Source organism: Myotis yumanensis, unplaced genomic scaffold, assembly GCF_028538775.1.
Source record: "Myotis yumanensis isolate MYYU_CA2020_CCGP unplaced genomic scaffold, mMyoYum1.0.hap1 SCAF_2, whole genome shotgun sequence".
Lineage (NCBI taxonomy): Eukaryota > Metazoa > Chordata > Mammalia > Chiroptera > Vespertilionidae > Myotis > Myotis yumanensis.
In genome coordinates this window covers 33,334,477-33,465,968 of record NW_027223753.1, presented here as the reverse complement: position 1 = coordinate 33,465,968, position 131,492 = coordinate 33,334,477, and the positions used below count along the sequence as shown (strand labels likewise).

Below are 131,492 nucleotides of genomic sequence, written 5' to 3'. Positions count from 1 at the left end.
TCTGTAAACTGCAGTTATAACTTTCCTTTGTATTGGTGGTCAAACTCTTTTTCTCTGTGCGGGTATATCCAGTTTTTAATGCCCTCTATAGCTGGGACCAAAATCCAGGGGCATTCACCCCTTCTATTTTCTCTGCCACAGTGCCTGGCTCATACCTTCCCATGTCACAGACATATTTAACTCAAGTCATAGCCCTGCTTAAAAGATGCCAAAACTCTGCTTCACTACTATTTTGCCTTCTGAAAGGTGGCTTGCTGCTTTGATTTCCAGGCCAAAATGTGCCTTTCCTTTAGCAGGTGGCTTAAGGGATGAAGACATTTTGCCTGTTGGGAAATCAAAGTCTTCTAAAGCATGAATCTTACCCAATCAAATGAAACCCAGAATCTTTCACAATTGCTTGGGAATTGAATTTCCTGTGGTGGGTTTACTGACTGTATTTCCCTTGCAGATGTTCTAGAAGAGCCTGTAGAGTGTTTTACAGCAGAGGCAAGTCTCCATATGTTAAGATTATATTATCAATGTCATGGATACATTTTATTGATGTGGGAAAAATGAACAGGGACAGGTCTACAGTTACCACTCATGATATATTGTGAAGTTATGCAAGTAGCCTTGAAGAAACATTTGAAAAGTTTATTATTGTCCCTCCCACATGAAGGCAAATTGATCTTAGTTATCAGAAACCTATACTTTTTAAAATATATATATTTTATTGATTTTTTACTGAGAGGAAGGGAGAGAGATAGAGACTTAGAAACATCGATGAGAGAGAAACATCGGTCAGCTGCCTCCTGCACGCCCCCGACTGGGGATTGCCTGCAACCAAGGCACATGCCCTTGACCGGAATCGAACCTGGGACCCTTTAGTCCGCAGGCCGATGCTCTATCCACTGAGCCAAACCGGTTTTGGCAAGAAACTTATACTTCTGATATTAAAATTCTCCTTTTGTTATCCATTTGTTATTAATTAAATTTATTAGGGTTACATTGGTTAATAAAATTATAGGTTTCAAGAGTATGATTCAATGATACATAATCTGTGTATTGCATTATGTGCCCACCACCCAAAGTCAAATCTTTGTCCCTCACCATATTTAATTGGCCATATAGTCCTTTACTCTTTACTAAGCTCCTACCCCTTTTCCCTCTGACAACCACCATACTATTGTCTGTGACTATGGGCATTTGCCTTGCTTTTTCATTTTGTTAATTTCAATTTTATATCCCACATGTGAGTAAAATAATATGGTTCATGAATTTTTCTGTCTAATTTATTTCTCTTAGCATGATATTCTCAAGATCCATCCATATTATCACAAATGGCAGTATTTCATCTTTTCGTATGACTGAGTGCTATTCCATTGTATATATGTACCATATATTATTTATCCACTCACCTATCAAAGGATACTTCAATTGTTTCCATGTCTTGGCCACCATAAATAATGCTGCAATGAACATATCTTTGCAAGCAGATGTTTTCAAAATTTTCTGGTAGATACAAAAAAGAGAGTTTGTTGTGTTATATGGTAAATCTGTTCTCAATAAAATGGGTATAGAAGGAAAGTACCTCAACATAAAGGCTATATATGACAAACCCTCAGCTCATATCATACTAAATGGTAAAAACTGAAAGCATTTTTCTTAGGATCAGGAGTAAGACAAAGTGATCAGGAGTAGGATCACTTTCACCACTGTTATTCAACATAGTACTAATAATTCTTCTTTAAAAAAATTTAAAGAAATCACCCTGACCGGTTTGGCTCAGTGGATAAAGTGTCGGCCTACAGACTAAAGGGTACCAGGCTCTAATCCAGTCAAGGGCAGGCACATCCCCAGTAGGGGGTGTGCAGGAGGCAGCTGATTGATGTTTCTCTCTCATGGATGTTTCTAACTCTCTATCCATCTCCCTTCCTCTCTGTAAAAAATCAATGAAATATATTTTTAAAGAAATTCATTTCAGTCTTAGCTGACTACACATAAAATTTCTTTTTCCAGATACCTTCCATAAACCCTCTGCAACCTTCATATACCTTCCAGCATTTGTCCTGTCCTTTTTCTTCCTGATTTTGAAGAAATCATTTTATTTTTGAAAAAAATCATTTTATTTTATTCTTTACTTAAAAACATGTCTTTTATATATTTGCTCATTCAAAAATAAAACTGCATTTCATTTGCCTTCCAACAAAAATGCATTTTTATCTTCTTTTACTGAAAACATATATCCTATTTTTATATATAGTAATTTCTTTCATTTTTTAAAAAATGTGTATTGATTTTTTTAGAGAGAAAATGGGAGAGAAAGAGAGAGAAAAAGAGAGAGAGAGAGAGAGAGAGAGAGAGAGAGGGAGAGAGAGAGATTGAGAGAGAAGTGATAGAGAAACATCAAATGGTTGCCTCCTGTATGTACCCTGACTGGGGACCATGAACCCTCAACTTAGGTATATGCCTTGACCAGGAATCAAACCTACCAACTTTTGGTGTACAAGGCAAAGCTTCAACCAACTGAGCCATACCAGCCAGGGCAACTTTTTATTTTCTAGTAGCTTAAAAAAACACACACAAAGTAAACTTTAGTCCTTGTATACATCAATTTTGGTTATAGCACTACATTTTTAAAAGGCTGTTTTTTCCCCCTTTAGTCTCTAGACAGTGTTTTGGTTAGGCATTTGAGGTTTTTACATTTTAAAGATATATAAGATTTACAACTTAAAGAGACAGACAAAAAGAAAGTTTCCTCCTAGGAGTTTTGGGATATATTTCCGTATTATTGGAGGTCTATGGTAATAGCTATTTATAACTTTCCTTTGTATTGGTAGTCATATGGCCTGGGCAGTTCATTTGTTTCATTGGCAATTACCATAATATCACCCATTTTGTTCTCCTCACTTTCCTAGGGATTATAGCTATTAGTGTTTAAAATCAGGCTTTGTCACAACTGCTCTGACCTTACTCTGAATCCTCTTGTGCCCTCCTAGCTTTGCAAAACAGCAGGCTAAGGTCTCCAACTTGTTATCCTGTTCTCTCACCTTGTTTGTTGGCTGTGAAGCTATGAGAATACTGAACAACTGCATATTCTTCTCTAATATCAGTTTGTCGAAATTTATAACTTGAGTTTTAGCCTCTAGTTGGGCATAGCTGTCATTTGAACTGCCTAGAGTAGAGGTCATCCATTCATTTTTCGTTTTTGCTATAGTGCACTGTGTGCAGTTTGTTAAACAATTGCATTAAAGAAGCTGGTGATTTGGTGGCATCCTTTACTCATGTGGCAGTCTACAAGCATCTCATATATGAAACACCTCTCCCCACATAGAGGTCAAAGGCCAATGTGGAACTTAATACTCATATGATTCCCTTGTATGTAATGAATCTACACTAATAAAAGAGAAACATGGTAATTAGCATATGAATGCTACCCTTTCCATTGGCTAATCAGTGAGTATATGCAAATTAACTGTCAGCCAAGATGGCGGCTGGCAGCCAGGCAGCTGGAAGAGAACATGAGGCTTGCTTGCTCCAGTGACTGCAGACTCCAACATTCCCCACCTCACTTGCCAGCCTCTCAGCTGCAACTCTAAGCAACTATGTACAATGTTGCAAATAAGAAGCTAAACAAAACCCCAGAAACCAGCTTTCATTCAGCCGGGCTTCCAGACCGCAACATTGTATTGATGTTTTCAGCAGCGAGGCCTATGAGCTAAAGCTGGCCCAGAATAAAAAAGAAAACAAGGAGCGGTTGGGAGCTTCAGTCACCCGCTTCTGGAAAACAGCCCTCAGCCCCTCACCCAGACTGGCCAGGCACCCCAGTGGGGACCCCCACCATGATCCAGGACACCCTTCAGGGCAAACCAACCAGCCCCCACCCATGCACCAGGCCTCTATCCTATATAGTAAAAGGGTAATATGCCTCCTGGCACAGGGATCAGCGTGACAGGGGGCAGCGCCCAAACCCCCTGATTGACCTGTGGCTCTGTGTGTGACAAGGGGTGGGGCCACAACCCCCCTATCCACCCTGCTCTGTTGGTGACAGGGGAAGGCGCCCCAACCCCCTGATCAGCCCTGCTCTGTGCCTGATAGGTGGGAGCTCCCCAATCCCCTGATTGCCCTGCGGCTCTGTGTTTGACAGGGTGCAGCGCACCAACCCCCTGATCGGCCCTGCTCTGTGTGTGACAGGGTAGAGCCATAACCTCTCCATCGGCCCTGCCCTGAGTGTGACAGTGGCGGTGCCCCAACCCCCTGATCGGCCCTGCTCTGTGGGTGATAGAGGGTGGCGCCCCAACACCCCTCCATGTGCCTTGCTCTGTGTGTGACAGGGTAGAGCCATAACCTCCCCATTGGCCCTGCCCTGAGTGTGACAGGGTGCAGCGCCCCAACCCCCTGATCCGCCCTGCTCTGTGAGTGACAGGGGGCAGGGCCCCAACCCCCTGATCCGCCCTGCTCTGTGCATGACATGGGACAGCGCCCCAACTCCCCAATCGGCCCTGCTCTGAGCCTGACCAGGGGCTGCACTTAGGGACTGGGCCTGCCCTCTGCCACCCGGGAGCAGGCCTAAGCCAGCAGGTCGTTATGTCCCGAGGGGTCCCAGACTGTGAGAGGGCACAGGCCGGGCTGGGGGACCCCCCTCCCCACCCTCCCGAGTGCACAAATTTTTGTGCACTGGGCCTCTAGTCTTTTAATAATGTTTTCAAGTTTTTATTCTCTGTCTTTTAACAATTTAATTACAATTTTGGGATACTTTCATTTTTTGTCCTACCTGGAGTTTGTTGAGATTATTGGGTGTGTAGATTAATAGTTTTCACCAAATTTTGTTGCATCAAAGTGTATAATATCTATTGAGGTATAATAAAACTTACTAATTCTTTCTTTTGTCAGGGGAAATATATGCTGGGCCCCACCAGTAAATTTTTTATCTCAATTATTTTTCTTTTCACCTCCAGGATTGTTATTTGATTTTTACTGTTAAGAAAGTACAATGAACAACTATATGCCTACAAACTGAACAATGAGAATGAAATGGAAAAATTCCTAGAAAAATATAATCTCCCTAAACTGAATCAGAAAGAATCAGAAAACCTGAATAGGCCAATAACAACTGATGAAATAGAAGCAGTAATTTAAAAACTCTCAGCAAAACATAAGCTTGGGTCCAGATGTCTTCACAGGGGAGTTTTACAAAACATCCAAAGAAGAACTAATGCCACAAACTATTCCAAAAAAATCCAAGAGGAAGGAATACTTCCAAGATCTTTTTATGAGGCCAGCATCATCCTAATTCCAACACCAGATAAAGACACTACAAAGAAAGAAAATTACAGGCCAATATCCCTGATGAACATAGATGCTAAAATCTTCAACAAAATATTAACAAATCAGATCCAGCAATATATTAAAAAGATCATACACCATGACCAAGTGGTATTCATTCCAGAGATACAAGGCTGGTACAATATTTGCAGATCAAACGTGATACATCACATAAACGAATTGAGAGACAAAAATCACATGACCATATCAATACATGCAGAAAAAGCATTCGACAAAATCCAACACCCATTTTTGACAAAAACTCATTGCAAAGTGGGAATAGAGGGAGCATATCTCAACATGATAAAGGCCATATATGACAGACCTACAGTGAACATCATACTCAATGGGCAAAAAGTAAAACCATTTCCCCTAAGAACAGGAACAAGACAGGGATATCCACTTTCACCACTCTTAAAAAAATAATTTTTATCTCTTTACTGAGAGTGACTACTTGGGATTGAATCATTGTGATTACGATTTACTTTAATTCTCTAGCATTATTTCCTTTAGCTTTTTGAGCATATCCTATATAAAAAAGAGGTAATATGCAAATTGACCTTCACACACTTGCATCACCACAAGATGGCTGCCCCCATGTTGTCACAAGGTGGCCGGCAGGGGACAGCAGTTGGGGGCAACCAGGCCTGCAGGGCAGGGCAGTTGGGGGCAATTGGGCTGGCAGGGGAGTGGTTAGGGGGTGATCCGTCTGGCAGGCAGAAGCAATTTGGGGCAATCTGGCAGGCAAGGAGGGGAGTGGTTAGGGGCAATCACGCAAGCAGGCAGGCAAGTGATTAGGAGCCAGCAGTCCCAGATTGTGAGAGGGATGTCTGACTGCTGGTTTAGGTCCGGTCCCATTGGGCCTAAACAGGCAGTTGGGTATCCCCCAAGGGGTCCCAGATTGGAGAGGGTGCAGGCTGGTCTGAGGGACACTCCCCCCAGTGAATGAATTTTGTGCACTGGGCCTCTAGTTTATAATAATTGCTTTGAAATATTTCTCCATTTTGTTCAACACCTGGGCCCCTCAAAGACAATTTTTATTGCCTACACATTTTTCTAAGTATGGATAAAACTTTTCTGTTTTTTTGCGTGTCTCATAATAATTTACTGAAAACTGAACATTTTGCATAATCCATATATATAAAGAGCTAGGGAACATCACAACTGAAAGGACCAAATGGACAACCAAATAGGCTGAGTGAGGCGACAAAGCCAGCAGGGGGCGGTTAGTGAGGGATGACCAAATGACTGAGCAGCAGGCTGCAAGGTGTGACCAGGCTGGCAGGGGAGGCAGTAAGGGACAACCAAACGACTGAGCAGCAGGCTGAGTGGGGTGACTAGGCAGGCAGGGGGTGCAGGGAGGGGCGACCAAATGTCCAAACAGCAAGCTGCATGGGGCTACCAGACCATCGGGGGGGGGGGCAGTTGGGGGCAACCAGGTTGGCAGGCAGAGGTGGTTAGAAGTGATCAGGCTGGCAGGGGGGCCAGTAAGGAATGATCAGGCAGGTAGGCAGGTGAGTAGGTAGGAGCCAGTGGACCTGGATTGTGAGAGGGATGTCTGACTGCCGGTTTAGGCCTGATCCCCAGGAAAGGGTGCAGGCTGGGCTGAGTGGACCCCTTACCCCATGTGTGAATCTCATGCACTGGGCCTCTAGTATATTATAACAACTCTGGGAATTCTGACACCTTCTCACCACATACAAACATACATACACTGTCTTCTTTAAAGCCTGCATTGCCCCACAGGGGTAGGACATCTATGTAATAGAGCTTAGGGGTGGTATAAGAAATGGAACCAGTCCCTGGCTAAAATGCCAGAGTCCCACTGTTCTCACCAAGATTCATAAAATTTTTTTGAGGGTCTGCTGATCAAGATGATAGAGTAAGTAAATTCTGTGCTTGCCTCTTCCCATGACCACATGAAAATTACAACCAAATTATAGAACAACCACTATTGAGAACCATGTGAAGACTAGCTGAACAGAACTATTTTACTCAAGAATATAAAGAAGAAGCCATGTCAAGACTAGAAGGAGGAGCACAGATACAAAATGGGTGGTTTAGAAGTGGGAGGGGGAGAAACCAAGATGGCGGCATAGGTAAACACCTGAAATTGCTGCCTCGCACAACCACTTCAAAAATACAACTAAAAGACAAAAGGGACATCATACAGAACTACAGGAAGGCTGGCTGAGTGGAAATTCTACAACTAGAAGGAAAGAGAAAGCACACTGAGACTCAGAGGAGGTACGGAAGTAAAGTGCAGAGGGCTGGCAACTGAGGACATGGTTGTCTTTTTCAATCGGGAGGGAAACACAAGCTCCCAATGGCCCTGACACCAGTTCTGGGCGAGTCTCTGGGGACCCAGACTCATACAGGGAGAAACTGGACTGTCTGACAGCGGCAGAACTCGAGGGCGGCTTTCTCTCAGTGGTGCTTGCAGTGATTGCCACAGGCCACTGAAACCCAGGACCTCTTAGAGCAGGGCTGAGGATCAGTCATAGCTGTTTGCTCTGCCCTGTTGACTGCCTGAGAGCCCGCCCCTCCCAAGCTGTGGGCAGAGGCTTTTGCATATGAATGACCTGGCCCTTTGCAATCTAAAATTACCTAACAATCTGCAACTGGGTCATAGAGACCCAGAACTTCCAAAAGAAGGCCCAAGGCCCCACAGCAGCTTGCATTGCTTCACAGCTGGGCCTCATCTGGGCACCTCCAAACCCCAAACAAAGAAGAGGAATCTGAAGATCTCTCCGTACCTCCTGCTAGGTAGCCTCAGGCAGAGGCTAAATTAGCACCTCCTTAGAGATCCAAGTGACAATGTTCCCAGTGGTCAGAGTGGGACCATCCAGATTACAACTCCTCAGATCCATAAGGGACACATTCGGGGGGGTGGGGGTGGGGGGGAGACTCAGTGAGCACCAAAGCCCCACTGAAACAAGTCTTGCTCCATAGGTTGTCTCCAGAACAGAAGTTCTCCCATTGTAGACACAGCTGAATCTCACAGCCAATTGTCCTGGAGATCAATTCCTCCCAATGATACCTACAACATTCAAGGCTTAACTACAACAAGACTGTGCACACAGCCAACAAAGGGTGCACCAAGAGTGTCCACCTCAGGTAAATGGGGAGGCTGAGCCACTGGGCCCTATAAGACACAGCACAGAAAACCACTCTATCAACACAGGAAAGTAGCCAAAATGCGGAAACAAAGATACAGGTCACAAATGACAGAAATGGAGGAAAGCGAACTACTGGATATAGAGTTCAAAACCACACTTTTAAGGTTTTTCAAGAACTTTCTAGAAAGCGCCGATAAATGTAGTAAGACCCTCAATAAGTCTAGTGAGACGCTTGAAAATATGAAAAAGGACTAACTAAAAATTAAGCATACACTGACTGAAATAAAAAATATACAGAGTTCCAACAGCAGACTAGAGGATCACAAGAATCAAGTCAAAGATTTGAAGTACAAAGAAGCAAAAAACACCCAACCAGAAAAGCAAAAAGAAAAAAAGAGTCCAAAAATATGAAGATAGTGTAAGGAGCCTCTGGGACAACTTCAAGGGTACCAACATCAAAATTATGGGGGTGCCAGAAGAAGAGAGAGAGCAAGATATTGAAAAACTATTTGGAGAAATAATGACAGAAAACTTCCCCTACCTGGTGAAAGAAATAGACTTACAAGTCCAGGAAGTGAAGAGAACCCCAAACAAAAGGAATCCAAAGAGGACTATACCAAGACAGATCATAATTAAAATGCCAAGAGCAAATGACAAAGAGAGAATCTTAAGAGAGGCAAGAGAAAAACAGCTAGTTACCTACCAGGGAGTACCCCCTATACAATGCTGGTGGGAATGCAGACCGGTGCAGCCACAATGTAAAACAGTATGGAGTTTCCTCCAAAAACTTAAAAATGGAACTCCATTTGACCCACTAATCCCACTTCTAGGTATATACGTAAGAAACCTGAAATGCCAATCATAAAGAATATATGCACCCATGTATTCATAGCAGCACAATTTACAATAGCTAAGATCTGGAAACAGCCCAAGTGCCCATCAGCAGATGAGTGGATTAAAAAAGCTGTGGTACATTTACATCATGGAATACTACTGGTACGTAGCAGTAAAAAGAAGGATCTCTTACCATTTGAGATAGCATGGACAGACCTAGAGAGTATCATGCTAAGGAAAAGAAGCCATTTAGAGACAGACAGTATCACCTGATGTCACTCATATGTGGAATCTAATGAACAAAATAAACTGATTAACAAAATAGATCCAGAGACATAGCAGCACGGAACAGACTGATGAATTTCAGAGGGAAGGCGTGGATGGGTGGGTGGGTAGCAAGAGATTAACCAAAAAACTTATTTGCATTTATACATAACTCATGGACACAGACAATACTATGTTGAAGGCCTTGGGGGAGTGGTTTCGAGGCGGAGGGTATCAACAGAGAGAAGAGGAGGACACCTGTAATACTTTCAATAATAAAGATAAATTTCAAAAAATCACATTCAAGAGCAAGCAATGACTCAAATATATATATATATATATATATATATATATATATATATATATATGGAATTAGAGAATACCTTACAAAATGAAAGAAAAGCCCAACAGACCAAAACTTATGAGGTACAGAAAAATAAGTACTAAAAGGGAAAGTTTAAGGTTGAGTGTTTAGGGTTTTCTATTTATAATATAAATAGAGGCCCAGTGCACAGATTCGTGCACCAGTGGGGTCCCTTGGCCTGACCTGCAGGATCAGGGCGAAACTAGCTCTCCAACATCCCCTGAGGGGTCGCTTCCTCCCTTCCACTCTCTCTAAAAAAGAAAATCAATGCAAAAATTTTCTCATGTGAGGCTTAACAACAACAACAATAAAAATCTGGCTTTTTTTGGGTTTTGGGGAGGTGGGTTTGTACACTAACAATGAGCAACCTAAAAATAAAACTTAGAAAACAAATACACTAACCAAATACTTAGGAATAAATTTAACAAAATATATGAATGATTTGCACACTAGAAAACTATAAAACATCATTAAAGGAAAAGAATCTCAAAATAAATAAAGACACCCTATGTTTATGGATTGGAAAACTTAATAAAATGGCACTAATCCCCAAATTGATCTACAGATTCAACATTATACCGATAAAAATCGCAGGTCCTTTTTTGAAGAAATTGACAAGGTGGTCTTAAAAATCAAATGGAAACAGAAATCACCTAGAATAGAAAAAACAGTCTTGAAATAGAAAAACAAGGTAGGAGGACTCACACTTACCAATGTCAAAAGTTACTACAAAGCTAGAGCATTAATGCTGTGTTTTATTAACATAACAATAGATATATAAATAAATAGAATAGATTTGGAAGTCCAAGAATCAACTCATACATTATGGTCAACTAATTTTTGACAATGGTGACAATTCAACAAGGAAAACAATAGTATTTTTTAACCTTTTAAAATTTTTTATTTTCCAACTAGAGGCCCGGTGCATGAAAATCATGCACTGGAGGGGGGTCTCTCAGGTCGGCCTGGACCCTCTCATAGCCTGGGAGCCCTCAGGGGTAGGGAAGGCAATGTCCCATCACACCCCTGCTGCTGCCACTGCCAGCAGCGCAAGCCTTGGCCTGCCCTGGTTACCTGAGCTTTGGGCGGCCCTGGGTGGCTAGGCAGCCACCATATGAGGCTTGCCTCCACATTGGGCTGGGCCTGGGCAGCTGGGCAGTTGACATCCAAGGCTTGCCTGAACCTCGCGCGTTGGCTGGGCAGCTGCCATCAGAGGCTTGCCTGCACCTCTGGCTGGCCCTGGGCAGCTGGGGGATTGAGGAGACTGGAGGTCTCTGGAGGCAGGCACGTGGCAAGGCCAGTCCCACCTGCCGCCCCGGTGGGGCTGAGGGGACTGGGCACCACCATCTTGTGGCTGTGAGTGCTGCCATCTTTGAGGGCATGGCAGTTAAGTAGCATATTCCATCCTTATTGGCTGTGGGCACTGCCATCTTTGAGGGCAGAGCAGTTAATTAGCATATTCCCTCTTTATTGGCTGTGGGTACTGCCATCTTTGTGACAACATGAGGGTAAATTCACATATTCCCTCTTTATTAGATAAGATAACAGTTTGCACTCAAAATTTTTATTTTTAAATTACAGTTTACACCCAATATTTTGTATTAGTTTTAGGCATACAGCATAGTGGTTAGACGATCACATACTTTACAAAGTGATCCCCCCAATATTTCAAGTACCCACCTGGCACCATACACAATTATTACAATACTAGAGGCCCGGTGCACAAAAATTTGTGCACTGGTGGGGGGGGGGGAGGGTATCCCTCAGCCCGACCTGTGCCCTCTCACAGTCTGGGACCCCTCGGGAGATAACGACCTGCTGGCTTAGGCCTGCTCCCGGGTGGCAGAGGGCAGGCCCAATCCCTAGGTGCCTGCCCCACAGCCCCTGGTTGGGCTCAAAGCAGGGCCGATTGGGGAGTTGGGGCGCTGCCCCCTGTCATGCACAGAGTAGGGCAGATCAGGGGCTTGGGGCACCTTCCCCTGTCACACACAGAGCAGGGAGGATCGTGAGGTTGTGGCGCTGCCCCCTGTCATGCTCAGGGCGGGGTTGATGGGGGGGGTTGTGGTGCCACCCCTGTCACACACAGAGCCAGCCCATCAGGGGGTTGGGGTTCTGCCTCCTGTCACTCACAGAGCAGGACCAATCTGAGGGTTGGGGTGCTGCCCCCTGTCACGCACAGAGCCAGCCGATCTGGGGGTTGGGGCACTGCCCTCTGTCAGGAACAGAGCAGGGCCGATCAGGGGGTTGGGGTGCTGCCCCGTGTCACCCACAGAGCAGGGCCAATCAGGGGGTTGGGGATTCTTCCCCCTGTCACCCACAGAGCAGGGCTGATCAGGCGGTTGGGGTGCCGCCCCCTGTCAGGCACAGAGCAGGGCTGATCTGGGGGTTGGGGCACTGACCCCTGTCACGCTGCTCCAGGGACTGGGAGGCCTTGTGGCTCCACTGATCCCAGTGCCAGGAGGTTTCACGGGTCAGCTGATCGCGGGCCCTTGAGGCCTCATGGCTGAGGCCTCGTGGCTCAGCTGATCCGGGTGCCAGGAGGCCTCATGGCTCCGCTGATCCCAGTGCTGGGAGGCCTCACTGCTCTGCTGATCCCGGGGCAGTGAAGCCTTGCTGCTCGGCAGCTTCGGGGCTGTTTGGCTTTGCTCCACCTATTGGAGCCTGTGTATGCTAATTAACTGCCATCTTTGTTGGTGGTTAATTTACATATCGCCATGATTAGCCAATGGGAAGCATAGCGGAGGTATGGTTAATTACCCTTTTTGTCTTTTATTAGATAGGACTAGTAGCCCGGTGCACGAAATTCGTGCACTGGGGTAGGGGGGAGAAGGGGCCCTTCAGTCTGGCCTTCACCCTCTCCAATCTGAGACCCCTCAGGGAATGTCCAACTACCGTTTTGTGCCCACACTTTTAACAGATAACAGCTCCATTGTTTCTTTCTTATGCTTAAAACCATTGGAATTAGTAGGTATTCAGGGTGTGTATACATTTTGGGGGGACACCCTGTATATCTCTAGTCAGTGGTGAAAGAAACCAACAGCAGATTTGGAACCCCCAGACAGGGAACCTCGCTCACTCCCCACATGTCTCCCCACTTCACTTTCCACCTTCGTGGGCAGCAGGAGAATCAACGTTTTCTCTCATTAATTCGGAAAAGCATGTCCTGTCACCCGCTGCCCAGCAGGAATGAGCTAGGTCCCAAGCAAGCGGGGCTCAGTCAGGGCAGCCTTCGCTCATGGGTGCTGGCACCCAAAGTGCACATTCCTTCTCTACAGTCGCCCCGACTATCCCACTGTTTCACTGAGAGGACGGAATTCCTCTCCGCCTCTGGGTTCTTGATCTTGAACACTGACCAAAAGGCACCTCAGCAAGGGCTGCCAGTGCCCACCAGGTGTGTCTATCTGCACCTGCTCCTGCCTCAGCACCTGCATTAACCCCCCAGAGGTGATCTCATAGCTGCACTGGCCTCCGTGGGAACAGGGCATCACCACTCCGCCCTCTCACTGTCATCTCACAGGCTCCCACCCTCAGCACCCAGAACACCCAGACACTCTCCAAAGGACATGAGCACATCAGAGGAGACGTGTGCACATCCTGTGGGGGTGTTAGGCATGCTGGGTTGATGGAAGTGCAGTAGAGAGGCAGGGGGAACTTGTGCACGCCTTGGTTTGCAATTGTTGCAGGTGTGGGAGGGTGACAGTGTGCTGGGGGATGTTTGCATGCCAGAGGGGGATGTGCACACCAGAGACCTCTGGCTTTGCAGATCGGCAAACCCCCGTGGTGTGGCCAGGGGGATGTCAGTCTGGCCCACCACAGTGGCTGTCCCTGCGATCCTGCACCTTCTGGGCCAGGAGGCAGATCTTGTGCAGCCACTCCTGGGAGCTGATGGCCTTCAGGAGCTATTTCAGCTCAGCTGCAGGCTGCGCTTGGCGTGCTCACAGCTGTCACCACAGCCATGTGGGGAGTACAGGCCGCCCTCCGCCGGCCTGCCTCCCCTGTCCAGAGGCTCTCTGCGCTGCTCACCTGCCCAGAGTGACTGGGCCTGGGCAGAAGCCAGGTGTCCTGCCCTGCCCAACCCTGGCCAATCTGCCCCTGTGCAAGCTGCCGCCCTGCCGGGAAGGGTCACGGATCCAGGTCCCGGGACTGCGGACAGCCTCAAGTGCTGCCCCCTGCCCGGCAGGGTCACAGATCCGTGTCTTGGTCCCGTGGACAGCCTCAAGCACTGCCCCCTGCCTGGCAGGGTCACAGATCTGGGTCCCGGGACTGCGGACAGCTTCCCGCGGTGCCCCCCGCCCCCCAGGTCACGGATCCAAGTCTCAGACCTCAAGCACTGCCCCCCGCCCAGCAGGGTCACGAATCCAGGTCCAGGGACCGTGGACAGCTACCCGCAGTGCCCCCCGCCCACCAGGTCATGGATCCGGTCCAAACTGCTGACAGCCTCAAGCACTGTCCCCCGCCTTACAGGGTCACAGATCCAGGTCCCGGACCACGGACAGCCTCAAGCAATGCCCCCCGCCCAGCAGGGTCACAGATCCAGGTCCCGGACGGCAACAGCCTTGCCCGCTGCTGCCCACCTTCAGTATGCAAATTAGCCGCCATCTTGTTGCTTTAGGGTGGGGGTCCCCACTGGGGTGCCTGGCCAGCCTGGATGAGGAGATGATGGCTGTTTGCAGCTGGTCACACCCCCTTCAGGGTGGGGGTCCCCACTGGGGTGCCTGGCCAGGCTTGGTGAGGGGATGAGGGCCATTTTCAGGCTGGTGGGTGACTGAAGCTCCCAACCTCTCCTTTTTTTCTTTTTATTTTTTATTCTAGGATTTATTTACCTTCTATGGCTGTCACTGGAGCTGAGAGCTGGCTCCAGCTCTGAGGCCCAGCTCCAGCTCTGAGACCTAGGCTGCTGAAAGCAGGTATCTGGTTTGTTTGGGTTCTATAATTGAAACACTGTTGTGGTCCTGCTGGCTGAAACCTGGATGGCTGAAAGCAGGTTTCTGGAGTTTGTTTAGGTTCTATAATTGCAACATAGTTGCTTAGACTACAGCTCAGAGCCCAGCAGCAGCAGGCTGGGAACTTTGGCTTCCTCCGTCACTGGAGTAAGCAAGCTTCCTGTTCACTTCAGCTGCCTGGCTTCCAGCTGCCATATTGGTTGGCAGTTAATTTGCATATCCCGCTGATTAGCCAATGGGAAGGGTGTCGGGGTTATAGTCAATTTGCATGTTTCTCTTTTATTAGATAGGATTATTGACTATATTCCTGATTCTATAGTTTTTACATCCCCATGCAAGAAGGGAGGGAGATTAAGAATGTGTGGAAAAGGTGAAGCAATTAAGAAGTACAAATTGGAAATAACAATAGTCTTTTTGACAAATAGTTTTGGAATATCTGGATACCCACAAGAAAAGATAAAGTTGAGCCTTTATCTTACAGTATATATGAAAGTTAACTTAAAATATATCAATAACTAAATGTAAGAAATCTTATCTAGAACTCCTACAATTTGCAACTGCATGGATGGAGCTGAAGAGCATTATGCTAAGTGAAATAAGCCAGTCAATGAAGGAAAAATACCACATGATCTCACTCATTCATGGATAATAGAGACGATTATAAACTTTTGAACAATAATAGATACAGAGGCAGAGCTGCCTCACACAGATTGTCAAACTGCAGCGGGAAGGCCGGGGAGGGTTGGGGGGCAGGAGGGAGGGGGGTAAGAGATCAACTGAAGGACTTGTATGCATGCATATGTGCATAACCAATGGACATAAGACACTGGGGGGTAGGGGAAGCCGGGGTATTGTCAAGGGCGGGGGAAAAAAAGGACACAAAAAAAGGACACATTACACTTTGTAATGCTTTAAGCAATAAAAAATTAAAAAAATAATAAAATAAAAAAATAAAAAAATAAATAAAATTCATGATATGATGAAAAACAAACAAACAAAAAAAAGAAATCCTATCTAATAGAGGGAATATGCTAATTGACTCTCAAGCTGTCACAAAGATGGCAGTGCCCACAGCCAATAAGGAGGAAATATGCTAATTGACTGCCACGCCCTTAAAGATGGTGGCACCCACAGCCACAAGATGGTGGTGCCCAGTTTCCTCAGCCCCCCAGCCACACAGAGCCGGCCCGAGGCACAGGCAAGCCTTGGATGGTGGCTGCCCAGCTGCCTAGTGCTTTCTGAGGCTCAGGTAATCAGGGCCAGCAGAGGCTTGTGCTGCTAGCAGTGGCAGCAGTAGAGGTGTGGTGGGGCATCACCTTCCCCTGATCACCAGGTTGCCTCCCATCCTTGAAGGGTTCTGGACTGTGAGAGGGGGCAGGCCAGGCTGAGGGACCCCCCCCTCCAGTGCATGATTTTCCATGCATCAGGATTCTAGTAAAAGTATAAAATTCTTAGAAAATAATAAAGCTGTAAATTGTGACCTTGGCTTAGGTATGGTTAAAAACATAAGCAACTAAAGGAAAAATTATCCAAATAAATGGAACTTCATCAAAATGTAAAAGAAAATTTGTGTTTTAAAAGGGGCTATCAAAAAGTGAAAAGGTGGGTGGCAAAGTAAATGAAGGAGAAAATAAATAAATGGTACTTATTCAAAATAAAAAGCTTCTGCACAGCAAGAAACCATCAACAAAAGAAAAAGAGAGCCTACTGTGTGGGAGAACATATTTGCCACTGATACATCTGATAAGGGGTTAATATCCAAAATATATAAAGTACTCATACAACTTAACAAAAGGAAGACAAACAATCTAATAAAAAAATAGGCAAAGGACCTAAATAGACACTTCTCCAAAGAAGACATACAAATGGCCAAGAGACATGAAAAAAAATGCTCAATATCACTAGTCATCAAAGATACAAATTAAAACAATGAGGTACGACCTCACACTTGTCAGAATGGCTGTCACCAACAAATCAACAAAAAACAAGTGTTGGCCAGCACATGGAGAAATGGAAACCCTAGTACACTGCTGGTGGGAATGCAGACTGGTGCAGCCACTGTGGAAAACAGTATGGAGTTTCATCAAAAAATTAGAAGTGGAACTCCCATTTGACTCAGTGATTCCACTTCTAGGAATATATCCCAAAAAACACAAAACACCAATGAGAAAGAATATCTGCACTCCAAGTTCATAGCAGTGCAATTTACAATAACTAAGATTTGGAAACAGCCCAAGTGCAACCGGACATCCAAGGGCTCTGGGATGCCTGTCACTACTTGAGCCAATTAAATAGAAACAGGATTGAATCATACATGAACATTTATTCCAATGATGCCAGCAGTATGGGAGAGCAGCAGGTCATTCACAAAAATTTGCTCTGTACCTCACCATAAGCCAGCCGCTTATATTGTGTAGAAGGACAAAGATTACATGGGATAGTAAGAATTACAGGTATGAGAAGATAGGCATGGGATCATCATTACAAGTTACAAGTCATGAGGACTCAGGGGAGGGGACGGTCACAGAGGACAGGCACCTCCAGGTGCCCTTGGACCAGATCACAGGTAATGGGGCTGGAGTTATAAAGAGCAGGTGCCTCTGGAATTACATGATTTCATTCAGGAGATTGTAAATCTTTACATAATGATAGGCAGTTCTCAGAACTGGAGGCTGGATGGCATTCCAATGTTAGGTCCCATCTCCCAGAGTGTACAACTCCCAGCCAGGTGAAAATGTGCTTTCTTTAATCAGAAAAGAACAATCATGGTTAACAAAGCATGATATTAATTCTTATAATTGTAGCCAATCCCCAATGTTCTATTTCTGCCCCTAACACAAGTGCCCATCAGCAGATGAGTGGATAAAAAAGCTGTGGTACATTTACACAGTGGAATACCATGGGCTGTAAAAAAGAAGGGACTCTTGCCATTTGCAACAGCATGGATGGATCTGGAGAGTACTATCTTAAGGGAAATAAGCCAGGCAGAGAAAGATAAGTATCACATGCTCTCACTCATATGTGGAATCTGATGAACAAAATAAACCGATGAACACAATAGATCCAGAGACATAGAAGTATGGAAAAGACTGATGGATTTCAGATGGAAGAAGATGGGTGGATGGGTGGGGATAGATTAACCAAAGAATTTATTAGCACTTATGCATAATCCATGGACAGACACTAGCCCGGTGGAGGCCTGGGAGAGGCAGGTGTGTGATGTAGGAGATCAATTCGGGGAGAGGGGACACCAAGGGGGACATCTGTAGAAAAAATAACCCTATTAAATAAAAGGTTAATATGCAAATAGACTAAACAGTGGAACAACCAGAACAACCAAACAACCGTTTGCTATGATGTGTGCTGACCACCAGGGGGCGTGTGTAAAACATGACAGGCATTGGCCGGGGCGGGATGGTGGAGCACGTGAATGGGGGTGTCAGAACAAGGCAGGGTGCCAGTTGCTGTTATCAGGGTGAGCCTCTGGTGGTTACTGAAAATTCTTAGCTCCCACGTGCTGTGGTCCTGCCTGGCACTCGCACCCGCTGCTGGCACTGGAGCAGCTGCTCGCACCCGCTACTGGTGCCAGAGCCACCACTCACACCCACTGCCAGTGCTGGCCCCACTCGTATCCACAGCCAGCGCCAGAGCCGCCACTCGCACCCACTGCCTGTACCCAGCACCAATCCCCATCACTTGGCACCATCAGCTGGTGTGAGGGGCGGCTGCAGGCCCCGATTGACCCTAAGGGATTCTCTACTTCTCCCTGCTCCTGAGGAGCGATAGGGCAGCAGCTGCCACTTGCACTTGCTGACAGCGCTGGCCCCACTTGCACCCGCTGCTGGTGCCAGCTGAAATCGCTCCAGGCCATCAGGGCCACCGCTGTCAGAGCATTGGAGAGGAAATTGGATGCCTGGCATACAGGGGACAGGGGTCGCAGTGGGAGGGGCTGGGTGGGGTGTAGAGGATGGGCTGAGACCCTCCCCTGTGCCTACCACAGCCTTGTGGCCCACAGTTCTTTTCAAGGTGCACGAATTCATGCACTGGGCCCCTAGTAATAACAATAAAGCTTTGTTTGGGGTAAAAAAATCCACTTTTTACTTTTTTAAACATTTTATTTTAAATAACAAGTGGTAAAAGAGAATTATTAATTATGGTGCAAAATAATCCATTGGTGAAATTTGTTTTAAGAAAGAATGGCTTTCTTTTATTAAAAATTTGAATTGTACATAGATTTTCAGGAATTCAACTGTTTAATAAAGTTGAATTTCAATACACTGTTGAAGAAATTACTCTGTCAGTGCTCTGATTCATATTGGTGATTTGAAAGAAATTATTGTAGCTATTATAGTAATCACAAAAATATGAAATGCATTGAGCCCAAGTGCCATAGACACTTCTAAAGTTTTTAAATTTATAGATTTATTTAGAACCAATGCTATTAGATATATTTATTGGTATTTCCATTTTACAGTTGAAGAAACAGAGCCAAAGATTACACAGGTTTTAGTGACTAGAACCAAGAGGTTTCATGAGCATTGTGCAATGGGATTAAGGATAGTGAATGACACCTCATTTATTTGACATCAATAATAGATTTTCCCTCAGTTAATATTTAACATAAATGCAACTTAAATACTGAAAGTTTTGGGGTGAATTACATTTTGATGAAAATGCATCTGAAATTTGTTGCACATGTCCCTATCTTAATAAACAAAAAAATTATACAGATAAAAAAAGTGAAAAAGCAACTTATTTAAATGAGAAAAAAATATTTACAAATCATATATGTATTATTGGTCTAGCCATAGAGCATACAGATAACTATGGCAACTCAACAATAAGCACAATTCTGAATAGATATCACTTCAAAGAAGATACACAATGGCCAATAAGCATAGTGATTATCTCAATATTGTTATTCACTGGTGCATTATATATCAAAACCACAATGAGATACCACTTCACATCCTCTAGGATAGTTATAATAAAAAATAATATGTTGATGAGGATGTGGTAAAGTTAGAATCCTCATACATTGCTAATAAAATGTTTCAGAATGTAAAATGGTTTGGCTGCTTCAAAAAAAAGTTCCTCAAAAATGCAAACATGGAATTACCATATGACCCAGGATTCCATTCTGAGATATAGATCAGAAGAATTGAAATCAGAAACCTGAACAGACACTTGTATGCGAATGTTCATAGCAACATTATTCACAATAACCAAAAGGTGGAAACAATCCAAGTTTCCATCCACAGACAAATAGATAAACAAAAGTGCTAGATCCATGCATTGGCATATTATTTATTCATAAAAAGAAATAAAGTACTGATTCATGCCACAACATGGATAAACCTTGAAAACAAGCTAAGTGAAAGAAGCTAGAAATAAAAACCCCCACATATTGTATGATTCCACTTAAATGAAATGTCCAGAAGAAGCAAATCTATAGACAGAAAGTAGAATAATGGTTATCACTGGTTTTGAGGGCGAGAGTTATGAGGAGTGATTGCAAATGTATACTGGGTTTCTGTTGGGGTTAATAAAATAATCTAGAATTAGATAGTAATGATAGTTGCACAACTTTGTGAATACAGTAAAAATCAATGAACTGTATGCTCCAAAGGGTGAAATTTATGGTATATGAATCATATATTAACTAGAGGCCTGATGCATGAAATTTGTGCAAAAGTAGGCCTTCACAGCCATGGTGGCTGCCTGGATCCCTCGTGCCTACAGCCCCAGCTTCCTCCAGAATGTCGTCTGGAAGGACATCAGATCTAATTAGCATATTATGCTTTTATTATTATAGATTTTTTCAAGTATATAGTAAATGTTGTGAGTTCTTCATATATGTACTAGCACATTTTGAAAGGGGGAATTATGGGAAAAGGAGCACACTGGTGGAATATCTCTTATCTACACTAATAAAAGAGAAACATGGTAATTAGCGTACGACCGCTACCCTTCCCATTGGCTAATCAGCAAATCCTTATGCAAATTAACTGTCAGCCAAGATGCGGCCGGCAGCCGGGCAGCTGGAAGTGAACATGAGGCTTGCTTGCTCCAGGGACTGCAGACTCCAATGTTCCCCGCCTGACTTGCCGACCTCTGAGCTACAACTCTAATCAACTATGTACTATGTTGCAAATAAGAAGCTAAACAAATCCCCAGAAACTGGCTTTCAGTTAGCCCCGGACCGCAACATTGTATCGATGTTTTCAGCAGTGAGGCTTCAGAGCTAAAGCTGGCCCAGAATAAAAACAAACAAAAAAAAGAAAACAAGGAGCGGTTGGGAGCTTTTAGTCACCTGCCAGCTGGAAAACAGCCCTCAGCCCCTCAGCCAGCCTGGCCAGGCACCCCAGTGGGGACCCCCACCCTGATCCAGGACACCCTTCAGGGCAAACCAGCCGGCCCCCACCCATGCACCAAGCCTCTATGCTATATAGTAAAAGGGTAATATGCCTCCCAGCACCGGGATCAGCATGACAGGGGGCAGCGCCCAAACCCCCTGATCGCCCTGCAGCTCTGTGTGTGACAGGAGAAGGTGCCCCAACCCCCTGATCAGCCCTGCTCTGTTCCTGACAGGTGAAGGCGCCCCAACCCCCTGATCAGCCCTGCTCTGTGTGTGACAGGGTGCAGGGCCCCAACCCCCCCCCCCCCCCGATGGGCCCTGCTCTGTGTTTGACAGGGTAGAGCCATAACCTCTCCATCGGCCCTGCCCTGAGATTGACAGTGGCGGCCTTGCTCTGTGTGTGACAGGGTAGAGCCATAACCTCCCCATTGGCCCTGCCCTGAGTGTGACAGGGTGCAGCGCCCCAACCCCTTGATCTGCTCTGCTCTCTGTGTGACAGGGGGCGGTGCCCCAACTCCCCTATCGGCCCTACTCTGTGAGTGATAGGGGGGAGCTCCTCAACCCCCTGATGGGCCCTGCTCTGTGAGTGACAGGGTATGGAACCCCAACCCCCTGATTGGCCCTGCTCTGTGAGTGACAGGGGGCAGCTCCCCAACCCTCTGATTGGCCCTGCTCTGTGAGTGACAGGGGGTGGTGCCACAACCTCCCCATCGACCCTGCCTTGAGTGTGACAGGGGACGGTGCCCCAACCCCCCAATCGGCCCTACCCTGAGCGTGACTGAGGGTGGCATAGCAAACTCCCGATCCGCCCTGCTCTGTGCATGACAGGGGGCAGTGCCTCAACTCCCCAATCGGCCCTGCTCTGAGCCTGACCAGGGGCTGCACTTAGGGATTGGGCCTGCCCTCTGCCACCCGGGAGCAGGCCTAAGCCAACAGGTCGTTATCTCCCGAGGGGTCCCAGACTGTGAGAGGGCACAGGCCGGGCTGGGGGACCCCCTCCCCCCCCAGTGCACAAATTTTTGTGCACCGGGCCTCTAGTCTATATATATAAAAGCCTAAGCGACTGTTACGACCGAACAACCGGAACAACTGGAAGGAGACGTGCACTGACCACCAGGGGGCAGATGCTCAATGCAGGAGCTGTCCTCTGGGGGTCAGTGCACTCCCACAGCCAACCTCCCATGGCCAGCCAACCACCCATGGTTCTTCCCCTGGGCCGACTGGCCCCCATCAGCTCCTGGTGTTAAACCATTCATAGATGACCTGTTTCTGGGTCGGGGTTTCATATGTAGCAGAGCAGCTCCCTCACTGTGATCTATTGAAAGTCAGCCCTTGATACAAGGGTTTGTCCCATCCTCTCCCTTTCCCAGGGTCTGCCCGCCTGCCACAGTGGTGGTGCAGTGCTGGGGTCCAATCCCAGCTGGTCCAGGGGTCCCCAAAGGTGTGGACGGAGTCGGTTCCTAACCAGAGCTCCGACCAGAACTTTGGCTGGAAATCCTGGCTATAGGTCCTGACTAGGCTGCTGATCAACTGAAGGCTGTCTTCGTGTCATTCCTTCTTCGCCAACTCCGTCCACACCTTTGGGGACCCCTGGACCCGCTGGGATTGGACCCCAGCAACTTTAATATACGCTATTGGAGCTGGAATTACCGCGGCTGCTGGCAGTGCAGTGGTGAGGGAAAGGGAAGTTGGGGAGGCGAGGAACCGCAAGGTGATGGGGCACCGACAGCAGCATCAGTGTCTGGTGTTTGTTCCTTCCATGCCTGGCCGAGTGACCATCGCCTCGTCTCCCAACCCTGCCAGAGCCTTTGAGCCCTGGGCTGGTATGAGGAACCGGGGATGGGTGGTGGCAGATGCAGCCACTTTCCCAGGGAGGGCCGAGGACCAGATCCCTCCTCTGGGCCAGCGGCCAACCTCCCGTGGTTCCTCACACCCACCAGCCAAATTCCCATGGTCCCTCCCCCATCCCTCCCCCCAGCCACAGGCCCCGATAGGCCCTGATCACTGGCCAGGCCTAGGGACCCCACCTGTGCATGAATTCATGCACAGGGCTTCTAGTTGTATTATGTTTTGACATCCTATATAATAAAAGCCTAATATGCTAAGTGTCCAGTTGTATGGTCATCCATTCAACCAATCAAAGTGTAATATGCTAATGATAGGCTAAGGCTGCTCAACCGCTCGTTATGACATGCACTGACCACCAGGAGGCAGAGACCAGTCAACCAGTCACTATGACAGCCACTGACCACCAGGGGACAGATGCTCCAACCAGTAGGTTAGCTTGCTGCTGGGGTCTGGCTGATTGGGACTGAGCAAGATGGGCCAGACATGCCTTGGAGCCCTCCCTTGGTCCTTTCCTGGCTGGCTAACCTCATCCCTCCTTGGCCCCGTGCACCAGTTGGGTCCTTCAGCCTAGCCTGAGGCCTCTCGTAATCTGGGCTGGTGGATGCCCCCGCCCCCGAGTGCACAAATTTCATGCACCAGGCCTCTAGTATAAGATAACATACTACAGTTTCTGAGCATTGATTTTGAATTTCTTTGCAATTTAGTACATGGACAATATTTATAAATATCCTCAAATATTTGAAAATCATACCTGATTTCAATTTGGGGGGTAGGGGTGGGTAAAGTTCAAACTTTAATTACTCTTTTGTAACATGTGTTCATGATCTAATTATTTGTGTGCTTATACATATAGATTTCTAAAATTTATGTTATACCTGTCAATTGTGTTGGTCATTGCCTTAATTACTGTTTTTATTTAGTGTATGTGTACATTCTTAATTATTTTAAATACCTGCTGGTAATATAATACCTGCTGGATTATGTTTCCTTAACTTTTATTTTTTCTAATATCAGTACTGCTACATGACCTTTGTTTTGTTATTATTTTCCTGATACATCCTTTTCTCATTATTTACTATCAATTCTTTTATGTAATTTTGATTATGGCATATCTCTTATATTATTAGTAAGTACTAGAAGCCTGGTGCACAAATTTGGGCACCAGTGAGTTCCCTCAGCCTCGCCTGCAGGATCGGGCCAAAACCAGCTCTCCAACATCCCCTGGGGGGTTCCGGATTGTGAGAGGGCACAGGATAGTGGTCTCTGTGCTCCCACCAGTGCATGATTGCATGATTGGGGCCAGGGAGGGATGCGGGAGGTTGGCCAGCTGGGGAAGGACTGAGGGAGGGCTCCAGGGCATGTCCGGCCCATCTCACTCAGTCCTGATCAGCCAGACCCCAGCAGTAAGCTAACCTACCAGTCAGAGTCCCTGGTGGTCAGTGCACATCATAGTGAGCAGTTGAGAGAACTTAGCATATCATTAGCATATTACACTTTGATTGGTTGAATGGACAACCGGACAGTTGGACACTTGGCATATTAGGTGTTTATTATATAGGACTAGAGGCCCCGTGCACAAAAATTTGTGCACTCGGGAGGGCGGGGGGTCCCCCAGCCCGGCCTGTGCTCTCTCACAGTCTGGGACCCCTCGGGAGATAACGACCTACTGGCTTAGGCCTGCTCCCGGGTGGCAGAGGGCACGCCCAATCCCTAGGTGCAGCCCTGGTCAGGCTCAGAGCAGGGCCAATTGGGGAGTTGAGGCACCGACCCTGTCATGCACAGAGCAGGGCGGATTAGGAGGTTGCGATGCCACCCTCAGTCACGCTCAGGGTAGGGCCGATTGGGGGGTTGGGGCATCGCCCCCTGTCACACTCAAGGCAGGGCCCATGGGGAGGTTGCGGCGCCACCCCTTGTCACACACAGAGCAGGGCGGATCAGGGGGTTGGGGCACTGCACCCTGTCACTCACAGAGCAGGGCCAATCAGGGGGTTGGGGTGCTGCCCCCTGTCACTCACAGAACAGGGCCGAACAGGGGGTTGGGGTGCTGCCCCCTGTCACTCACAGAGCAGGGCCGATCAGGCAGTTGGGGTGCTGCCCCTGTCACTCACAGAGCAGGGCCCATCAGGGGGGTTGGGGCTCTGTACCCTGTCACACAGAGCAGGGCAGATCAGGAGGTTGGGGCACTGCACCCTGTCAAACTCAGGGCAGGGCCAATGGGGAGGTTATGGCTCTCCCCCGTCACACACAGAGTAAGGCCCATGGAGGGGGGTTGGGGCGCTGCCCTCTATCACCCACAGAGCAGGGCCGATCAGGGGGTTGGGGCCCTGCACCCTGTCACACACAGAGCAGGGCCCGTGGGGTGGGGGGCTTGGGGCGCTGCACCCTGTCACACACAGAGCCGCAAGGCGATCAGGTGGTTGGGGAGCTCCCCCCTGTCACACACAGAGCAGGGCGATCAGGGGATTGGGGAGCTCCCCCCTATCAGGCACAGAGCAGGGCTCATCAGGGGGTTGGGGCGCCTTCCCCTGTCATGAACAGAGCAGGGCAGATAGGGAGGTTGTGGCCCCGCCCCCTGTCACACACAGAGCCACAGGACGATCAGGGGGTTTGGGCGCTGCCCCCTGTCACGCTGATCCCAGTGCCGGGAGCCTCGTTGCTCCACTGATCCCGATGCTGGGAGGCATATTACCCTTTTATTATATAGGATAGAAGCCTGGTGCACGGGTGGGGGCCGGCTGGTTTGCCCTGAAGGATGTCCTGGATCAGGGTGGGGGTCCCCACTGGGGTGCCTGGCCAGGCTGGCTGAGGGGCTGAGGGCTGTTTTCCGGCTGGCAGGTGACTAAAAGCTCCCAACCACTCCTTTTTTTCTTTCTTTCTTTTTTTTTTTATTCTGGGCAGCTTTAGCTCTGAGGCCTCGCTGCTGAAAACATTGATACAATGTTGGGGTCAGGCTGGCTGAAGGCCGGCTGACTAAAAGCCAGTTTCTGGGGTTTTGTTTAGCTTCTATATTTGCAACATAGTTGCTTAGAGTTACAGCTGAGAGGCTGGCAAGTGAGGCAGAGAAGGTGGGCGTCCACCATCACTGGAGGAAGCAAGCCTCCCTGTTCGCTTCAGTGCATGGCTGCCTGCCGCCATCTTGGCTGACAGTTAATTTGCATAAGGATATGCTGATTAGCCAATGGGAAGGGTAGCGATTGTACGCTAATTACCATGTTTCTCTTTTATTAGTGTAGATAATTTTAATAGTAATAATACAAACATTTAGTGAATGTTTACCATATAATAAGCACAGATATAAGAGCTTTACATGTGTTCTTAGACATTTAACCATTGTTAACCCAAATTAATTGTATAGCATTCCAGGTACAAGTAGACAAAACTCATAAGGTGGCTCTCCTCCTTTCAGTTGTATTTCAGTCCTGGCTACTTATTGTGGATAATTCATGTGTGGCTGCATCTCCATGGTCTTGATTGCTTGACCTTGTACCTGCAATCCCAAGAACAAGAAAGAATGAAAGAATAAGAAGTTTAGAACTCAGTTCTTTTCCATAAGTGCGTAACCTAAAATTTACACACATCACTTCTGCACACCTCTTATGAGTCAGATGTGAAGCACACAGCATCACTTAACTTTATATAAAGGGAGCCTGGAATAGTCTTTCTCTTGGAAGGCTATGAGTCTAGTTAAAAATGTATTCTATTGTTACAGGGAAAAGGGAGAACAGATACTGACGAACTCATTTATATCTCTATTAATCTTTTTTTCCTTTCACTTTTATTGAGATAAGTTGATATACAGCACTTGTATAAGTCTAAGCGTACAGCAAAGTGACTTGACTATGTCTCTATTAATCTTAACCATAACCACATATTTATTATTCTCTTTAATCCATTAGGAAACTGAGATACAAAGATGTTTAGAAACTTGACCAAGATGCTGTTAATTAAGTAGTGATGCCTTTCAGATGTGAAACAATACAGTTGTATGACAAAACTTCCACTTTTTAAAATGTATATTTTTATGTTTTCATTAATTTTAGAGAGAGGAAGGAAGAGGAATAGAGAGATAAAAACATCAATGATGAGAGATAATCATTGATCTGCTGTCTCCTGTATGCCTCCTAGTGGGGATTTAACCCAAAACCCAGGTATGTGTCTTGACCGAGAATCAAATCCTGACCTCCAGGCTCAAGGGTCAACACTCAACTATTGAGCCACACAGGCCGGGCAAAGCTTCCACTCTTAACCAATATGTCATTTCTATTTGCTTAATGATTATTCTCTTATGTTTATACAATACTTAAATTTATATTTAAATTAATCCTAAATTCAATTTAAACACATAAAATTAGTAATATTTTTCCTCCCTAATATCTGGAATTCTGCTTTTATTTTTATTGGACTTTATACAACTACTATTATTATTGTTGTTATTTGTCATATAAAATTAACATGAGTAGTAGCAACTATTTCTCCTCTGAAATCTTTGCTAACCAATTTTCCTGTATCAAAATGCTTAACTTTGGATTCATTCTTCTTAAATTTTTTTTTTCTGTAATGGTCCTTGAGCAGTGAAATGTCTATATCCTTAAATGTCTGAAAGGTTACTTTATTTCATTTTTCTCAGAAACAACATATTATATGGATATAGACAACTCATTTAAGACATCTCATGCCAATTTAATTTTGATCAATTGTAGGAAATCTTTCGTCTCATCTGGTAACTTAAAAGAATTGCCTTTGTTTCATTTCTCTTGATGTGGTGATATTGATGATGGGTGTATGTATATAAATCATTCTTAATCACTCTAGATGATATTTTTTAATATATATACTCTGCCTCATAGTGTTTAGCAAATTCCTATTCACTCTTAATATAAAAACAAATTATTTTGCATTCAATATCCTAAAATTTAATTTTTATTTATTTTTTTATTTTTTAAAATATTTTTATTGATTTTTTTGTGTATAAAGCCTTTTTTATTTTTATTTTTTTTATTGCTTAAAGTATTAAAAAGGGTACCACATATGTGTCCTTTTTTTTCCCCCGCCCTTGACAATCCCCTGGCCTCCCCTACCCCCCAGTGTCTTATGTCCATTGGTTTTGCTTATATGCATGCATACAAGTCCTTCGGTTGATCTCTTACCCCCCTCCCTCCTGCCCCCCAACCCTCCCCAGCCATCCCACTGCAGTTTGACAATCTGTTTGAGGCAGCTCTGCCTCTGTATCTATTATTGTTCAAAAGTTTATAATGGTCTCTATTATCCATGAATGAGTGAGATCATGTGGTATTTTTTCTTCATTGACTGGCTTATTTCACGTAGCATAATGCTCTCCATTCCATCCATGCTGTTGCAAATGGTAAGAGTTCCTTCATTTTTATAGCAGCATAGTATTGCATTGTGTAGATATACCACAGTTTTCTAATCCACCCATCTGCCGATGGGCACTTAGGCTGTTTCCAGATCTTAGTTATGGTGAATTGTGCTGCTATGAACATATGGGTGCATATATCCTTTCTGATTGGTGTTTCTGTTTTCTTGGGATATATTCCTAAAAGTGGGATCACAGGGTCAAATGGGAGTTCCATTTTTAGTTTTTTGAGGAAACTCCATACTGTCTTCCATAGTGGCTGCACCAGTCTGCATTCCCACCAGCAGTGCACAAGTGTTCCTTTTTCTCCACATCCTCTCCAGCACTTGTCGTTTGTTGATTTGTTGATGATAGCCAGTTTGTCAGGTGTGAGATGGTACCTCATTGTTGTTTTGATTTGCATCTCTCGGATGATGAGTGACTTTGAGCATGTTTTCATATGTCTCTTGGCTTTCTGAATGACCTCTTTTGAAAGGTGTCTATTTAGGTCCTTTGCCCATTTTTTGATTGGATTGTTTATCTTCCTTTTGTTAAGTTGTATGAGTTCCCTATAAATTTTGGAGATTAGGCCTTTATCAGATATGACATTGGCAAATATGTTTTCCCATGCAGTGGGATTTCTCGTTGTTTTGTTGAGGGTTTCTTTTGCTGTGCAGAAGCTTTTTATTTTGATGTAGTACCATTTGTTCATTTTCTCCTTAGTTTCAAGTGCCATAGGAGCTGTATCAGTGAAGAAATTGCTTCGGCATATGTCTGAGATTTTGTTGCCTTTGGATTCTTCTAGAATTTTTATGGTTTCCTGTTGTACATTTAAGTCCTTTATCCATTTTGAGTTTATTTTTGTGTATGGTGTAAGTTGGTGATCTAGTTTCATTTTCTTGCATATATCTGTCCAATTTTCCCAACACCATTTATTGAAGAGACTATCTTGGCTCCATTCTATGTTCTTGCCTCTTTTGTCAAATATTAACTGAGCATATTGGTTCGGGCCAATTTCTGGGCTCTCTATTCTATTTCATTGTTCTATATGTCTGTTCTTGTGCCAGTACCAGGCAGTTTTGAGAACAGTGGCTTTGTAATACATCTTTATATCTGGTATTGAGATCCCACCTACTTTGTTCTTTCTCAGGATCGCTGCAGCTATTCGGGGTCTTTTTTTATTCCAGATGAATTTTTAGAGAGTTCCTTCTAGATCTGTGAAGTATGCCGTTGGTATTTTAGTGGGAAGTGCATTGAATTTATAGATTGCTTTGGGTAGTATGGACATTTTAATGATGTTGATTCTACCAATCCATGAACACGGTATGTTCTTCCATCTGTTTATGTCTTCCTCTATCTCTTTTTTCAACGTCCTGTAGTTTTCTGAGTAGAGGTCTTTTACCTCTTTAGTTAAGTTTATTCCTAGGGAGCTTAAATTTTTTGGTGCGATGGTAAATGGGATTGTTTTTATAATCTCTCTTTCTGCAAGTTCACTATTGGTGTATAGAAATGCCTCAGATTTCTTGGGGTTAATTTTGTATCCTGCTACTTTGCCAAATTCATGTATTAAATCTAGTAGCTTTTTGATGAAGTCTCTAGGGTTTTGTATGTAAAATATCATGTCGTCTGCAAATAAGGACAGTTTACTTCCTCTTTTCCAATTTGGATGTCTTTTATTTCTTCTTCTTGCCTAATTGCAATGGCTAATACTTCCAGTACTATGTTGAACAGGAGTGGTAAGAGTGAGCATCCCTGTCTTGTTCCTGTTCTTAGGGGAAATGGTGTTAGTTTTTGTCCATTGAGTATGATGTTGGCTGTGGGTTTCTCATATGTGGCTTTTATTATGTTGAGGTATGATCCTTCTACTCCCGCCTTGCTGAGAGTTTTTTCAAAAATGTGTGTTGGATTTTGTCAAATGTTTTTTCTGCATCAATTGATATGACCATGTGGTTTTTTTTCTTTTAATTTGTTTATGTGATGTATCACGTTTATTGATTTGCAGATATTGTACCGTCCTTGCATCCCTGGCGTAAATCCTACTTGGTCATGGTGTATGATCTTTCTGATGTACTGCTGGATCCGCTGTATTGCTAAGATTTTGTTGAGGATTTTGGCATCTATGTTCATGAGGGATATTGGCCTGTAATTCTCTTTCATTGTGTTGTCTTTACCTGGTTTGGTATGAGGGTGATGCTGGCTTCATCGAATGAGCTTGGAAGTGTTCCTTCATCTTGAATTTTTTGTAGTAATCTGAGGAGGAAAGGTTTTAGTTTTTCCTTGAATGTTTGGTAAAACTCCCCTGTGAAGCCACCTGGTCCTGGGCTTTTGTTTGCTGGAAGCTTTTTGATGACTGCTTCAATTTCTTCCATAGTTATTGACCTATTGAGATTTTTAGATTCTTCCTGATTGAGTTTTGGAATGTTGCATTTTTCTAGGAATATGTCTATTTCCTCCAGGTTGTCTAGTTTGTTAGAGTAGATCTGTCCATAGTATTTTTTAACAATCGTTTGTATTTCTGTGGAGTCTGTTGTTATTTTGCCTCTATCGTTTCTGATTTTGTTTATTTGGGTCCTCTCTCTTTGCACCTTGGTGAGTCTGGCTAGAGGTTTGTCAATCTTGTTTATCCTTTCAAAGAACCAGCTCTTGGTTTCATTGATTTTCTGTATTGTTTTTTTGGTCTCTATGTCATTTGTTTCTGCTCTAATCTTTATTATCTCCTTCCTTCTGCTCACTCTGGGGTTTTCTTGTTGCTCTATTTCTAATTCTTTGAGTTGTAGAGTTAGGTGATTTACTACCATTTTTTTCTTGTTTTTTGAGATAGGCCTGTAGAGCTATAAACTTCCCTCTCAGGACTGCTTTCATTGTGTCCCATAGGTTTTGGATTGTTGTGTTTTCATTGTCATTAGTGTCCAGGATGTTTTTAATTTCTTCTTTGATCTCATTGGTAACCCAATCAATATTTAATAACATGCTATTCAGCTTCCAAGTGTTTGAGTATTTTGGATTGTTTTTATTGTAGTTTATTTCTAATATTATGCCATCGTTGTCTGAGAAGATGCTTGGTATGATTTCAATCTTCTTGTATTTGGGGAGACTTTGCTTGTGACCCAATATGTGGTCTATTTTTGAAGATGTCCCATGAGCACTTGAGATGAACGTGTATTCTGCAGCTTTGGGGTGAAGTGTTCTGAAGATGTCTATTAAGTCCATCTGATCTAGTGAGTCATTTAGGATTGCTGTTTCTTTGCTGATTGTTTGTCTAGAGGACTTATCCAGTGATGTCAGTGGTGTATTAAAGTCCCCTACTATGACTGTATTGTTGTTGATCTCTCCCTTGATATCTTCCAGGAGTTTTTTTTATCAATTTGGGTCCTCCTGCATTGGGTGCATATATGTTTACCAGGGTTATTTCTTCTTGTTGTATTGATCCCTTTAGTATTATGAAGCGGCCTTCCTTATCTCTTGTTATGGCCTTCACTTTGAGGTCTATTTTGTCCGATATAAGTAATGCTACCTCAGCTTTCTTTTCCTTTCCATTTGCCTGAGAGATATTTTTCCATCCCTTCACTTACAGTCTGTGTGAGTCCCTTCTAATGAGGTGGGTCTCTTGTAGACAGCAAATGTATGGGTCATGTTTTTTTATCCATTCAGCCACTCGATGTCTTTTGGTTGGAGCATTTAGTCCATTTACATTTAAAGTTATTATTGAAAGGTACTTGTTTGTAGCCAGTTCTTTTTGTGTGTGGCTGTTTTCTTTCTGAGCTTTTTATTTCTTCTTTTTTCACCAGTCCCTTTAGCATTTCTTGCATTGCTGGCTTGGTGGTGATAAACTCCCTTAGCTTTTTTTTTTTGTCTGTGAAGCTTCTTATTTCCCCTTCAATTTTGAATGATAGCCTTGCTGGATAGAGTATTCTTGGATTCAGTCCTTTGCTTTGCATCACTTTGTAAATTTCTATCTATTCTTTTCTGGCCTGATGTGTTTCTGTTGAGAAACCATTTGATAATCTAATGGGAGATTCCTTGTATGTAACTTTCCGTCTCTCTCTTGCAGCCTGTAAGATTCTCTCTTTGTCCTGAACATTTGCCATGGTAATTATGATGTGTCTTGGTGTGGGTCTTTTTGGGTTCACCTTGTTTGGGACTCTCTTGGCTTGTGTGACTTTTTTCTTCCCCACCTCAGGGAAGTTTTCTGATATTATTTCTTCGAGTAGGTTTTCTAATCCTTGTTCATCTTTCTGGTGTTTTGGCACCCCTATTATTCGTATGTTGTTTCGTTTCATGTTGTCCCAAAGCTCCCTTAGGCTCTCCTCCTGTCTTTTAATTTTTTTCTCCAATTGCAGTACAGTTTGGGTGTGTTTTGCTTCCTTGTCTTCTAATTCACTAATTCGGTCCTCCGCTTCTCCTAGTCTACTGCTGATACTTTCAATGGTGTTTTTTATTGCAGCTGTATCGCTTTTCATTTCTTCTTGGGTCTTACTTAAGTTGTTGATTTTTTCATCTGTTTCTTCTAGCTTCTTGTATATGTTGTTGATTTTTTCATCTCTTTCTTCTAGCTTCTTGCATATGTTATTGATTTTTTCCTCCATCCGGTTTATGCACTCTAGGACCCTTATTCTGGATTCTTTTTCTGTCACGTTGCATGCCTCTGTTTCAGATAGCTGCTTTTCTAGCGAGTCCTCCTTTTCTTTCCTTTGGGGGTTTCTTTGTTTACCCAAGTTTGATCTCACTGACATATCTAGACGTTGAGTTGTTCAGTGGCTGCTCCCTGGGTGGCAGTGGCTCCTTGGGCTGTGGTTGCTCTTCGGGCGGTTGCGGTAGCAGCTGCTCCTCAGTTGGCAGCAGCTCCTCTGGTGGGTGCTGTTCACAGCTGTGGTGGCTCTTCTTGCTGGTGGGGGGAGCCTTCACGTACAGCTGCTGTTACTCAGACAGAGGGTGTGGTGACCAGGAGGCTGCTGTTGCTTGGATCTGCTGAGTTGATTTAAAGGCACAAAATACAACACAATAAGGCACCATATACCAGGCACTTTCCAGGGGATTTCTGCCCTTCCTGGCTGCAAACGGTCTCACCAGCTGAGTAATTTTGCCAATTCGGGGTGGGTGTTATTAGTTTCAGCTGCTTACTCCATTTGCTCCGGGAGACGACCTGGGACGTGTCTCCCTATATTGCCGCCATCTTCGGAATCCCCTTATTTATTTTTTAAAATATATTTTTTATTGATTTCAGAGAGGAAGGGAGAGGGAGAGATAGATAAAAACATCGATGATGAGAGAGAATCAATGATCGGCTGTCTCCTGCAGGCCCCCCATTGGGGATCGAGCCCTCAGCCTGGGCATGTGTCCCTGACCAGAATTGAACCAGGGACCCTTTAGTCCTCAGGCTGATGCGATATCCACTGAGCCAAACCAGCTAGGGCTAAAATTTTATTTTTATATAGTAGAACTTTTGAATCTTTTCCCATTTTTCTTAATTTTATTTATTATTTATTTATTTATCTATTTATTTATTTATTTATTTATTTATTATATTTTATTGATCCTTTACAGAGAGGAAGGGAGAGGGATAGAAAGTTAGAAACATCGATGAGAGAGAAACATCAATCAGCTGCCTCCTGCACACCCCCCACTGGGGATGTGCCTGCAACTAAGGTACATTCCCTTGACTGGAATCGAACCTGGGACCCTTCAGTCCGCAGGTCGACGCCCTATCCACTGAGCCAAACCGGTCAGGGCCATTTTTCTTTATTTTAATTATATGTTTTAATTCTTTATCTTTTGTGTTACATAGCCTCAGTTTGATTTTATGACTTACCAATCCTTTTTAAAACATTTTATTGATTTTAGAGAGAGAGAGGATGAGAGAAAGAGAGACAGAGAGATCGATTTGTTATTCTATTTATTTATGCATTCATTGGTTGATTCTTTTTAAATTCTTTATTGTTTAAAATATTACATATAGTATTTTTTATTGCTTAAAGTATTACAAAGGGTATTACATATGTGTCCTTTTTTTTTCCATGCCCTTGACAATCCCCTGGCCTCCCCTACCCCCCAGTGTCTTATGTCCATTGGTTTTGCTTATATGCATGCATACAAGTCCTTCGGTTGATCTCTTACCTCCCTCCCTCCTGCCCCCCAACCCTCCCTGGCCTTCCCACTGCAGTTTAACAATCTGTTTGAGGCAGCTCTGCCTCTGTATCTATTATTGTTCAAAAGTTTATAATGGTCTCTATTATCCATGAATGAGTGAGATCATGTGGTATTTTTCCTTCATTGACTGGCTTATTTCACTTAGCATAATGGTCTCCAGTTCCATCCATGCCATTGCAAATGGTAAGAGTTTCTTTTATTTTTACAGCAGCCTAGTATTCTATCAGGTTGATTCTTATATGAGCCCTGACTGGGACTGAACTTGCAATCTTGGCTTATCAGGATGATGCTCAATTAAGCTACCTGGTCAGGTTCTATGGTTCGCTAATTCTTATTTCAGTTATGTGTAGTGTGGTGGACAGAATTCTAAGTGGCCACTAAAATTCCCACTCCTGATATACACACTTTCTCCCAGGTATTTAATCAAATGTAATGGGCTTTAGGTGCTGCTGTGAGAGGATTCTGCAGATTAAAGTTTATGATCAGTTGACTTTACATTAGGAAGATTAGCCTGACCGGTGTGGCTCTGTGGATTAAGTGTTGCCCCATGTACAAGAGGCTACCTGTTCAATTCCCAGTTAGGGCACATGCCCAGTAGGGGACATACAAAAGGCAGCTTATTGATGTTTCTGTCATCAATTTTTCTCTCTCTATTTCCCACTCCCTTCTCTCTCTAAAAAATCAATAAAAATATGTTAGAAAAATATAAAAATAGAATACATTGTTATTCTTTTTTAAATATATGTTTTTATTGATTTCAGAGAGGAAGGGAGAGAGAGATAGAAACATCAATGATGAGAGAAAATCATTGCTGGGCTGCCTCCTGCACACCCATCACTGGGAACTAAGCCTGAAACCCAGGCATGTGCTCTTGACTGAAATGAAACCTGTGACCTTTCAGTCCTCAGGCCAACACTCTAGCCACTGAGCCAAACAGGTTAGGGCCATTGTTATTCTTAAAAAAAAATTAGAAAGATTATCTTGGATAGGTTTGATCTAATCTGGCAAGCCCTTAAAATAAGTTGGAATGATTAAAACCCAGAGGTTTTCTCTTTTTATTCTCAGCGGGGATGAACAAATAGCTATGTTGAAAACTGTGTTTGAAAAGGGATGGCCTCTAGTTGCCAAAGGCTTCAGCCCTAAAAATCACAATGAAATGAATTATTTCATTAACCTTGAAGATCCAAGAAGAAGACGACTCTGATATCCCGATGAGATGGCAATCTCAGCCAACGATACAGCTTGTTGTGATGCAGATTATGGGCTGTAGCTTCGCCATGCCTGGAATCATCATCAATGCAAACTATGAGATAATAATATATATTATTTTAAACTGCTAAGTTCATAATAATTTGTTATTCAGCAATATAAAACTAATGTATCTAGTATATCACTTATCAAATATAACAAGTTTTTTTATCACTTAAAGCATTTTAATTTAAAGGTTTTCATGTTTTTATAATTATTTATTCTTTTTAAAAATATACGCTTAATTTATAAAGTCCCAATGTTTCATAAAATTATTTTCTTGATATTACATTTTTGGTACTTTTGAGAATAGTAGCATAACTTCTGATTTTTAAAATATTTCCTTCTTCTGAGTTCCAGTTAATGTATTTTAAATTTGGGGGTTTTAAAAAAAATGTTTTACTTAGTTTGGGCTTTGTTTTCATTTTTTCCTGGTGATTTCCCCTATGCATGCCTTAGCCTCTTGGTGAATAGTCTCAAGGTGAACTACAAATGGAATTTCTATGGACTCAGTTCATTCCAGAATTTATTAGTAACATGGTCATAGATCTCAGTCAATATAGACTTGATAAATTTGGGTATCAGCCCAATGGGTACAATATAATTCTGTGCCCTATCCTCATATAGGTAACATCTTTCCAGCCAAGTTCAAAGTTTGACAGCATAACTCCTGTATTTGGCTTTTATGGCACACAAAATCCTGGATTTTTATCCTAAATTAAATTAATATTTTCATCTCCTGATTGTCATGGGTAAGATGGCACTCCCCTATCTTCCTTCCTCCCAGATACTCATTTTTAAAAATATTTTATAGATCTGTTGTGTCTTAAAATGATGAGTATTAACTAAAGTTGGGGCAGATGTCATAATATTATAATTTTGTTTAGCAAGTACAATGTACATTTTCCTGACTTTCTTTTATTAATTTTCCTTAACCTGGGCTCCTCAAAGTACAATAGACAACCCCTCATGGATAGACCCTTAGTCCTGGTTACCTAGATCTCCTTTCTAACATGAGACAGGGTTTGGTAATAAAGCCCAGGCTTCTTATCAGTTTTCTAAGTAAGAGATGGATTACAAGGAAAAAACAAACAATTCATGTTTTGAAAGAATGAGAGTGAAAAAATATAGGTCAATGCTGTAAATATGTTCCTGGTTTTGTATTTGGAAAAGTACAAACACTTTTTTTTTAATCAAAAGAAGACTTAAATTCCAAATAGGATGTAATATGAAAAGTTCTAAATGTTACTGCTAGGTCTGTATTGCAATACAATCCTTAGTGGACATTTCTAAGTTTCCTGCCAACAGAGAACAAAAGACCAGGAACAACTTGCTGGACACTAGGAGTCAGACCATACAAAGAATGGAAACTGTCCTGAGGGCACCTAATTGCACACTTATATTCCACTTGCATTCCAAGCTCACCAGCTCAGTCCCCAGGCCCATTGACGACAAAAGTTTCCCACCAGTGAATGCATATAAGGATGAAACTCCAGCTCCTGGGAGCTGCCATCATCAACCCATGTCCCCTTGGCTCAGTGCTGTGAAGCCCTTCCCGTTGGATAGTCCATTCTCCATGCCCTTCCCTTAAATAAAGTCAATTAAACTACCATGTGAGATGGCTGTTTAGCCTACCCTTGCACAGCACCATGCTAACCACACACCATGTTCACCTTCCAGTTACCTTCCAGCCTTGTACAAGTTCCAGCACACAGAAGACATCTGCATATTTTACTGAGGAAGTTTGAGGTCGAGTCATTTAAATTTAGCTGAATGTGAAGATTCTATGTCCTTTATAGGACACAAGCAATGGCTCTGATTCATACTAGAAATACTGATATTGGTATTCCCAATAACATGAGGCACTGAGACCTATTATTTAATGGGAATTTTCAAAACTTCTGATATTTTGTAAGTTTTTTATTTTTCCTATAGGCTGTTATGGCTCCAGGGTATAAAGCTCACGGAGTTGTGACCAAATATCATTATGTAGAGTGAGGAATTAGATAGACAATAAACATTCTAAAATCTCCCATCTTTTTAGAAGCATTTACCTCTTTGTAAGGAGTACAATAAAAAGCTAGTCATGGAGACAAATATTATTATCACAGAATGGATTAAGAATTTTTCTTTATTCGTAATTATATTGTCTGTGTTGACAGGCTCTGCAAAAGAGACATGGAGACATGACAATTAGCAAATATTCCTTTATAGAAGCATGTTGATTAAAACCTTAGAAGTCCTAGTTACATTTATCAACAATGAAAGTATTTCTAACTTTGGAAGGAGAATTTCTGTAGACTGAAGAAAGTGGCAGCTAGATTCCTTTCATGTGGAGAGGAAGTGGAAGGTGAGAAACAGGAGCCTATGTAAACAATTCTTATAAAATGTTTGAAGGAGGTGGTAAGTACTAGAAGGGTATGTGTGGCTGAAGTTCATCTTAAAGTTTTGATAATAGGAGGATAACTTGAGCATATTAAAATACTTCAAGGAAAACTAAATAGTAAAAAAATAGAAAATAAAAAAGTGCAAGATAAGTATGAAATAATTGAGTGTGTGAAGGTTCTAACAATGAAGTGGATTTAAATCTAACCATGAATGGGGGTTTTAGCTTTAGATAAGAGGAGTGACTTATGGATTATTGTAATAAAAGGTGTAGTTAGTCATGGTGATGGTTATATTTATAAAGTTAGTAGCTTATTCGCCATCAGGGGTCCAGTTATCTGTTGATAATTGTTAGAAATATGGTAGATCTAGAAGCTTTAAAAGCTTATGGAAGAATAAAACAATACAGAGTTAACTGCTGGGAAAACTGGGCATAAAATTGAACAGGAAAGAACGAGTGGGTTGCCACACAGTTAAGGAGTTTTTTGTCACTGGACTTCCTGTATTAAAATTGATACCAAATTTCATTCTAATATGCTTTTTCCAGTCCAAATGTAGAACATAGAAGGTAAAAATGATAGTACTAATCCTGAATTATTTTTCAATTGGGTATTACCAAAGAAAATCAGGACAACGAAGTTGACTATATTGGTAAGAAAACAGCCATGTGATTACAATGTAGTCAAGGTTGATTAGAGAAAAAAATGAAAAGAGAAGAGGGGACAGACAGTATAGAGATAAAAACCTGGATTTCTCTATGAATTAAGCAAATAGGCACAGCAATATTAACTGAAAAATGGAACTGTGGAGAGAAAGGGTAGTGGTAAGAAGTGAGATGATTCAAAAGATGTATTCATAATTGTAGTAGTTTATAGTGATAAGAAATTCTAGGATGCGGCCACAGGAAAGAGACATGATGGTGAATAGAAAAAAATGTTCCTAGACATAAAAAAAATCAAGGCACCAGGTCTAGATTGTTGCATGGAAAATCCATGTGGATATGTTAAAGTCACCCAGGATGACATGACTCAACACAACTGCTTTTAAATGCATTCAAGCTTCATCAATATGTAAAGAAAGCCAATCATACACAAGACATAGATATTTTTAATGAAGGAAATGATGATTCAAGAGGAAAGACTTCAAAAATTCTTAATATCTCCAGAGAAATAAATTTTCACATAATGAAGCAAAAACAGGATGCTATTTTTAAATAAGCATGTAAAGAGAGAGCTAGTAGAAATTAAAACTACAGAAGCAAAAAATGAAAAGCTTAAATGACTGAATTAAAAGATAAAGTTGTGGAATTCTCTTAGAAAAAAATATAAAGAAATAGAAAACAGAATAGGAAAGAGAAGAAAATTAGAAGACCACTTTAGGAAGTATAGTATCCAAATAATAGGAATTCCAAAAAGAGAAAACAGTAAAAGTAGGAGAATCCAAGACTTAAAGGAAGAAAATCTCCCCTTATAGGTGGATGTTAAAAAAAATTTACAGCCTAGAAAGACTCACTGAGCAGTCTCATATGGATGGGGAAAAAAATCCACATTGATATTATTGTATAATTAAAGAACTTTAAATGCTAATCAATAAATATTAAATAACAAGGCTTTTAAGGAGGAAAAAGTCTCATTTAAAATCAGTCAGAAATTAGAATATATGGAACTTATCAAAAACTGTATAACTGAAAAAAATGTTTTTAAATTTTAAAGGAATATTTCTATTACCCATCTAAAATTCTTTACCATTAAAATATTAATAATTCATGTAAGATCTCAAAAAAATGGGGCATCTATTGCCCAATTCAAAGGAATATACTGGAGGGTGTGCTCTACTAAACCAAAGGAATAAACAAGAAAATAAAAAGATAATTCAGAAAACTGGTCTTTCTACATGAGAGAAATGTTGAGAACCCTCAGGTTGGTGGTGGAGATTTCAAAATGACACTTGCTTGTCCTGCATAATGACCAACTAACTTATAGTGGAGCAAGAAGACAAAAGTCTGGAAATGATAACCCCAAGGTGATACAATTAATATTGGATATGTAAACATATTGAAATTTATCCATGAGGTGCATAGGTTAGGGCAAATCAGTAAAAATTTATTTTAAAAAAATAAAAGGTATTAATTCTGGTGAGAAAAATGTACATAAGAAAAGAACTATAATTATAATAATGCCCAATTACAAATACTGTTTTAATAATTATAATAAACACTGTCCATCTAATTAATATGATAAATTTATGAATCAAAGGTATAGGGAAGATGATGGTGGGGAAGGTGTGCATATTTGGAGGAAGAAAAAAAAGCTAAATTCTTACCAGACTTATATAACACTTTATATGCAGGTATTGTTAGTTGAAACAAAAGAAAGACAGAAAGGAGAAGAGAGAGAGAATGGAGAGGAGCAAAAGAAAAAGAAAAAGAAAAAATCTGGAAGTTAAGAGAAGGAAGTGATGACAGGACCAAAAGAAAGAAACATCAGGCAGGTAAGGAATAAATGGCCAGAGAAACTTACACTTTGAATGTTCACCAGAAATAAGTAGGAGAGGCTGGTGAGCTTAGCTAAGCAGAAGTGGGTTTTTTTTTAAGGAATTATTTAATGTGGTTCACTGTTAGAAGGGGGATCCACCACCTGATCTAAAAGAACTGAAGTTTATCCTAATCCAGTCCTAGTCTAGTGATGGGCAGTCTCAGATTCAGACAACCATCTTGGGACAGGCAGACAATGCCAAGTACATTCTGGCATTGGACTGTGGAAAAGACAATGTTATGTGCTTACCAAACTGTTAAATTTTCTAAGTACACAAGGAGACTTCTCAAACCCTTTGCATTTAGGTGGGAACATACAACTCATAATGGTCTATGAACTTAGAAAGAAATGATATAGGGCGGGTGTGTCTAAAAGGAGTCAATGGGGGAAAAATGGGACAACTGTAATATTCTAAACAATAAAGATAAAAAATAAATATATAAATTATATATATATGTGTGTGTATATATATATGTATACACACACACACACACATATATATATATATATATATATATATATATATATGAAATGAGAGATGACTTTGAGATGTAGTCCCTAAATTCCCATGTCTACTCACTCTTTCTTCATTCATTTACCACCTACATATACAAGTTCCATTAGGTAATTCTATGGAGCAGGTGCTAGATGAAATTTTTGGATCCCACAAAAGTGAGATGGGGGAAATCCAACATCACTGAGAGATAACCCAAGGTTCCCTTTCTCCCTCTGGAAGAACAAGTGTCACACATCTTGATTGGTATCTTCATGGGAGATAGGCAGAAGAGAGAGACCTCAAAAATCTCTACCATCTTGTCCCAATTACCTTTCATTATAGGATAATGGATCACAAGTAGAAAAGTCACCACATATCCATAAAACAGGAGCATTGAAACAAATATTTTCAAAAGAGAACCTGAAGAAAAAGACATCATATTTTGGAAATTAGGATTTTGAGTGCCACATGTATTTGGGATAAAGCTAATTAAAAACTTTTATTTTTGGTATACAATGCCCTGTCCCCTCTCAGCCAAAATTAGAGTGAATGCTAGTGAGGCTAGATTATGGTTATGGAGAGTACTGGGAAGTGTGATTGAGTGTAGGAATGGGTGTTTTGGGGGCAAGGCCCTAATGGGACTGGAGATGCCTTTTCCTCCTCCTTCTTCCATCCATGGGTCTAAACTTGTTTCTGGTTATCAATCTCATCCTTTGGAAATTAGGGAGTAGAGCATGTGACTTCAGTAGCAGAATATCAGTCACCATTGGAGCCTAATGTTTGAGTCACAGGAAAAGGTTAAGTGATTCTTAACTTTCAAAAAATTATCAACATGTTCATAAAAGTAACATTTAAAGTAACTAGGGGTATTCAGCTTGGAGAAATGAAGATAAAAAGAGGACCATAATCACTGACCTCAAATCTCTGGAGGACTATCTTTAAAACATGAAGGCAAACTTGTTGTATTTGGTTTGAAAATGACTCGGATGGAGACAGATTTGACCACCATAGAAAATTAATTACCTTCTCACAAAGACAGCTACCCAAAATGGAATACTTAACCTTATGAGGAGAGTTTACACTTCAAAACATTCATCAACAGAAGTATTCAAGCAAACACCTGGAAACGTTGGATTAAGGCAGTGCTTATAAAACATTAACTTGTGAAAGCACAGATTGTGGGTCCAACTGCTAGTTTCTGATTCAGCAGGTCTAGGATGGGGCTTGAGAAACTAAATTTTTTGACAATTACCAGATGATGCTGATGCTTGGGGTACAGAGACCATATTTTGGTACCCACTGGATTGAAGCATTTGGTATGTCTAATTATTAAGAATAAGGACTTTGCAACATGAATTCAAATATTATCTTTGTCATGTACACCTGTGGAAACTCTGAGGTATTTTACCTTTCTAAATTTTATTTTTCTCACCTGTAAATGAGGGATAATAATATATGTTCATCTCATCAGATTAAGAATGAGACATAGCCCTAGCTGGTTTGGCTCAGTGAATAGTGTGGACCTGTAGACTGAAGGGTCCCAGGTTCAATTCCAGCCAAGGGCACATGCCTGGGTTGCAGGCTCAATCCCCAGTAGGGGGCGTGCAGGAGGCAGCCATAATTCTTTCTCATTGATGTTTCTCTCTCTGAAATCAATAAAATAAATCTAAAAAAAGAATGAGACATAAATATACAGAGCCCATTATAAACAGAAAACAGAGCTGCTTCATATACATAATAGAAGATTGGGAAAAATAGTCTCTGAATTTGTTTTTTAATTTTTAGAAAAATAATAAATATAAGGAGATATATTAAAATTATTATACCATAATTATTTTATAAGAAATAACTTAATATACATAAATCTATTTAAGCATCTATAACAACATACTCTCTCTTACCAGAAATTAATATTATTTCAAATCACATTTAAAATTTTATATAAATAGGTATGTACTAAAGAAAATTTTTACATTTTGGACACATCAAAGGGTTTATCTAGAACATATATTAGAAATGTATTTGTTATATATACAACCTGCCTGCAAATTTTCACCATTACTCATTATTATAAAACTAGAGGCCCGGTGCACAAAAATTTGTGCACTGGAGGGGGGGTCCCTCAGCCCAGCTTGCCCCCTATCACATACTGGGAGCCCCCAGGGGATGTCCTACTCCCTGCTCCCTGCTCCCTGCTCCCCTTGGGGATGGGGCCTAAGCCACAGTCTGGCCTTCCTTTTTGGGAGGCGACCAGGCTGGTCAGGGGAAGGCACCAGCCCCATCACCCGCTGCTGCAGCCACTGCCAGTCACCGCAGGCACCAAGGTGTTTTCATCAACACGGACTCCAGTCCCTTCACCATGAAAAAGTGACAACTTTCTTTAGGCATTTTCAAGATGTGTCTTTCATAGGATATGACGTTTCTTTATTATATTTTTTATCCTCACCTGAGGATATGTTTCCATTGATTTTTAGAGAATGTGGAAGAGAAAGTGAAAGACAGAGAGTAACATCAAAGTGAGAGGAACACTTTGATTGGTTGCCTCCTGCATGAGCCTGACCTGGGCCCAGGCCAGGGAGGAGCCTGCAACCTAGGTACATGCCCTTGGTCAGAATTGAACCCAGACCCAGCAGTGGGCAGGCCGAGACATTATCCACTGAGCATAACCAGCTAGGACAGGATATGACATTTCTTAGCCCTCCAGCAGCAGACCTTCCTTTTTTTCTCCAGGAGTGTGGTAAATAACCCTAGATCACCTATTTGGATTCTTATTACCCAAGTTACTAAGAATATTACCAGTGGCATACAGGGAGCTAAGCCAATGAGCGGTCAGAAAAGGTGTTTCCTCTGTAGTTCACACCAATTGCCGGCTTGGCCCCTGCCCAGGCCTAACGCCTCTGGCTTAGCCATTAGACCTGGGCAGGGGACCTCCAGCTCCCTCAATCATTGGCTCAGCCCCTGCTCCCCAAGATCGCTGGCTCTGCCTCTCTCCCCGCCATTGCCAGCTCCTTCCCTGCTCCCCCCAATCGCTGGCTCAGCCCCTGGAAAGGCCTAATGCCTCTGGCCAAGGCCTTAGGCCTGGGCAGGGGACCCCCAGCTCCCACCATTGCCAGCTCTGCCCCTGCTACCCCCAATTGCTGGAACCGCCCCTGCCCAGACCTAACACCTCTGGCCGGGGCATTAGGCCTGGGCAGGGGACCCTCAGCTACCACCTTGGCCAGCACCCCCCGCTACTCGTGATCACTGGCACTGACCCTGCCCAGACCTAACACCTCTGGCCAAGGCATTAGGCCTGGGCAAGGGACCCCTCAGCCCCTCGCGATCTCCTGCTCAGCCCCTGCCTAGGCCTAATGCCTCTGACCAAGGCATTAGGCCTGGGCAGGGGACCCCTCAGCCCCCCGCGATCTCCTGCTCAGCCCCTGCCTAGGCCTAATGCCTCTGACCAAGGCATTAGGCCTGGGCAGGGGACCCCAAGCTGCCCACGATCGCTGACTCTGCCCCTGCTCCCTGCGATGGCTGGTTCCACCCCTGCCCAGGCCTAATGCCTCTGGCCAAGGCATTAGGCCTGGACAGGGGACCACCAAGTCCCCACGATCTCCTTCTCCACCCCTGCCTAGGCCTAATGCCTCTGACCGAGGCGTTAGGCCTGGGCAGAGGACCCCCAGCTCCTACCATCACCTCCGCCCCTACCCAGACCTAATACCTCTGGACAAGGTGTTAGGCCTGGACAGGGGACCCCCAGCTCCCTATGATCGCAGACTCCGCCCCTGCTTGCTATGGCTAGCTCCGCCCATGCCCAGGCCTAAAGCCTCTGGCCAAGGCATTAGGCCTGAGAAGGGGACCCCCAGTGCCCCAGGATCTCCTGGAGCGTTAGGCCTGGGCAGGGGACCCCCAGCTGCCCACGATTGCTGACTCCAACCCTGCTCCCCTCGATGGCTGGTTCCACCCCTGCCCAGGCCTAATGCCTCTGACTGAGGCGTTAGGCCTGGGAAGGGGACCCCCAGCGCCCCAGGATCTCCTGCTCCGCCCCTGCCTAGGCCTAATGCCTCTGGTGGAAGCATTAGGCATGGACAGGGGACCCCAAGCTCCCCCTGGTAGCTGAATCTGCCCCTGCTCCCAGCGATGGCTGGTACCGCACCTGCCCCAGCCTAAAATGCTTCTGGCCAAGGTGTTAGGCCTAGGCAGGGGACCCCCAGCTGCCCACGATGGCTGACACCGCCCCTGCTCCCCCCGATTGCAGGCTCCGCCCCATCCCAGGCCTAATGCCTCTGGCCAAGGTGTTAGGCCTGGGCAGGGGACCCCCAGCTCCCACCTTGGCCGGCTCTCCCCCCCACCACCTCCCCCTCTCTACTCGTGATCGCTGGCACTGACCCTGCCCAGACTTAACACCTCTGGCCAAGGCATTAGGCCTGGGCAGGGGACCCCTCAGCCCCCTGCGATCTCCTGCTCAGCCCCTGCCTAGGCTTAATGCCTCTGACCAAGGCATTAGGCCTGGGCAGGGGACCCCCAGCTGTCCACCATCGCTGACTCCGCCCCTGCTCCCTGCGATGGCTGGTTCCACCCCTGCCTAGGCCTAAAGCCTTTGACCTAGGCGTTAGGCCTGGGCAGCGGACCCTCAGCTCCCATTGCCAGCTCCGCCCCTGCTTCCCATGATCACTGGCCGGGGCGGCAAAAGCACCCGGTTCTCCAATCACGGGGCAGGCAGGCTCTTGGCTGCTTCCTCGGTTTCCGATTACCGGCAGCATCACGTGGCTTCTTCCATCCTTCCCCTTTCGCCTCCCAGCATTGCGCCTACATTGCAAATTAACCACCATCTTTGTTGGCAGTTAACCGCCATCTTAGTTGGCAATAAATTTGCATATCGCCCTGATTAGCCAATGGGAAGGGTAGCGAAGTTACGGTTAATTACCATGTTTGTCTATTTTTAGACAGGACTAGAGGCCCAGTGCACAAAAATTTGTGCACTCGGGGGGTGGGAGGGTACCTCAGCCCAGCCTGTGCCCTCTCACAGACTGGGACCCCTCAGGAGATAATGACCTGCTGGCTTAGGCCTGCACCCCAGTGGTCGAGGGCAGGCCCAATCCCTAGGTGCAGCCCCTGGTCGGGCTCAGAGCAGGACCAATTGGGGAGTTGGGGAACCACCCCCTGTCATGCACAGAGCAGGGCGGATCGGGAGGTTGCAATGCTACCCTCAGTCACATCCAGGGTAGGGCCGATTAGGGGGTTGGGGCACCGCCCCCTGTCACACTCAAGGCAGGGTTGATGGGGAGGGTGCGGTGCCACCCCCTGTCACACACAGAGCAGGGCCAATCAGGGGGTTGGGGCACTGTCCCCTGTCACTCACAGAACAGGGCCCATCAGGGGGGTTGGGGCTCCGTATCCTGTCACACACAGAGCAGGGTCAATCAGGGGGTTGAGGAGCTCCCCCCTGTCACTCACAGAGTAAGGCCGATAGGGGAGTTGGGGTACCAACCACTGTCACACACAGATCAGGGCGGATCAGGGGGTCCGGGCGCCACACACTATCACCCACAGAGCAGGGCCGATCAGGAGATTGGGGCGCCGCCACTGTCACACTCAAGGCAGGGCCCATGGGGAGGTTATGGCTCTACCCCATCACACACAGATCAGGGCCCTTGGGGGGGGGCGGTTGGGGCGCCGCACCCTGTCACACACAGAGCCACAGGGCGATCAGGGGGTTGGGGAGCTCCCCCTATCAGGCACAGAGCAGGGCTGATCAGGGGGTTGGGGTGCCATCCCCTGTCACGAACAGAGCAGGGCGGATAAGGAGGTTGTGGCCCCGCTCCCTGTCACACACAGAGCCGTAGGGCAATCAGGGGGTTTGGGCGCTGCCCCCTGTCATGCTGATCCCTGTGCCAGGAGGGATATTACCCTTTTACTATATCGCATAGAGGCCTGGTGCATGGGTGGGGGCCAGCTGGTTTGCCCTAAAGGGTGTCCTGGATCAGGGTGGGGGTCCCCACTGGGGTGCCTGGCCAGTCTGGATGAGGGGATGAGGGCTGTTTTCAGGCTGGCGGGTGACTGAAGCTCCCAACCGCTCCTTTTTTTCTTTTTATTTTTTATTTTGGGCCAGCTTTAGCTCTGGCTCCAGCTCTGAGGCCTCGGCTGCTGAAAGCAGGTATCTAGTTTGTTTGGGTTCTATAATTGAAATACTGTTTCAACTCCAGCTCTGAGATACTGGCTGGCTGAAAGCAGGTTTCTGGGGTTTTGTTTAGCTTCTATATTTGTAACAATGTTTCAAACTGCAAGCTCAGAGGCCGGCAGCAGCAGGCAGGGAACGTTGGAGTCCTCCATCACTGAAGCAAGCAAGCCTCATGTTCGCTTCAAACTGCCTGGCTGCCGGCTGCCATCTTGGCTTGCAGTTAATTTGCATATTGCCATGATTAGCCAATGGGAAGGGTAGCAGAGGTATGGCTAATTACCATGTTTCTCTTTTATTAGATAGGATTGCCTTCAAATTAATTTTATATTAATCCTCCATTAATACCTTAAATTAATAGCTATGTTTTAATTTTTTGTTTTTATTAAGACTATTTTTAGAGTAGTTTAAGTTTCACAACAAAATTGAGAGAGTGGTACAGAGATTGCTCATATACCTATTATCTCCACAGATGCATAGCTTCCCCTATTATCAATATCACCCACCGATTGTTACATTTGTTAAAATTATGTGTTATAACTGCACAGCAAAAGAAACCATCAACAAAACAACAAGAAAGCCCAGTGCGTGGGAAAACATATTTGCCAATGTCATATCTGATAAGGGCCTAATCTCCAAAATTTATAGGAAACTCATACAACTTAACAAAAGGAAGATAAACAATCCAATCAAAAAAATGGGCAAAGGACCTTAGTAGACACCTTTCAAAAGAGGACATTCAGAAAGCCAAGAGACATATGAAAACGTGCTCAAAGTCACTCATCATCCGAGAGATGCAAATCAAAACAACAATGAGGTACCATCTCACACCTGACAAACTGGCTATCATCAACAAATCAACAAACGACAAGTGCTGGAGAGGATGTGGAGAAAAAGGAACACTCGTTGCACTGCTGGTGGGAATGCAGACTGGTGCAGCCGCTATGGAAGACAGTATGGAGTTTCCTCAAAAAACTAAAAATGGAACTCCCATTTGACCCTGTGATCCCACTTTTAGGAATATATCCCAAGAAAACAGAAACACCAATCAGAAAGGATATATGCACCCAGATGTTCATAGCAGCACAATTCACCATAGCTAAGATCTGGAAACAGCCTAAGTGCGCATCAGTAGATGAATGGACTAGAAAACTGTGGTACAGCTACACGATGGAATACTATGCTGCTGTAAAAAAGAAGGAACTCTTACCATTTGCAACGGCATGGATGGAACTAGAGAGCATTATGCTACGTGAAATAAGACAGTCAATGCAGGAAAAATACCACATGATCTCACTCATTCATGGATAATAGAGACCATTATAAACTTTTGAACAATAATAGATACAGAGGCAGAGCTGCCTCAAACAGATTGTCAAACTGCAGCGAGAAGGCCGGGGAGGGTTGGGGGGCAGGAGGGAGGGGAGTAAGAGATCAACCGAAGGACTTGTATGCATGCATATAAGCATAACCAATGGACATAAGACACTGGGGAGTAGGGGAGGCCAGGGGATTGTCAAGGGTGGGGAAAAAAAAAAGACACATATATAATACCCTTTGTAATACTTTAAGCAATAAAAAAAATTATGTGTTATAACTGCAGGATAATCATATAAAGTCCATACTTTATGTTACAGTTCAACAGTGTCGTACATTTCATGGATTGAAACAAATATCTCTCTATATAAAACCCTAATATGCAAATAGACCAAACAATGGAACAACCGAACAACAGGTCACTCTGACGTGCACTGATCACCAGGGGCACGTGCGGAACATGGCAGGTGTCAGCCGTGGTGGAATGGTGTAGTAGGTGAGCGGGGGTGCCAGACCAAGGCAGGGCGCCAGTTGCTGTCACTGGGGCAAGCCTCTGGTGGTTATTGAAAATTCTTTGCTCTGGCGCACCACAGTCCCACCCAGCACTTGCACCTGCTGCAGACACCTGGCTCCAATCCCAATCACTGGGTGCTGTCAGCAGGTGCAAGCGGCGGCTGCCCGCCCCAATTGCCCCTGAGGACTTCTCCCCCCTGATCCTGAGGGGCAATTGGGGCAGCAGCTGCCACTTACACCCACTGCTGGCGCTGGCCCCAATAGCTCAGCTCTGTGCTGTCAGCAGGTGCAAGTGGCAGCCAGAGCAGGGCTGTGACAAGAGGGGCCAGGTGGGGGCACGGAGGATGGGCGGAGACCCGCCCCTGTGCCCACCGCTGCCTCGGAGCCCACAGTTCCTTTCAAGGTGCACAAATTTGTGCACTGGGTCCCTAGTATAATAATAACATGCACCCATCATTATGGCATTGTGCAGAGTATTTTCACTGCTCTAAAAATACTTGGTGCTCTGCCTATCTATCCTTCCTCCTCCCAACCTCCAGCAACCACAGATCTTTTCTCCTGTCTCCACAGTATAATTCTTTCCAGAATGTCACATGAGTTGGAATTTAACAGCATGTAGTCTTTTCAGACTTTCTTCTTTTATTTGGTAATATGCACTAAAATTTACTCCATGTATTTTCACGGCTTGATGGCTCATTTCTTTTTAGTGCTAAATGATATGCCATTATATGGATGTACCAAGTTTATTTATCAATTCACCTACTGAAAGACATCTTGATTGCTTCCAAGTTTTGCCAATTATGAATAAAGCTGCTATAAACATCTATGTGCAGGTTTTTAAGTGGATATAAGTTTTTTACTCCTTTGGGTAAATAACGAAAAGCACAACTGCTAGACTGATGATATGAGTATTTAGTTTTGTAAGAAACCACCAAACTCTCTTCCGCAGTGGCTGTATGTGTGGCTTTTCCACCAGCACTGGTGAGAGTTTCTGTTGCTCCTTTCCTTGCCAACATTTGGTAATAATAACTTTTGACCATTCTAATAATTGGTGTATAGTAATGTCCTATTTTTGTTTTAATTTGCATTTCCCTGATGATATGTGATGTGAAGCTTCTCTTTTTAAAAATATATTTTTATTGATTTCAGAGAGGAAGGAAGAAGGAGAGAAAGATAGAAACATCAATAATGAGCCTTAGCCAGGTTACCTCAGTGGATAGAGCATCGGCCTGCTGACCAAAGGGCCCTGGGTTTGATTCTGATCAAGGGCATGTACCTCAGTTGCAGGTTCCTCACCTGGCCCTGGTCCAGGCTCATGCAGGAGGCAATTAATCGATGTGTTTCCCTCATATCAATATTTCTTTCTGTCTTTCTCTCTCTCTTCCACTCTCTCTAAAAAGCAATGGAAAAATATCCTCAGGTGAAGATTAAGAAAGAAAAAATTAGAAGCATCAATGATGAGAGAGAATCATTGATCATCATTGATCGGCTGCCTCCTACACACCTCCTACTGGGGATTAAGTCTGCAACCTGGGAATGTGTCCTGACCAAGAACTGAACCATGACCTCCTGGTTCATAGGGCAACACTCAACCACTGAGCCACGCCAGCCAAGCAGAGCTTCATTTTATATGCTTATTTGTCATCTGTATAACTCCTTAGTGAGGTATCTGTTTAGGTATTTTGCTAACTTTTTAATTGGTTGTTTTCTTATTGTTGAGTTTTAAGAGTTCTTAGTACATTTTGGATAACAAACCTTTATCAGATATGTTTTTTGTAAATATTTTCTCCAAGTCTTTGACTTGCTTTATCATTCATTTGACATGTTTTTTGCAGTACATAAATGTTTAATATTTTGAAGTCTAGCTTATCAATTATTTATTACAAGGATTGTGCCTTTGGTGTTGTATCTAAAATTCATCACTTTACCCAAGGTCATGTAGGTTTTCTCTTATGTTATCTTGTAGTAGTTTTATAGCTTTGTGTTTTACATTTGGGTCTACAATCTATTTTAATTAATTTATGTGAGGGATATCAGGTCTGTGTCTAGATTCTTTTTTTTTTTTTTTTTTTTGCATGTGGTTGTTCAGGTGTTCCAGCATCATTGGTTGAAGAAAGTATCATTGCTTCATTGCATTGCCTTTGCCTCTATGTCAAATATCAGTTTACTATACATGTGAGTCTATTTCTGGGTTCTCTGTTCTGTTCCATTGATCTATTTGTCTCTTTTGGACAATGTCATATGACTTGATTACTGAGCTTGTGTTTAATTCAGGTAGTCAGTCCTCAAACTTGGTTCTTCTCCTTTAATATTGCATCTCCATTTAAATTTAAAATTAGTTTGTTAATATTCACAAAAATAACTTGCTATGATTGTTATTGGAATTGCATTGATCTGGTTGGAAAGAACAGACATCTTGACACTATTGAGTCATCTTACCCATGAACATGGACTATCTCTCTATTTACGTAGGTTTTTGATTTTGTTCATCAGAGTTTTGTAGTTTTTCTCATATAGATGTTTTACATATTTCATTAGATTTATATCTAAGTATTTCATTTTGCAGGGTCCTTATGTAAATGGCATTATGCTTTTAATTTAAATGTTATTTATTGTTTATAGGAAAATAATTGACTTCTTAAACTGAGATAGAATTGACATTTAATGCTAATTAGTTTCAGATATGATATTTGCATACACTGTGAAACACTCACCACAATATGGTTAGTTACTATCTGACACCATACAAAGCTACCTACGTTTATTTCTTGTGGTGAAACCTCTTAAGATTTACTCTCTTGGCAATTTTCAAATATGCGATACAGCAGATGAGTGGATTAAAAAACTGTGGTACATCTACACAATGGAATACTATGCTAACGTAAAAAAAAGGAAGGAACTCTTACCATTTGCAACAGCATGAATGGAGCTGGAGAGCATTTGTTAAGCGAAATAAACCAGTCAGAGAAAAAGAAATATCACATGATCTCACTCATTTGTGGAATATAATGAACAACATAAACTGATGAACAAAAGTAGAGCCAGAGGGAAAAAAATTTAAAATATAATAGAAGTAATCCTGTTATTTGGAGATTTTTAATATTTTCTACAACTTTTGTGATATTATAATATGTTGGTACAGTTTTGGTTATATTATCATATTTAAAATCATTTTTTCTTGAAATATTAATGTTCATTGCATATAAATGGCTAATTATTTTGTATCTACAGCTGGTAATAGATTTATTTTGTATATTAAAAAAATAATTAAAAAATAATTAAAAAACATATGCAATACAATGTCATTAACTATAGTCACAATGCTGTACATTACATTCCTGTCATTTATTTTATAACTGGAAATTTATACTTCTGACCCCTTCACCTATTTACCCACCTGCCTCTGGAAACCACCAATCTGGTCCCTATATCTATTAGTTTTATTTTATTTGCTTATTTATTTTGGTTTTTAGATTCTACACGTAAGTGAAGTTACACGATATTTATTTTCCTTAGTTTGACTTTTTTCATTTACCATAATATCCTCAAGTTTCTTGGCTCTTACAAATAATGTTTCAGTGAACATAGGAGTGCACATATCTTTTCAAAATGGTGGGGTTTTTTTCTTCAGATAAACACTGGGAAGTGAAGTTGCTGGATCATGTAGTAATTTTATTTTTAATTACACAAGGAATCTTTATACTATTTTTCAGTGTGGCTCTACCAATTTATATTCTCACCAACAGTGTATGAGGGTTTCCTTTTATCCATGTTTTCACCCACCTTTGTCATTTTTTATCTTTTTGATCATAGCTACTCTAAGAGGTGTGAAGTGGTAGCTCATTGTGCTTTTGATTTGTATTTCCCTGGTGATTAGTGATGTTGAGCATCACTAATCAAATGTTTGTTGGCAACATTCGATCCTCTCCCCATTTTTAAAGTGGATTTTTTTTTGTTGTTAAGTTGTATGAGTTCTTTATATATTTTGGTTATTAAGCCTTTGCTAAATAAGTGTTTGTAAATATTTTCTCCCATTTAGTTGGTTGCCTTTTCATTTTGTTGATGGTTTTCTTCACTGTGTAGAAGATTTTTAGTTCCCTGGAGTCCCACTTGTTTACTTTTATTTTTGTTTCCATTGCCTTTGGAGTCAGGTGCAAAAATTATTGTTGATACTGATGTCAAGGAGCTTATAGTTCATGTTTTCTTCTAAGAGTTTTATGGTTTCAGGTGCTACATTCAAGTCTTCAATTCATTTTGAGTTAATTTTTGGGCATGGTGTAAGATTGTTGCCTAATTTCATATTTCTTTTTTTGCATGTTGTGTACAGTTTTCCCAACATCATTTATTGAAGATACTGTTCATTTTCCCATTGTATATTCTTACCTCTGCTATCATAAATTAATGATATATATGAGGCTTTATTTCTGGGTATTCTATTCTGTTCCATTGACCTATGTATCTGTTTCTATTCCAATACCATACTATTGTGATTATTAGAGCTTTGTAATATAGTTTAAAATCAGGAATCATGATGCTTTCAGCTTTTTCTTTTTTTCTGAAAATTGTTTTGACTACTTGGGATCTTCTGCAGTTCCATACAAAATTTAGGATCGTTTTTCCTATTTCTGTGAAAATGCTGTTAGAATTTCTATAGGAATTGCATTGAATCTATAGATTTTATTGGGTAATATGGACATCTTAACAATATTATTCCAATCTATGAGCACAAAATATCATTCCATTTATTTGTGTCTTCTTCAACTTCTTTCACCTATGCCTTAGGGTTTTCAGTGAACAGATTTTTTGCCTCCGTGGTTAAGTTTATTTCTAGGTATTTTAAAAAACATTTTGATGCAATTGTAAATAGAATTGTTTTCTTAATTTCCCTTTCTGACAGTTTGCTGTTAGTGTGTGAAAATGCAACAGATTTTGGTATATTAATTTTTTATTCTGCAGCTGTACTGAATTTATCTACTGGTTCTAAATCTTTTTAAGTAGCATCCTTAGGATTTTTTATAAAAAACAATATCATCACAAATAATAACAGTTTGACTTATTATTTTGTAATTTGGATGACTTTTATTTCTTTTTCTTACCCAATTACTCTGGCTGGGACTTTCAATACTATGTGGCATAAAAGTCTTGTCTTGTTTCTGATCTTGAGGAAAAGATTTTAGCTTTTCATAGTAAGTATAAAGTAGGCTGTGAGCTTGCCATTTATGGCTTTTATTATTTTGATTTACATTCCCTCCATATACATTTTGTTGAGATTTTTTATTATAAGTTGCTGTTAAATTTTATCAAATGTTTTTCTGCATGTATTATGATAATCATATGAGTTTTATATTTCTTTTTGTTAATTTGGTGTATAACAATTAATTGATTTGTGGATGTTGAATGATTGGCCTGCCTGGAAGAAATCCTAATTGACTATGGTGCATGATCCTTTTCATGTATTATTGAATATAGTTCTCTAATATTTTGTTGACAGTTTTTGCATCTATGTTTATAAAGGAATATTGTCCCATACTTTGTGTGTGGTATCCTTCTCTGGTTTTGGATATCAGAGTAGTAATGGCTTCACAGAATTAGTCTGGAAGTGTTCACTACTCTTCAATTTTTGAAAAATTTTGAGAAGGATAGTTATTAACACGTTTTGAATGTTTAGTAGAATTCATCAGTAACCAAGGACTTTTGTATGTCACAGTGATATTGCAGGATATGAAATCAATATATAGATATCAGTTGCATTTCTATACATTAAGAGCAAAACATCTGAAAAAATAAAGTAAGCCATCCAATTTAAAGTATCAAAAACAATAAAATATCCAGGAATAAATTTAACCAAGGAGTGAATGATATGTACAATGAAAACTACAAGACCTTGTTGAAAGAAATCAAAGAAAACAAAACAAACAAAAAGCTACCCCAAGTTCAGAAAAATTAACAGTGTGAAAATGTCCATTCTACACAAAGCCATCGATAGATTCAATGCAATCCTTATCAAAATTTTAATGGTATGTTTTACAGAAATAGAAAAAAATAATCCTCAAATTCATAGGGAACTTCAAAGGACTCTAAACAGCCAATGAATTATGAGAGAAAAAAAGCCAAGTCATTACAATATCTGATAAAAACAATACAACTAAGCTATAATAATTAAGCTATAGTAATTAGAAAACAGACTCCTAAATCAATGAAGAGAATAGAGATCCCAGAAATAAAACCCTGCTTACAGTTAACTAATATTTACAAGGGAGCCAAGGATAGTCAATGGATAGTCTCTTTAGCAAATCGTTGGGAAACCTGTATAACCAAATACAGAAAAATAAAATAAGACCCTTATCTTACACCACAAAAATTAACTCTAAGTGAATTAATGACTTAACCCCAAGATCTGATATTTTAAGACTCCTAGAAGAAAATATAGGGATGAAGTTCTTTGACATTGGTCTGGAGAATGATATTTTGGATATGACAACAAAAGCACAAGCACTAAAAGCAAAAATTAGCAATGGTACTACATCACACTTAAAATCCTCTGCATAACAAAAATGAAAAGACAACCTATGGAACTGAAGAAAAGAATGGAAAACCATATATCAGATAACAGGTTAATATCCAAAAAACATTTTAAAACAATCATTTCAATATGAAAAACTCCATCAATGTGATTAGAAAATGGGCAGAGGATCTAAGTAGATGTTCTCTCAGATAGACATCTAAATGGCAATTAGGTACATAAAAAGATACTCAACATCATTAATCATCACGGAAATGCAAATCAAAAACATAATGAGATACCACCTCACACCTGTTAGAAGGGCTATTATCAAGACGGAATATAACAGGGGTTGACAAGGATGTGGTGATAAGGAAAAACTGTTGGTGGGAATGTAAATTGGTTTAAACACTATTAAAACATGGAGTTTTTCTAAAAATTTAAAAATAGAAGCCCTGGCTAGTTTTGCTCAGTAATTAGAAAGGTCTCTGATTTGATTGTCATTCCAGGGCACGTATCTCAGTTTAAGGTTCAGTACCCAGCACTGGTCAGGACTCAAGCAGGAGGCAACTATGTTTCTCTCTCTCTTTCTCTCTCTCCCTTCCACTCTTTCTAAAAAGCAATGGAAAAAATATTCTCGCTCCTTGGGTGAGAATCTTGCCTAATAATAGACAAACAAGGTAATTGACCATAACTCTGCTACGTTTCCCATTGGCTAATCAGCAGGATATGCAAATTAACCCAACCAAGATGGTGGCCGGCAGCCACACAGCTGAAGTGAGCAGGAGGTTTGCTTGCTTCAGTGATGGAGGAAGCCAAGGTTCCCCGCCTGTTGTGGCCCAGCTCTGAGCTCCAGTCTAAGCAACAATGTTACAATTATAGAAGCTAAACAAACCAAGAAACCTGCTTTCAGCCAGCAGTGGCCACGGAGCTGGAGACTTGGGTTGCCCCTGGTGATGGAGGAAGCCAAGCCCTGGCCCCAAGCTACAAAGTTTCAATTATAGAAGGTAAATAAATCCCAGAAAACATAAAGAAAAAAAGGAGAGGCTGGGAGCTTCTGTCGCTGGGGAGGCTTGGCCAGGCTGAAAACGGCCCTCAGCCCTTCACCCAGACTGGCCAGGCACCGCAGTGGGGACCCCCACCCTGAAGGGGGTGTGACCAGCTGCAAACAGCCATCAGCCCCTCATCCAGGCTGGCCAGGCACCCCAGCGGGACCCCCATCCTGATCCAGGACACCCTTCAGGGCAAACCAGCCAGCCCCCACCCATGCACCAGGCCTCTATCCTATATAGTAAAAGGGTAATATGCAAACTGACTCTAACAGCAGAACGACTGGGAATGACTGATATCTATGACACACACTGACCACCAGGGGGCAGATGCTCAATGCAGGAGCTGCCCCCTGGTGGTCAGTGCACTCTCACAGGGGGGAGCTCTGCTCAGCCACAAGCCAGGCTGATGGCTGCCAGTACAGCGGTGGTCATGGGAGTCTCTCCCGCCTCCTCAGCAGCACTGAGGATGTCTGACTGCAGCTTAGGTCTGCTCCCCGCTGGCAAGTGGACATCCCCCAAGGGCTGCCGGGCTGCCAGAGGGATGTCTGATTTCTAGCTTAGGCCCAATCCCCAGGGGAGTGGGCCCAAACCAGCAGGTGGTCATCCCCCGAGGGGTCCCAGACTACAAGAGGGCACAGGCTGGGCTGAGGGGGATTTCCCCCCACCCCGTGCTCAAATTTTTGTGCACCAGGCCTCTAGTTAAAAATAGAGAAGAACTATCATATTACCCATCAATTCCACTTCTGAGTATATATCCAAATAAATAAAAATAGTATATTGAAGAAATATATGCACCTCATGTTACACTAACCATAACAACCAAGATATGGAAACAACCTCTGTCTGTCAATGGATGAATGGATAAAGAAATTTATCCATTATTCTATCATGAGAAAGAAGGAAATTTCTGTCATTGCATCATGGGTGGATTTTGAAGGTATGCTAAGTGAGATAAGTCAGACAGAGAAAGATAAGTACTGTATAATATTATTTATATGTTAAATATAAAAAATCCAAACTCATACAACAGAGAATAGAATACTGGTTATCAAGGGATGGGGCATGGGAGAATTGGAGAGATATTCTTTAAGTGGCCAATCTTGCAACTACTAGATAAGTAAGTCCTGGAGATCTAATGCACATTATAACTATTAGAGTAAACAATATCTATCTAATAATAGGATAATATGCAAATTGGTCAGGACGCCATCACATAATGACTGATCAGCAGGCTGCATCCCTGCCCCCTGCTCAGGCAGCTGCGAGGCCCGGGGTAGGTAGAATAGGATATGAAAGGAGGGAATAAGAAAGGAGAGAGAGAGAGGAAGGTAGGCCTGCATGCAGACAGGCCGAAAGGAGAAACAGAAATACAGAAAGGGAACAAGAAAAAGATTCATGAATGGAAAAGGGAAGGAAACACGGGTCTGCACACAGGGGCGGGGGGGGGGGGGCAGAGCAGGTGCACCTGGCGAGGGGTGGGGCACAGGCGGCACAGAGTGGGGAGCCCCGGCCAGACCCGGGAGGAGGGCGGTGGCCCCCAACACAGGCTGTTGGCGGGGAGGTGCCCACGGGTCCCAGGATGGAGGGGTGGATGGTCCAAGGCCTTCCAGGTGGAGGTGCTCCAGTTTCATGGCAGCAGCACCCAGGCCGTGCAGGCCTCGGCCACCCTCGCTGGGCCAGGCTCCTTGAGCTGGGAGGGGAGGCGAAGCTTAGCTGGGGCGGAGTCGGACATTAAGGAGGGTACCCCTTTCATCCCAGTGGCTGGACCCCAAAGATACTAGCCAGGGTTAGGTTGGTGGCGCATTAAGTGTACTTTGTTGACTAGAAGTTGGGACATCCCAGGAAGGAAATGGGAAGAGGATGGTAGCAAGGAGGCTGGGGAACGTGGGGCGGCAGCAAAGGCCTAGCTAGGGCTGGGCCCTGGGCTGGGGGTTAACACACCTCCGAACAGAAACTTTAATATCAAAGTGCGCTCAGGTGGGGCTGGAATCAGGTCCCAAAGAGGAAAGGGGAAAGTTTAAAAGAGAAACCAGTGAACATGGGTGGGAGGGGGGTAGGGGAGTGGGGGATGGGGGCGGTAATAATAGGGAAGGAGGGGGGGGCATGGTTCAGACTCACAAGGGAAAGGCAAATGGGGGGGAGGAGGGAGGAATAAGAAGGAGATAGACACAGGGAATGAAGGGAGAGAAGGAAGGAGGGAGGGAGGGAGAGGGGCTGAGCGAGGTTCAAAGGGAAGGAGGGAAAGAAAGCAGGAAAGAGAAGGATGCTAAAATGGGGTGATGCCAGGAAAATAGTTAAATAAAAAGAAGAAACAGAATGTGAGAGTGAGGGGAGTTTAAAAGGAGGAGTTAGTAAGAAAATTAAGTACAGGGTGATTTTTAAAAAATGTTCTTGGACATCCCCTGAGGGCTCCCAGTCTGTGAAAGGGTGCAGGCTTGGCTGAGGGGCTCCCCCACTCCCTGTGCACAAATTTTGTGCACCAGGCCTCTAGTTTTATTATAATGATCAAAGTTTCTAAGAGACTAGATCTTAATCGCTCCTACCATACACACACAAAAAGATAATTATGTAATGTGATAGAGGTGTCAACTAATGCTAAAGTGGCAATTGTATAGCAATATTTAAATGTATCAAATCAACATATTATACACCTTAAATTTATATAATGTTATATGTCCACTATATGTCAAAAAAGTTGTAGGGATACAGGAGCATTGAGAATTAATTAACTTTGTACAGGTCCAGATATAGCAGTTATAAACCTGAAATATCAAAACTATTAATGTGGAAAGAAAAGCAGAGATTCTTCAGAAAAGAGCAAAAATCTACATATACAGAAATCATCAGTAAATTTTCTAAGCTACATCAAAGCCTTTCCCTTCCAACTTGATGGAATGAGACATTACTGAAGGGGAAGGCAACCTCACTGTGGGGCATCAATCATGGTGGGTCTCAGAGGATAAAGGTAAAAGAAGTGATAACTGTCCCTGTACCTCCAACAGATCCCTTGAGTTAAACTAACCCATAACCCAGTTCCCTGAGTTTTACTAACAGGAATATGTCCTCTAGAATTAAAGATATTAAGACTTGGACAGCTCCCCCCGCTTACCCGCCCCCCCGCACCCCCCCCCTCCCCCCCGCCCAGTGAACTAGTAGTTAATGCACTAGAAATCAAAGGAGAAACCATTGCACTGCTATTTTTCACATGCCATTTACCTTTATTTCCTGGCTGGTAACACACAAAGTAACCATATCTGACAAATAGCAGCACAGAAATGATTATGTAAAGTACTACTTCCCAATAAGGAATCTCTGGTAACAAGTCATCTGAAACAGAAATCACAAAGATTCAATTAGGAAAGCAAAAATCAGGGTGTTCAGTGAACTAGAAAGAGATGCTATATAGTAAAAAACATGCCATTTCACGCACTGGTCTTCCTGCATCGCTAGGGATAGGCCAGGCTTGGAATATGTGCAATGAGGCAAAGACTAAGGCTGGTATCATTTGACTTAGTATGATATTAGAGCTGAAGAAGCTACCTCTTGCCAAATTTCCTCCTCCATCCTATTACAAATTGCCACATTAGAGAACAACAGAATATAATACCTCTGTATAGGATCTGAGTAGCTTTATGTCCTAAGTTAAATTTGTTCTCCCAAGCGTAATGTTTATTGAGAAAAAAAAACAAAAACACAATATAAATTACTTCTCTGTGAAAACTATTAGTTCTGTAGAAAAACTAATGATGGCTTACATTTTTGCATCTACCTTCATGGGGGAAATTTGACATGCATTTTAAAATAATATTCTTTCAGGATTTTGCAATCAGAGCTTTGCTAGCACAATCCAGAGATTGCTGCTAATGTCTGGAGAAAAAAAATAGTAAAAGAGCAGCGTCTTGCAATTCCAGAGTCACAGGGAAAACTATATCTTCAGTTTTCTAGCTTTGAACCTTTTAAGAAATACCCTCCACAGAACCATTAAAGTGCTTATTTGAACATTATGCCAAGTGAAATAAGCCAGTTAGAGAAAGACAAGTACCATATGATTTCACTCATGTGTGGAATTTATTGAACAAATTGAACTACCAAGCAAAATAGAGATAGACTCATAGATAGAGAGCAGGCAGACAGCTCTGATTGAGAGGGTGGTGTTGGGGGGGTTTGAGGGTGAAGGGATTAAGAAAAAGAGAAGGAGAGAGAGAAAGAGGGAGAGGGAGAGAGAGAGAGAGAGAGAGAGAGAGATTGAGAGAGAGAGAGAGAGGGAGGAAGGAAGGAAGGAAGGAAGGAAGGAAGGAAGGAAGGAAGGAAGAAAGAAAGAAAGAAAGAAAGAAAGAAAGAAAGAAAGAAAGAAAGAAAGAAAGAGAAAGAAAGTTAGTTGAACTTGTAATGTAACCACACATCTACACAGTAGCTAATTTGGCCTTATGCATCTTTACTGGGGGAAAAATACTTGAGCTAGAATAATCCAGCTTTACAACAAAGGAATATAAGAAAAGAATCCTAAGATATAAGGAACAAAAGAAATAATTTGAGTAAAATGATAGTTTAAACCATGATTTAAATTTTGGTATCCTTGGAAGGTCCTGAAACCAATCCCCTTCATACTGAGGAAAAACTGTAATTGTGGGCAATTTTATGATGTCTGCATTCCATATTTTTATGTCACTATTTGTGAGGTAAATTCTAAAGAAAAGGGTGTTTAATTACATTATTTAAGATTAAAACATTACTTAATGTAAGAATAAAATAATAAAACAAAACAAAAATAGAATAACAAGGGATAAAGAAGAGGGCTGGCAAAAATAAGAAAAGTCTCATTTTTAAAAAAGACAAAGGTATTACTTAAAAAGGGAAATTAAGAAATTTATATAGACACGTTCAATTAAATTTATGTAATTAACTAGTAAAGCTAAAAACCAGAATGCTCAGAAGTGATTATATTTAATGAGCCAGGTGTGTAGGATAAAAAATTTGTAAATCTCATTTGGTATCTTTCTATGTTCTTTAGATTGTCTTTTCACCATCATATATTATAAGAGAAACATGTTATCATTGCATTAATATACACTTCATTAATAAACTTTAAAAGTTAGATTTCTGTAAAATTATAAATTTTTATACTTTTCAAAGTCATTTACAGCTAAATATAACATCCTCTGGCTTTGCATTTAATCCCATAAATTTAATAATCCTATTTTACACATTTGCAGTAAATTAGCATTTGGCAAGCAGTTCTAACTATAATAATTTATTTTGTTCTAAATTATTTTAAATATAATTTTTATTGATTTTTTACAGAGAGGAAGGGAGAGGGATAGAGAGTTAGAAACATTGATGAGAGAGAAACATCGATCAGCTGCCTCCTGCACACCCCCTACTGGGGATGTGCCCACAACCAAGGTACATGCCCTTGACTGGAATCGAACCTGGGGCCCTTCAATCCGTAGGCTGATGCTCTATCCACTGAGCCAAACTGGTTAGGGCTTGTTGCAAATTATTTTATAGTCATTTTATTTATTTACTTTTTTAAATTTATCTTTATTGTTGAAAGTATTAAATATGTTCCCTTTTATTTTCCTGTTGACCCCCTCCACTCTACACTGCCCTTCCCACGCCTTCACCACACTATTGTGTGTGTCCATGGGCTATGCATATATGCATATAAGTCCTCTCCCCCCACCTCCCTTCCTCTTTAAGCTGTCTTCACCCACCACCTGCCTTTCCTCTGAGATTTGTCCAGATTATTACTTATGACAATAGCCATCAATGAGAGAATCTATTCCCAATACTCACCTGCTAGTTTAATATTTGTCCATTTCTTTTGGCCAGTTATTGGATTCTGAAGATTACATGTAACACCTCTTTTGGAGTTGTCATTGAGGATAAGAGTAGTGCTTATGTGGAATAACTTGGATTGATCTTGTGAGTAGGATTCTGATGAAGGTGGAATTATTTGTCCGCTGCTATCTATCCATTGTATCTGAGGTTTAGGGAACCATCTTCCTGAATTACACTCCACTATTATGTCACTGCTTGTAACATTTACATTAAACTGGATCTCCAAGCCTACAGCTAGCATATGATAAAAAAAAAAAAAAAGCAGGGTAGTTATGTTGGAAGGATGGCAAGTAAAGAGAAAAAGACATAAGATGCCTTATCTATAATAATAAAAGTGTAATATGCTAATTAAACTGGGTGTCCTTTTGGACTTCCTTCTGGATGAAGCTGGGGCTGCAAGGGAAGCCCGGGTCCCAGGTGCCAGAGGGAAGCAGGGGGAAGGAAGGCCTACTCTTGCACAAATTTTGTGCATTGGGCTTCTAGTATGTTTATAACTGCATAGGTAGACTGAAGTATCAATTATTGCAAGAAGATTAAAAAATTGGAGTCAAGATTGGCACCTAGCGTTTGCAAATAGTGGTACCATTTACAGAAATGGGGAAGTGTTGCTGAGTTAATAATATAGGCTCAGAAAAGACCACCCCTCTCCTAAACATAATAAAATTCACAATAAATTTGAGAAAGATCTATAAAGTTCATTCAAAAGAATTTTCTTGCCTTTCTTGCTATACAAACATCCTGGAAATCAACACAAAGTAAAAACAACCAAACAGAACAAAACCATACAATAAACAAACAAACATAAAAAACAATAAAGTGTGGTGTGTTTTTTTTTCAACAGTTCCTGGCACAAAGGTTTCAATAAGTACTGAAAAAAAAAGATAGTGGTTAGAGATTTTAAAGTGCTTTAGCTTCTATTTGAAGTATCCTTTTTTCTCCTAAAGCACTTAATTATCCATGTATGTAACTTATACTGCTATTTCCCCCAACAAATTGTTCTGAATGAATGTATAATTACTCCCCAAACTTAATTATGAGCAGTGAAAAGGGTAAAATTACAATAATTCTAAGATCTGAAATTTGGGTACTTTTAAGAGATCTGGCTCTATGATTTAAATTAATCTATATATATATATAAAAGCTTAAGGGACCATTACCACTGAATGACCAGAAGGACCCGAACAACTGGACAACCAGTTGCTAACGCACACTGACCACCAGGGGGCAGATGCTCAATTCAGGAGTTGCCCCCTTGTGGTCAGTGTGCTCCCACAGCAGAAGCGCTGCTCAGCTGACCCACCCGTCCTGTATATTGTATTATTGTGTTCACCACCCCAAGTCAATTCTCTTTTTAATCACCATTTATGCCCCCTTTACCTTCTTCTACTTCCCCTCTGCCCCCACGCTTTCCTCTGGCAATCATCATACTGTTGTCTGTACATGAATCATTCTTCTTCTTCTTCTTTTTTTTTTTTTTGCTTAATCCCTTTACCCTTCTCCCCTCTGACAGTTGTCAGTCTGTTTTTAGTATTCATGAGTATTTGGAACTCATTAAATATTTGAACTAATTAGTTGTTGCTCAAATTTGTGAGGGCAAATATTAGCAGCTCAGACTAAAGGTTTAGCTATAATCACATCATAGGAGGGCTTTCAGTTTTAAGATAAGATTATTATAATAATTTTTTAGGAGATAGGAAACCATAGAAAGTTTTAGGAAAACAGAAATGCCCTAATATAAATTTGGCTTTAGGAAAATCAAATTTTATAATATTTTACTAACAATTATATGAGTAAATTATTTTAATATTAAAACTGATTGATAACTAGAGAAATATGGGTAAAGCAATGCGGAATACCCTATAATATGTTTGCAAATTTTCTGTAAATCTAAAATCATTCCTAAATAAAAAGTTTTTAAAAAGTATTAGGGTGGATTTTGTCAATGTTAATTTCTTTATTGTGATATAATAAAATAGTTATTTAAGATGATACTGTTGGAGAACCCTGGATGAAGGGTAAATGCAATATTTATTATTTTTTAATTGAATCTGAATCCACATTTACTTCAAAATAAAAAGCTTGATTCAAATAATTGGGGCCTATCTCATAAAACAAGAAAAAATGGTAGTAGCCGAAACCGGTTTGGCTCAGTGGATAGAGTGACGGCCTGCGGACTCAATGGTCCCAGGTTTGATTCCCGTCAAGGGCATGTACCTGGGTTGCGGGCACATTCCCAGTGGGAGATGTGCAGGAGGCAGCTGATCGATGTTTCTCTCTCAACGATGTTTCTAACTCTCTATCTCTCTCCCTTCCTCTCTGTAAAAAATCAATAAAATATATTTTTAAAAAAATGGTAATAAATCATCTAACTCTACATCTCAAAGAACTAGAAAGAGAGCAACAAGAAAATCCCAGAGTGAGCAGAAGGAAGGGGATAATAAATATTAGAGCAGAAACAAATGACATAGAGACCAAAAAAACAATACAGAAAATCAATGAAACCAAGAGCTGGTTCTTTGAAAGGATAAACAAGATTGACAAACCTCTAGCCAGGTCACCAAGAAGCAAAGAGAGAGGACCCAAATAAACAAAATCAGAAATAACAGAGGCGAAATAACAACAGACTCCACAGAAATACAAATGATTGTTAAAAAATACTATGAACAACTCTACTCCAACAAACTAGACAACCTGGAGGAAATGGACATATTTCTAGAAAAATACAACATTCCAAAACTAAATCAGGAAGAATCTAAAAATCTCAATACGCCAATAATTATGGAAGAAATTGAAGCAGTCATCAAAAAGCTTCCAGCAAACAAAAGCCCAGGGCCAGACGGCTTCACAGGGGAGTTTTACCAAACATTCAAGGAAGAACTAAAACCTTTCCTCCTCAGACTACTACAAAAAATTCAAGAGGAAGGAACACTTCCAAGCTCATTCGATGAAGCCAGCATCACCCTCATACCAAACCAGGTAAAGACAACACAATGAAAGAGAATTACAGGCCAATATCCCTCATGAACATAGATGCCAAAATCCTCAACAAAATCTTAGCAAATCGGATCCAGCAGTACATCAGAAAGATCATACATGACCAAGTAGGATTTACGCCAGGAATGCAAGGATGGTACAATATCCGCAAATCAATAAACCTTATACATCACATAAACAAATTGAAAGAAAAAAAAACATAGTCATATCAATTGATGCAGAAAAAGCATTTGACAAAATCCAACACCCATTTTTGATAGAAACTCTCAGCAAGGTGGGAATAGAAGGATCATACCTCAACATAATAAAAGCCATATATGACAAACCCACAGCCAACATCATACTCAATGGACAAAAACTAACACCATTTTCCCTAAGAACAGGAACAAGACAGGGATGCCTACTCTCACCACTCCTATTCGACATAGTATTGGAAGTATTAGCCATTACAATTAGACAAGAAGAAGAAATAAAAAGCATCGAAATTGGAAAAGAAGAAGTAAAACTGTCCTTATTTGCAGATGACATCATATTATACATAAAAAACACTAAAGACTTCATCAAAAAACTATTAGACTTAATAAATGAATTTGTCAATGTAGTAGGATACAAAATTAATGCCAAGAAATCTATGGAATTTCTATACACCAATAGTGAACTTACAGAAAGAAAGACTAAAAAAACAATCCCATTTACCATCGCACCAAAAAAATTAAGATACCTAGGAATAAACTTAACTAAAGAGGTAAAAGACCTCTACTCAGAAAACTATAGGATGTTGAAAAATAATATAGAGGAAGACATAAACAGGTGGAAGAACATATCATGTTCTTGGATGGGTAGAATCAACATCATTAAAATGTCCATACTACCCAAAGGAATCTATAAATTCAATGCACTTCTCATTAAAATACCAATGGCATATTTCACAGACCTAGAATGAAGTCTCCAAAAATTCATCTGCAATAAAAAAAGACTCCGAATAGCTGCAGTGATCCTGAGAAAGAACAAAGTAGGTGGGATCTCAATACCAGATATCAAGCTGTATTACAAAGCCACTGTTCTCAAAACTGTCTGGTCCTGGCACAAGAACAGACATATAGATCAATGGAATAGAATAGAGAGCCCAGAAATCGACCCAAACCACTATGCCCAATTAATATTTGACAAAGGAGGCAAGAGCATACAATGGAGTCAAGACAGTCTCTTCAATAAATGGTGTTGGGAAAATTGGACAGATACATGCAAAAAAATGAAACTAGACCACCAAATTACCCCATACACAAAAATAAACTCAAAGTGGATAAAGGACTTAAATGTATGATGGGAAACCATAAAAATTCTAGAAGAATCCAAAGACAACAAAATCTCAGACATATGCCGAAGCAATTTCTTCACCAATACAGCTCCTAGGGCAATGGAAACTAAAGAGAAAATAAACAAATTGGACTACATCAAAATAAAAAGCTTTGGCACAGCAAAATAAATCCTCAAAAAAACAACATGAAAGCCCACTGCATGGGAGAACATATTTGTCAATGTTATCACCGATAAGGGTTTAATCTCCAACATTTATAGGGAACTCATACAACTTAACAAAAGGAAGATAAACAATCCAATCAAAAAATGGGCAAAGGACCTAAATAGACTCTTTTTGAAAGAGGACATTCAGAAAGACAAGAGAAACATGAAATCATGCTGAAAGTCACTAATCATGTCAGAAATGCAAATCAAAACAACAATGAGGTACCATCTCACACCTGTCAGAATGGCTATAATCAACAAATCAACAAATGATAAGTGCTGGAGAGGATGTGGAGAAAAAAGAACACTCGTGCACTGCTGTTGGGAATGCAGACTGGTGCAGCCGCTATGGAAGACAGTATGGAGTTTCCTCAAAAAACTAAAAATGGAACTTTAATTTGAACCCATGATCCCACTTCAAGGAATATATCCCAAGAAACCAGAAACACCAATCAGAAAAGATCTATGCACCCCTATGTTCATAGCAGCACAATTCACCATAGCTAAGATCTGGAAACAGCCTAAGTGCCCATCAGTAGATGAATGGATTAGAAAACCGTGGTATATCTACACGATGAAATACTGTGCTGCTATAAAAAAGAAGGAACTCTTACCATTTGCAACAGCATGGATTGAACTGGAGAGCATTATGCTAAGTGAAATAAGCCAGTCAATGAAGGAAAAATACCACATGATCTCACTCATTCATGGATAATAGAGACCATTATAAACTTATGAATAAAAATAGATACAGAGGCAGAGCAGCCTCAAAGAGACTGTCAAACTACAGCGGGAAGGCCGGGGAGGGTTGGAGGGCAGGAGGGGAGGGTAAGACAGCAACCGAAGGACTTGTATGCATGCATATCAGCATAAGCAATGGACATAATATTGTTAAGCAATCAAACAATTAAAAAAATAAAATAAAAAAATAAAAATAAAATAATTGGTAAAATTTTACTCTGGTGTCAATAGTGAGGATGGATGTATTTAATAAATCTGATGGTAATTTTGAGAGTTCAGAATAAGTCTTATTATTTGAGATTTATAGGAAATGTGACAGGACCTGAAGAATTTATTATCTGTCTTTTTCTCTTGCTACTCTCCTTTTTTTCCCCAGACTAATGGTGATTGTATCTTGGCACAATAATAACCAAAGCAGATAACTTGGAAAAATCAGGGGGCAAGAGGGGAATCATAGCATTGCCTAAAAGTCCAACCTCAGATAACCCCAGGGTCATGAATAACAAGTCATCAGAAATAAACTTTTACCTGCTATTTTTACCTCCACAATGGCTTCTTCAGAGAAGTCACCATCCTTAAACAAACAATGATACTCCCCAGAATCAGAAGGGACAACATTTTCAATTCTGAGAGTCACATTGCCTTCCCCAATGGACTCTTTCAGCAACTTTGTCCGTTCCACATAATCTTTAAGAATTTCTCCATAAAGATCTCTGCCATCTTGGTATAAATACACAGGCTGAGTGTAGCGGTTCCGGAACCAGCGCACCTCCATGTGTGTTGCACTCTGTGGTGGTGAAAGATGACAGTGGATCTCAACCTGTCCACCCAATGGGACCACCAAAGGCTCTACTGTGCCATGGACCATGAACTGTGCTGAGAGAGAGAGAGAGAAAGAGAGAGAGAGAGATATCAAAGCATGAAATTAAAATAGAATTACTTGTTACTAATGTTTTACAATGAATATTATTTTATTAAATACAAAAAATACAGAAAATGTGTATGTGAATGAAATCTTATCTAATAAAAGAGAAACATGCAAATTGACCATACCTCTGCTACACTCACACGCCACACCCACAAGCCAATCAGGAGTGAGTATGCAAATAAACCCAACCAAGATGGCAGCAGCCACACAGCTGGAGTGAGCAAGCTTGGGTTGTCCCTGGTAATGGAAGAAGCCAAGCTTCCCGCCTGCCCTGGCTGGCTGTGGGCTCCGCTCAAAGGTACAAAGTTTCAATTATCTAAGATAAATAAATCCCAGATACCTGCTTCCAGCTGCTGTGGCCTCTGCTCAAGGAGGGTCTGGGAGCCTGGGTTGCCTGGGGTCGTGGCCAGCCTGCAAACAGCCCTCAGCCCCTCATCCAGGCTTACCAGGCAACCCAGCAGGGACCCCCATCCTGATCCAGGACACCCTTCAGGGCAAACCAGCCAGCCCCCACCCATGCACTAGGCCTCTATCTATACTAATAAAAGGGTGATATGCTAATTAGACTGGGAAACCTTCCAGGAGACCTTCTGGACCTTCTTCTGGACAAAGCCATGGTGGCCGGGCCGAGGTAGAGGTGGTTAGAGGCTAAGAGGGAAGGGCAGTTGTGGCTGATCAGGCTGGTGTGGGGCGGGGCCATTGGGGGTAAGCAGACCAGCAGGGGCCCCAGTTGGGGGGAAGCAGGTCATCAGTGGGGGTCAGTTGGAGGTGATCAGGATAGCAAGGGGGACCAGTTTGAGGTGAGCAGGCCAGCAAGTGGGCAGTTAGGGGTGAGAAGGCCAGCGGTGAGGGAAGGTGGGGGCACGTTGGCCAGCAGGGGGGCAGTTGGGGGTGATCAGGCTGGCAGGAGGGCATTTAGGGGCAAGTAGGCTGGCAGCGGGGGGCAGTTGGGGGTGAGCAGGCTGGCATACAGAGTGGTTAGGGGCAATCAGGCAGGCAGGCAGGCAGGTGAGGGGTTAGAAGCCAGCAGTCCCAGATTGCAAGAGGGATGTCCGAATGCTGGTTTAGGCCCGATCCCTGTAAACTGGCAGTAGGAAATCTTTCGAGGGGTCTCAGATTGGAGAGGATGCAGGCCGGGCTGAGGAATACTCCCTCTCTCATGCACGAATTTTGTGCACCGGGCCACTAGTGTGTATATAAAATGATTTGTCAATTTTTAAAAAAAGGCTGAGTCAGAGATAGAATTCCCAGTAGAGTCTGACTTTCTGACTTGAGATTTCTCTGAGATTCCATTCCTATCCAAGACCTATTCCAATCAAGTTAGTCTTCTTTAAAGAGATTAATAACTTTAGACTCTGTAATGAGCTATGGTAGCAAAATACATTTCTCTTTTTCCTTCTTGGGAGCAATTGCACCCTTGTTAGGGATGTTTTTTCTTACCCTATGTGGTTCCAGTTAGGTGAATGAATATAGTGCTACTCTCCCTCTCCCAAGAGTCAATATGTGGTCCAGGTCTGAATAGTCACAATGCTACATGTATCTGGAAACTTTAATTATGTTCCAAGTGGCAAGAAGCTAAAACCCTAAGAATAAAAGCAGATTCTTCCAGGAACTCTCCAGAATAATTATGGTCTCACTTGAAAGTTTTGAAGAACCAAGGATAAACCAGATTTAGAATGAGTCACCCTGAAGCTAAAACCCAGATTCCAAATAAACCCACCTCTGATTGGATAAGACAATTACCCAATAGTCTATCTGCCTAGCAGAGGAAAGGATAAACCATCTTTTTTGCTTCCTCTTAAGACTGAACATAATATTTTTATTAACAATTTCCAAGATTCAAATAAAAATTACCATAAATGCTAAAAGATAAAAATTTCAAAAATAAAAGTTAAAATACATAATATATACAACCCCATAATTGATTAGTTTAGATAGTGCTCTTATTTTCTTGAAAGTTCTATTTTGTATTGATAGTTGCCAACGTTATTGCAGATGTGTTCTTTTTCTATATTTTCTTGAACATATTTATAATTAATTATAGATATTGTCATTTATATTTTTCCTGGTGTAGATGTTATTGTCAATTTTTGTCACTTATCTACATTATCTAATCAATTATGGAATTTTAATATTGTATATTTTAATTTTTGGCAATGAATTCCTGTCTCTTGGCATTTCTAGTAATAACAGCCCAATGTGCTCATCAGTAGATGAGTGGATAGAAAAGCTGTGGTACTTTTACACAAAGGAATACAATGTAGACATTAAAAAAAAAGGAAGGCTTACCTTTTGGGACAGCATGGATGGATCTGGAGATTTTTATGCTAAGTGAAATAAGCCAGTCAGTGAAAGACAAATATTATATGGTCTCACTTATATGTGGAATTGAATGAACAAAATAGGATAGACTGCCAGGAATCAGAGGGCAGGTGGGAGGAGGAGACTGGGGGAAAGAAGGTGAAGAGATTAGCCAAAGACCAGATGTATATGCATAATCCATACACAGACTACAGTGTGGTGATGCCTAGAGGGAAGTGGTGGGCAGGGGTGGGTGGATGGCAAGGGCTGGGTGAAAGTGGGCAGGGGAGAACAGAAATGGTGATATCTGTAATAATATAATTAATAAATATAAAGTTAAAAATTAAAACCAAATCTTAGTGGAGGTAGAAGAGAATAATTAAAAATATTCAATTAATCAAAAGAAAAACAGAAAGAATATAAATACCTAGAAGAAATGGAATAAATACAAAACAGGTAGAAAGATTGTAGACTTTACACCAAACATGACAATAATGCCATCCTATCTAATAATAGAGAAACATGGTAATTAACTGTAACTTCACTATCCTTTCCATTGGTTAATCAGCGAGATATGAAAATTAACTGCCAACCAAGATGGCAGAAGGCAGCCAGGCAGCTGAAGCGAACAGGAGGCTTGCTTGCTCCAGTGAAGGAGGAAGCCAAGGTTCCCTGTCTGCCACTGCTGGGCTCTGAGCTGCAGTCTAAGAAACAATGTTGCAAATATAGAAGCTAAACAATCCCCAGAAACCTGCTTTCAGCCAGCCAGGCCTCAGAGCTGGAGTTGAAACAGTGTTTCAATTATAGAACCCAAACAAACCCAGAGACCTGCTTTCAGCAGCCGAGGTCTCAGAGCTGGAGCTGAGCCTCAGCGCTAAAGACGGCTCTCAGTTCCAGTGACAGCCATAGAAGGTAATTAAATCAGAGAATTAAAAAAAAAAGAAAAAAAGGATAGTTTGGGAGATTCAGTCACCGGCCAACCTGAAAACAGCCCTCAGCCCCTCATCCAGGCTGGCCAGGCACCCCAGTGGGGACCACCACCCTGAAGGTGGTGCGACCAGCTGTAAACAACCATCATCCCCTCATCCAGGCTGGCCAGGCACCCAAGTGGGACCCCCACCCAGATCTGGGACACCCTAAAGGGCAAACCAGCCGGCCCCCACCCGTGCACCAGGCCTCTATCCTATATAGTAAAAGGGTAATATGACTCCCAGCACTGGGATCAGTGGAGCCATGAGGCCTCCCAAACGTGGGATCAGCAGAGCCACGAGGCCTCCTGGCACCAGGATCAGTGGAGCCTCGAGGCCTCCCAGCACTGGGATCAGTGGAGCTGCGAGGCCTCACTGCCACTGTGTCAAGTGGAGCTGCGAGGCCTCCCAGCACTGGGATCAGTGGAGCTGCGAGGCCTCCTGGCACCTGGAGCAGCATGACAGGGGGCAACACCCAAACCCTGCGGCTCTGTGTGTGACAGGGGGCGGGGACACAACCTCCCTATCTGCCCTGCTCTGTTTGTGATAGGGGAAGGCGCCCCAACCCCCTGATCTGCCCTGCTCTGTGCCTGATAGGGGGGAACTCCCCAACCCCCTGAGTGGCCCTGCTCTGTGTGTGACAGGGTGCGGCGCCCCAACCCCCCAATGGAGCCTGCTCTGTGTGTGATGGGGTGGAGCCGCAACATCCCCATCGGCCCTGCCCTGAGTGTGACAGGGGGGAGTGCCCCAACCCCCTGATCGGCCCTGTTCTGTGTGTGACAGGGTACGGAGCCCCAACCCCACTGATGGGCCCTGCTCTGTGCATGACAGGGGGCAGTGCCCCAACCCCCTGATTGGCCCTGCTCTGTGCGTGACAGGGGGTGGCACCGCAACCTCCCTATTGACCCTGCCTTGAGTGTGACAGGGGGCGGTGCCCCAACCCACCAATCAGCCCTACCCTGAGCGTGACTGGGGGTGGCATCGCAACCTCCCAATCCGCCCTGCTCTGTGCATGACAGGGGCGGCGCTCCAACTCCCCAATCAGCCCTGCTCTGAGCCCGACCAGGGGCTGCACCTAGGGATTGGGCCTGCCCTCTGCCACCCGGGAGCAGGCCTAAGCCAGCAGGTTGTTATCTCCCGCGAGATCCCAGACTGTGAGAGGGCACAAATGGGGCTGAGGGACACCACCCCCACCAGTGCACAAATTTTTGTGCACTTGGCCTCTGGTAAAATATAAAGGGATTAGACAAAAAGTTAAATGACAGAGATTATTGGATTAGAAAGCAACACCCACCTTTGTGGTATCAATATACTCCCCTCGAAAAAAATACTTCAAATAAAAAGACAATGAAATATTAAAAGTAAAAGTATAGAGAAATATACCATGAACACAAGAAGTGTATGATGCTGGGGTGAGGTATTTAATATGAGAAATTAGAATTTAAAAGAAAACACTCTCAAGAATAAAGGGGATATATCATAATGACAAAATAGTGCCTTCATAACAAAGTCATAACAAACCTACTGTATTTAACAGATAAAGCAAACATCAAAATTTATGAAACAAAAAACTGATAAAACTGAAAAGAGAAATAAATTCCACAATAATGTCTGAAAATTTCAGCACCCCTCTCTCAGAAAATAATGGAACATCCTATCTAATAATAGAGAAACATGGTAATTAACCGTAACTTAGCTATCCTTCCCATTAGCTAATCAGAGAGATATGCAAATTAACTGCCAACCAATATGGCGGCCGGCAGCCAGGCAGCTGAAGCGAACAGAAGGCTTGTTTGCTCCAGTGAAGGAGGAAGCCAAGGTTCCCCGCGTGCCGCTGCTGGCCTCTGAGGTTGCACTCTAAGCAACTATGTTGCAAGTATAAAACCTAAACAAACCCCAGAAACCTGCTTTCAGCAGCTGAGGTCTCAGAACTGGAGCGAGAAGGACCGCAACAATGTTACAATTATAGAACCCAAACAAACCCAGATACCTGCTTTCAGCAGCTGAGGTCTCAGAGCTGGAGCCGAGCCTCAGAGCTAAAGCTGGCTCTCAGCTCCAGCGACAGCCATAGAAGGTAAATAAATCCCAGAATAAAACAAAAGAAGAAAAAAAGAAGAGGTTGGGAGCTTTAGTCACCCGCCAGCCGGAAAACGGCCCTCACCCCCTCACCCAGACTGGCCAGGCACCCCAGTGAGGACCGCCACCCTAAAGGGGGTTTGACCAGCTGCAAACAGCAATCATCCCCTCATCCAGGTTGGCCAGGCACCCAAGCGGGACCCCCACCCTGATCGGGGACACCATTCAGGGCAAACCAGCCGGCCCCCACCCGTGCACCAGGCCTCTATCCTATATAGTAAAAAGGTATGAAAACTGACCCTAACAGCAGAAGGACTGGGGATGACTGGTCACTATGACACACACTGACCACCAGGGGGCAGACACTCAATGCAGGAGCTGCCCTCTGGTGGTCAGGGCGCTCTCACATGGGAGGAGCTCTGCTCAGCCATAAGCCAGGCTGATGGCTGCCAGTACAGTAGTGGTGGTGGGAGCCTCTCCTGCCTCCTCAGCAGCGCTAAGGATGTCCAATTGCAGTTTAGGCCTGCTCCCCACTGGCTAGTGGACATCCCCCGAGGGCTGCCGGGCTGCCAGAGGGATGTCTGATTGCCATCTTAGGCACAATTCCCAGGGTAGTGGGCCTAAGCCAGCAGGTGGTCATCCCCTGAGGGGTCCCAGACTGCGAGAGGGCACAGGCCGGGCTGAGGGACCTCCTGCCCGTGCACCGGGCCTCTAGTATATACATAAAATTAATAGGAATACTGAGCACTCAAACAATACTAGCAACCAATGCGCTGAATTGGCATATATAGAATACAATAACCAACAACATCATGTCTAAGAATACATGGAACATTCCCCAAGATGAACCTTCTGCTAAGTCATAAAACAAGTTTCTTGAGTTTATATGTAATATATTCTGATAATATTATCTTCCTCCCTATCAGATTTACATTCTCCTCTGCTAGCAAACAAAGTGTTAGCTGATCTATTAAACGGTTCGTCGTTTAAAAATTAGGCAGAATAAAGGGATGTTTCTGGTATTTCTGTACTTGCAGAGAGAAAAAGACTAGTTTAAGAAAATGGCCCACCCCATCTAATCTTGGATGGCTTCTTGAGCTAAGTTTAATCTCTTTGCAGATGCTATAGAATAAAGCTCAAGACTCTTTCGTCTCAAAAGAAAAAAGATGGCAAAAATGACCCAAAGGAGACAATACAGGCTGGTTCTAAGCAATAAGATTGGTATCCTCTCTAATAAAAGAGAAACATGGTAATTAGCCATACATCCACTACCCTTCCCATTGGCTAATCAGGGAGCTATGCAAATTAACTGCCAGCCAAGATGGCGGCCTGCAGCCATGCACTGAAGCGAACAGGGAGGCTTGCTTGCTCCAGTGACGGCGGACTCCAACGTTCCCCACCTGACTTGCCAGCCTCTCAGCTGCAACTATAAGCAACTATGTTGCAAATATAGAAGCTAAACAAAACCCCAGAAACCTGCTTTATTCAGCCAAGCTTCAGCCAGCCAGACCGCAACGTTGTATCAAATACAGAAGGTAAACAAATGCCAGAAATCTGATTTCAACAGCCGAGGCCTCAGAGATAAAGGTGGCCCAGAATAAAAAAAAAGAAAAAGAAAAAAAGAACCTGTTGCGAGCTTCAGTCACCCGCCAGCCTGAAAACAGCCCTCAGCCCCTCATCCAGACTGGCCAGGCACCCCAGTGGGGACCCCCACCCTGATCCAGGACACCCTTCAGGGCAAACCAGCCAGCCCCCAACCGTGCACCAGGCTTCTATTCTATATAGTAAAAGGGTAATATGCCTCCTGGCACCGGGATCAGCGGAGCCGCGAGGTCTCCCGGCACCTGGATCAGCGTGACAGGGGGCAGCACCCAAAACCCCTAATCGCTCTGTGGCTCTGTGTGTGACAGGGGTCGGGGCCACAACCTCCCTATCCGCCCTGCTCTGTGCATGACAGGAGAAGGCATCCCAACCCCCTGATCAGCCCTGCTCTGTGCCTGATAGGGGGGAGCTCCCCAACACCCTGATCAGCCCTGCTCTGTGGGTGATAGAGGGCGGCGCCCAAACCCCCCCTCCCCCACAGGCCCTGGTCTGTGTGTGACGGGGTAGAGCCATAACTTCCCCATTGGCCCTGCCCTGAGTGTGACAGTGGTGGCGCCCCAATCTCCTGATCGGCCCTGCTCTGTGGGTGATAGAGGGCGGCGCCCCAACCCTCTGATCCGCCCTGCTCTGTGACAGGGGGCGGTGCCCCAACTCCCCTATCGGCCCTACTCTGTGAGTGACGGGGGGAGCTCCTTAACCCCCTGATTGCCTCTGTGTATGACAGGGTACGGAGCCCCAACCCCCCTGATGGGCCCTGCTCTGAGCCCGACCAGGGGCTGCACCTAGGGATTGGGCCTGCCCTCTGCCACCCAGGAGCAGGCCTAAGCCAGCAGGTTATTATCTCCTGAGGGGTCCCAGGCTTCGAGAGGGCACAGGATGGGCTGAGGGACTCCCTCTCCTTGCCGAGTGCACAAATTTTTGTGCACCGGGCCTCTAGTTTCCATAATAAATGTAGTTTTTGACTAATAACGAACCACATTCCAAAGTTAACCTTAGGGCCGCTAAAAGTCAGTAAATTATCTTTGTTACAGAATTTGCCAAAGAAAATGCCTTGGATATTAATAATTGGCTTTAGTATCTCAAAATTGTTGAAACATGGATTTGTAGTAAAGCTTTACAGGTATATTGATAGTGACAGTTTGCTCCTCGTTGAAGGAGGGGGCTAGTCTGACAGTAGCAACCTATAAGGAAAGAATGTGGTGATTTTACATTTAAATAGTCACCTGGATTCTTGCTTCCCTTCCCCCATCCCCAACATAGTTTTCCAAAGTCTATGGCAACTTGGAACTTTGAAGTTTGCTAAATTAAATGATAAAGATTTATTGAATGTCTAGGTATTTTAGGATAACAAAATGCTAAAATATTAATCTTAATTTGCCCCATGAAAAATCTAGAGGATAGATTTGAATGTATTAATTAAATATACAAATGTGAAGTTATTGCTGATCTAAGAAATGCTAAGTATTTAACTTGCCAGCTAAAATTTAAGGCTTCTAAGAGTTTAAAGTTCAAATTAAGTTGGGAGAAATTATATAGTTATGGTAACAAACATAAATTATAGAAATTTATTTTTGAGAAAATAATTCTTGTATTTTCTCTGAAGAAATTAGTAGTCTTTATGTGCGGTAAAATTTTGACCTAAGATATAATATTTTATATCATTTAATTAATAAAGAGGATTAATTCAGTGGTCTGAACCAAATTTTTAATATACAAGCCAGTTAAAATTTAATTGATATCTTTTAGAATAATTATAAAAAGTATATAATATAATCTTTGTGATATATATACATATATATACACACATATACTTATATATCCTATATAATAAAAGGGTAATATGCAAATTGACCCTAACATCAGAAAGACTGGGAATAACTGGTCACTATGACACACACTGACCACCAGGGGGCACACACTCAATGCAGGAACTGCCCCCTGGTGGTCAGTGTGCTCCCACAGGGGGAGCTCTGCTCAGCCACAAGCCACGCTGATGGCTGCCAGTACAGCGGTGGTGGTGGGAGCCTCTCCTGCCTCCTCAGCAGTGCTAAGGATGTCCGACTGGAGCTGAGCCTGCTCCCTGCTGGCAAGTGGATATCCCCCAAAAGCTCCCGGGCTGCCAGAGGGATGTCTGACTGCCATTTTAGGCCCAATCCCCTGGGGAGCGGGCCTAACCCAGCAGGTGGTGATCCCCAGAGGGGTCCCAGACTGCGAGAGGGCACAGGCCGGGCTGAGCAACCCTCTCAAGTGCACAAATTCTTGATCACCAGGCCTCTAGTGTATATATATATATAAATTTGATGCTCTTTCCAAGTTAAATTTCAAGACTTTAAATGAGAGATGGATTTTGAAGCATTCCAAGGGCCCTGGAGTGATTAAAAAAAATGTAATCTCTCTTCTTAAAAGAAATATTTTTAAACTAAATTAGGCTGATGTAATATACTTGAAATCACGTGGAAAGCTTTATCAAATAAAAATTAATAAATATGTTTTATTTATATACATATATTTTAATGTTGTGAAGGCTTTAACATCTAAGAAAGGGCAAGGCAAAGTTGCTAAATATTTCTTAGGATTCAGCAATGGAATTTTAAAAACAAAAGTCCTGGCAGCTGACTTTTGGGCTGGGGGCGGGGAGGCGGGGGGGGGGGGGCGCGTAGGGCAGCATCTATACTTCATAGGTCAAACGTATAAGTTTGCTTGCTTTGTGTTTTCAATAAAGATGCCTACTTTACTTAATAAATTAGCTTTGTAAAATGTAATCAAATTCTCATATAATTTCAGTTATATGAGAAGCCAATGTTTTTATAAGCAATTGGCTTTAACAAAGGCCAACGTAAATAATTGCATTCCTGAGACCTCCTATAATCCCTCTGTGTATGCAAATGAGCACAAGCCAAAAAGAATGCTGTTTAAAAGTAAATTTAAGCTTCATAAAAAGGAGAAATTTTAAAATCTCTTCAATCCCACTGTTGATACTTACAAGGTAAACTGAAGGATATTATTTCAAGCATTAAATCTGATTAATAAGGTCACCATAAATAAAAAGAGAGTCACTTGAATTGTAGAAATCTAAGAGTAGTCAGCATCTCAAAAGCCACCCTGTTGGTTGCTTTGTGTGAAAGAGAGAAAAAGGCTTTTAAAGGAAACTCTCTAAAGGCGGCCTAGAAATTACTCTGGGAGGAAATAAAGGGAAGGACCCTTCATATATTTAGAAACTGTGGTTGAGAGTCAATGTATTAGGCCTCAAAAAGGGAAGTAAATGATTTGCATTTTTGTCTCCCTGGCAATGCTTATGTGAATATACTTGGGGACAGATAGCAGAAGTTCAATTAGTGTCATTTACTGTCAACACCCAAGGATGGACGAAGTTGGAAAATAAGCCTTGTTTCAGACTGATTTAAATTGGCAAGTTGAAATAAGTGAATATTCAGGGGAACTTAGTTGTACGAGGCAGGAAATTATTCCTAGAGCATTAACTAATTTTTTATTGATGGTTCATCTCATAGTAAAGCTGCTTAACATGTGATGAATCCAAACCAGTCATATTTCTGTACAAATAATTAAATTAAAAAACTATCAAGGCTGCATTGCAAGATTTACAAAAGCCTCTTAATATTATTTAAAACAAAAAAGGGGGGATAGTAGAGTAATCTCCTGTAAGTAAATTACATCAAGCTTTAATTAGTTAAATTTTTTTACTTTAAAAAATTTTTCACTTGTAATGCTAATGAAAGGACACACATGATTTCAGAATAAGCCAAAGGAAAATAGTTTGGGCAAAATGAAAAGATCCAAAGTCTAGTTTATAGAAAGGTTCCTTTATTAAACTTTGGTCGAGAATATGCTTATATATTTCCAGAAAACTCCTCCAGCCCATGTGGATTCCTGCAACAATGTATCCAAGAGAGTAACTAACAAGACTACTCCAGCCACAGATGGCGGTGGCCCCAAGCAACACACTGAGGAGACAGAGGAGAAGTAGTCCAGACATGGAGGATGGTGAAGATGCCTTGCCATGCTAGCAGTCAGCAGCTGTGCATCGCTGAAGGTTGCTCAGGACAAAGCCAAAGAATGTTGGACCTGCATTGCTGTTGCTCACTGTCTGTAAACCATCCAGAACTGCAATATTATTGCTGTCATGTCACAGGGGACAGTGATTGGGGAGGGAACCATAAAAAACTGTTGGACAGTGATTGGAAAAGGGACTCAAAGAACTATTGCCCAGAAAGGAGCTTACTGCAGGCTGACTCCTTTGTTGCCTGGCAGCAATTTAAAGGGACATGAAAGAACTCAATCCTTTCCATTGAATTTAAAAATCTGAAAAGGACCCGAGCTCTGAAAATGGCATATATTCTTGTTAAATTTATTAAATCAAAAAGAGGGATATCCTGGAGCAAATTCCAGCAGGTCATAATTATGTAAGAAGTTCATCAAAAGTCTGAAGGACCTTGGGGCTTCAGCAGGGCTGGAGATCTACATATTATTGCCCACTTCCAGACAGCTGAGGGCAGTTCCCCCAACCTGATGGTCCTTTATTGTTTACCGGACTTTACTTTGGATATGTATATCTGCTTTGCTAAAGGGCAAAATGTGTTTTCCAGCAAATAAAAAGCAGTGGGTCCAGAGATTCTGAGAGCCCAATTCACCTCAAAGTGGAGCCTCCCCTGGCTCCTCCATGCCTTCCAATTTTATATATCATGTCTAGTGTCTGATTCATTTATGCACAGCCCCTTCTTTAGATTCCTGAACCCTTGCAGCTGTGGAAAGATCCCAACAGGCAAAGGAGTGGAAAATGGAGATATTTGTAATATTGTAAACAGTAAACATAAAGTAAGGGAAAAAAAAAAAACCTTACCTGGGGTGTGGCTCAGTTGTTAGAGCATCAGCCCATGCATCAAGTTGCAGGCTCGATTCCTGGTCAAGGGCACATACCTGGGTTGCAGGTTCCATCTCTGCTTGGTTGGTGCATGTGCAGGAGGCAACCAATCAATGTGTCTCTCTCACATCTCTCTCTCTCTCTCTCTCTCTCTCTCTCTCTCTCTCTCTCTCTCTCTCCTTTTCCCCTCCCTTCCACTCTCTTAAAAAAATCAATGAAAAAAATATCCTCTGGTGAGGATTAAAAACAAAAAATAAAGAAAAGAAAAGAAGGGAAGAAAAATAATGTTAAAAAAAAAGATTACACAGGGGAGGGGAGTGTGGGGAACTGGATGATAGAAGGGAAAGAGATTAGCCAAAGAACATATTTGCATAGCCTATGGACACAGACAACATTGTGGTAAAGGCCAGAGGGGAGGAGTGCTGGGTGGAGGTGGGCAAAGTGGGGGGAAAAGAAGGACATCTATTATAGGACATCAACAATATAAATACATAAATACATAAATAAATAGTTATCTGATCACCATAATTCAATCAGGGACTGAACTGATTTATGATTGTTTTGGAGCCTTATGACATCTCAGTATCTTCCAGTTCACTCCAATTCCTCATGATTAACCATGCCAACAATTTCAAACAATAGTTTGGTATGTTAAAATGAGTTTATTTCATTTGCTGATGTTCAGCATCACTACTGCAGAGCATTGGAATTGAGAAAAAGGCTTCATGGGAAAATTGATCATGTTTTGAGGGCCCTCAAATCTCCAATCTTGTGTTTCCCATTCCACAAATCTTCTAGAACTTCTGCCAAAGATAAGCCACTGTTTTCAACCCTTTATCTTTTCCCAGAATTACCTAATATCTCCAGGGAAAGAACATGTATGGAAAATATACCTACAACTCCATAATTTTCCCATCCTATATAATAAAAGAGAAACATGCAAATTAGCTATCCCTCCGCTACGCTCAAGCCACCCCCACCAGCCACGCCCACCAGCCAATCCAAATGATATGCAAATTAATCGGACAAAGATGGTGGGCCTGTGGGCAGTGTGCACCTGCACAGGCACCAAGATGCTGGGGGAAGGCATCCCACACCACCCTGCCCTGGCTGATCTGGGCCAATGTGCACAGGGGCAGAGTGGCCAGGGTTGGGCAGGACAGGACTTTTGGCTTCCACCCAGCCCTGGCCGCTCCAGGCTGGTGAGCAGCATGTGGAAGCAAGGAGTGGCCTGCGTGGGGCGGGACTCCTGGCTTCTGCCCCACCCTGTCACTCCAGGCAGGTGAGCAGTGGGTGCTGGTGTCCCCCCCTGCCCAGGCCGCTCTGGGCCTGTGGGCAGTGCATGGAGAGCCTCTGAGCAGGGGAGGTGGGCTGGCAGAGGGCGACTAGTACTCCCCACATGGCTCTGGTAGCAGCCATGAGTGCCCCAAGTGGGGCCTGTGGGCCGAGCTGAAGTAGCACCTGCAGGTCATCAGCACAGAGGAGTGGCTGCGCAAGTCCCGCCTGCTGGCCCAGAAGGTGTGCTATCACAGGAACAGCCACCGTGGCTGGCCCGATTGATGTCCTCATGGCCACACCACGGGGATTTGTGGATCTGTGAAGCCACAGGCCTCCAGTGCGCACACCCTCTCCTCCCCCACTTGTGTGTGAACATCCTCCAGCACGCTTTTACCCTCATGCACCTGCAATAGTCGCTGACCAAGGCATGCACAAGTTCCCCCTGCCCCTCCACCACACTTCCATCAACCCCAGCATGCCCAAGTCCCCACAGGATGTGCACATGTCCCCTCCAACATGTTCATGTCATCTGGAGAGTTCTGGGTGCTGAGGGTGGACGCCTGTGAGATGACAGTGAGAGGGTGGAGTGGTGACGCCCTGTGCCTGCAGAGGCCATTGCAGTGACGAGATCACCTTTGTGGGGCTAATGCAGGTGCTGAGTTGGGAGCAGGTGCTGACAGACACACCTGGTGGGTGCAGGTGGCCCTCGCTGAGGTGCCTTCGGTCAGCATTCAAGATCAAGAACCCAAAGGCGGCAAGGAGTTCCATCCTCTCAGTGAAACAGTGGGATTGTCAGGGCAACTGCAGAGGAGGAATGTGCACTTTGGGTGCCAGCACCCATGAGCGAAGGCTGCTCTGACTGAAACTCGCTAGTGTGGGGCCTTGCACACTCCTGCTGAGCAGCAGGTGACAGGATGTGCTTTTCCTAGTTAATGAGAGAAAACATTGTTTCTTCCGCTGCCCAGGAAGGTGGAAAATGAATTGGGAGACATGCAGGGAGTGAGCGAGGTTCCCTATCTGGGGCTTCCAAATCTGCTGTTGGTTCCTTTCACTGCTGACTAGAGATATACAGGGAGTCTCCCCAAAATGTATACACACTTTGAATACCCACTAATTCCAATGGTTTTAAGTATGAGAAGAAAGAAACAACAATGGAGCTGTCATCTGTTAAAATGTGGGCACAAACAGGTAGTCGGACATTCCCCAAGGGGTCCCGGATTGGAGAGGGTGCAGGCCATACTGAGGGGCCCCTTTCTCCCCCAACCCCAGTGCACGAATTTCGTGCACCAGGCTACTAGTCTATAATATTAAGCCTTTGTCTTCATTGCTTTAGCAACTCTCTGATGCTTTTTATCCAATAATAAAACATTATTGGTTTATTTTATTCAGGTTTCTATGTGTTATTAGCAAGAGCTCTGATGGAAACCCTAGTACCACATTACATTCAGAAAGAGAAATATTTCTAGTACAGCATTTTAAGAAAGTATTTCGAATTTGATTCCTTTTATGTTGATTATATATTTCTTCTACCAAATTGCATTCACTTTTTTATTTTCTTATATCTGGCAAATACTTAACACATTTGCTTTCACAATCCTAGAAATATAAGTAAGAAATCCTAGAAAAAAATTTAATAAAAGGAGAAAAGTTCAAGGACAGACATTTGGTAAATAATTATGTTTCAGAGAGTGGAGAGGAATGTTGATTGTTAGATCAATTCAGAAGGAGAAACTAAAACTTCACAGAATACCAGGTAAAAGGGAGAAGTTGGTGCCAAAGCATTGTTTCTTTGTTTGTTAGGTGTGTGTGTTTTTTTTTTCAAAAAACTTTGAAAAATGCTTTGTAATCCTCTTAATTTATTGCATAAAACTGAGAAACACCGAGAGATACTCTGTCCAGTTAACTCTTCCCATATTATTGGCCATGCTATAAAAAAATCAAATAAAATATATATTTAAATTCTGTAAAGATAACCATTAACTACCAGACCACAGGCAACTCAGTATATATTAATTTAGTGGAATTCAATTGTGAAAACAGTTAGGAAAAGGACACATGACTGAGGCAGCCTGCAGCAATGTAGCATAAAAAGACTTTTTAAAGTTAATATTAAGCAAAGAAATATATTAAGACATTTAATTTAATATTTGTTTAGTTCAGTGAAAAAAGAGTCAACTAATAATTATATGTTATTTCTTTATACTTGTATCAACTTAATATAGTAGAATAGTTATCTAGAGAAATTAACTAATATCATATATACATACATTTTTAAAGTTTTTTAAGGAAAAATCATTTTAGGTGTGATAAAATTCTAATTACTATTCCTAGACAAAAATATAGTAATTTTATCTTTCAAAATTTATTCATGTATATGTACAATTTCAGTCTGGAATTAAATAGCCTCTACCTACCTTATTTTGCATGAACAATTTTAATGTCAATATATATTAATATACCCATAATACAAGAGCTCTTCCTTATACATTTGTTAAATGTTCATGCCACCCCAATCTTGTACAGAGATCTCAGTAATCTGCTAAATTGTATTTCAATACTGATGATCATAAGGACAATAATAAATATTTAGAAATAATTATTATGTTCAAGGCACTATTCTAAGTTTTATCTATATTCCCTTTAAAATATACATCATATTTTAGACATATATTTATTAGTCTATTGCATAGCATTAATTTTAGTAAACTGTATCATTAAATATATATCATCTCTTTAGACACTCATCTTTTTAAAATATATTTTTTATTGTTGATAGTATTACAGATATCTCTCACTTCCCCCCTTCCCCCTCTAATTTTTAAAACACATTATCATTTTTTAATTTTTTTTATTTGTATTGATTTCACAGAGGTAGAGATAGGGAGAGGCAGAATCATCAATAATGAGAGAGAATCATTGATTTGCTACCTTCTGCATGCCCCCTACTGGGGATAGAGCCCACATCCTGGGTATGTGTTCTGACCAGAAGTTGAACTTTGATCTCCTGATTCATGGGTTGATTCTCAACAACTGAGCCACAGTGGTTGGGCTAAACACAATATCTTTTAAGAAAGATATTTTGGACCAGCAGGAAGGTAGGGAGGGAGAGAGTGTGAGAGCGCAAGGAAGTGATAGAGGAGTGTGTGGACGTGTGTGGTGTGTGTGTATGAGCTAGGGACAGTTAGACTCTGCAGGTCTTCTAAGGGGCTGCTAAACCCGGCAGTCTTAGGCAGCGGAGTCCCGCGCCTGGCGCGGACACACCTGGGTGGCCAGCACAGGCACAGCGACCACGCCATCTTGGGAAACAGAGCTGCTTGAAACTAGGATCCTGGCCTCAGCACCACCCAGTCTGATCTCAGACGCATACTAGGACCCTGCAGCCACTGGGGACAGAGACCTGCGACCACAGCTACAGACCTTCGGACACCAAAAGTTCAGAAATCCCTGCGGCAGATCTGTGAGTAACAGAGCACACCCCCCCTTCCCCCAGGCTCGCGGGCAGCGCCAGAGTAACTAACTGATAGACCTACCCCTTGCCGGGGCCTCAGTGCTGCAGGAACTTTGGCCTGGAAGTGCGCGAGCACCTTGAAACTGATCCTACACGCACTGCTGGCATCTGAGCCCTGGGCAGGGAGCAATCTTGCGAACGGCAATTGGTCCACCTAGCACAGGCCCAGGGACCCCGTTTCTCAGGGCAGGAGGCAGCACCAAGCACCAGTGACTTGACTGTGTTTCTTATCACCTGCGCCTGAGATCCTGATTCCCTGTGCATTCATACTAAGAGCCAGTGAATCCAATTCCTGGTGCAAGGGCACACAGGGACCCTGACTCTCAAGGCAAGGTCCCGCGAAGCAACAGAGACCCTGATACTGGACTCCTGGGGAACTCTGACTCCTGGCGCAAGCTAGGGGGCTCTGGTTTTTAAAACGCTCCAGGGGGGCCTCTATTTCAGCACAGTGCAGGCAGGGTCCCTAGTTCTAAGGGCACGTACGAGGCCACATTGAGCGCTGGCAACACTGACACAGAGTGAGCCTGGTTCCCACCAACCAACAACAACCACACATCTTAGTGTCAGAGCTCTTCAGTGACACTAGGGTGGTGGGAGCCTCCCACCTCACATGGCCCAGGCCCACACAACTCGACCTTTGAACCATCAGGAGATAATCAGAATGAAGAAATGACACAACACCCAGAGGAAAGACAATGAGGAATCACCAAGAAAGGAAATTAATGAAGTTGAAGCTTGCAACATGACAGAAAAAGAATTCAGAAAAATGGTTGTGCAATTCATTCACCGGATGGATGAGAAAATCAACAACCTATTCAAGAATCAGGAAGAAATGAAAAGTGATATAGCTACAATCAAAAACACCATGGAAAGTTTCAACAGCAGACTAGAAGAAGCAGAGGACCGAATTAGTGAGTTAGAAGATAAGGCAGAGAAAGAAGCTCAATCTGAACAGCAACTGGAGAAAAAAATTAAAAAACAGGAGGAGAGCCTAAGGGAGCTTCGGGACAACATGAAACGAAGTAACATACGCATAATAGGGCTGCAAGAAGGACAAGAAGAGCAGCAAGGATTAGAAAATCTATTTGAAGAAATAATGACAGAAAACTTCCCAGATATGGGGAAGAAAAAAGTTACACAAGTACAGAGAGTCCCAAGCAAGATGAACCCCAAAAGACCCACACCAAGACCTGTCATAATAACAATGGCAAATGTACAAGACAAAGAGAGAATCTTAAAGGCTGCAAGAGAGAAACAGAGAGTTACCTACAAAGGATCCCCCATCAGATTATCAAATGATTTCTCAACAGAAACACATCAGGCCAGAAAATAATGGATAGAAATTTACAAAGTGATGCAAAGCAAAGGACTGAATCCAAGAATACTCTATCCAGCAAGGCTATCATTCAAAATTGAAGGGGGAATAAGAAGCTTCACAGACAAAAAAAGGCTAAGGGAGTTCATCACCACCAAGCCAGCAATGCAAGAAATGCTAAAGGGACTGGTGTAAAAAGAAGAGATAAAAAGCCCAGAAAGAAAACAGCCACAAAAAAATAGAAATGGCTACAAACAAGTACCTTTCAATAATAACTTTAAATGTAAATGGACTAAATGGTCCAATCAAAAGACATCGAGTGGCTGAATGGATAAAAAAACATGACCCATACATTTGCTGTCTACAAGAGACCCACCTCATTAGAAGGAACTCACACAGACTGAAAGTGAAGGGATGGAAAAATATCTTTCAGGCAGATTGAAATGAAAAAAAAGCTGGGGTAGCAATACTTATATCAGACAAAATAGACCTCAAAGTCAAGGCCATAACAAGAGATAAGGAAGTCCACTTCATAATACTAAAGGGATCAATACAACAAGAGGATATAACCCTGATAAACATATATGCACCCAATGCAGGAGCACCCACATACATAAGAAAACTCCTGGAAGGTATCAGGGGAGAGATCGACAACAATACAATCATAGTAGGGGACTTTAATACACCACTGACATCACTGGATAAATCCGCTAGACAAAAGCTCAGCAAAGAAACAGCAATCCTAAATGACTCATTAGATCAGATGGACTTAATTGACATCTTCAGAACACTGCACCCCAAAGCCACAAAATATATGTTCTTCTCAAGTGCTCATGAGACATCTTCAAAAATAGACTATATATTGGGTCACAAACAAAGTCTGCCCAAATTCAAGAAGATTGAAATCATACCAAGCATCTTCTCAGACCACAAGGGCATAATATTAGAAATAAACTACAATAAAAACAACCCAAAATACTCAAACACTTGGAAGCTGAATAGCATGTTATTAAATATTGACTGGGTTACCAATGAGATCAAAGAAGAAATTAAATACATCCTGGAAACTAATGACAATGAAAACACAATCCAATACCTTTGGGACACAATGAAAGCAGTCCTGAGAGGGAAGTTTATAGCTCTACAGGCCTACCTCAACAAACAAGAAAAAATGGTAGTAAATCATCTAAATCTACAGCTCAAAGAATTGGAAAGAGAGCAACAAGAAAAGCCCAGAGTGAGCAGAAGGAAGGAGATAATAAAGATTAGAGCAGAAACAAATGACATAGAGACCAAAAAAACAATACAGAAAATCAATGAAACCAAGAGCTGGTTCTTTGAAAGGATAAACAAGATTGACAAACCTCTAGCCAGGCTCACCAAGAAGCAAAGAGAGAGGACCCAAATAAACAAAATCAGAAATGATAGAGGCAACATAACAACAGACCCCACAGAAATAGAAATGATTGATAAAAAATACTATGAACAACTCTACTCCAACAAACTAGACAACCTGGAGGAAATGGACATAATTCTAGAAAAATACAACATTCCAAAACTTAATCAGGAAGAATCTAAAAATCTCAACAGGCCAATAACTATGGAAGAAATTGAAGCAGTCATCAAAAAGCTTCCATCAAACAAAAGCCCAGGACCAGACGGTTTCACAGGGGAGTTTTACCAAACATTCAAGGAAGAACTAAAACCTATCCTCCTCAGACTACTACAAAAAATCCAAGAGGAAGGAACACTTCCAAGCTCATTCTATGAAGCCAGCATCACCCTAATACCAAAACCAGGTAAAGACAACACAAGGAAAGAGAATTACAGGCCAATATCCCTCATGAACATAGATGCCAAAATCCTCAACAAAATCTTAGCAAATCGGATCCAGCAGTACATCAGAAAGATCATACACCATGACCAAGTAGGATTTATCCCAGGGATGCAAGGATGGTACAATATCCACAAATCAATAAACGTAAGATGGCGGCATAGGTTAACGCCGGAGTTTGCTGCCTCAAACAACCACTTCAAAAATACAACTAAAAGACGGAACGGACATCATCCAGAACCACAGGAAGGCTGGCTGAATGGAAGTTCTACAACTAGGAGGAACCAAGAATCAGAGGAGGCGCAGTGCTGAAGTAAAATACTAAGGTGCAGAGTGCGCGCGGCGCAGGCTGGTGGCTGAGGGCATGGTTGTCTGTTTCAATCCGGAGGGAGCCTCAGACTCAGAGCTCCAGATCTGGGCGAGTCTCTAGGGATCCAGACTCAAACGGGAGAAGCAGGACTGTCTGGCTACAGTCCCTCCGAGGTTTGCAGCTGTTGCTGGGACAGAGAGGCAGAGCCCCTGGGGACGGACTGAGAGCAGCCATAACTGCTCCCTCCTCCGCCCTGTTGATCCCGTGGAAACCGCCCTGCCCAAGCCCTGCACAGAGGCATTTGCCGGATAGCCTCAGGCAAAGGCTAGATTAGCACCTCCCTAGAGGACACAAGTTCTTCCACTGCAGACACAGCGGATTTTCACAGCCAGTCGGCCTGGAGGTCAAATCCCTCTAGTATTAACTACAACAATCAAGGCTTAACTACAACAAGACTGCGCACAAAGACCACTAGGGGGTGTACCAAGAAAGCGTAAAAAAGTCGGAGACAAAGAAACAGGACAAAACTATCAAAGGAGGATATTGAGTTCAGAACCACACTTTTGAGGTCTCTCAAGAGGCTTCTAGAGTCTGTCGATAAACTTGATGAGATGTACAGGAAATCTAATGAGACCCTCGATGGTGTGATAAAGGACCATCTAGAAAGTAAGCATACACTGACTGAAATAAAGAATATTATACAGACTCCCAACAGCAGACCAGAAGAGCGCAAGAATCAAGTCAAAGATTTGAAATGCGAAGAAGCAAGAAACACCCAACCGGAAAAGCAAAATGAAAAAAAGAACCCAAAAATATGAAGATAGTGTAAGGAGCCTCTGGGACAGCTTCAAACGTACCAACATCAGAATTATAGGGGTACCAGAAGATGAGAGAGAGCAAGATATTGAAAACCTATTTGAAGAAATAATGACAGAAAACTTCCCCTACCTGGTGAAAGAAATAGACTTCCAAGTCCAGGAAGCGCAGAGAACCCCAAACAAAAGGAATCCAAAGAGGACCACACCAAGACACATCATAATTAAAATGCCAAGAGCAAAAGACAAAGAGAGAATCTTAAAAGCAGCAAGAGAAAGAAACTCAGTTACCTACAAGGGAATACCCATACGACTGTCAGCTGATTTCTCAACAGAAACTTTGCAGACCAGAAGGGAGTGGCAAGAAATATTCAAAGTGATGAGTAGCAAGAACCTACAACCAAGATTACTTTATCCAGCAAAGCTATCATTCAGAATTGAAGGTCAGACAAAGAGCTTCACAGATAAGGAAAAGCTAAAGGAGTTCATCACCACCAAACCAGTATTATATGAAATGCTGAAAGGTATCCTTTAAGAAGAGGAAGAAGAAGAAAAAGGTAAAGATACAAATTATGAACAACAAAATGCATCTATCAACAAGTGAATCTAAGAATCAAGGGAATAAATAACCTGATGTACAGAATGAACTGGTGATTATAATAGAATCAGGGACATAGAAAGGGAATGGACTGACTATTCTTGAGGGGAAAAGGGGTGAGGGAGATGCGGGAAGAGACTGGACAAAAATCGTGCACCTATGGATGAGGATAGTGGGTGGGGAGTGAGGGAGGAGGGTGGGGTGGGAGCTGGAAGGAGGGGAGTTATGGGGGGGGGGGGAAAGAGAAACAAATGTAATAATCTGAACAATAAAGATTTAATTTAAAAAAAGAATTTAATTTCAAAAAAAAAATAAATAAACGTGATACATCACATAAACAAATTGAAGGAGAAAAACCACATAGTCATATCAATTGATGCAGAAAAAGCGTTTGACAAAACTCAACACCCATTTTTGATAGAAACTCTCAGCAAGGTGGGAATAGAAGGATCATACCTCAACATAATAAAAGCCATATATGACAAACCCACAGCCAACATCATACTCAATGGACATAAACTAACACCATTTCCCCTAAGAACAGGAACAAGACAGGGATGCCCACTCTCACCACTCCTTTTTGACATAGTACTGGAAGTATTAGCCATTGCAATTAGACAAGAAGAAGAAATAAAAGGCATCCAAATTGGAAAAGAAGAAGTAAAACTGTCCTTATTTGCAGATGACATGATATTATACTTAAAAAACCCTAAAGACTCCATCAAAAAACTATTAGACTTAATAAAAGAATTCGGCAATGTTGCAGGATACAGAATTAACGCCAAGAAATCTATGGCATTTCTATACACCAATAGTGAACTTGCAGAAAGAGAGACTAAAAAAGCAATCCCATTTACCATCTCACCAAAAAAATTAAGCTACCTAAGAATAAACTTAACTAAAGAGGTAAAAGACCTCTACTCAGAAAACTACAGGACGTTGAAAAAAGAGATAGAAGAAGACATAAACAGATGGAAGAACATACCATGTTCTTGGATTGGTAGAATCAACATCATTAAAATGTCCATACTGCCCAAAGCAATCTATAAATTCAACGCACTTCCCATTAAAATACCAACAGCATATTTCACAGACCTAGAACGAACTCTCCAAAAATTCATCTGGAATAAAAAAAGACCCCGAATAGCTGCAGCGATCCTGAGAAAGAACAAAGTAGGTGGGATCTCAATACCAGATATCAAGATATATTACAAAGCCACTGTTCTCAAAACTGTCTGGTACTGGCACAAGAACAGACATATAGATCAATGGAATAGAGAGCCCAGAAATCAGCCCCAACCAATACGCTCAATTAATATTTGACAAAGGAGGCAAGAACATACAATGGAGTCAAGACAGTCTTTTCAATGAATGGTGTTGGGAAAATTGGACAGATACATGCAAGAAAATGAAACTAGACCACCAACTTACACCATACACAAAAATAAACTCAAAATGGATAAAGGACTTAAATATACGACGGGAAACCATAAAAATACTAGAAGAATCCAAAGGCAACACAATCTCAGACATATGCCGAATCAATTTTTTCACCGATACAGATCCTAGGGCATTGGTAACTAAAGAGAAAATAAACAAATGGGACTGCATCAAAATAAAAAGTTTCTGCACAGCAAAAGAAATCATCAACAAAACAACAAGAAAGCCCACCACATGGGAGAACATATTTGCAACATTATATCTAATAAGGGCCTAATCTCCAACATTTATAGGGAACTCATACAACTTAACAAAAGGAAGATAAACAATCCAATCAAAAAATGGGCAAAGGACCTAAATAGACACCTTTTAAAAGAGGACATTCAGAAAGCCAAGAGACATATGAAAACATGCTCAAAGTCACTAATCATCTGAGAGATGCAAATCAAAACAACAATGAGGTGCCATCTCACACCTGTCAGAATGGCTATCATCAACAAATCAACAAACGACAAGTGCTGGAGAGGATGTGGAGAAAAAGGAACACTTGTGCACTGCTGGTGGGAATGCAGACTGGTGCAGCCACTATGGAAGACAGTATGGAGTTTCCTCAAAAAACTGGAAATGAACTCCCATTTGACCCTGTGATCCCACTTCTAGGATTATATCCCAAGAAACCAAAAACACCAATCAGAAAGGATATATGCACCCCTATGTTCATAGCAGCACAATTCACCATAGCTAAGATCTGGAAACAGCCTAAGTGCCCATCTGTAGATGAATGGATTAGAAAACTGTGGTACATCTACACGATGGAATACTATGCTGCTGTAAAAAAGAAGGAACTCTTACCATTTACAACGGCATGGATGGAACTGGAGAGCATTATGCTAAGTGAAATAAGCCAGTCAATGAAGGAAAAATACCACATGATCTCACTCATTCATGGATATTAGAGACCATTATAAACTTTTGAACAATAATAGATACAGAGGCAGAGTTGCCTCGAACAGACTGTCAAACTACAGCGGGAAGGCCGGGGAGGGTGGGGGGGCGGGGGGGTGGGTAAGAGATCAACCAAAGTACTTGTATGCATGCATATAAGCATAACCAATGGACATGAGACACTGGGGGGTAGGGGAGGCCAGGGTATTGTCAAGGGCGGGGTAAAAAAAGGAGAAATATGTAATACTCTTTGTAATAATTTAAGCAATAAAAAAATATATTAAAAAAACCAAACAAACAAACAAAAAAAACAAGCCTTTGGTTTCAGGGTACACTGTTACAGGCCACAAGTCAGATTGTAGGCACTGCCTGGGCAGTACAGTGACTCTAGTAGGGCCAGTTATGGGCAGCAAAACCTGATATCTGCAGCCAAAGTTTCTTTTTGTGGTCATAACAAATAGGTTTCTTTACTTATATTTTCCAGTTTTAATGAGGTATAATTGACAAATAAAAATGTATCAATTTGCCGAAACCGGTTTGGCTCAGTGGATAGAGCGTCAGCCTGCGGACTGAGAGGTCCCGGGTTCGATTCCGGTCAAGGGCATGTACCTGGGTTGTGGGCACATCCCCTGTGGGGATGTGCAAGAGGCAGCTCATCGATGTTTCTCTCTCATCGATGTTTCTAACTCTATCTCTCTCCCTTCCTCTCTGTGAAAAATCAATAAAATATATTAAAAAAATGTATCAATTTAACCTATGCACATGATGATGTAATATACATATACTGTATATTGTGAAATGATTACTGCAATAAAGTGAGTTAACACATATATCAAAAAAAAGAAAGATATTTTGTCATTAGACCTCAATAAAAATACATGAACAAATTACTAATATGATTCATATCTTATAGATAAAAAAAACTAAATGAATTTTTTTTTAATGAACCACAGGTAGACTTTCAAATTAAAAGTACTATCAATAGAGAGATCCAAGATGGCAGCCAATGGGATGGCAGGCTGCAAGATAGTGTGTGAGTGAGAGAGCGAAAAGAGAGTGAGTAGATGTGCGAGGAGTGTCTGAATTTGTGAGCGAGGGGCAGCTATATTCCACAGACTTGTTGGGAACTGGTGGACCAGGCTCCCCTGGCTCGGAAGCCTCTACTACTGCTGAAATCTCTCCTGTAATGGCTGGCTCTGCCACAGAGACTGCGCCATCTTGAAGGGGAGAGTGGTTGTGATTGGAAGCCCAGCCTTACCTTCAATTTGGGAGACCTTGGATGCCTCTTGGGACCCTACCACAACAACACTCAGGGACCAGCTTCCTCAGCTGCGAACCCACAAACACCAAGACTCCAGCCTTCCTGTCTGTGGGACCCTATAAGTTTGTCCAGGGGGAGACAAAGTGGCACTGAATACACAGACACAGATGGGTCCTATGCCTTCTAATAAAGCAGATAGAAGGAAAAGCTGAATCGAATAACATCCAGTGGAATTGGTGAATTAGACACAGCTGGTGAGGCAATCCATGGAAGAAAAGGTTAGAGATTGCCTAGAGAGAGCTCTGCCTCCTCAGATTCATCTGGGTGTTTGTTGTTTGAGTGTTTGTTGTTTGCATTTTTTGGATTAGTTGTTGTTTGTTGTTTGCATTCATCTCTGGGTGTTTGTTTTTGCATTTTTTGGATTAGTTGTTGGTATTTTGGAGTTTTCTCTCCATATTCATATAATTTTTCCCCTTCTTTTTTCTTCTCTTTCTTTTCTCTCTTACATTTTTTACTTTTCTCAATATAATTTTTGCACTCTTTTCTCTCCCCTAATTCTCTTTTCTCTGGTGGTCACTTTTATTTGGGGTTATTGGTATCATGAATACATTTGTGTTTGGTGCCCTGGGCATGGTGTCTTATCAAGTTGTATTTTGTGCCTTTAAGTCAACACAGTAGAAAGAGAGCTACATAACAGACACCCTGAGAGGAGCGATCATGGAGAGACAAAACAGCCCCCATATGAAAGGACAAGGAACTACATAAAATAGAGACAAGCAATATTTCAGAGATTGAATTCAGAGCAATGGTCATAAGGATGCTGAAAAGGATGGGAGACAAATTTAATAATATGTGTAAAAACCAAGAGGAAATGAAGAACCAAGAAGAAATGAAAGATGACATCATTGCAATAAAGAACATAATAGAAAGCATCAGCAGTAGACTAGAAGAAGTGGAGGACTACAACAGTGAACTAGAATACAAGGTAGGAAAAAAATACCCAAACAGAACAGCAACTGGAAAAAAAAAACCTTAAAAAACAGGAGGAGAGCCTAAGGGAACCTTGGGACAACACGAAACAAAACAACATCTACATAATAGGGGTGCCAGAAGGAGAGGAAACTGAGCACGGAATAGAAAACCTGTTTGAAAAAATAATGACAGAAAACTTCCCTGATATTGGGAAGAAGAAAAACTCACACAAGTCCAAGAAGCTCAGAGTTCCAAACAAGACGAACCCAAAAAGACCAACACCAAGAAACACTATAATTAAATTGTCAAACACTAGCGACAAAAAAAATCTTAAAGGCTGCCAGAGAGAGATAGAAAATTACCTACAAGGGATCTCTCATCAGACTATCAACTGATTTCTCAACAGAAACACATCAGGCCAGAAGGGAATGGAATGAAATATACAAAGTCATGCAAAGCAAGGGTCTGAATCCAAGAATACTGTACCCAGAAAGGCTGTCAATCAAAATTGAGGGTGAAATCAGGAGCTTCACAGCCAAAAAAAGACTAAGGGAGTTTATTACCACCAAACCAGCAATGCAAGAAATGCTAAAGGGTCTGCTGTAAAAAGAAGAAATAGGAAGGGGAGAAGGAACACAGGCATAAATTATAAAAATGGTGACAAACAAGCACCTATCAATAATAACTTTAAATGTAAACAAATTAAATATACCAATCAAAAGACATAGGGTAGCTGAGTGGATAAGAAAACATGATCCATATATCTGATGTCTACAGGAGACCCACCTCAGAACAAAGGACTCACACAGACTGATGGTGAAGGGATGGAAACAGGTTTTCAGGCAAATGAAAATGAAAGAAGAGATGGGGTAGCAATACTTATATCTGACAAATTAGACCTAAAAGTGAGGCCATAACAAGAGATAAGGAAGGCCACTTCATAACACTAAAGGGAGCAATTCAACAAAAAGATATGACTCTGGTAAACATATATGCACCCAATACAGGAGCATCCAAATACATAAAAAAAAAACTTCTTGAGGCAGATATCAAGGGAGAGATTGACAGAAATACAGACATAGTAGGGAACTTTAATGCTCCACTAATCCCACTGGATAAATCCTTTAAACAAAAAATCTGCAAAGAAACATCAATCCTAAATGACTCAATAGATCAGATGGAATTAATTGACATCTTCAGAACATTTCACCCCAAAGGCACAGAATATACATTCTTCTCATGTGCACATGGGTCATTTTCAAAGATAGATAACATATTGGAACACAGACAAAGTCTCTTCAAATTCAAGAAGATGGAAATCATATTAAGCATCCTCTCAGATCACAGCGGCATAAAATTGGAAATCAACTACAATAAAAACAATGAAAAAAATCCGAACACCTGGAGGCTAAATGGTATGCTATTAAACAATGATTGGGTTACCAAAGAGGTCAAAGAAGAAATAGAAAGCATCATGGCAACAAACGACAATGAAAACACAACAATCCAAAATGTATGGACGCAGTGAAAGCAGTCTTGATAGGGAAGTTCATAGCTCTACAGGCCTACCTCAAAAAACAAGATAAAAATTGTAATAAATTATCTAGCCCTTCAACTGAAAGAGTTAGAAATAGAGCGACAAGAAAAGCCCAGTGTAAGCAGATGGAAGAAAATTATTAATAAAGATCAGAGCAGAAATAAGTGACATAGAGACCAAAAAAAAAAAACAATACAAAAAATCAACAAAACCAAGACCTGGTATTTGAAAAGATAAACAAGATGGATGAACCTCTAGCCAGGCTCACCAAGAAGCAAAGAGAGAGGACCCAAATAAATGAAATCAGAAATGAAAGAGGTGAAGTAACAACCGATCCCACAAAAATACAAAGGTTTATGAAAAGTTAATATGAACAACTCTATTCCAACAAAATGGACAACCTAGGCAAAATGGACATATTCTTAGAAAAATACAAGCTCCCAAAACTCAATCAGGAAGAATAAAAAAACCTGAAAAGGCTGATAACTACCAAAGAAATTGAAGCAGTGATCAAAAATCTTCCAACAAACAAAAGCCCTGGTCTGGATGGCTTTACAGAGGAGTTCTACAATGCATTCAAAGAAGAACTAAAACCTGTCCTCCTCAGACTATTCAAAAAAATTCAAGAGGAAGGCACACTTCCAAGCTCTTTCTATAAAGCCAGCATTACCCTAATTCCAAAACCAGACAAAGACACCAAAATAAAGAGAACTACTGGCCAATAACCTTGATGAACATAGATGCTAAAATCCTCAACAAAATTCTAGCAAATCGGATTCAGCATTACATTAGAAATATCATACACCATGACCAAGTGGGATTTATTCTGGGGATGCTAAGATGGTACAATATCTGCAAATCAATAAATGTGATAGATCACCTAAACAAATTGAGAGATAAAAATCACATAATCATATCAATTGATGCAGAAAAAGCATGACAAAATCCAACACCCTTTCTTGATAAAAACTCTCAGCAAAGTGGGAATAGAGGGATCATACCTCAACATAATAGCCTTACATGACAAACTTACAGCCAACATCATACTGAATAGGCAAAAACTAAACTCATTTCCCCTAAGAACAGGAACAAGACAGGGATGCCCACTTTCACCCCTCCTGTTTGATATAGTACTGGGAGTGCTAGTCATAGTGATCAGACAAGAAGAAGAAATAAAAGGCATCCACATTGGAAAAGAAGAAGTAAAACTGTCCTTATTCACAGATGACATGATACTATACATAGAAAACCCCATGGACTAGATCAAAAAATTACTAGACCTAATAAATGAATTCAGCAATGTAGCAGGATACAAAATTAACACCCAGAAATCTATGGCCTTTTTATACACAAATAATGAACTCACAGAAAGAGAAACGAAAAACAAACAAAAAATAATCCCATTTACCACTGCACCAAAAAAATTAAGATACCTAGGAATAAACTTAACTGAGGAGGTAAAAGACCTGTACTCAGAAAACTACAAGACATTGAAAGAAAAGATAGAGGAAGGCATAGACAAATGAAAGAACATACCATGTTCATGGATTGGTAGAATCAATATCATTAAAATGTCCATACCACCCAAAGCAATCTACAGATTCAATGCAATCCCCATTAAAATACCAATGGCATATTTCAAAGATCTAGAACAAACTCTCCAAAAATTTATCTGGAGTAAAAAAAGACCCTGAATAGCCACAGCAATCCCGAGAAAGAAGAACAAAATCAGAGGGATCACAATACCAGATATCAAGCTATATTACCAAGCCACAGTTCTCAAAACTGCCTGGTACCGACACAAGAACAGACATATAGACCAATAGAGCACAACAGAGAACCCAGAAATCAACCCAAACCATTATGCTCAATTAATATTTGGCAAAGGAAGAAAGAACATACAATGGAGACAAGACAGTCTCTTTAATAAATGGTGCTGAGAAATATGGTCAGATACATGAAAAAAAAAAAGAAACTAGGTCACCAACCTTCACCATACACAAAAACAAACTCAAAATGGCTAAAGGATTAAATGTTAAGACAGGAAACCATAAAAATCCTACAAGACTCCATAGGCAGCAAAATAGCATACATATGTCATAGCAATATCTTTACTGACACAGCTCCTAGAGCAATGGAGAATAAGGAGAAAATAAACAAATGGGACTATATAAAAATAAAAAAACTTCTGCAGGGTAAAATAAAACATCAACAGAACAACAAGAAAGCCCATTGCATGGGAGAACATATTTGCCAATGTAAACACCGATAAGGATTTAATCTCCAAAATTTACAGAGAACTCATACAACTTAACAAAAGGAAGATAAATGATTCAATAAAATCAAATAGACACTTTTTGAAAGAGGACATACAGAAGGCTGAGAGACATATGAAAATATGCTCAGTCACTAATCATCGAGAGATGCAAATCAAAACAACAATGAGATACCATCTCACACCTGTCAGAATGGCTATCATCAACAAATCAACAAACAACAAATGCTGGAGAGGATGTGGAGAAAAAGGAACCCTCCTGCACTGCTGGTGGGAATGCAGAATGGTGCAGCCACTGTGGAAGACAGTATGGAGTTTCCTCAAAAAGTTAAAAATGGAACTCCCATTTGACCCCGTAATCCCACTTCTAGGACTATATATTTTTTTAAACATATATTTTTATTGATTTCAGGGAGGAAGGGAGAGGGATAGAGAGATAGAACATCAATGATGAGAGGGAATCATTGATCAGCTGCCTCCTGCAGGCCCCCCAATGGGGATCGAGCCTGCAACCCAGGCAGGTGCCCTTGGCCAGAATCGAACCTGGGACCCTTCAGTCTGCAGGCCGATGCTCTATCCACTGAGCCAAATGGGCTAGGGAATAGACTATATTTCAATAAACAAGAAACACCGATCAGAAAGGATACATGCACCCCTATGTTCATAACAGCACAATTTACATAGCTAAGATTTGGAAGCAACCCAAGTGCCCATCAGCAGATGAGCGAATTAAAAAACTGTGGTACATCTACACAGTGGAATACTACACTGCTATAAAAAAGAAGGAACTTTTACCATTTGCAACAGCATGGATGGAACTGGAGAGCTTTATGCTAAGCCAAATAAGCCAGTCAGAGAATGGTAAATATCACATGATCTCACTCATATGTGGAATATAACAATCAACATAATTGGATGAACAAGAATAGATCCAGGAGAGAACCTAGAAACAGAACCTAGCGAGAGAACCTGGCTGAAGAACCTAGAGACACAACCTAGTGAGAGAACATGGCAAAAGATCCTGGACAGAACCTTGCTACAGAACTTGGCTGGAGAACCTAGAACCAGAACTTCTCTGGAGATCCTGAACAGAACTTCGCTAGAGAACCTGACTAGAACCTGGCAACAGAACCTGGCTGAGGAACCCAACTATGATGATCACCTGAATGCTGCCTCTGTGTCATTCCTTCTTCACCGACTCCATCCCCACCTTTGGGGACCCCTAGACCCGTTGGGGTTGGACCCCAACAAAAAATGAGGAGACAAAGAAACAGGTCACAAATGACAGGAATGGAGGAAAGGAAACGACTGGATATAGAGTTTAAAACCACACTTTTAAGGTTTTTCAAGAACTTTCTAGAAACCGCCAATAAATTTAGCAAGATCCTCAAAAAGACTGGTGAGACCACCGATAAATGTAGTGAGACCCTCGAGGTTATGAAAAAGGACCAACTAGAAATTAAGCATACACTGACTGAAATAAAGGATATTATGCAGAGTTCCAACAGCAGACTAGAGGATCGCAAGAATCAAGTCAAAGATTTGAAATACGAAGAAACAAAAAACACCCAACCGGAAAAGCAAAATGAAAAATGAATACAAAAATACGAAGATAGTGAGTATAAGGAGCCTCTGGGACAACTTCAAGCCTACTAACATCCGAATTATAGGGGTGCCAGAAGAAGAGAGAGAGCAAGATATTGAAAACCTATTTGAAGAAATAATGACAGAAAACTTCCCTTACCTGGTGAAAGAAATAGACTTACAAGTCCAGGAAGCACAGAGAACTCCAAACAAAAGGAATCCAAAGAGGACCACACCAAGACACATCATAATTAAAATGCCAAGAGCAAAAGACAAAGAGAGAATCTTAAAAGCAGCAAGAGAAAGAAAGTCAGTTACCTACAAGGGAGTACCCATATGACTGTCAGCTGATTTCTCAACAGAAACCATGCAGGCCAAAAGGGAGTGGCAAGAAATATTCAAAGTGATGAATGCCAAGAACCTACAATCAAGATTACTTTATCCAGCAAAGCTATCATTCAGAATTGAAGGTCATATAAAGAGCTTCACAGATAAGGAAAAGCTAAAGGAGTTCATCACCACCAAACCAGTATTATATGAAATGCTGAAAGGTATCCTTTAAGAAGAGGAAGAAGAAGAAAAAGGTAAAGATACAAATTATGAACAACAAATACACATCTATCAACAAGTGAATCTAAAAATCAAGTGAATAAATAATGTGATGAACAGAATAAACTGGTGATTATAATAGAATCAGGGGCATAGAAAGGGAGTGGACTGACTATTCTTGGAGGGGAAAGGGGTGTTGGGGATGTGGGAAGAGACTGGACAAAATCGTGCACCTATGGATGAGGACAGTGAGGGGGGGGGATGGAGGGGGGGACCGGGTGGAAGGGAGCTATGGGGGGAAAAAAGAGGAAGAACTGTAATAATCTGAACAATAAAGATTTAATTTAAAAAAAAGAAAAAGAAAAAAAAGAATAGATCCAAAGACAAATAGCATGGGAGGGGGTGTTAGAGAGCAACCAAAGGACTTGTATGCATGCATATTAGCATAACCAATGGACACAGACACTGGGGCGGTGGGGGCTTGCCTAGGGTGATAATAGTTGGGGCGGGGGGTTGTCAATCTGAGAAAGGAGACATATGTAAAACTTTAGGTAACAAATAAGAACAAAATTAAAATAAAGAAAAAAATAAATAAAATTATCATCAATAAATAAAAAACAAGTGCTAGTGAGGATGTAGAGAAAAGAGAACTCTACTACACTGCTGGTGGAAATTCAGACTGGTGCAGCCACTGTGAAAAACGGCATGGAGTTTCAACAAAAGAAATTAAAATGGAATTTCCTTTTGACCCACTTTTGGGAATGTATCCTAAGAATACCAAAATGCCAATTCAAAAGAATATATGCACCCCTTTTCTCATAGCAGCATTATTTTCAATATCCAAGATCTGGAAACAACCCAAGTACCCATCAGTAGATCAAAAGATAAAAAGAGCTGTCATATATGTATACAATAGAATACTATGCAGCCGTAAAAAAAGAAAGAATTCTTATCTTTTGCAACAGCATGGATAAACATGGAAAGTACTATACTAAGTGAAATAAGCTAGTGGGTGAAAAACAAATACCATACGATCTCACTTATATGTGGAATCTAATGTACAAAATAAACTGATCGAAAACGATCATGGAACAGATTAACAGCTGTCATAGGAGGGGGGTGGGGGGGACTGGATGAAAGAAGGTAAAGGGATTAGCCAAGGAACATATATGCATAACTCATAGACACAGACAACAGTATGGCGATGACCAGAGGGAAGGGTGGGTGTGGGCATGGAGGAGATGGGTAAAGGGAGGGTGGAGGAAATGGAGACATATGTAATAGTGCAAACAATAAAAAAGAAGTAAAAAAAAAAATAGTAGTCTGGATAAAACTTGTGACCTTAAATTACACATTATTTATCTCTCTGTCTGTAATAGAACCATGTTTTTGTGACTTCAGGCTGTTCCAAAGCTCATCTCTCACACAGAAACTTCCCAAACCACACAGAAAATTAAGGGCATAAGGCATTTCCCCTAATAACCAGTTTTTTTAGAAACACTATTTTCTAACACTTTCTAATTCTTCAGGATAATCTTCCAAAATTCTCTACATTTGCTGTTTTCTTTACTGATTCTTAAAAACACCTTCTCCTCAATTTATAAAACAATAAATTCCACCTATCTTTTGAGATCATACTGAAGTTTCACCTCTTCCTGTATGTCTTCCCACACAATTTTAGCCTCCAATAATTTTTTCTTTCTCTGAATACCTACTGTCATAGATGATTATATTTTGCTCCTGATTGAACTAGACTATAGTAAGTGATTCAGGTTTGCCCTGCTGGCTCCAAGTTACCTCTATTTTAGGAAAATATTTCTTCCGTTTCTTAATAATATCTCCTCTGTAGATTGTAGGGTAAAGGTCTCACTCTGCTTTGTTTATAGACCTTGCAGCCTTCTTGACAGAGATATTAAAAATTATTTATACCTGGAGTTGGTACTGGCATCTGCATCAGAATGATGGCAACAAAACACATGAACTCCATTATAAGTCAGATAAGATGAGGAAATTCAATGACTCTAAAAAAAAAGAATACGTTGATGTGCATTAGTGAATATTAACTGAACAGAGACTGTTTCCAACTCTTAACCTTTAGAAATTTGTTGTCAATGATTTTTAAAAAAATAGTAATACTATTCCTATATGCCTCAATGTCACTGAGTTTCTCACTGTTCTCTTCAACTGCTACTAAATGAACTTAGTGGAGGAAGCAATAAATCTGAGGTGCATTCTCTGATATACAAGAGTTTGGCTCCATGAGTGCTGAATCTAGGTTTAGTTCCTATCAAATCACAGGGAGCTGCTTCCTTGCATGGAGATCAACCAGGGACAGATCATAATTCTAATGGAGCTACACAGGAGGTTGGAGAGATAGAAATCAGAATCGTGGCATCATAGAATCAACAAAATGGTCTAATGAGATTGAGCTCCAAATAGAGGTCATCCACGGAGAGAAATTTCTTCTGCCTAGCATAGAAGTGGGGGAATTAAAGAAATCAACTTGTTAAGCCAAATTGCCATAGAATATGCCAAAGGGAACTGGCATGTTCAATATAAAATCTGAGAAATTTTCTTCTCCCCTATAAATATTAACTCCATGACTAAGAAAATAAATTATAAATTACTAGTTTCATATTTCCTTTCTATATTGGATAAGTTTTGAATATGCACTTCTTGCAGATATGAGAAGGTGAGAGATGAGGAAATGCTAAATCATGAACATTAAAATGCCAAGTCAAGCCGAAACTGGTTTGGCTCAGTGGATAGAGTGTCGGCCTGCGGACTGAAGGGTCCCGGGTTCGATTCCGGTCAAGGGCATGTGCCTGGGTTGCGGGCACATCCCCAGTAGGAGATGTGCAGGAGGCAGCTGATCGACGTTTCTCTCTCATTGATGTTTCTAACTCTCTATCTCTCTCCCTTCCTCTCTGTAAAAAATCAATAAAATATATTTTTAAAAAATTTTATTAAAATAAAATAAAATAAAATAACATACCAAGTCAAAGAAATAGAATTTTAACTTAAGGAAAAATTAGGAATACTAAAGAAGGGGCTAGGCCATATCTGCACTTTATTTTATTTCTACTATGTTTTATTCCCCACACAAAGATATACTTAGTGAGAGGAAGACAGAGAGAGAGAGAGAGAGAGAGAGAGAAACAGAGAGAGAGAGAGAGAGAGAGTCATTAATGTGAAAGAGAAACATTAATTGGTTGTCTTCCATACATGCCTTAAGTGGGGATCTAACCCCTAACCCAGGTATGTGCCCTGATCAGGAATCAAACCAGCAACCTTTCAGTGCACAGTGCACAGGACAATATCCAACAAGCTGAACCACTCTGGCCAGGCTATATCTGCATTTTGGAAATATCACTTTTGTAGTAGTGGAGACACTTACTTGAAAAGAAGTAAATTGAGAATAAGGAGATCAATTAAGCAATAAAAAATAGTGGTGATTGGAAAGATGAAAAATTACACATATGAAATTATTTATAACTTCAATATGATTAATTAATCATTAAATAAAACAAAAATAATATCCACACAATAAAATATAGTAACAGACTCACCAAAATAGCTTAAATCCTATATAATAAAAGGCTAATATGCAAATTGACCAAATGGCCATGCTATGACACACACTGACCACCAGGGGGCAGACACTCAATGTAGGAGCTGCCCCCCAGTGGTCAGTGCGCTTCCACAGGATGAACACTGTTCAGCCAGAAGCTAGGCTCATGGCTGGCAAGTGCAACAGCGGTGGCAGGAGCCTCTTCTGCCTCCATGGCAGCACTAAGAATGTCTGACTGATGGCTTAGGCTGCTCCCCATGTGGAGAGGGCCTAAGTTGTCAGTCAGACATCCTCCGAGGGCTCTGGACTACAAGAAGGCACCGGCCAGGTTGAGGGACCCCTCAAGTGCACAAATTTTGTTCCCTGGCCTCTAGTTTAAAAATATATATGGAGAACACAGAATGTTGGCAAGGATATGAAATAACCCAGCTAGCACACTCAAACACTGTAAGGGACAATATAAAATAATAAAACCACATTGAAAACTTTAGGCAGTATCTACTAATGCATATATCATTCTTAGAAATATAGCCATTAGAAATGTAGACATATATTTACCAAAAAACATGTACTAAAATATTCCTAGCACTATTCATAATAACCTCAAATGGATAATGTTCAAAGTATTCATAACAGTAGAATGGATAAATAAATAAATTATATTCCATTCATACAATAGAATTATCTAAAACAGAAATGAACAATCTACAATGCAACAGTATGGTCAGATCTTACAAACATGATATTAGGCAAAGGAGGCCATTCTCAAAGGGTACATGCTACATAATTTCTGATCCCACTTATATAAGGAAGGTATACAAAAAATAGGTACACACAAAAATATCCATGCTGTGAGAAGTTAAAATTATGTTACTGTGACAGAGGGAGTGGACAAGTGTCTATAAGAGAGGAAAAGGATGATTCAGGCTATTTGGAGGTGCCTAGATTGCAGAAATTGGTCAAATAGTATAATCCAATAAATTTATGTCTTTTTAGATATTATATAGTTTAATTCAAATAAAAAATACAAAAATTACTATGTTTGTTGATTTAAGCACTCAATATTATTAAAAGGACAATCCATTCCAAATTGATCTTTAAATAAAGACATAATCATCAATTTAAAATATTCAGTAGAATTTTGATGGGGATTGCTTTGGGAAATATAGCCATTTTAATGATGTTCTTTCTTCCTGTCCATGAACATGGAATATATTTCCATTTCTTTGTGTCTTCTTCAATCTCTTTTTAAAATAATATCTTGTACTTTTCTGGGCATAGGATTCTCACATACATCACAGAAATACAAAGGATCATACAAAAATACTGTGAAAGACTATATGCTACAAAATTCAATAACCTCAGAGGAATAGATACATTCCTAGAAATACGTAACCTTCCTAGACTCAATCATAAAGAACTGGTAAATAGTAGAGATTAAAAATGGTGGTGGAGTAAGTGGATGCTGCATAGACATGCTCCCAAGAGTGAACTGGAATTACAACTAAAATACAGAAAAATTTCCTGAATATTCAATGAAAGACTCACTGGACAGAACCCTGATACTTGAGGACCCAAAGTGGAGACCACATTGAGACTGGTTAGAGGGGTGGAGGCATGAAAGGGCTGGCTGGGCACCCACAGACAGCAACTGAAGTTCTGGAGAAATATCTCAGCTGTGGGGGATTCCCACTGAGAAATCTGAGGTGAAATCCCCAAGCCAGGCCCCCTAGCAGAGAACACCATAACTGAGAAGGATACTCACATAACATCTGGCTGTGAAAAGCAGCAGAGCTGCTACCTGCCAGGGAGAGATAGCTGAAAATTCAGGCACCATCTTAAAGGGCCAGTGCACAAAATTTCCTATGGTGCCACCTATCTTATGCTTCAGCAGAGGGAGGGCAAGTGGGCTGGAGCTTGGTGAGCAGAAGCCAAGTTCCAGGACTCTGGGGCTAGAGCTCAGAAGGGAGACACCCTGGTTTCCTGTGCAGAGTCATTTTCTCATGCTGAAGAGGGCATCTTTCTCATGCAGGCATTAGCTATACCCCAGCTGACCCACCCTATTGGAAAACAACTGGCCCCACAGTGAGAAGTTCCTGAGGCCACTTAAGAGACTAAAAATAGCAATTAGTCTCCAGGCAGAAACAACTGTTGAAAACAACAATGACAAAAAAACTCCAGCCACACCTGAGGACGTCTGCCTGAGGGGAATCCAAATCAGAAGCCTATCAATATGCAGGCAGAGACAGTCTCTGAAGGCTTTGAGTCTTTGCCTGATCTAATTAGCCAGAAACAGCATTTGACACTGTCCTGCACTAGAGATTGAGAGGTATAGGAGATCTACCTAATACATAGTCATAAACCCAAGCAGGCAGCCAAAATGAGGAGACAAAGCCAAAATAAAAGAACAAGAGAATTCTCCAGAAGAAGAAATAAATGAAGTGGAGATAAAAAAAAATTTGTCCGAAACAGAGTTCAGAGTAATGATAGTAAAGATGCTCAACAGCATGAGAAAAGATATAGTAACTATGAAGAAAGAACAGTCTGAGATAAAGAATGACATAAAACAAATAAAGAACACACTGGAAGGAATACACAGCAGATTAGGAGAAGATGAGGATTAAATCAGTGATTTAGAAGACAGGGTTAAAAAAATCGCTCAACCAGAGAACCAAAAAGGAAAAAAAACCCAAAAATACCACAATTAAAAAACAGGAGGACTGCTTAGGGAGCTGTGGGACAACATGAATTGTAACAATATTAGAATAGCAGGTGTATCAGAAGGGGCAGAAAGGGAGGAAGGGATAGGGAATGTGTTTGAAGAAATAATGGCAGAAAACTTCTCTAACCTGTTAAAGAAAAAAGTTACACAAGTTCAGGAGGCACAGAGAACCCCAAGCAAGAAAAACCCATATAGGCCCATGCTCAGACACATCAATTAAAATGCCAAAAATTAAAGACAAAGAAAGAATCTTAAAGGTAGCAAGAGAAACACAATTTTTTATTTACGAAGGAGCTCCCAAAAGGCTGACAACTGATTTCTCATCAGAAACTCTACAGGCCAGAAGGGAATGGCATGAAGTACTCAAGGTAATGGAAAGCAAGAATCTGAAATCAATATTACTATATCCAGCAAGACTATCATTTAAAATAGTCAAATAAAGAGCTTCCCAGACAAGAGAAAGGCTAAAGGAGTACATCACCACCAAGCCAGCATTACAAGAAATGCTAAAGGGACTGCTATAATGAGAAGAAACAGAGAAAGAAAGCTAGACATACAGAATTAAAATGACAATAAATAAGTACCTATCAATAATAACCATAAATGTAAATAGATTAAATGCTCCAATCAAAAGGCATAGGATAGCTGAATGAATACAAAAACATATCCAACTATATGCTATTTACAAGAGACCCACATCAAAACAAAAGACACACAGGATGAGAGTGAGGGGATCGAAATTTTTTTCCACGCAAATGGAAAAGAAATAAAAGCTGGAGTAGCAATATTCATATCCAATAAAATAGACTTCAAAATGAAGGCCATGACAAGAGACAACAAAGGTCACTACATAATAGTAAATGGATCAATCCAACAAGAGATATAACCATGGTAAACATATATGCAGCCAATATTGGAGCACCTTCTTTATTTGTGTTATGTCATTCTTTAGCTCAGACTGTTCTTTCTTCATAGTTACTATATCTTTTCGAATGCTGTTGAGCATCTTTACCATCATTACTCTGAACTCTGTTTCAGACAAATTTTTTATCTCCACTTCATATATATAATATATATAATATATATAATATATAATATATATAATATATAATATATATAATATATATAATATATATATATATAATATATATAATATATATAATATATATAATATATATAATATATAATATATAATATAATATATATAATATATTATATTATAATTTTAATATAATATAATATATTATGACATATTATATTATAATATATAATATATGTTATATTATAATTATTATATATTATATATATATAGAGAGAGAGAGAGAGAGAGAGAGAGAGATCAATAACAATAAAGTCATAGTAGGGGACTTTAACACCCCAGTGACTTCACTGGATAGATCTTCCAGACAAAAACTTAACAAGGAAACAGTGACTCTAAAAGGCTCCCTGGATCAAATGGATTTAATTGACATTAATAAAACATTTCACCCCAAAGCAGCAAAATATACATTCTTCTCAAGTGCCCTTGGATCACTCACAAAGATAGACCAGATGTTAGGACACAAAACAAGTCTCTACAAGTTCAAGAAAATTGAAATCATATCAAGCATCTTCTCAGATCACAATGGAATGAAATTAGAAATCAACTACAGTGAAAACACCCAAAAGTATTCAAACACATGGAGGCTAAACAGCATGTTATCAAACAATGACTGGGTTACCAATGAGATCAAGAAAGAAATAAAAAAAAAAAACTTCCTAGAAACGAATGAAAATGAACACACACCAAAATCTCTGGGACACAGCAAAAGCTGTTCTTGAAATAAAAGTTCATAGTACTACAGGCATACCTCAAAAAGCAAGAAAAATCAACAATAAACTATGTAACCCTACAACTTAAAGAACTAGAAAGAGAACAATAATAAAAGCCAAGTGTAAGTAGAAGGAAGGAAATAAGATTAGAGCAGAAATAAACAACATAGAGACTAAAAAAAAAAAATCAATCAAACCAAGAGCTGGTTCTTTGAAAGGATAAACAAAATTAATAAACTGTTAACCAGATTCATCAAGATACAAATGAGATGACCCAAATAAATAAAATCAGAAAGTGGAGAAGTAACCACTGACACTACAGAAATACAAAAGATAAATACTATGAACAACTATATGCCAACAAGCTGTACAATGTGGATGAAATGGAAAAATTCCTAGAAAAATACAATTTCCCAAAACAGAATCAGGAAGAATCAGAAAACCTAAATATTCCAATAACTACTGATAAAATAGAAGCAGTAACCAAAAAACTCTCAGCAAATAAACCCCCAAAACTCCCAGGTCCGGATGGCTTCACATGGAAGTTTTACTAAACATTGAAAAAAGAACTAACACCTATATCGCCTCAATCTATTCCAAAAAATCCAAGAAGAAGGAACACTTCTGAACTCTTTTTATGAGGCCAACATTAGCCTAATTCCAACACCAGGTAAAGACACTACAAAGAAAGAAAATTACAGGCCCTTATTCCTGATGAACATAGATGCTAAAATCCTCAAGAAAATATTAGCAAATCACATCTAGCAATATATTAAAAAGATCATACATCATGACCAAGTGGGATTTATTCCAGAAATTCAAGGCTGGTACAATATTCACAAATCAATAAACGTGATACATCCCATAAACAAATTGAAATACAAAAATCACATCAATGATCATATCAATAGACACAGAAAAAACATTTGACAAAATACAACGTCCATTTTTTATAAGAAACTCTCTGCAAAGTGGGAATAGAGGGATCATATCTCGACATGATAAAGGATGGCCTTTGACATATGACAAACCTATAGTGAACATCATACTCAATGGGCAAAAACTAAAACCATTTCCCCTAAGAACAGGAATAAGACAGCAATGTCTGCTTTCACACTCTTTTTCAACATAGCCACAGTGATCAGACAAGAAGAAATAAAAGGCATCCAAATTGGAAAAGAGGAAGTAAAACTGTCATTATTCACAGATGACATGATATTGCTCATAGAAAAACCTAAAGACTCCACCAAAAAACTGCTAGATTTAATTAATGAATTTGGCAATGTAGCCGGATACAAAAGAAACACCCAAAAATCGATGGCTTTTTTTTATATACCAATAATGAATTCTCAGGCAGAGAAATTAAACAAACAATCCCATTTATCATTGTAACAAAAAATTAAGATACTTAGGAATCAACTTAAACAAGGAGGCAAAAGACGTTTTCTCAGACGTTGAAAACTACAGGATGCTGGAAAAAGAGATAGAAAAAGATATAAACAAGTAGAAGAATATGCTGTGTTCATGGATTGGTAGAATCAACATCATTAAAATGTCCATACTACCCAAGGCAATCTACAGATTTAATGTAATCCCTATTAAAATACCAACAGCATATTTCACAGATCTAGAACAAATACTCCAAAAATTTATATGTAATTTAAAAAGATCCTGAATAGCTGTAGCAATCTTGAGAAAGAAAAACAAAGTTGAAAGAATCACAATACCAGATTTCAAGTTATACTACAAAGCCACTGTAATCAAAACAGCCTTATATTGGCACAAGAACAGACATATAGATCGATGGAACAGAACAGAGACCCCAGAAATCGACCCAAGCCATTATGCTCAATTAATATTTGACAAAGGAGGCAAGAGCATACAATGGAGGTCAAGACAGTCTCTTCAATAAACAGTGTTTATTGGACAGATACATGCGAAAGAAAGAAAGAAAGAAAGAAAGAAAGAAAGAAAGGAAGGAAGAAAGAAAGAAAGAAAGGAAGGAAGGAAGGAAGGAAGGAAGGAAGGAAGGAAGGAAGGAAGAAAGAAAGAAAGAAAGAAAGAAAGAAAGAAAGAAAGAAAGAAAGAAAGAAAGAAAGAGAGTAGGAGGAGGGAGGGAGGGAGGGAGGGGGAGGAAGGACGGAAGGAAGGAAGGAAGGAAGGAAGGAAGGAAGGAAGGAAGGAAGGAAGGAAAGAAGGAAGGAAGGAAGGAAGGAAGGAAGGAAGGAAGAAAGGAAGGAAGGAAGGAAGAAAGAAAGGAAGGAAGGAAGGAAGGAAGGAAGGAAGGAAGGAAGGAAGAAAGAAAGAAAGAAAGAAAGAAAGAAAGAAAGAAAGAAAGAAAGAAAGAAAGAAAGAAAGAAAGAAAGTAGGAGGAGGGAGGGAGGGAGGGAGGGGGAGGAAGGAAGGAAGGAAGGAAGGAAGGAAAGAAGGAAGGAAGGAAGGAAGGAAGGAAGGAAGGAGAAGAAAGAAAGAAAGAAAGAAAGAAAGAAAGAAAGAAAGAAAGAAAGAAAGAAAGAAAGAAAGAAAGAAAAGAAAGAAAAGAAAGAAAAGAAAGAAAAGAAAGAAAAGAAAGAAAAGAAAGAAAAGAAAGAAAAGAAAGAAAAGAAAGAAAAGAAAGGAAAGAAAGAAAAAAAAGGAAAAAAAGAAAGAAGGAAAAAAAGAAGGAAAGGAAGGAAGAAACTAGACCACCAACTTACATCATACACAAGAATAAACTCAAAATGGATAAAAGACTTAAATGTAAGTTATGAAACCATAAAAATTCTAGGAGAAACCATAGGCAGAAAAATCTCAGACATCTCTCATAGAAATATGTTTACAGATACATCTCCTGGGGCAGCGGTCGGCAAACTGCAGCTTGAGGGACACATGCGACTCTTTGGCCCCTTGAGTGTGGCTCTTCCACAAAATACCGACTTCTGTGCATGGGCCACGAAGTTTCTATCGCAGTGTACATGCGCGCCCGCATGTGGTATTTTGTGGAAGAGCCACACTCAAGGGGCCAAAGAGCCTCATGTGGCTCGCGAGCCGCAGTTTGCCGACCACTGTCCTAGGGCAAAGGAAACTAAGGAGAAAATAAAGAAATGGGACTACATCAAAATAAAAAGCTTCTGCACAGCAAAAGAAACCATCAATAAAACCCAAAGGGAGCCCACTGTATAGTTGAACATATTTAGCACAGATACATCTGATAAAGGGTTAATATCCAAAATATATAAGGAACTCATATAACTTAACAAAAGGAAGACAAACAATCCAATTAAAAAATGGTCAAAAGATCTAAATAGACAATTCTCCAAAGAGGACATACAGATGGCCAAGAGACTTATGAAAAAAATGCTCAATGTCACTGACCATCAGAGAGATGCAAATTAAAATAACAATGAGGTAGCACCTCATACCTGTCAGCATGGCTACTCTCAACAAATCAACAAATGACAAGTGCTGTGAGGATATGAAGAAAAGGGAACCCTAGTACACTGCTGGTGGGAATGCAGATTGGTGCAGCCATTAAGGAAAACAGTATGGAGTTTCCTCAAAAAATTAAATATGGAACTGGCATTTGACCCAGTGATCCCACTTCTAGGCATATATCCTAAGAAAATCTAAACACCAATCAGAAAGAATGTGTGCACCTCTATATTCTTAGTAGCACAATTTACAATAGCTAAGATCTGGAAACAGGCCAAGTTCCCATCAGTATATGGGTGGATAAAAAAAGCTGTGGTACACTTACACCAGAGAATACTGTGCAGCATTAAAAAAGAAGAATCTGTTACCCCTTGAGACAGCATGGAGGGACCTGGAGAGTATCATGCTTAGTGAAATAAGCCAGTCAGAGAAAGACAAGTATCACATGATCTCACTCCTATGTGTAATATAAGTAACAAAATAAACTGATGAACAAAATAGATCCAGAGATGTAGAAGCATGGAACAGAGTGAGGAATCTTGGAGGGAAGGTGGGGGTGGGTGGGTAAATGGGAAGTAATCAACCAAGAACCTTGTATTTATATGCATGGCCCATGGCCACAGACAATGGGACTGTAAGGGCCTGAGGCTGGGGGCAGAGGTGGGCTGGAGGGGGTCAATGGAGGTAAAAAGGGGACATATGTAATACTTTCAAAAATAAAGATTAATTTTTTTAAAAAAAGAAGAACTGGAAAATATCAATAGACCGATCAACAGTGAGGAAATTGAAACACCTATCAAAAAATTCCAAAAAAGGAAAAGTTGAGGACCAGATGATTTCACTAGTGAATTCTACCAACACTTAAAGTTTATTCTTAGGTATTTTATTCTTTTTGTTGCAATTGCAAAAGGAATTTTTTGTTTCATTTTTTTTGAAATTTTATTGTCAGTATATAGGAATGCCATTGATTTTTGTACATTTATTTTGAATCCTGCAACTTTACTGTATTTGCTTTTTGTTTCTAATATTTTTGGTGGTGAGACTTTAGAGTTTTCTGCTTAAAGAATCAGGTCATCTGCCAAAAGTGACCATTTTACTTCTTTATTCCCAATTTGAATGACTTATTTCTTTTTCTTACCTGATTACTCTGACTAGTACTTCCAGCACTATGTTGAAGTTGAAGTGCTAAGAGTGGACATCCTCATCTTATTCCTGACCTCAGAGGAAAAGCTCCCAGTTTTTCATGATTTAGTATGATATTAGCTGAGGGTTTGTCATATATGGTCTTTATTACGTTGAGGTACTTTTCTTCTACACTCATTTTATTGAGTGTTTAAAATATAAACAGATCTTATATCTTTTCAAATGCTTTTTCTGCATCTAATGCTATGATCATATGATTTTTACCCTTTATTTTGTTAATGTGGTATATCACATTGGTTGATTTGAATATATTGAACCATCCTTGTGCCACTGACATTTTTTTTAAAGATAAAGAACAAAAAATTTATCAGATTTGCATTGAACCATAAAAGACCCCAAATAGCCAAAGCAATCTGAGAAAAAAGAATGAAGCTGGAGCTATCACACTCCTTGAATTCAAATTGTACTATAAAGAGAAAACAAAAGAGCGTGGTATTGGCAGAAAAATAAACATAAAAACTAGTGGAGCGGAATTGAGAGCCCAGAAATGATGCCACATGTATATAGGCAAATAATTTCTCACAAAGGATTGAAAAACATACAATGGAGAAAAATATCCTCTTCAAGAAATAGTGCTGGGAAAACTGGAAAAGAATAAAACTAGACTGCTGTTTATACCCATACAAAAAAATTAATAGGGTGGGCAAAAATAGATTTGTAGTTGTAAGCATGCAAAAACCAGTTTATTCTTGTATTATTTATTTATTATTGTATTATATGATATTATTATCATTAACCTATTTTTTCCCACCCTATATAAGATCTGAAACAATCTATAATGATAAAAGGGTAATATGCTAATTAGACTGGACGTCCTTCCGAACGTCCTTCCTTACAGACAAAGCCACAGTGAGTGAGGCGGCAAAGCTCCCTGGCCATGGCGGGAGCGGGTGGGGGCCAGGGCCAAGGCCCTTGCACGATTTTCATGCATCGGACCTCTAATCCTATATAATAAAACACTAATATGCAAATTGACTGAATGGCAGAATGACTGCTATAACAGTTGCTATGATGTGCACTGACCACCAGGGGGCAGATGCTCAACGCTGAAGCTTCCCCCTGACGGTCAGTGTGCTCCCACAGCGGGAATACCACTCAGCCAGAAACCCAGCTCACGGCTGGCCAGCACAGTGGCAGTGGCAGGAGACTCTTCTGCCTCTGCTGCAGGCGGGCAGTAAGGAGTGAAGCATCCCGGTCTGCGAGAGCCCTGGACTGTGAGAGGAATGTCTGCCTGCCAGCTTAGGCCCGATTCTGGGGGGGGATTGGGCCTAAGCCAGCAGGTGGACATCCCCCAAGGGGTCCCAGACTGCGAGAGAGTGCAGGCCAGGCTGAGGGTACCCCCTTCCCCCATGCACGAATTTTGTGCATCGGGCCTCTAGTAAATTACATAAAAGAGAACATGGCTACTAAACATATATATCTTGGTCTTAGAGAGGATTTTAGAATTTGACCCCAAAGGTAAGGGAAGTAAAAGAAAAAATAAATGGGATTAGCCCAGCCAGTGTGACTCAGTGGTTGAGTATTGACCTATGAACCAGGAGGTCACAGTTCAATTCCTAGTCACACACATGTCCAGGTTGCAGCTGTGGGCTCGATCCCCAGTAGGGGGCATGCAGGAGGCAGCCAATAAATGATTCTCTCTCATCATTGATGTTTCTATCTCTCTCTCCCTCTTCCTTCCTCTCTGAAATCAATAAAAATATATTTAAAAAATAAATAAATAAACAAATAGGACTACATCAAGCTAAAAAACTTCTACACAGAAAAAAAAATCATCATCAACAACAACAAAAGGCAATCATCCAAATGGGAGAAAATACTTGATATTTGCGAACAACAGCTCTGGCAAAGGGTTAGTATACAAAATATATAAAGAACTAATACATCTTAACAACAAGAAAAAAAAGCAACTAATTAGAAAATGGGCGAAGGACCTGAACAAACACTTCTCCCAAGAAGACTTACAAATGGCCACATATATATGAAATATGCTTAACTTCACTTGGTATTAGGGAAATGAAAATCAAAGCTACAGTGAGATACTGACTCAGATCTGTTGAAATGGTTATTATCAACCAGACAAGCGATAACAAGCATTGGAGAGGTTGTGGGGGAAAAGAAACCCTCATTTACTGCTGGTGGGATGTAAACTGGTACAGCCATTATGGAAAATAGTATGGCAGTTCTTCAAAAATTAAGAATAGAGTGACTATATAACCCTGCAATCCCACTTGTGGGCATCTAGTTGAAAATTTTAAAAGCATTTATGCACAAAGATAAGTGCACCCCGATGCTCTTTGCAGAATTATTCACAGTGGCCAAGACATGGAAATAACCAAAGTGTCCTTCAAAAGATGATTGGATAAAGATATATAATGGAATATTACTCAGCCATAAGTAATGATGAAATACCGCCATTGCGACCACATGGATGGATCTTGAGAATATAATGATAAGCAAAGTAAGTCAGACAAAAAGTCAAGAACCATATGATGTTACTCATATGTAGGATATAAAACTGAAGGTAACAAATTAACTAACAAAGAAGCAAAAACTCATTGACACAGACAACATTATGGTGGCTACCAGAAGGAAAGAGGGATAGAGGATGTTGATGGGTAAAAGGGATTGAGTGTATGGCAATGGAAGGAGATGTGGTGGGCATGCAATGCAATATACAGGTGATGTATCAGAATCGTACACCTGAAACCTATATGATTTTATTAACCAATGTCATCCCAATACATTTAATTTTTAAAAATCACAATATTCAAGAGTGCCGTATAATAACAACTAAAAGGAAAGCTTGTTTCTGAACACATGAAATTAATTAGTGTAAATCACAACCAGTTTTTCAGATTAAAAGCTAGGAGATTCCTAGCATTGTGTTTGAGGGAGGATGGAAAAGGCATTGATTACATTCCATTTGAGATAGACAGAAATCACAACATCCAATCCTCTGTAATTTCTTTTGTTTAAATGAGTTTCATTTTTATCTTATTCTAAAACACCTGAGTATTAAAATAAAATACAATTTTTGAAAATAAATACTTCAATATGTTAGTGATTCAAAAGGAGGCATATCAGAATCCTTGTGTTGGGAAGAGATGCCACAGGAATGTGCATGCCTTGGTTAGGCAGAAAGGGATTTTTTTTAATTCTAAAAAACTAGTTTCTTGCAAAAATACAATGACACCTCAAACCCAATTTTAGTAGAGAAACTTAGCTATAAACTACCTCCAAAGAGTCGATGAGGTTTAACAGAATGCAAACACTGTCTGAGAATTCAGGATTTATCAAGTAGTCATTAGAGGTTATATTTGTCAAAAAAGGTAAAAATAATGTATTTAATGAAACTACTGGAGAAAGGTGAAAAGAGAAATCTCTTCCTTGAAAAAATCACTATAATCTTATATTACTCTTTTGAAACAGCAAATGTTATTAATCTAAATAAAAATTTAACAACATAAAGCAGAATTGTTACAGAATGTGAGCTCAGATCTCTTTGAGGGAAAGATAACTAACAAAGGTAAGTAACCTTTTATGAGGAGCCCTTAGCAGAACGCATGGATAAAGAGAAAGAGAGTACCTTAAAATCCTGAATCCAGAGACAGTCTCTTTTGTGACTATTAAGGATGAGACTCAGTTGAATTAATTAAAAACTGAAGGTTGTTCTTCAGTTCCAGGAGTCAAGGAACCCAGAATGAGTTGTCATTTGATTAATTGGCTCCCCTGAATATCTTCTAAGCATTCATATGTTTTGCCAGCCTACCAGAGACTGGACTGCTTATTCTTCCTTGTGAGATTTATATTCTCTCACTTGAGACACTTCAGACTGCCTGCTACTAAAACAGAGAACTGATTGTTCAGGTTTATCTGCCCTGGGGCCCTGAAACTCATCACCAACTTCTCTGGAAATACCAGTCTCAGCACAATTTGCCTTTCCCACCATTCATAATAGAGTCTGACTCGCAACATTTGCATTTCATTCTCAATGCTATTGCAATTAAATGTAAGAATGCAATGATGGCACTTTCTGCCATGAGAAGAGCATATCGCAGATAGTAGTTTATGCAACCCTATGTTCATAGCAGCACAATTCACCATAGCTAAGATATGGAAACAGCCTAAGTGCCCATCAAGAGATGAATGGATTAGAAAACTGTGTTACATATACACAATGGAATACTATTCTGCTGTAAAAAAGAAGAGATTCTTACCATTTGCCACAGCATGGATGGAACTGGAGAGTATTATGCTAAGTGAAATAAACCAGTTAATGAAAGAAAAATACCACATGATCTCACTCATTTATGGATAATAAAGACCATTATAAACTGATGAACAGAAATAGATACAGAGGCAGAGCAGCATCAAAGAGACTGTCAAACTACCGCAGGAAGGCCGGGGAGGGTTGGGGGGTAAGAGGGGGGCGGGTAAGAGATCAACCAAAGGACTTGTATGCATGCATATAAGCATAACCAATGGACACAAGACACTGGGTGTTAGGGGAGGCCAGGGGAAGGTCAAGGGGGGAAAAAAGGAGACATATGTAATACTCTTTGTAATACTTTAAGCAATAAAACAAAATTAAAAAAATAAGCATAATATTTGAAAAATGGAGCCATATCTGATGCAATTAAATGGATAATACCTGAAGTCAAGTTACATAATAAACTTGGCAGGAAAAGGCTTTCATGGACTAGATGAACAATATTTTTATCATTTTGTTCACATTTTAGATAATAAATAAAGCTCTTACACCTTTATTTAATTCACAAATATTAAAACATGTTAAACATTTAACATAAACATGAAATCTGCAAAGGTACCGCATGGTCAACTTTGCTTTTCCTGAAAATCTATCCAAAAAAATGTTGCTATCATTAAAAAGTACCAAATATGAGGTACAGGCAAATATGAAACCAAAAGACAAATATGTAAGATATCTTCTTAATTATAAACTAGAGTGAAGATATAATAAAAAATAAGGTTAAAACCCCCAAGGAAAACCTGGGGAAAAATAGCATGCATTTAACATTAGCCACAAAATATGTAGAGTTAAAAGGCAGATGCAGAACCCACTTGAAAAACAACACATACTCTGTCTAAAAGGACAAAAAATGTTTGTGAAAGAATGCTTTGAATGGGAATATTTATATCCATGAAGACAAAATTAATCTAAAATAAATATAATCACTTCATTGTAATCAATTTTTAATAATGCTTTATTTTTTAACTAGCGGCCCGGTGCCACAGAGGCAGGAGAGGCTCCCAGTACCACCGCAGCGCTCACCAGCCTTGAGCCTGTCTTCTGGCTGAGCAGAGAGAACACACTGACCACCAGAGAGCAGCTCCTTGTTGAGCGGGATCAGGCTGAAAACAGCTCTCCAACATCCCCCGAGGGGTCCTGGATTGCCAGAGGGCGCAGGCCAGACTGAGGGACCCCACTGGTGCACAATCAGAGCAGGGGAAGGGCACAGGAGGTTGGCCAGCTGGGGAGGAGCCACGGTAGGGCTCTAGGGCAGTGATGGCTAACTTATGACATGCGTGTCAGAGGTGACACGCAAACTCATTTTGGGTGACACGCATCAACAGACAAAAAATTGAATAATTCAAATATTTGTCTCTCGTAACAGCCAGAGTTGGGCATCACTTGAGTAATATTATTACTCACGTTACTCATGATCAATAATGCAATTCTAAAACCGGATGTAAACATGTACATCGGTGTTGCATAGCAAAGATACATAGTGAAAACATCCAAGATACATTGTTCCAATATTGACATTAATAAAAAAAGGTTAAGAATTGCACTATAAAGAGATTAATCTTTACTCATGACATTTTATTTTTACTCAAGTGACAAAATGCCTAATTCTGGAAACGGCCTCGTTATTGTCAGCATGTGCCTCGGGTAAGCTTCCCGTGCGCTCGGGTGCATTTGGCAAATGGACGCACTTGATCGCTATGTTCGTTAGGAGACAGGAGTGGGAGGGTTAGAAGAAAAAGATATACAGCGCAACAGTGCTCGACGAGACATTCTGCGTGTCGGATAATTGATTACAGCACCATATATTTGTTGGTTATACATACTATCTTTGAATTGTTTTGCACCAGGAGTCAGTGCAACAACACTGCAAAAAGTTAATAGGTAAGAAACCTATCAACCTTTTATAAAAAAAATGCCGTGATTTATATTTATTTATTTTTGCAGCCTTGTGATGGAGAATCAAAAAAATAAAAAAGCAAGATTGAATGATAAAGGAAGTGGAAGTAGCAGTAGCCGACCCTTTCAAGACATATGGACTGAGATATATGGGATTGTCGACAGAAACAACAGATCATTGTGCCTACTGTGTAATGAAATGGTAGTAAGCAGAACGTGGAATGTAGAGACATTTTGAAACTAATCATTGTCAGCTCTTGAAAAAAAGTATCGATGAAAGGAAGGAATACATTTCTAGGCAGCTACACCTCTATAAAAGTCAATCAAATTCTATCATTAAATTTGTAAGATGCTCTACAAATTTAACATCAGCAAGTTACTGTATTGCTCACTCCATAGCTCAGCATGGAAAAGCCCTCAGTGACAGAGAATTTATTAAGGAAACATTTCTAAGATGTGCACCAGCTCTATTTCATGATATGAAAAATAAAGATGATATTATTAAAAGAATTTCTGAGTTACCACTCAGTAGAAATACTATCAAAGACAGAGTAATAGATTTTAACAAAAAAAGTACAATATCAATTAAAAAAAGACTTAAATAGTTGTAAATATTTTTCGATTCCTCTTGATGAAACTACTGATGTCACATCAAATGCTCAGTTGGTCATTATTGCTAGACTAGAGGCCTGTTGCATGAAAAGATTTGTGCAATAGGCCTTCCCTTCCCCTGGCTGCTGGCACCGGTTTTCCTCTGGCACCCAGGATCCAGGCCTTCGCTCTGGCTGGAGCCACCTTCAGTTGCTGCCTCCCACCTCCAAGCCTTTGCGGCCCCGGCCGGAGCCACCTTCAGCCTTGGCTCCCCTGCTTCACCTATGTATGCAAATCTTGTTGATTAGACAATGGGAGGCATAGCGAAGGTATGATCAATTACCATGTTTGGCTATTATTAGATAGGATATTCTGATAGTCTCACAATGAGAGAAGAGTTGATAAAATTAGAATCAGTGCCAATAAGTACATTAGGAAACAAAATATGTAAGCTTGTTATAAAAACATTCAGTGACCTAAAAATTGATATCTCTAAAATTGTGTCAGTCATGATAGATGGGCACCAAATATGGTGGGAAAAATGTGGGATTCCTGAAATTGTTTATGGATGTATTAAACATCCATTTGTACCTTTTCATTGCATTATCCATCAGGAGGTGTTGTGTGCCAAATCGGGATTCTCAGAATTGAATGATTTAATGTCAGTTGTAACAAAAATTGTGAATTTTATAGCTTCTCGACCCCTTCACAAGCAAGAATTCTCTGCACTTTTACAAGAAGTTGATTCAACCTACAGTGGACTACTGATGTTCAATAATGTGAGATGGCTGAGTTGAGGTAAAGTACTTGAGCAATTTGTGGAGTGCTTTGAAGAAATTATGGTATTTATTGAGAATAAGGATCTGGCAAACTTTCCTCAGATCAATGATCATAAGTGGGTCAGCAATTTGATGTTTTTTACAGATCTCTCTGTTCATATGAATGAACTGAACTTAAAATTACAAGGTTTTGGCAAAAGTATTGACGTTATGTTTGGATACATCAAATCTTTTGAAAGTAAACTTAAAATTTTCAAGCGAGATATTGAAACTAAAACTTATAAGTATTTTCCTCGGATAAAAAAGTATTTCGAGAAGGCCACTACAATGAGTTTAATGGAGTCCATACTTATGTACCAGAATATAGTAAATTCGTTATTTGAACAGTTGAGCAAAAGATTCGACCAATTTAGAAGCCTAGAACAGACCACTAAAATAATTAAGTATCTGGATGTAGTTGTTTACAGTACTTTGGAATTAAAGGATTTCCAATGGATGCAAATTGACGATTTAGAGATGCAACTTGCAGATTTTCAAGGTAGCATTTGGACTCATGTGTTTGTTGACTTAAGGTTGAAACTTGAAAATCTGGAATGAAATCATTTGAATAATGAAGAAGAGTGCAACTACAAACAAGAAATTTTGAGTGCTTGGAACAGAGTACCTGACACTTTTAGTGACATAAAAAATCTAGTGATGGCTTTGCTAACAATTTTTTCATCAACATATTTTCATGAGACTTTGTTCTCAGCATTAAATAATATTAAAATGAACAAAAGAAACCGGCTAACAGATGAAGTTAGTGGCGCTTGCTTGGCCTTGAAGTGCACGAAGTATGAACCTGCAATCAAAGAATTAGCAGACAAACTTCAGCACCAAAAAAGTCACTAATTTCTAGTTTTTGTACCATTTGATTATCATTGTTTTTATTATTTTTTTTTACTAAATGTACATTGTTTCTCTGTTTTTGGTCATTTTATACATATATTTTGGTTGATTATTCTTTGTTAAATGGCATTTAAATATATAAAATGAATATCAAAAATATAAATCTTTTTTTACTATGGTTGCAAATATCAAAAAAAAATATGAATATTTCTATATGTGACATGGCACCAGAGTTAAGTTAGGGTTTTTCAAAATTTTGACATGCCGTGCTCGAAAGGTTCGCCATCACTGCTCTAGGGCATGTCCAGCCCATCTCTCTCAGTCCTTATCAGCTGGACCCCAACAGCAAGTTAACCTACCAATCAGAGCTTATTCCCCCTGGTGGTGAGTGCATGTCATAGTGACTGGTCGACTGTCTGCCCCCTGGTGGTCAGTTAATGTCATAGTGAGTGGTTGAGTGGCCTTAGTATATCATTAGCATATTACAATTGGTTGAAGGGACAACCAAACAACCAGACACTTAGCATATTAGGCTTTTATTATATAGGATTACAATTGACATACAATATATTCGTTTCAGGTATAAAACATCCTGTCTAATAATAGAGAAACATGGTAATTAGCCGTACCTCTGCTACCCTTCCCATTGGCTAATCAGGGTGATATGCAAATTAACTGCCAACTAAGATGGCAGTTAACCGCCAACAAAGATGGCGGTTAATTTGCATATGTAGGCACAATGCTGGGAGGCAAAAGGGAACGGAAGGAAGAAGCCCCCTGCCACTGACGGTGATCGGATACCCAGGGGGGAGCTAAGAGCAGGGGGCAGGGCAAAGGCGGCCCTGGGGGCCGCCTTTGCCCTGCCCCCCAGCCTTGATCAGAGAACCAGGCACCTTTGCCCCCTCCGCCAGTGATAGCGGGAAGCAGGGGTGGAGCTGGCAATGGGAGCTGGGCAGGGGTGGAGCCTGCAATCACGGGGAGCTGGGGGTTCCCTGCACAGACCTAACACCTTGGCCAGAGGCATTAGGCCTGGGCAGGGGTGGAACCAGCCATCGCGGGGAGCAGGGGCGGAGTCAGCAATCGTGAGCAGCTGAGGGTCCCCTGCCCAGGCCTAATGCCTTGGCCAGAGGCATTAGGCCTGGGCAAGGGCGGAGCCTGCAACCACTGGGAGCTGGGGGTCCCCGGCCCAGGTGTAATGCCTTGGTCAGTGGCGTTAGGCCTGGGAAGGGGCGGAACCAGCCATCATGGGGAGTAGGGGCGGAGTTAGTGATCCTGGGCAGCTAGGGGTCCCCTGCCCAGGCCTAATGCCTCAGTCAGTGGCGTTAGGCCTGAGCAGGGGCAGAACCAGCCATCGCGGGGAGCAGGGGCGGAGTCAGCAATCGTGAGCAGCTGCGGGTCCCCTGCCCAGGCCTAAGGCCTTGGTCAGAGGCATTAGGTCTAGGCAGGGGCGGAGCCTGCAACCGTGGGGAGCTGGGGGTCCCCTGCCCAGGCCTAAGGCCTTGGCCAGAGGCTTAGGCCTGGACAGGGGCGGAGTTAGTGACCCTGGGCAGCTGGGGGTCCCCTGCCCAGGCCTAACGCCTTGGCCAGAGGCATTAGGTCTTGGCAGGGGTGGTGCCAGAGATGTGGGTAGCAGGGGCGGAGCCAGGAATGGTGAGAGCTGGGGGTTCCCTGCCCAGGCCTGACACCTCTGCCGGAGGCCTCAAGCCTGGGCCAGGGGCCCATCCGGCGATCGGAGGGTGATGAGGGTCGACGCCTCTGGCCAAGGCGTCAGGCCTGGGCAAGGGTGGAGCCCATGATAGGGGGAGATGGGGTTCCCCTGCCCAGGCCTGAAGCCTGGGCCAGAGGCGTCAAGTCTGGGGCGGGGGTGGGTGCGGTGCCAAGCTGCAGATTGGTGTGAATTACAGAGGAAGCACCTTTTCTGACCGCTTATTGGCTAAGCTCTCTGTATGCCACTGGTAATATTCTTAGTAACTTGGGTAATAAGAATCCAAAACAGTGATCTAGGGTTATTTACCACACTCCTGGTGAAAAAAATGAAGGTCCGCTGCTGGAGGGCTAAGAAATGTCATATCCTGCCCTAGCCACTTTGGCTCAGTGGATAATGCCTTGGCCTGCCGATGGCAGGGTCTGGGTTCAATTCTGACCAAGGGCATGTACCTAGGTTGCAGGCTCCTCCCTGGCCGGGGCCCAGGTCAGGGCTCATGCAGGAGGCAACCAATCAAAGTGTTCCTCTCATTTTAATGTTTCTCTCTGTCTTTCCCTTTCTCTTTCACATTCTCTAAAAATCAATGGAAACATCCTCAGGTGAGGATAAAAAAATAATAAAGAAATTATTATTATATGAAATACACATCTTGGAAATGCCTAAAAAATGTTGTCATTTTTTCAATGTGATGGGACTGGAGTCCGTGTTGATGAAAAAACCTTGCTGGCTGTGGTGACTGGCAGTAGCTGCAGCAGTGGGGTTATGGGGCTGGTTCCTTCCCCTGATCAGCCTGGTCACCTCCCACAAAGGGAGGCCACACTGCGGCTTAGGCCCGCTCCCCAAGGGGAGCAGGGAGCGGGCCTAAGCCATCAATAGGACATCCCCTGAGGGCTCCCTGTATGTGAGAGGGGGCAGGCTGAGCTGAGGGACACACCCCCCTTTTTATATATTTATAAAATATATATATATAACTTTATATAAGTTATATAAGACAATTATATAACTTACAAAATGATCATCCTGATAAATGCAGAACCTACCAGGCACCACACATAGTTAATACAATATTATATTCCCTATGCTATACTTTACATCATCATGTATTATAGGCAGTTTTTTATCTGATAAAATAAATTCTCTCTTGATTTATTTAAACTTTTTTTCTACTATTAACAGATATTCATTTTTCCATACTAACTTCAAAATTACTTTATCCAACTTTTTATATAAAAAGACTCATGCATGCAACCATATACAAAAATAAATTTCATATGGGTTAGAAGTTAAATGCTACAACTGAAACAAACCCTTTTGAAGAAAAATACTTTATGAGATACCTTGTCAAAAATGCAAACCGTAAAAGACCATTGTCTCCATTGTCTGTACACCCTAAGAGCTCTCTAGACAATTCTGAGGATCACTTACAGCCACTGAGCTTCTCAACCCCCAGCATGACTTATGTGTCCAGGGTTCTGCTTGATTGTTTCTTTTATAATCAGGAAGCATTTGTACTGGATATTAGTAAGAGACAAGAGAGAGACTTCTTTCATTCCACTTGGCCTCAGTTTCAATTCTGTCCCCCAAACAAGCTCAAACCCAAGCTCTGTACTTGTCACTAAAACAGTTCCATGATCTTTAGTCCTGACCCAAATACAAAAGGAAAGAAAGAAAGAAGAAGAAAGAAAGAAAGAAAGAAAGAAAGAAAGAAAGAAAGAAAGAAAGAAAGAAAGAAAGAAAGAAAGAAAGAAAGGGAAATCCTGCTTATTAGCAGTAAAATTTCTAATGTGATAGTCGTGCATGCCATGGGTTTATTGAACTGCACATTGTTCTGTTCTTTCTTTCAGGTGCCCTGTTTATTCCAGTCCACAGGTGGCTGATGGTTTTATTTCTGCTTTCATCTGCGATGTTGTTTTTTATCTTTGTGCTCCTTGTCTGTTGGTGTTTCAAAACAACAGGTAATTGCTGCAACAAAGATGGAATCATTTAGGCCATCTCTCTTAATGTGATACCTAATCACATGGGGTGCTTAAATAGAGCAGAATGTTATTTTTCAACAAATTCCAAGCCTTGCATGGAATGATTTAGGGCTTGTTTCTCACTTTAGAAGTGTTAAACTCCACACCTTTCAATTAAGAGCTTCCCACAACAAGGGTTTTTGGAGGAATAAGATCAGTATAAATGTCTCCTGAGCTGCGTAGGCCCAGTTACTTCTACACCCCATCAGGAGTGCTTTCTCTCTTAGGTAAGAGTCTATTCAATCAAAATTAAATGTATCTAGGATACACTTCATTTGATCACAATCTCCTTGCTGCAAGGTTGCCATCAATGTTTAAGATACTGTCTCCATTTGAGTAATAAAATAAAACTAACATGAAAAAGAAATAGGTCTCTAAACCAACAAGTCCTTTGTAATCAGACTGTTCCCAGGGGTTTTATGGCTAAAATAAATGATTATATCATCTTTCTTTATTAATAGATCACTGAATGATACAGTGGCCCATCAGGTACAAGTACATCAGACTTTATTAAGGAGAACTCTTCTTCCAAAATATAACCAAGAAAAATAGCTCATATATAGTTGAGTAAACTGCTAGATGAGAGATGTGAATTTGGATATGGAGTAGATTTGGAGATGGAGTAGACAATTTAAGGAGATGAGAAGATGAGTCAACAGAGAGGATACAATTCATTTCTTTCTCTCTCTCTCTCTCTCTCCCTCTCTCTTTTTTTTTTTTTTTTTACCAGATCCTTAAAACCTGATACCATACTTATTCAGTGCCTACCTTATGCTAGGCATTGTGATAGTCATTTCACAGAATTTATCTAAATTAAGCCTGAAAGGCAGTGCTATTATTTTCACCATTTGAGGGATGAGGATGGCACGACTCACATAGCTCATAAGAAGCAGAGCCAAGATTGAAATGCAGATGTGTTTGGCTCCAATTCTCATGCTCTACTCATTGTGCTTCTTTCCAGTATTTAGTGTCAGGATTCTGCCTGCACACCTTAATGGTCGTGAAGCTTATCAACTCATGTGGCAACCTGTTACATAGTATCCTGTGAATTTTCTTCATTGTGAAAATCTAATATACTGATACATATCTACCCATTATATAACAATGATTAGGACAGTGATGGCAAACCTATGACATGCGTGTCAGAGGTGACACGCGAACTCATTTTTTTGGTTGATTTTTCTTTGTTAAATGGCATTGCAATATATAAAATAAATATCAAAAATATAAATTTTTGTTTTACTATGGTTGCAAATATCAAAAAATTTCTATATGTGACACAGCACCAGAGTTAAGTTAGGGTTTTTCAAAATGCTGACATGCCGAGCTCAAAAGGTTCGCCATCACTGGATTAGAATTTCCTTGCTTCCCCATAAAAGTCTTTGAGTGGAGATCATAATTTTACTACAATTAAGTTTCTTTAGAAAGTACCTAATTGTTCTGGTTATTTTCCTCTGGAAGGTGATATAGATAAAAAAATGAATACATACATATTTTGTTAATACATGGGAAAACATTTTAATTATCTCTGTTTAGCTTGTAAAAATAAGCTCCTTGACAGTGGAATTCAAGCTGAAAAGTGTAAGTATATTCAGAGTCTGTGGATACAGATAGATTTTTCTTTCAGCCAGCTCAGTGTCACCACAACTACATCTGGTCAGTCCCACAATCCTCAGAATCCCCAGAAATGTGATGAAGATTCCTATGGCCTCTCTCCAGTCCCTGAGACAGATGAATCTTGTGGTAGTCTAGATGGTGAGAACTAGGAATGAAACTCCTCTTAGCCCTATTAATCTACAAATCTAATCTTACTAGGCCCTGCCACTACCCACAAACTAAACTCACATCCTGAGTCTTATCTAGGTTGAGTGGGCATGGGATAATTGCTATGCTTTTTCTGATAATGCTTCTTAGGTCAGTGATGCCCCCATTGCTGCATTCCCCATTAATTAATTCTAATTCTTTCTGTTCCAGTGTTTCAATGTGATTTCATTCACATGATGAACTCAATTTCTGCTCAAGGAGAGTGTGTTTTGTATGCTTTTGTGCAATGCTCGGTATATATTTGCAATTCTGGATACAAAGTAAATGGGTCAGGGACTCTCCCTTTTCCTGGAAATCTGTAACCTGGGGGGTTGCTTAGTCAAGCTGTGTGACTCTCTCATTATCACCAGGAAGATCAGTAGTTTGGGTGACATCTTAGAGGACCAAATTCCAACACTAAGATTGTTGTGGACTGAAGGTCCTATAACTACTGAGGATGTTCTCAACTGTGCTTAAGGACATAGCCCTTCCACTACAAGGAGGAAAACACCTTCTGGCTCCATAAATATGGTTGGTTCCAACCACCCATTTACTACTGGGCCACTGATGGTGTGCCTTCATGACTCTAAGTTAGTTTTTATCTATTTGCAGCTTAGTGTCTATATTGAATATACAGTGTTCCATCTGAGAGTAATATTTACATATACCTCTTCAGTTTGTATGAAATTTCAGAAGGCTTATGAAACATTGAAATCCTTCCTTGCACTTAATGTCTATAAAAAGTGGCTATCACTTAGAGGTAAAGTTGATAAACTAATATAATAATATTCTTTTTTTTTCAGAGAGGAAGGGAGAGGGAGAGAGAGATAGAAACATCAATGATGAGAGAGAATCATTGATCGGCTGCCTCCTGCACCCTCCCCCAACCCCCCACACACACTCACTGGGGATCAAGCCTGCAACCCGGGTGTATGCCCTTGACCAGAATTGAACCTGGGACCCTCCAGTCCACAGGCTGTTGCTCTATCCACTGAGCCAAACCAGCCAGGGCAATATATTAATATTCAAAAATATGATTTTGACACTTGACAATTCTTAATTATTTAAAGAACTCTAGGGGAATGTATATACAAGATAATTACCACCAGACAGGCAAAAAACCCTGCAACTTTACTTCACTTGAAGCATTTCTTTTAAACCACAAGGAAGAATGTTAGAGAATTAGGGTGGTCACCAGCAGAACTCTCTATCTTCCCTCAATTCCCATCCTCATGCTTAATAGGCCTTGACCAACAACATAGTATATAGGACTTTTGTTCAACTCTTTCCATTGAAAGTTATAGAGCCCTGCCTTCTAATTTATCAAACCAATGGATAAAGAGATCATAGTTTTCAGTACTCAAATAAAATTAATGTTTGTATAAACAACTCAAGCACTTGAAAACTGTGTGTGGGTGGGGGGAGAGGACAGTAAATGCAAGTCAAATTTCCCCTTGGTTGCAGATTTTTCTCTTTTATCACATTGAATATGTTGTGCAACTTCCTTCTGTCCTGCAAAGTGTATAATAAAAAATCAGCGGATGGTCTTATAGGCAGTCCCTGCATGTAACTAGTTGTTTTTATCTTAATGTTTTTAAGATTCTCTCTTTATCTTTAACTTTTAACATTTTAATTATGATGTGCTTTGTGTGCACCTCTTTGGGTTCATCTTCTTTGGAACTCTCTATGCTTCCTGGACTTGGATGGCTGTTTCCTTTGCCAAGTTAGGGAAGTCTTCAACCATTATTTCTTCAAACAAGTTTCCTGTACTTTCCTCTCTCTCTTCTTCTGGGGCCCCCATGATGCAAATGTTAGTTCATTTGATGCTGTGCCAGAGGTTCCTTATTCTATCCTCATTCTTTTTAATTCTTTTCCTTTTTGATCTTCCAATTGGGTGATTTCCGGTATCCTGTCTTTTTATTGCTGATCCATTCTTCTGTGTCATCTGATCAGTGTATTTTTCTTTTTTTGGGGGGGAGGGGGAATCATCATTGATTCCTCTAGTGTATTTTTCATTTCAGTAGTTATATTTTACAGTTCTGATAGGTTCCTTTTTACAGTTTGCATCTCCTTTCTGAAGTTTTCCATTTGTCTGCAGAGTTTGATGAGCATCTTTATGACTATTACTTTGAACTCTTTATCTAGTAAACAGCTTACCTCCATTTAAAAAAAATAACATTTAAAATACTTTTTATTGGTTTCAGAGAGAAAGGGAGAAGAAGAAAGCGATAGAAGCAGCAATGATGAATGAGAATCATTGATCAGCTGCCTCCTGCATGCCCCCTACTGGGGACTGAGCCTGCAACCAGGCATGTGCCCTGACTGGGAATTGTACCATGACCTCCTGGTTCATAGGTTGATGCTAGACCACTGAGCCACACCAGCTGGGTCCCTCCATTTTGTTTATTTCTCCTTTTGTGGGTTTTCTATGGATTTTTTTTTCCTCTTTGGAACATATTCCTTTGTCTCCTCCTTTGCTTGTTTGTGTCTATGTATTAGGTAGATAAGTTATGTCTCCTGGTCTTGAAAAAGGTGTCCTGTGGGTCCAGCAGTGGATTCTCACCTTGTCAGCAGAGCCAGGTGCACCAGAGATGTTTCCTGTAGTTGTGGTTGAGCCACAACTGCTCAGGACACACTAGGAGCTGAGGCTGGTCCCTGGCCCAACTGGTTCTAAGGCTTAGCTGCAGCTGTTGTAGGCATGCTGTGTACAGGGCAAGACTTTGGTGTGGCTAGCTGTGAGGCCCAACATTGACTGTTGCAGACATAATACTGTGTGCTGGTGCCAACTGAGGATGCCCACAGGGCAGGAGCTGCTTTGAAGAGGTGCCTGCTGGGTGGGTCCTCAGGGAAATGCCAGGGTGGGGTGACAGTATTAGTGAGATTAATGGAGAGTGTCATAAATGGTGCCTACTAGTGTCAGACCAAGTAGGTGAATGGAGAGTAAAGAAAGAGAAAAAATGGCTTCTGTTTCTAAAGAAAGTTTCAAGAGATCCATGTCTCTCCAGCACACACCCTAAAATTAGTTAATGTACCAACTTCAAGGATGACCTGGGTGCTTTTCAGACTACTGCCTTTTTGCTGGGACTCAGAAAGAGCACAGCCTTATTTCCCTACTGCCTTTTGGTTCTCCCACCCATAAGCCCCACATATTTTCAAAGCCATATGTTATAGGGCTTCTTTTCCCACTGCTGGTCCCCAGGCTGGGGCTCTGACCCCTTGCTCTTTGGTGGGGACCTCCTTATTGTGATATGCCTCCCTTTTGTGGGTCACTGCACAGAGAGTAGGTTAGGGGGGTCCTGACTCTACTCAGTCTCTACCTCCCATACCAGTTTCAATATGGCTTTTTCTTTATATCGTTAGGTAAGTTCCGCTAGTATTCAGGTCATTTTCAGAGATAACTGTTGTACATTTAGTTGTGGTTTTGAAATTAATAAAAGGAAGTAAGCTTAAGATCTTCCTACTCCACCATCTTTTTCTTTTTCTTTTTTCTGGTACACTGTTCCTGGAAGTACTGTAAAACTGGGTCAAAGCATGGAGTGGATGAAGCAGCTCTTATTCCATCTCTCTATCCCAAAATACATTAAATATATTGTCCTTAGATAGTGGAAATATCAGATATGAAACTGATAAGAACAGACACTACACTGGATATTAGCCAAAAGGCCTAGAAGCAATCTGACTTCACCATCTTGAATCCAAAGCCAGGAGTCTTACTCTTGAATGCCAACTTAGCTTGTCTGTGAAATATTGTTCCTTGTGGTTTATACCTTTTCCTCCAACAAATGTGTCTCCAGATTGCCAAGTCACTGCCCCTGCTCCTTGAGTTTTATCCTTTTTAATACTATTGTAAGCAGAATTGTTTTCTAAATTTTACATTGATCTTGACCATTGCTAATTATAGAAATGCACTGATTTTTGTATTTGGATCTTATATCCTGAAACCTTGCTAAATTCTTTTATTCATTATTTATTTGTTCTAATAGTTTGTTTGTGTTTGTCTCTCTGTG

The 131,492-nt window shown here is 41.3% G+C and overlaps 1 protein-coding gene and 1 non-coding gene across 3 annotated transcripts; both read right to left on the bottom strand.

The window, feature by feature from the left end:
- Positions 1 to 26,348: 26,348 nt before the first annotated feature.
- LOC139001791 (selection and upkeep of intraepithelial T-cells protein 1-like) lies at positions 26,349 to 117,232 on the bottom strand. 2 transcript variants are annotated; one of them, XM_070403330.1, is made up of 9 exons: positions 117,125 to 117,232; positions 102,746 to 102,837; positions 68,370 to 68,717; positions 62,538 to 62,816; positions 59,958 to 60,068; positions 41,528 to 41,617; positions 37,837 to 37,947; positions 35,709 to 35,837; positions 26,349 to 26,521 (listed from the first exon to the last, which is right to left on the bottom strand). In XM_070403330.1, the coding sequence occupies exons 2-9, from the start codon at positions 102,801 to 102,803 to the stop codon at positions 26,448 to 26,450; spliced, it is 1,200 nt and encodes a 399-aa protein (XP_070259431.1). In that variant the 5' UTR covers positions 102,804 to 102,837; positions 117,125 to 117,232; the 3' UTR covers positions 26,349 to 26,447. The 2 variants fall into 2 exon arrangements, 1 of the variants encoding a protein (XP_070259431.1); XR_011470105.1 differs by having other exon boundaries at positions 26,435 to 26,521; positions 35,709 to 35,815.
- Positions 117,233 to 130,971: 13,739 nt separating this feature from the next.
- On the bottom strand, positions 130,972 to 131,160 carry LOC139004726 (U2 spliceosomal RNA). Its single transcript, XR_011470560.1, has one exon. It is a non-coding gene; the product is annotated as a U2 spliceosomal RNA (small nuclear RNA).
- Positions 131,161 to 131,492: the final 332 nt, after the last annotated feature.

Excerpts from the sequence above, each read along its gene's own strand:
- LOC139001791 (XM_070403330.1), bottom strand. The coding sequence starts at position 102,803 with ATGGAGTTCATGTGTTTTGTTGCCATCATTCTGATGCAGATGCCAGTA. Across the intron at positions 41,618-59,957 it reads TTACCAGCCAGGAAATAAAG|GTTCTCTTTTGAAAATATTT; the intron begins GTAAATGGCATG and ends CTTTTTCTTCAG. Across the intron at positions 35,838-37,836 it reads ATTGTACTCCTTACAAAGAG|TTTGCATTGATGATGATTCC; the intron begins GTAAATGCTTCT and ends ATTATCTCATAG.